At 36.3% G+C, this 144,179-nt stretch overlaps 2 protein-coding genes across 3 annotated transcripts; one reads left to right on the plus strand and one right to left on the minus strand.

Moving 5' to 3' along the window:
* Window positions 1-25,271: 25,271 nt before the first annotated feature.
* Window positions 25,272-71,916, plus strand: SGPP2 (sphingosine-1-phosphate phosphatase 2). Of its 2 annotated transcripts, XM_087965025.1 has the most exons (6): window positions 25,584-25,909; window positions 44,146-44,304; window positions 63,948-64,127; window positions 64,762-64,851; window positions 67,013-67,043; window positions 69,747-71,916. In XM_087965025.1, exons 1-6 carry the CDS (start codon window positions 25,688-25,690, stop codon window positions 69,917-69,919), a joined length of 855 nt encoding a protein of 284 aa, XP_087821151.1. In that variant the 5' UTR covers window positions 25,584-25,687; the 3' UTR covers window positions 69,920-71,916. The 2 variants fall into 2 exon arrangements, with proteins under 2 accessions (XP_087821150.1, XP_087821151.1); XM_087965024.1 differs by lacking the exon at window positions 67,013-67,043 and having other exon boundaries at window positions 25,272-25,909.
* A 746-nt stretch (window positions 71,917-72,662) lies between these two features.
* On the minus strand, window positions 72,663-109,008 carry FARSB (phenylalanyl-tRNA synthetase subunit beta). Its single transcript, XM_026664145.2, has 17 exons — window positions 108,915-109,008; window positions 108,240-108,295; window positions 102,447-102,601; window positions 101,054-101,126; window positions 100,614-100,729; window positions 100,129-100,279; window positions 98,790-98,898; window positions 96,888-96,958; window positions 96,309-96,370; window positions 96,171-96,222; window positions 94,516-94,577; window positions 88,524-88,731; window positions 88,050-88,130; window positions 86,608-86,700; window positions 85,588-85,705; window positions 82,395-82,547; window positions 72,663-73,288 (listed from the first exon to the last, which is right to left on the minus strand). Exons 1-17 carry the CDS (start codon window positions 108,970-108,972, stop codon window positions 73,137-73,139), a joined length of 1,770 nt encoding a protein of 589 aa, XP_026519930.1. The 5' UTR covers window positions 108,973-109,008; the 3' UTR covers window positions 72,663-73,136.
* Window positions 109,009-144,179: the final 35,171 nt, after the last annotated feature.

Consider the following 144,179-nt stretch of genomic DNA (forward strand, 5'->3'; position numbering starts at 1 on the left):
TTAAAAATACCAGAACTATCGCCAAAACCGAACACTTCAACAACTTCAATCAAAAAAGAAGAACCAACCTCTTCCCTGGTCCAACACCTCAAAGCCACAGGACATGAGATTGACTTTAAAAATACCAGAACTATCGCCAAAACCGAACACTTCAACAACAGAATAATCAGAGAAGCCATAGAGATAGAAAAACGCCCACACAGCATGAATAAAAGAGATGACACTTCGCTACCAGCCATTTGGAAACCCGCCCTCATGAACAGACGAGTACCTAACATGATGAATGACACCAGACCCACACCCACGAGGGCCACACGAGATGCCACCACCACACTTCCACGTAAAAAGCAGACTCACACCCACACAGAAGATGAGACACGACCACAGACCAGAAGCCGCACTGCAGCTGCATCACTACCCACTTCAAACCCCTCTAAGCCATACATGAAGCGAACTGACCCCCACCATGAAGATGCAGCACGACCACGAACTCGAAGCCAAACAGCAAGATCACAGCTCACCAGCTCAAATCCCCAGTAACTAAGACCAACCTGAGCACAACCAAGCCCCACCTGAACAGAACACACCTCCAGCCAATCAGAACATGGCCAACCCCCAACCAATCAGAACACAGCCAAAACCCCAACCAATGAGAACACACCCCACCCAATCAGAACACAGCCAAGCCCCCACCCAATCAAGTCACACCCCTACTAGAAGTTAATAGGAAGAAGCAGCTGCAAGCTCACATCACTCTGAGAAGCACAGAGTTGAAGACAGAAGCCTGAAGATGATGAATGAGACTTCATCGAAACGTTGCCTAGATACTTCCAATCTTACGTGGGAGAAAACCCGAATAACCAAAGATCCATATATATATATATATATATATGTTTTCTTAAGTTTTCGCGGGTACTTACATGTATGGTGTTCGGCTTGGTTCGGGTATTTTCCCACGTCATTGTAGTTCTTTTAAAGTTGTAGCAACGTTTCAGCAGAATCTCATCTGCCATCATCAGGCTTCTGTATTGTGTCCGTCTGTGAGTCAGACTTTTACAGTGGTTTCAGATTTGAATTTGGGGCAGCCTATTGCTGTGCCAGAATGGTTTTTTCTTCATCCTGATTGGTTGGGAGTCTTGGTCTGTGTTTATTGGTCTCGGAGTTTGCTGTGTTCTGCTTGATTGGTGTCTCTAATATCTTCTGTCTGTTTTTTGGCTCTTTTTGTATCTTGATTGGCTGGCAGCATTGTGTTGCTTTATAGGAGGCCTTTAGTGCAGCTTATATATATATATATAATATATATATATAGAATATATATAGAATATATATATATATAGAATATAATAATATATATAGAATATATATATATATTCATTCATTCATAAGTTTTCACGGGTATTTATATATATGATATTCTGCTTTGTTCAGGTATTTTCCCACGTCATTATAATTGTGCTTTTAAAGTTGTAGCGACATTTCGGCAGAATCTCATCTGCCATCATCAGGCTTCTGTATTGTGTTCGGGAAAAGCCTGACTCACAGACAAACACAATACGTATAGCTTTAGAAGCAAGAATAAAAATAAATACATACTAAAAGTAAGAAGAAAAAAATAAAAGGAACAAAAGAGAAAGCTAGAATGCAGAAAAAAAGAAAAGGAAAGAGGTAGAAGAAAAACAAAAAAAAGATATAATGAAGTGGTCTTTATAATGCTTTATCTCTTTTTCTAAAGCTCCATCATGACTCTCTTTTGATAATCTATCCTGATCTAATTGTCCGAACCATAGATTTTATGTCCATTTTAAAAAAAGTCTTTGTGTAAAACGTCCATCAGGGGTTTCCAGACAGGATAAGCTTTTGTCTAGAATCAAACAGGTCAGTTGGGCTATCTCAGCAAGTTCTATCATCTCACCAAACATTCCTCCACTTGTAGATATTGTCAATTCCTCCCCCCCCACATGCACAATTCTGCCTGTAGTCATCATGCTGCAGTTATCATATAAAATAAAGTAAATAAAGTTCCATGAGGTTTTAGAACTGTTTATCCATTAGTTGCAATAGGAAAAGTTCTGGTTTTGAATCTTCGAAATTATTTAAATCTGTCTGCATTTGAACCTAAAATAATCTAGCTGGTTTGCATGATAAAATAATCTTTCTTGTTCACATTTCCAACACAAATATGAAGTAACTTTGTACATTCTTGACATTTTTTTCTGCTGTCCATACACCAATGGTACATCATTTCATAAAATTTGACTTTAAGATTATAACATTGTGTAAATACATTATTTCAAATCTTTCTAATAACTATAAATAGGAAAACCATTGATAATTATGTCTTATGTCCATCAGTTGTTTTCCTGATTCTATTTTGTATTCACAGAATTCCAGTATTTTACAGTGTGTTAATCATTTGTGTTTGTCTATTATTTTTCATCTATAAAATGCATCTTGTGCTGAGAGCAACAAAGATTTGTTCAGGTGATCCAAGGTTTGTATTTATTCTATATTCTTAATATGGCACATTTAACATAATGAGTTTTAAAATTATATTAACCTTAACTTTATTGTACTACAAATATCCCTGCCACACAAATCCTAAATCATGTTCTTCTAATTCTAAACATTTTCTATTTCTCATCCACTCTTTCATCTAAACAAACAGCAAGCTGCAAAATACAATCCCAAATAAGATAAACCCAATTTTTATCTTTCCTATGCATCTTGTGCCATCTTATATTGTTGTGGTTTTTTTTTCCTTTGCCATACAAACTAGACATATCCCTTTGCCACTGCTTAAATGCTGCATCTGTTTTCAAAATGAGTATTGTTTAAAACAGAAGCATTGTTCTAGGAAAAAACATTCATTTACATCACAGATATTCTCCCCAAAAGTTGCTCTATTTTAATTTTTTTGTCAAAATCATCTGATTATTAATCCTGAAACGTACTAATGCACCCAATACTTTTAATTTCCCATTAATGTATTTATTCCCTTTAGAGGATCCTCAAAATCAACACCAAGTCATCAGCAAATGTTATAAACTTAAAATTTTCATTTTAAAACTTTACTTCTACAATTCTCTGATCTTGTCTTATATTTAATATTTCAAGAACTAAAACAGAGAGGAAACAACAGGCATCCCTATTGTGTCCCTTTTTTGTATCTCACAAGCTTTTCTTAGAACACCATTGACAATTATTAGTGCTTGTAAAATATAGGTTGATTTTAACCTATTTAATAAAATTATCTCCAAAATTCATATCTTCCAAAAGCTTAAACAGAAAGGACCCAGTTCATATTGTCAAAATCCTTCTCTTTGTCTAAGAAAGTCACTGTTGCTTGATTTTCATTATGTAGCTTCAACTATTCCAAAATGTCCAACACATTTCTTATGCCATCCTTTTAAACTGTCTTTTAAGTAAAACCCCATATTGGTCCTCATGAATAAATTATCACAAAATTATTTTTAACCTCTTAGCCAATAATATTGACTATAATGACAACTTAAGGTCATTATTCAATAAAGACATTGACTGATGTTTATTGTTAAAGTCAATGCTTGATCTGACCCCTTATACCGTAGCTATTTTTATTTGGATGAGGAAAAGAGATAATATATTTATTAATGTCTACCTTCCATCTGGATAAACTGCCAATGGCATTAGCTCTACTGGGAACTAATAAAATTTATATGTAACTTGTATTATGACATTTTCTCCCCATTGTGATGTGCAATTTTAACTCAAGGTGTGAATCCGATGTATCTTGTTTTTCAAAAAAAAATTAAAGAGGAAAGAATAATGAATCCTGCTAAAAATTTGTTGACAAAGGCAAAGGGAGGATCTATGCAGATTCTCAGTCATCTAGATCATGCATTAAAGTCCCAAGATATTTTTGACGAGTACTTTGAGACTACCGCCATGGACGCTTCTTTGAGTCCTTCGGCGAAAGGCGCTCGTCGCTTTCAATGAAGCTTCTTCAGCCCTGAACGAAAAGGAAATGAAGAAACTTCTTGGATGAGAAATGAAACATCTTCAAAGGAAAAACAAAGTCCAGTTGCCTTTGGGGAAAAGGGAGGGTTTTCATGGCACTAACTAACTCCACAACTGCACACTCCTTTGTAACACTGCAGAACCATGTTTAATCCCTTTTCACAAGGCCAGGTGAATGGGGGCCTCACCTCTGGGGAAAGAATATTATTTTCATCCTTTTTTCAACATCTAAATCCTCCATCTAAATATTATGTATATGTTGTTTGTCCTTAGCTGACTATCTCAATACAACAAAAATATGTAGATATGGTATGTAGGTTGCAAGTAACTGTTTGAGGATTGTTCAAACTGTTCAATGGATTATTTCTAAGTTCGTAAAACTGCCAAAAACAGAATTGGCAAGTAGTAGAAGTACTATTAATAAATACAGGTGGATCCCCATTGAGGAAGCCATTCCACATGTAAAATGAGGCTGTTATTATGCATAAATGATTAAAAATAGAAGTCAGTCAGTACAGTCTATAAAAAGTCCCATTGTAAATTATTCAGAGTTCTGAGTAGCGGTCAGAAAATGGCCATAGCACAGCATCTTTAAAAAGGCCATTAAACTGAAACATAAAGTTTAAAGAACCTCCCAGAAGTCTTGTTAGCTTATCCAATATGTTAATATCTCTGTAGAACTAATAGTCAATGCTGGTATGAAATGGAAATGGTATGTGTGTATTTTGCTTTTAATCTATTGAAACCTAAGACTGACCAAGTTTTGCAGACACCTAAAAATCTAAATAGCTAAAATAATAATGTAGCAAGTATGAATGCTAATGATATCAGTTTCGCTCTGGAAAACTATTTTTGGACAGGAACACAAATTATTTATAATGCATTTATTTTCAAAGCACAATTAACTATATAATAATTCAGTTCATCCATTATGCTGAACTATAACAGTAGCTTGATTGATTGATTTGACTTCCCAAGCTATGGGAATCCAGGTACCATGATTCATAAAACATGATCTACTGTGTTTGCAGATCAACTCAATTGTGGTTTATGCAATAAAATATTCCCTCTGAACTCAATTTAGAGCAATTGTGAGTGAGCTAGGCAGGATATACTGCATTTTAAATGATTAATGAATTGGACTGCCCTTTGTTAAAATCATATTTTCTTCAACAAAACTTCAAGTAATTTTAGATCAACAAAATAATATGATTTTAATAACAGAATAACAGAGTTGGAAGGAGCCTTGGAGGTCTTCTAGTCCAACCCCCTTCTCAGGCAGGAAACCCTATACCATTTCAGACAAATGGTTTTCCAATCTTTTCTTAAAAACTTCCAGTGTTGTAGCATTCATAACTTCTGGAGGTAAGTTGTTCCACTGATTAATTGTTCTATCAGGAAATTTCTCCTTAGTTCTAGGTTGCTTCTCTCCTTGATTAGTTTCCATCTTTTTCTTCTTGTCCTGCCTTCTGGTGCTTTGGAAAATAAGTTCAAGTAGGCCAAAAAAAAGGGGTAAAAGAGTCCCTGTGGATTTACTCTGTTGAACATTACTAAGGGGAGATGCTCTTATCTGTTTCAAGGCCACTGAGCCAGCAGCAGCCCTGTGCAAACACATTTCCATGGTCATGTGGCCAGCATGACATCATGGAATGCTGTTACCTTCCCACTGAAGTGGTACCTATGTAATCTTGCATTTGCATATTTTCAAATTGTTAAGTTAGCAGTAGCTTTCGGGAGCGTGGTGCTCAGGTCTTGAACTTGGGCTGCTGGCTTTCCAGCCAACAAACTCAGCATTTTAACTACTGAGTCACTGCATCACCCTAATCCAAGTAGAGCTAATACAAATTGTTCCAAGGATCTAGTCAAGGCATACACTTGTAACAGGCCATTCCCCAGGTTTCTATTTTGTATTAGTATTTTGAAAAAGTCAGTAGGTCCCCCAAAACTGTATCCGTGTATTGGAATGTTAGAAAAGATATAATCCTTGTAATTTAAGTGAACAATAAGGGAAATATGATTATAGGTATCAAGTTGCAGCATCCCTGTCTGTCCCGTGCTGTCTTGTGCAAACATCTGGGGTGACAGAAATTGTGACCCTTTCCTTTTATCTTTTGTAAGGATATCTAGTCTGAATTGTTTAACATAAAACTCAAAATATATCCTTGTTACACTATCTGTGATGATGATGACTCTGCAGAAATCTCCCATTAGATTTAAGGAGAGGACCTTCCACAAAACTAATGGCAGTCATTAAAAAATGTTCAGCAATACTTCTTGACAGTTGCGTTTCATTGTTTTCAAGGGTTCGTGTCATGATGTGCCATGTATCCTGTAGGCCCCCATTCAGCAATATTCTCAATAACATCTTGATTATGATGTAGTTGATTATCCCACCTTGGACATATTATCAACGTTAGAATTTAATTACAATTTTGAGAAAAGGTACTTAATAGAACTCGTTTGATCTTACCTAAAGCTCTAGGATACTAGCCAGTCTTATCTCTGCTTAGTGTCACTTATGGACAGGATATTACGGTGAAAGAAATGGTGGGGTTGGGAAGGCAAAAAGTCATTTTCTATTCACCTGATACATTCTGTCCAGTGGTGGGATTCAAATTTTTTTACTACCAGTTCTGTGAGTGTGGCTTGGTGGGCATGGCAGGGGAAGGATACTGGAAAATTTCCAGTCAGAGGTGATATTTGCTGGTTCTCTGAACTACTCAAAATTTATGCTACCGGTTCTCCAGAACTGGTCAGGACCTGCTGAATACCACCTCTGATTCTGTCTCTCTTTTCTTCCTCTTCATGCAGTGTGCAAAAGGGCCTATACATTGTCATACCATTTAACTATTGTGCTACCAAATAAGAGAGTAAAGAGTGCAGCCAAGCAATTAGTAGCTTTTAATGCTACGATCAAAACCATTTTACAGATAATTTTTTTTCTCCTTAGATTTTCTTGAGAAAAGAAACAAAAATATAAGTATTGAGAAAACTCAGAGAATCACAAGTGGAACACAAAACTCATGTCTCTTAAGTTCCTTGAATGAAGCAAACCCGTAAAAATCTCATCTAGAAGCTTTTTTATCAAGACTGTCCTGCTCAAGGTTATAGACAGCTTGGTCAGAAGCTATGATGGATTGTTGCATGGTGGAATTCTGCTTGAGGGGTCATACTGTATTAGAGAAAGCAATGAGAAGTTAATATAACAACTACAGCCATAGACAATAAACATGATGCAATCTAAGTTCCAAAGGAATTAAGAGAATTAAGAGGTTCCATGGACCAATAATATACAGTATTAAGGGCCAGGCAAGGTTGTTATTAAAACTTCAATCATCCCAGTAAGGAAATTACCAGTATTTACCATAAAATGGAAAATGCAGAATTGGACAAGCACTTTTTCCATTATTGCTTTCACACTCATATTGGAGCATGAGAGAAAAATATACTGAAGATAAAACATACAGACCCTATATTGTTATTATTATTTTGCATTCTTTTAATATAAGCAATGGTTTCAAAAACCTGAAACTTATATATCTTATGTAAAAAACAGTATTTGTGAGTGCACGTATACTTTTTTATTTATTCCAGGTTCACAAAAGAGCATACCCAAGAAACTATTAATACATTTCTTAGATAATTATCTCATTCATAGGAAATAAGAGCTGTATTAGAAGCAGCAGAAAATCCTCGTCTGTTTATTTGGGGAAGAAACATACCAAACCAGGAATTAAAATTGTCTCAAGAGTTCTGCATTAAGTCCTGAATACAATTTTGTTCTTAGTACAAATAAAAATGGTCCTGGAACATCTCAACTTCCAGTGACTTTAGTTTTCATGAAAATGATATGGAAGCGATTTGCCATTATCTTCTTCCAGGATTGATAGATGAAATCTCCTCATCCAAGTGGTAAATCTCATTATTGCTTAGATTCCAGGTCCAGATGAAGTCTTGTCAGCAGTGGAGACACAAATGAGCCAATTCTATTCCCACTTACGTGGGAATCCATTTCTTTTGTATCTCAGTGGAATTTACTTCTCAGAACTTTCCTTTTTGGTAATTTACAGATTCTTATCAAATCATGTAGCTATTGCTGAGGTAGTATAATGCCTATTCTATTGTTGTATTGGTACAAGCAATGCCAAGTGTCGGGTGATGCTAGGAAGACACCATAAGGCAGGGTCCCCAACCACGGTCCGCGGACCGTGCGTCCGTGGAACAAGTCCTACCGGGCGCTGGCTTGCTGGGCGCCGCCATCTTGTTTTGATGAAAAAGTGCTTCGGTGAGCTTTTCCGGTAGAAAGCTCACCGGAAGGCTTTCATCAAAACAAGATGGCGGCGCCTTGCCTGAGCTTTCCGGTAGAAAGCCATTTCTGCCGGAAAAGCTCACAGCTTGGCGCCATCTTGTTTTGATGAAAAAGTGCTTCCGGTGAGCTCACGGAAGCACTTTTTCATCAAAACAAGATGGCGCCAACGATGTCGTGCCAGCCACGCCATAAAAAGGTTGGGGATACCGGGCCGCTGCATAAAAAGGTTGGGGATCACTGCCATAAGGGATTAATGACGAAATGTCCCATGTTATTTCTATGTAATGTTGTACAGTGCCATATTTGTCATGGGACAATCCGTAATGAAGCAGAAAAGACTTCCCTAATTTGCCATTCTTAAATGACAATACTATTGCTCTCTGAATGTTTTGCCCTAAAACATTCAGAGAGCATCAATAAGAGGCATCAAAAATACATGAAAGAAGGCCTAGTATCTCCATAATTCTTAATCTTGCTGTAGCCTAGCTGGTAATGAGACAACAGGATAGGATGTGGATAAGGTAGGGTGAGAAGGTCCACAAGGTAGAGGCGATGGAGCATCACCAATGGAGACCGAAAGCGAGCCATTCCCAGGGGAAGATCTTCTGCACAGCGCTCGAGCTGACTCGAGATTCTCCTTTGGCGGCGCAAGCTCCGACTTTGTAGCCTTCGCCGCATCCTCTGCCCTTAAATGCGTCGTTCGGTCTCCCTGCTTGCTCCGACAGAGGTCGCTGTGCAGCCACTTGCTGCCGGTGGGTTTTGGGTGTCGAGGGTTCGTTGAATTGGGCCATGTTGCAGATTATCACCGCCAGGCCAAATGGATACAGAAGGGGCGACATTGACAGCATCGAAAGCTCGTGCATCAAGATAAAGGAACTTGGGCAAAAAGCGGGAAAGCCCAGGCCGAGCTGCCTTGGAGAGCGCAATCCCGGGCTGGAACCGCAGCAGGTCCGGTGCCCGTTCCTCTTCGAAACAGCAGAGGGGATTCCGGCCGAGTAGATGCAGATCCGGAGGCTGAGCTCGCCTTCAGGCTAATCAGGCTCTTCTCGGCTCGCTCGCCCATTCACGGTTTCGCCTCGCTACTGGTCTAGCCGGACGAATAAGGGAATCAGGTTGCTAAAAGCCGAGGATTGAGTGATCACGGACTGCCTTCCCTTCACCTCCTTGAACACGGATTTGGTGCTCCCGGATTTTAACCGGACGCCGATGGCTCTCCAAGCACGTTTTCCGGCCTGTTGATCTGAGAAGGGCTCGACGGATCTCCTTGCGGTAGCCACACGTGGCGCTCGGTCGCAGCCAACAGATTATTTCATGTGGCTCCTGCCAAATTGTTCTTACGTGCCAGTCCTTCCTTCGTCTTCAGCCGGGAGGAGGGGTGGGGGGTGCTTAAGGACAAGGCATTGGTTTGTGCACCGGAGCAAGGTTTTGATTTTTCAGTCGCCATGCCTCATTTCCTGTATGGAAGTAGTGCTTCCAGACACACTAATCTAATTTAAGTGTTTAAAATCGTATAGCAGTGTGTGTTTGGGGGTGGGGCAAAACATATCATAATGGTGAGAAAATTAAAAATGGGAAATAACATCAAGATTGCAGTTAAATTTTCTGAATGAAATTCATAAAATCAAGAAGTAGGAAAGCTTATTTTAGACAGTTAAATCCAGCCTCCAATTTAGTGCAGAAAGCCAAACCTAATAAATGTCTAGACATCCAAGAATCCAGCATTTCTTTTCTGGCCATTCAGAATAATCCAGTATCAGAGAACCAGAGAGGTTCGTATATTGGCTTAGAAACTGGGGGACCTGAGTTTTCCTGGGTGACATTGAGCAAATCCAAAATGTTGCCTGGAAAACTCCATGGATTTATCCATGTTCGTTGCCATAAGTCAAGATTGTCTTAAAGGGGTGGGGGGAGGGGGAAATGATGGTCTATGTGATATTCCCTTCAGATGTTTGAAAAGTGTGATCATAGCCTTCTTTGGTCATTGTTTTCATGCACCCATTTCTCTCTCAAACCTAATAAGGCTTAATTCTGGGAAGATTTTTTAAAACTATTTTAACTATTCAGTTGGACTTTTCATGTTACACAACTTGGGGTAAGAGAAAGAAAATAGGTATTCTGTACTTCCTCATATGCTTAAAGAGTGCTTACCATATTCTCCTCAGTTATCTTTTCTGGAGAATAAACAGGATGCAAATATTAATTTAGTTCACTGTAGTGCCTAGGGCCTTTCTTCATCATTTGGTTAAATGATAACCATCTTCAGGTCAGTGTAAAACCAAAATGGATACCACCTGCTGCCCTTATGCCAAATTTCCTCTTGTCTCGGCTGCATTTATTCTGAGTTCACTATCAAGTGATGAGATTGAGGTGATTGGCTTTCTCCCCTGGCTTTGCTGCTGTACCCTCCCCCTTCAACAGCCAATCAGGACATTGCAATAAGAATGGAGAGACATGATGTTCAATGGGTGATTCTCCCTTATGTGGTAGCTCAGAGAGATGGATCCTGTCATTATTGTGCAACTTATTGACTCTTACAGAATAGGATAAATCACATCACAGTAATTAGCTGCTGATCAAACATTTCTCTTCAAGGAAAGAAGTAGAACAATTATTGAAACTGATAAGTATGAAAATATTGGCCAATAAGCAACAACACTACAGGTCGACGTCCTTAATTTCTTCACACTGTGGTGAGAGAAAGCAGGGTTGTTGTATGATAAAGGTACTGTGTACACTGTTGCCATTTCAGAGGCAATTGAACTGAAGTAATACAAGAAACAAAACAATGTTCAAATAAATGACTCGTGTCATTTCTCCTACCATGTTGACAGCCTGGAGAGAAGTTGATGGGCTACAAGATTATGGATTTCCATCTAGCTACTGAAAAGTGCTCATAGGACATTCTGCATTACCTGGAGGAACATTTCTAAGGGATTCCATCTTTTACCCAGTGCTTTACCTTGCAGACAACCTATCACTGATCAGTTAATTGATTTATACCCCAAATCCTTTACAGGTAGTCCTTGCTTAACCACCAATCAGTTAGCAACCATTCTAAGTAACAACAGATTTCCTTATAACCGTTTCTGGAGTTCTGATGGCTGCAAATGTGGGTGCGTACACACACACTGCAGTCACATGACTGCATTTCAGGTCCTTGGCAACCAGCTGACCCTTACAGCTGATTGCAAAGTTCTATGGTCGTGTGACTACAATCTACAACCTTTTTTTTTACTGGTTTCCAGCAGAAAAATTCCCATAAGAATACATTGATTCATTTTATGATTGTGGCATTTGCTTAACAGTCACTTGATGACAGTGGTGCTTAGTTAATGATTACTGCAAAAAGGTCCAGTCCCATGGGAGTCTTAAAACCGCTATGCCTTTAAGGGATATTCTGGGATCCATTACCATCATGCTTGAGGACTGCCTGTACTGTTTTTTTTTCTCCTGTACTTTTAGAAAGTGTACCCTTCATGAAAGTGAAGACTGCAGTAATTTGAATTTAATCAGAAGGAGAATGGTACCTTCCTTCTTGACCCCAGCATTTACTGAACTAGGAACAGGTAACAAATTCCAGACAAGCGACTGTCCATTCTCTTCTTACAAGTCTCCAATGATGGAACACCCACAACTTCTGAACTTTTTACAATTTAGGAAAGTGAAGAGCATAAAGCTGTTTATACTGAGAGAGATGGTTTGCATATCATTTTGTTTTTCATGTTATTTTTCCCTTCATAATCTAAAAGTTTGCAGCTACAGTCTAGAAATTAAAATCAAAGAGCTGACAACAGTTTGTTATTTGTTTCCTGATTCAGATTCTGAACACCAACTTCAAATAAATTAAAACAGGTGAGGAAACATGTAGGAAAGATAATGAGAACATTGGAGGAATCCTACAAAATGGTATTGATAGTCCAATCTTAAGGAAAAAAAGGGATATTTTAGCATAGTTCAGTTATGTGCAAGTATATAAAAACATGAGATGATCAAGATCTTTCTTTGGTTCCAAAATGCAGGACAATGGTTCAAATTATGGTGTGGCAGTTTCTCATTGACTGTTAGGAAAAAGTTCCTAACTAGGAAAAAAATATTACATTTTTTTTTAGTTTCCCAGGAGTCTTTCATAATCACATATATCATCAGGTGGTATCAAATTCCATTGCATAAAGGAAGCCATTGCATAGAATTTATCTCCACATTTATCTTTTAGGTCAGCCTTTCTTCTGCCTATTACCCTTTAGATAACCTGGGCTACATTTCCATCAACCCATGCTAAAAATGATGAGAACTAGAATCAAATACATCTGGACAGTACCAGGAAATTACATAGTACTGATTTTATTTTTAACATGGGGAGAAATTCAAGTTTCTTATTGCTAAAAAATTAAAATTCTTTGTAACTTGATTACATTTTAAAATAAATCATAACCTACTGTTATAAAATGTTCTTATCCGTATAAGCAATTATTTATTGCTATTTGACTGGGCATATCATGCAGCCTTTGCTAGGGAAGCATGCAAAGGAATCATTTATCATTTGGGCTGATAGCTCCCACAATTTATCTTTTTCAAATTGAAAAGAGTTGGTTCCATATGTTGCAGAACTACTTGGGTAGTTTAGTGATTTATCAACTCAATGCAGCAAAGAAGATATCATTTGAAATATGATATTTCAGGGTGATGATCTCAGAATCAGACTCTTATTCATGGATTTAAATAAGAAATAATCCATGCATATATGTGGAACTCCCATTTTAATCTGTGTGAATGCACAAACTGCAAACAGGGCAGGAAAACAAGGTAATGGAAATTCTGTTAAGATGACAATAGCAGGGTTCAGTGTTTTCAGTGCCATCACTAAGCAATTATGGATTACTGGCAGCAATCGATTACACATTTTAGGTATGCTTCTTCAACTCCCAATCTGATCATTCTTAGGCATTCATCACAAATGCATCAGATGGAGGAAGGGCGGGTGGGGGAGGGAGAGATGGGGGTGGGGAAGTATAGCTCAACCAGTATATAGTATGTGATTGGTGATTCCCATGCTATTTGAACTGGTCTATAATGTTTTGCAGCAGAGAATATCTTTATCAGAAGTGTTAAAATTCACAACTCCAGTTTGATCAGTGAAATGGGACAGTCAAAAAAGAGTAGATCCTACTATTATAGAGAGAAAGAACAAAGCAACTGCTGGCAAAAGACAACAAAGGATTGGAAAACTACCTCTCACAACATCTGCCTCTTGATTCTTATGCTAACCTGTTGCCTAGAAGAGCAACTGAGAATTCTCTGCTTATCACTATGGGAAACTCCCAAGCAAACTAACTTTCAGATCCTGGTAGTGCCATTTTGCTTTCTGTCTCAGCAACAAAATAGCTAGTCCTCTAGGCTGGGCAATTGGCCTTGGGACAGCTTCTCTTAATTTACTGAAGCAGTCATGCGACTGAAGTTCCTTAGGATTGGGGAGATGAAGGGCATGTGCTTCTACAGTAGCTTCAGAGATTGCTGGGGCCCAGCAGTTTTGGGTTACAACCAGCCTCAAGCAATCAAGGGGTCTCAGTGTCCAGGTGTTCTTTTATTATGCCCCTCAAGTGAGGAAGATATGGTATGAATCACTTTCATCCCTGAGCTACCAATGTTGTCTTTTATTGGTACCTCATGTTAGTTAATCCATTAATTGTGTAGGAAGGATGTCAGTTACTTATAATGATCTTTTGAACTTGAAAGCAAGTCAACGTGGTTTACATATAACTTGTATGGGGATATTTGTAAATGATATATAGTCACACAAAAACAAAAAACAATCAGATGAGAGGCAGGAGCCACAGTGACTTAACAGTCAGAGGAAGAAACTTAGGAAGGACTGCCTAATTGATCAGGCAGTTAAAAGTAACAGTGGGAAGTTTGTACCTTCAGACTTGCAACATTCTGTTAATATAGCCTTACAATAAAATACAATTACCTATCTTGGCACATTTCTTGTATGGTTTGCCTGATAAGGCTGACATTAATATTGCAAGTCTACAAACTTCTCTTCACCACTTTAACTGCCTAATCAATTAGTTTATTCCTTTGACTGTTAAGCCACAGGTAACGCCTGCATCGCTTGTTTGTTTCCTAGGTAGCATCCCTTCTCCAAGCTCATTCACAAATTCTATTATACCTACACTATGCTTTTAATTTCATTTGTTTTTATGGAACCCACCAACATTTATACCAGGAGTCCCCAAACATGGCAACTTTAAGACTTGTGGACTTCAACTCCCAGAATTCTCCAGCCAGCTATGCTATGCTGGCTGGAGAATTTTGGGAGTTGAAGTCCACAAGTCTTAAAGTTGCCAAGTTTGAAGACCTCTGAGCATGTTAGGGATCTAAAACAACAAATCCCAGTTAATTATTAGATAATATTTTAAATCTTGATGTCAAAGCAAGTGGATCTCAATATATAAGTAACAAAAAGCCTACTTTTTCAAAGAACAGTATTTATATGGTTACAAACTTTTTGTCATATTTATTGACAGTAAATTGAGTCCACAAAGTTTTAATAACTGACCTTGTATCACATTTTGGTTAGGCTTGTATGAATCAATCCTGTTTTAATTTGAACTAAGGGTTGATTGGATTTACGTTTTTGATTCCAGATTCAGTTGCATTCAAACTTAATTTGTCTTGAATTAAGTCTTGAATTACTGAAAAGTAGCTTGCTGCTAGCACAAGAGAGAAACAGGTTAAAGGTTTATGACTGTCCGCATTAAAGAAGTTAAAAATGGAGAAAGTCAATGGATCAGGCAGGGCTTGGTTGCCACCTCATCTGCAACCTTGTGTATCAACACAGAGGCAATAATAGACCTTTGGTGCTTAAGCAACAAAACAACTCATTAAAAAAATCAATGAACAATCAACCATTCCCTCACTTGGAGCCAGCCTTGTAGCTCTAGCCCCATGCTCATTTGAGAAAAAGCTATGGTATATTGTTGGGTTTGTGTGACTATTCTTTCGGTTCTTGTGGATTTGAGTTTCAAGTCTGCCCTAGATCAGTAATGTTGTAAATCCTGAGTTGGTTCCCTCAAGATCAGTGGTCGCCAACCGGTGGGCTGTGGCCCACTAGTGGTCCATGAAAATTTTGATGGGCCGCAGTGCACCTGTCTCTGCAACAGGGGTGATACTGGCAGCAGATGGACTGATGCCTGTGGGGGGAGAGAGGGTAGTGTGTGGGTTATTGTGGCATCGGAGCCCTTCCCAGATGTTCCCTGGCCTGCAAGGGGGTGGGGGTGGGAAAGGAACCTTTGAACTGGTGCTGGGTGGTGGGATTCTGATGTCTGGAGGCCGACGAGCCATGTGCTGAAGACCAGATGGCTGGCAGGGAGGTGGGGCAATCCTTCAGTCTCCTTAGCAAACCCGTGTCATGACTGCTGCCTCCTGCCTCAGCAGGAGGCTGAGCAGCAGTGAGAAAAGCATGGACCTCCTGAGCCGCAGGAAGCGGCTGCCAGCGATGTCCTCAGGTGAAGATTTTGCGAGGGGGAGGCTCGACCCGCTCCCCTCAGGAGCTTCTCTTCCACCTCGCCAGAAGTGCTCACATGCCCAGCGGGAAGGAGGCTGGGGCGGGTGCCAGAGGGGTGGTGACCGCTTTGCATGTGAGCACTTCTGGCGAGGAAGAAGAGAAGCTCCTGAGGGGAAGGGCACGGGAGATCGCCCCCTCCTCTCGCAGGCCAGGGAACACCTGGGAAGGACTCTGATGCCACGATCTCCCACGCATATCAGTCCATCCGCTGCTGGTATCACCCCTGTTGCTCCACCTCACCACCAGCCATTTGGTCTGCAGCACGTGGCTTGTTGGCCTCCAGACATCAGATACCCACCACCCAGCACCAGTTCAGAGGTTCCTTTCCCCCCACCCCTGGGGACAGAGGGGGGGAAGAGACAGAGAGAAAGAGGGAGAAAGGGAGAAAGAAAGAGGGAGAGAAAGTGAGAAAGAGAGGGAGGGAGGGAGGGAAAGAGAGAGAGAAAGAGAAAGAGAGGAAGGGAAAGAGAGAGAGAGAAAGAGGGAGAGAGGGGAAAGGGAAAGAGAGAAAGAGAGATGAGAGATTCCAGTGTTTTGTTTTCTGTGGGAAACTGGTCCAAATGACTCTTTGAGTATTAAGGTTGCAGAAACAGGCAGCCAAGCTAAGTGCCTGAAGGACCCCTTCCTGTCTGGGAGTCCAGGAGATTCAGCGAACGGCATGCTGGATTCATATTAGTGGTCTATGGGATTTAAAATTATGAGTTTGGTGGTCCCTGAGGTCCAAAAGGTTGGTGACCCCTGCTCAAGATTAATGGTTTGTATGCAGGCTTGTATGGCCACTTGGGAAAATGAAATTTCCATGTTTTCCAAAATGAAGATTATAGATAATTGTAAAGTCTAGCCACCCAGTCCCTGACTTGATACTTTTGTAGTTGTACTAAGCGTATCTTCTTAAAATTGATAAGCATAACTCCTTAGGGAATGACCAGAAAAATGTCGCAACTCTCTATGTAGTATAAATACCCCAATATTGTAGTTTGTTGGCAATATTATAAAATGGCAATTTTCTATATTATATTGCATATAAGAAATATAAAAATGCCTAAAGTAATAATAAGTAGAAGAGCTATCAGATTTCTTAAATACTCTGGAGCCACCAGATTCAATTCATTGCTTTGAAGCAAGCCCTTGCTTCAATTCACTAATCTGCTTTGAAAAGATGTTTCCTGTTAAGTTCTGAGCATGGGCACAAGGAACGGAGACGAGGCTGTGAACAGTGAACTTCAACTCTTTATTAATGATCAGGAACAGAGCAAAAACCCTGGGCAGCAACAGCTCTTTTATAGGGTTGGCTGCTGTCCCATTAACCAATGACTTACGTTAAGACGTTTAAATTGTACCCAATGAGAGACGTTCCGCTAATAGCCAATCAGGTTGCTCCGTAAGGACCAATCCCAGCTCGCTCTCCACGGACCAATCAAAAGTGCAGGATTACGAGCCTGCTTTTCTATCAAGGTTGTTAAGCTTTATTAAAATACGTTTATGTTAGTTCATAACATTTCCAGCAAAGTTTCATCAAATCAAATCACCCATTCATAACTTAATTTTGAATTCTTTTCAATCTCATATCTGTTAGATGTACCACCAGTTGAAAAATCACTGTTCCACAAAAGACTGAGTAGTAGTGAAAAATCGAATGAACACAGCACTATACAAGCTTCTTACCTCCAGGAAGACCTTTATATCATTTTGCTGAAACTGGTGTTATCCAGATACATGGGAATTAAGTCCCATAATTCCCAGCCAGCCTAAAATTAAACTGAATGGAATCCCTAGAGTTGAAGACCAATTCATCTGATCAGTGGACCATAGAAAGTCTGATTCACAAAAGCTATATTTTCCGGATTGGCAAACATAGCTATTGAATTATTGGGGTAGAGGGTGCTCCTACATAATGGTTACTGTTAGCTGTTGGTCCTGGAAAATGATCTTGCCACGTATCAGTAAGTAGCACTTTTCTTCATGCATAATATTTTTTATGTATTCTACTTATTATTACTTTAGGCATTCTCTTATATGCAATATAATATAGAAAATTGCCACTTTATAATATTGCCAACAAACTACAATATTGGGGCATTTATACTACATAGAAATTTGTAATTACAACGTTTTCCTTCTTTCATTCCCTAAAGAGTTGTGCTTATCAATTTTAAAAAGATACATTTAGTACATATATGTAGGTGCTAGATCTTCTGCAGTCACGACATAAGCCTAAGATTGAAAATCAGGCTTGTCAGATGTTACATCTTTTTTGTCTTGCTCTATGGAGTGGAGAATTAGTTTCTAACAGAATGTCACTTGAAGAGACTAGAAGCATTTGAAATGTGGATTTATAGGTGGCTGTTGTGTATAAGTTGGTTGACAAAATCAGAAATGAAAAAGTGATAAGCTGCCTGGGAAAGCCAAGAGAAATCATCAAGCCTATAAAAAAGCAAAAGGTAGAACATTTTGGACATGTGATGCGACACCTGGAAAAATAACAGCATACTTCACCTAATCCTCCAAGGAAAGACTGAAGGCAAATGAGGTCCAGGCAGAAGAACATAGTGGCTTCAATATCTAAGAGACTGGTTTGGACAAAACTCAACAGCATTTTTTTGTATGGCTGTTGATAAAAATAGGATCACCAACATCGGATGACGGATATAGCGCAAGAAGAAGAAGGTAAAATCAAGTTTTACCATAAGCTACTGTGATTATTTATTTTGATTATTCAGAAGAATTCCTTATCTTTCAATTACTAACTCGCCTGACTTTAAAAAAAACCTCAGTTATGGTACAAGAGAATGTAGTTTTTCTGGTTGCATGCAGAATTCAACCATGACTTGCTCCACATGCTGGTAACTAGGCACAAGGTAGCTCTCTTTTAAAAAGTGTTTATCTTGTGCAAGAGAAAAAGGTGAAAGGGCAGCCTGAGCAATAAATGAATTATTCCGTGTATGACCAGCTCAGAATGGGTGGAGATTGCCTGCTGGCAAAAATAAGAATCAATCCTGACACTTTAGATAAAATCATTCTTGCTACCTAAACTTATGAAGAGTTTGTGCTCCTTTGCCAAATCAAGGAATAAGTTACTTTTTAAATTTTTGCTGGGTGATCATTTTCCAGCATAGTTCAACTCAAAGTGATGCTTATTTTATATTACAAACGTGCATGAAAGGTTGATTAGAAGGTTGGGTATTAGAGTAATACAAATTGAAATATAAATACAAAAATGCATCCTATTGCAACTATTGGGAAGAATATTCTGTCAGATATATAAGCTGCAGATTGCTAGCCATAATTGATAATTGTACAATAGGTGGCATCAGCAATAGAACTTGAGATCCAAGCTTTCAACTGTGGAAAGAAAAATACCGCTTGGCATCATCATAATATTTTACAAGAGTAATTACCTCTGTACTGTTGGGAGCAATGAATGCATATAGGTGATTGGAATAAAGAGAATATGCAGGAAGAAAAAGAACCATGTTCACAACTGATGAAGCATAAATGTCAAAAGTTAATGAGTTAAATTTTAACTTTATAAGTTAAAGTTAAATTGTTAACACAAATTAAAGGCTAGTTTCAAAACTTTTACGTTGGAAATAAATGTTCAAACTAGTGATGATTTTAAGCATCAAAATTTGAACTACAATAATTAGCACAAGAATATATATTTAATAATCTCAAATGGGGTAATCTCTATAAAAAGGTCTAAGCAGGACCCGGTATTATGAAATATATATTTAGAAGTTTATATTGTTTTATATTAAGAATTCAATGAGATTTCCTCCCACATTCCAGCTTATGACACATACAGTCTCCCCATTATTGTTTATACTTGAATAAGAACTATATGAGGCTCCTGTAGCTATCCAAACTTCTATTATATACATTAGAAACTAGCTATCTTTCCCTCCCTTATCCAAATTCATATCTCAGCTATATGATGGAAGAAAAAAAAGGTTACAAATGTGAAGATCACCTGAAAGACACAGATCAAATAATGTCACATATATACAAACTCTTCTTTGGGAGTTACCTAAACCCTCTGGAAATAGTTTATAAACTATTGTGGCACAGAGTGTCAGATAACCATCTCCTGTAAAAATAATTAACTATATTTGGGGTTTATATTTCAGGTAATCATATTTTTGTTCGACACACATCATGTCTTTTTATCAAGGCAGCTTATAGTTTTAATTTTAACCCCATAACAATAAAACTGAGGAAGTAAAGTGTCTGAAATAAAATCACACACTCAAACTCACCTGGGATGTTTCCATAAATGAGATTTATCTGGAATCTGGATTTCTCCAGTCCTAGTTCACTACCTTAACTACTATATCACACATGAAGCACACAAAAATCTTGTCAACTTGGTAAGGCTGAGAACTCTGGTTTCTGCTTGTCTTACTGATCCTAGATGATGGAGATAATCTATTCCATATAGACTCACAACTGTTTGGTAGATATTTAAATTAATTACAATGCAACACGCACTCCTTTGGATATGGAGTCACCCTGCAGATAAGGGTGACAAGAGCCAATATTCACTGCCATCAAATATAGTGATTGCCACCTATTTAGATTATTTTAAAAGGGAACCAATTCATGGTCAATGCAGCTGTCAAAGGATGCTAGTCTTGAGAACTCTTTGTTAGATTGCATATGTTGAATTCCAGTTGCTAGGGAGTAACAATGGAAAGCAACAATCCCTCTTTCTCTCCCTCTCTCGCCTACATACCCACCTACACACTCTTGTCCATGAAAGTGAGATCCTGAATGCATCTGGTTCTTCAGGAATGCTGAACTCCATGAGCCATTTGTCTGCTCCAGCAGAGCTGTTCTTATGCTAATTTATATTAGATTCCTAGTATTTCTGAGTAGTGGGAGTAATAAAATTAAAAATAAATGATTGTTTTGCATTAGTTATACCTTTCATCCTCAGAATTCATGATCTACAGTATGAATGTTAATTGGTTGAGAAGGTGCTAGTGAATTCGAGTTCCCCAGATATAGATTAATACTTGTATCATACATGTAATTTAAAATGTTTGACTTAAAAGTGCAACCAGGACATTCTTAAGATTCTGAGGAGGGAGAGAATATTCCTTTAAATTCTTCTACCTCACTACATTTTACTTCAGTCTAATTTTCCCCATTGTAATTGACAGAATATGGGATAAATTGAAATATCATTACCATTATATTTTAGCTAAATGATTGCATTGCCTTGAAAGAAAAAAATAGATCCATGTGATTATTTTGAGCACTAAATTATAATTTAAATGGGTCACCTTCATTGTCCAATTAAATTATCCACATCACAGATGGACTCAGCCTTCTAAAATTAGGATTCAATTCACCTTCTACGTCAAACAAGGATTTTGTATATGGACCTAGTTTTGATTTAGCAAATAATTCAAAAACCAAAGTAGACCCCTGAAACTCAGGATCCCTATTGTACATCTTATGGAAGCTGCAATTTGCAACTCCGTAGTAAGTGAAATGAGCTTGCATTGGTGGCTAATTTAAGAGAAAATAAAAATGAACATTATACAACATATCAAACTGTTGACACTACTATATCTTTTTCTCTCCATTTTTGTCAAGTAGGGACATGACATGAAATTAATATGTTGAATATTTCAGCCCTACCATCTGGCAACAGTGAGGAAAGCCACAATGTGATCATGCCAAATAATTTATTGTTTTTTACTACAGATGCCAACCAAGGGTAGAGTCAAAGGAATGTTCTTTACAATATTTAATTCTACCCTTGATTTAATTGGTGTGTGTGTGCGTGCATTCTTTTGATTTTGATATATATGTATATATCTCTGTCTGTCTGTCTGTCTGTCTGTCTGTCTCTCTCTCTCTCCCTCTATCTATCTATCTATTTATCTATCAGATTTATATATTATTTTGATTTATGAATGTAGATTTGGCTATTTTTCAATGAATGCCCCAAGCTCAAGTGGCTTGTTTCACTTGTTTGTAAATGGTACAAATGATATACTTTGTTTTAAAGATACTGTTTTAGTATTGATGCCAGTTAATTCTTGAGAAGATCTTTGGAATATGCAATGGTTTATTCATGCTTGTGACTGAGTGCAAACAAGTTAAAATGCAAAAAGGTATGTATTTATTGTTTAAAACTATTTAAGATATATTGCAAATGGCCTATTACGCTTATTATGCAACCATATATAATTACTAAATGCAATGTTGCATCAACTTTTCATATAGCAAAAAAACCTAGTGAGTAATTATGACCAAATCCAGCACACAAAATAAAAGGCTAAAACATGGACATTAGTTATTTGCTTATTACATTTATAACCCCCTTTTTCTTTGGAAATTCAAGATAAAGCACATGAGGATTTCTCTCACTGTATCTCCAAGGTACAATAGTTGAGACAAGAGGTCATGACTAAGTCATCTACTACACAAAACAAGTTGTTTTACCATTGTTTGTAAACCAAGCGATTGGGTTTACATAATGCCAAGCCAAAACTAAACCATGTTTTGACTTACTCTGCCAAGACTGGACTTAAATATCCCAGGGAAAAGGTAACTAAAGCCAACCAATTTCTACCTACCTTCCCGCTCAGGTAGTATCTATGATATACCATAGTATTAGAAGTAAACCAGACCAGTTTACTTCTTCAAAGAAAAATCTATGGTATTAACTTGAGTCTCCATTTAAGTTAAATCTGCTAATTTTTGACAGTAGAATTAATTTCATAGCAATTTCTGTATTTATTATCCACCCCCATTCTCAACTAATTGGAAATATTTGCTTGGTGTGGTACTCACTTGATTGCTAATACACTTTACATTTTCTCATATAGCTTAATCAACAGCAAATGACATGCAATTTAGACAGCTCCAGGATAGACATATTGTGAGGCTGTTGTAGATGACCTTAAGCACCTTGCAGACTGATGATGCTATGAAGGACAGGATTCTGGACCACAAAGGGTACACTGTAAAGCAATTTGAAAACCTTGCTTAAATTAGAGTATAAGGCTGGGCTGATGTCTCCATTTTGCACACCAGTACCTCTGCATTGCAGTCTGATATGAAAGTAAAACATTACATATATTTCTAACAGAAATAGCATTTCCTGGATATCAGCTATAAAATTAAAGCTGCTGCTACTGCTGCTTACTCAGCCATATATATTACTTAATTAGCCAATACAAATCAAAGGAAATGCTATTCTTATTTTGAAAGGGCCATAAAAATACAGAAATCATTTAATGACTGAGAGAAACAGCACATTTAATATAACATTTGTATTAACTTCCCAGTTTCTCTTCAGTTCTCATGGAGTACATTCATATATTTCTGCATGTACTTAAACTAAACATAGAACTGTTCTTACAAATATTCAATAACTTTTAATTAACCAAAGCCATTTGTTTTGCTTATATTTCTCTTTGACCTTTATGTGTTCAAAGAATCTGAGAGTTAATGCAACATACACCTTTATCATCTACACTACAGACTGCATAGTAACAAGAAAAGAGCATGGGTCCTACAGCTACAATGATAGAATGGATCTCTCTGAAGCCATACGTCAGATTATTCCAGAGAGAAGGGGGAAATATAGATTAGTAGGATATAACATTAGCTCATACTTTTCCCAATTTAGCTGTTGAGTTTATGTAATTTCTTGTTTAATATAGCTGAATGTTAAAAGCTAGTACTTTTATTGTGGACAACTGGTTAATCCAATAAGCACATTGATAAAAGGAAATCACTTGTAATCAAATAATTTGCACTTCTTCCCTGAGTATTGAACATTAGAAGTCCAAAACTATACCTTTTGCCCACAATTCAGTGAGAACAAAACATACCTAATGGTCATAGAATAACACTTGGAGTTTAAATTGACAGCAGTGTCACTCAAGGTTCCCTTTTGATTAGTGCCTTTCCCAGAATTTAGCCAGTCTCCTTTCATTATCTTACATTCTGGATTCACTGTTTATATGGATATGATGTTGAAACAATGATTCATATAAAATGTATTTCACTTTGCAAATATCTTGAGGGGGTAACTAGCTCAAGAGATTCCACTTGCTTCTGATGGTCATGCTAATAAAAATGGATAGCTTTATACAGCATAATGAATGCATGGAGAGAGAAACCCTGGATATAGAACTAGAGGATTTCTATGAAAGTATTCTTAAGCTGCAGTTTATGTGAAAGAAAAAATTAAGATATATTTGGAAAACAGGTTGGTGATTGGATAGCCTGACTTACCAAGACTATAATATAACCTTTCCATCATTATGGAGAAAATGAGTTACACAATTACATGAGGGGTTGAAAAGAGGAAGGAGAACTGAACTTAAAGTGAAAAATAGATTTTTCTGTCTACCGACATGTAAATATTTTAGACTCTGAAAGGAAAGCAACAGAGTCCCTGTGCTGTCTCTAAACAGGTGTATATTAGTACATTATTAGAAACCCAGGACATGCAAAATTTAATTCTAGCACAAGCCCTATTTTTTTTCCTGCTCACTTAATGGCATCCACACCTATCATTTCTCTTCTGGTGTTTGTCCTTTCAATAATAATGGATCCCCATAGTCTTTGCCCTGCTTCTCCTCAGGCTCTAAAATTAATGTTGGGATAACTTTTACATCTTTTAAAATGTTTTTTTAAAAACCCACCTTTCTTCCCTAACACACAAGCATAACACTCCTCTACTGAAACAATTCCTTCCTTCCTTCCAGAAATATTTTCAAATTTCCTTGTCAATTTCAATGGTTTTTGTTCCTGTAAAATGAGACCATTTGCCTTCCTATCTTCTCGGATAAATAATTTTTTGGAGTCAAAGGAAACACCACTATTCCTAGAAATAAAATAACAGAAGCGGAAATCAGAAGGTGGACAGTTGCAGATTTGATCAAAACTGAACTGGGAAGATCAGAAATGACATTCTTGTTGCAGTATTCTAATTTGTGCAAGTTTTCTTCCAAGAGGTGATGTTGTTAAAAAAAAAAGAGAGAGAGAGATGTCAACACAAGAAGGACAAGGGGACAATTGGAGCAACATAATCTGGCATTGATGCTACAGAGGAAAGATGCGGCTGATGGTGTGCACAACCAGATTAATACTATCAATATTTTTCCTGAAATAAGGACGGATGAGCAGAGCTTTAATCCGTTCCCGAGAAAATAGCCCTGGTTACATTAAAGGGAGGGTAAAATGGTATGTGGTGTAAGATTGGTGTGACGTTGGGTTAAGCCACGATACCCTTTGGTCTTGGGACTGTTTTGTGGAGGTCACATACTGGGTTCAGGATGCTCCCGCCGGCAACTCTGGGAGGTCGGCTGAGAACTAACGGCTCGGCTAGGATTCCGCAATGAACTTCCGGGCTGCGGAGCGGAGCGGAGCGGGGCTGGGCTGAATGCAGGTCCCGTAAACACCAGCGACATCCAGCCGAGTTGATAGAACTCATTCGGGATGGGATAAATTGCCGAAATGGCCGGGCTACTTTAGAAAAGGGTCACCCATCTCTCCAAGGCCGCGACGGTCCGATCCTGTCCCAGGACGGCTTCCTCCCTTTCCCGGGGGCAAGGAGAGCCTGCTTGATTACAAAACGGCGACGTCCGGAGGAGTCGCGCCGGCCCCCGCAGTCAAGGCAACCACCCGATTCGGGCCCGGAGGCGGGGCGGGGCTGCACCTGTCCGCGGGGCGTCCCAAGCCCGCCTCTTCTCTCCGGCTCCTCTGCAGAGCGGTAGCCGGCTGGCGGCTTTGCCCGCCGAAAGCGTCCCGCCACGCCTGGCTTCTGCTTCCCACCCGGAGCGAGCATGGGCAGCCTGCTCGGCAGCCTCTTGGGCTCTCAACTCGTGGCTCGGTTCCAGCGCCGCTGCGGGCTCTTCCCCCGAGGCGAGGAGGACCAGCGAGCTCAGGCGGTGGCCAACGGCAGCCGGTCCCTGACTCCGCGGGACGTCAGCAACGGGCACCGCCCGGGCTTCAGCGTCCCGGCCGACTGCGCCACCTGCAACGGCAGCCCCGGGGACGGCTGGAAGGTAATGCGTTCAACAGGGGCGGGCGTACGAAAGAAGCCGGAGCTCCGTTTGCAGCCCCGAACTCAGACCGCCTCCTCCTGCTGTCCCAGATGTGCTCTGTAATCCTCTCGCCCGGGGCAAATGCCCGCCTTCTTAACCAGGTCAGTTAGCGCAGGGGTCTCCAACCTTGGCAACTTTAAGCCTGGAGGACTTCAACTCCCAGAATGCCCCAGCCAGCTGGCTGGGGCATTCTGGGAGTTGAAGTCCTCCAGGCTTAAAGTTGCCAAGGTTGGAGACCCCTGAGTTAGCGGAAGGCGAGCGAGCAGGAAGCGTTGGCGTAAAAAAGGTCTCTTGCCGAGCCGTGCCTTCCCCTCCGCTGACTTCCTGTTACTGCAAACCCACTACTTTAGGGACACAAATTTGTACAAAGCTATAACTACTGCACTCTTCACGACTTTAATACTGCGCGGTCTTAGTTCTCCCCCCACCTTCCTCTCTGAATGGAAAAGACTTGGGTGAAGACTTTTGGAGAACTGAAAAGCTTGCCTACAAGGGGGCGTGCATAAGAGCACCAATCATGCCTACCGTCCCTGTCCTATTGTTTCTTTTTATTTTTCTTGTACGTATCCATCTCATGTATTCAAAACTATGTTTATACTTATAGCTGTTATCTTGTAAGCGATTGACAAATCAAATAAATAAATAAATAAATAAATATACAAACAGGCAAGCTTTTAAAATAACAACCTCTCCCCCCATGATAACAGTAATGACTTTCACAGGTGATTTGATTTTAGCCCAAATGTTGTAGCTTTCTATTTTGCATCTAGCAAATTTGCAGGAAATGTTTATTTTCAACATTGTTTCTTATAATAATTTGACCTTAACAAAAATGGTGGTGGGAGAATAAGGATTAAATGAGCTGGTGAATTCAACAGTGTTGGCAATGATGATAATGATGTTTGCAGTGTAAAATCAGCACAAGACAGCAGTTCATTCAAATACATTGCAGTAGCCTGAAGAATATAGACAGAAATAGAGCTAAATCTACTTTATTGTAAGGCTACTTTAACAGAATCTTGCAAATCAGAAGTTACAAACTTCCTGCCACCACTTTTAACTGTCTGATCCATGAGGGCAAATCCTTCCTTCCTAGGTTTTTTCTCTGTCCTTGTGGGCCTCTCCTCTTGTCTGATCATTTCCTAGGCAGCATCTTTTTCCTTCATCCCCCCCAAGGTTATCCATACATTCCTTTACATTTATCCATGATCTTAGGTCTCATATCATTTGCTGTGCTCTCTAATAGAAGAGATGGCAGTGATGTTCCAGCATCAGGTATTGGCTACTCATCCAGTTGTTCATTCAGGTTTTCTTGAGTCTGGGATATAATGTGAAGTTGACCTATTTCAAGTTATGAATACAGCTTCCTCTTCACTATGTTGAAGTGTTAGGTAACTAGCTGATTTTCTATCTTCTGTGCATTCGTAGTTCCTGCATATATTTCATATACTATATCATATCTCATTAGAATGCTGTTGTAGCATTCTATCAATTTCAGGTTTTCCTTATCTTGTCTACACATGATTTGTTTCAGTAACCGACTTATTATCAGATTGTCCTGGTTTATCACTTGGACCAAACCTTGCTAATTCAGGTGATGTGATGACTGAGCTGGCATGAGTCTCTTAGATCATGTCACTCATATTGGAGGCAGGCAAGTGAACATTAGGGCAGGTGACTTTATCCAAAGGCCCTACCAATAAGATAGGTACCAGCAGGGATTTGAAACCCGGTCTACCACATGAGAGGACTGAACTCTAACCACTACACATCTTGCTGCAATAAATGACTACACACAAACACACATGTAAAATAAATACATTCAAGAATCTTACTTTAATCCTATAACATTCTGTTATTATTGCCTTCAGCAGTAGACTAGAGTATTCATTTGAAACACATTCTTTTAATTTAATGGCAACTTCAAATCTCAACAAATAAATGTCTTACATATTCACAAAAAAAAATCAGAAAATAAAATACAAGCTGAATAGTCAAGACCGTGTTGATGATCCAAAGGACGATGATGTTGATGCTGTAAAGGACCTTGGAGTACTCATCTCTAATTGATCTAAGTGCTAGAGCCCACTGTAACTACATAGCCAAAAAGGCATTAAGAGTTGTTAACCTAATTCTGCGTAGCTTTTTCTCTGGTAATATCACACTACTAACTAGAGCATACAAAACATTTGCTAGACCAATACTCGAATACAGCTCATCGGTCTGGAACCCACATTACGTATCTGATATTAGCACAGTTGAGAAAGTCCAGAAATATTTCACAAGAAGAGTTCTCCACTCCTCTGTTCGTTGCAGAATACCTCATGCCACCAGACTTGAAATTCTAGACCTAGAAAATCTAGAACTATGCCACCTTCGGTCTGATCTAAGTATAGTACATATACTTATATATTACAAAGTCCTACATGTCAATGAATACTTCAGCTTCAACCATAACAATACAAGAGCACACAATAGATACAAACTCATGGTAAACCTCACCAAACTTGATTGCAGGAAATATGACTTCAGCAACAGAATGGTCAATGTCTGGAATACTCTATCTGACTCTGTGGTTTCTTCCCCAAACCCCAAAAACTTTAACCTTAAATTGTCTACTATTGACCTCACCCCTTTCCTAAGAGGTCTGTAGGGGTCATGCATAAGCGCACCAATGTGCCTACTGTCCCTGTCCTATTGTTTCTATTTTTCTTATATATATATTTCATGTATTCATAACTATGTTTATACTTATACCTGTTTCTTATAGTCGCTTGACAAAATAAAATAAATAAAAATAAAATAAAAAGAGGGAGGAAGGGAAGGAGAGAAGGAGTGAGTGAATGAGTGAGGAAGGAAGGAAGGAAGGAAGGAAGGAAGGAAGGAAGGAAGGAAGGAAGGACTCATTTTCTCAGAACTGGGCCTTGTAGTTCTGGGTTTTTTCTAAGTCACATTCTTGTGCGTGGATGATTTTTTTTGACCATATGAAGACTGGTGCCTAAATAATTTAAGCATAGTATTAGGTAGAGCACTCTCCACATCCTCACTTTTTTTTTCTACTAGGGAAATAATCTATTTCCCTGACCCACATAAATACTATCACTGTGCTTTCTAGTACCATCATCTTAAAAGTAGTGATTGGTTGATTACAGTAATAATAGAGAGCATGAATTCTAGCGTTTGTAATGGCTAGTTGCATTTGAAACTAACTATCTAGGTATAACTTTTGAACTAATATATCTTTTTCGATCAAGATTGCACTGTGAGCTCTGCTCTTCATTTGTTTGCAGATGTGTCATTACCCAAGTGAATAATGAATACAAACAAACAAGCCAAACAACCAAGATCAGAGAGCACTAAGGACTCTATATAGCTCTTTGCCCATCAGTAATTAAGTTATAATTGCTTTCAGATCAATGTAACTTCTCACAATAATAGGCATATATTTCCTAATTTCTTCTTATTTTGGAAATATATAAAGCTTGTATCACTAGTGGGCTGCCATAGTGCTTATATTTGAACACAATTTTAAAATATAACTTCAAAAATATATTAAAATATATATTGCCTTGCCTTCTAGCATATTCTCCTTCTCAGTCACTGTTCTAATTAACAGTCTCTTTACTTTCAGTTACGTTTCTGCCTCTCCTTTTTTTCTGCTCTTTCTCTTCCTCCTGCCCCCCATCTGTTTTTTCTGTAGTTGTTTGTGATAGCCTACTGTTCTTCCAAATCTGCACTTAGTTTATTTTTTATTTGTCATCTGTTGACCATGCTCTTCCACCAAGCAAAGTATGTACATTTGGTATGGAATGGTATAATGGGTATCTGAGATATTATCCTTGCAATTACAGGTAGTCCTCGACTTATAACATTTTATTTAGTGACTGTTTGAAGTTACAACATCACTGAAAAAGTGACTTATGACCATTTTTTCACGCTTACGATTGTTGCAGCATCTCCAAAATCACAGGATCAAAATTTGGATGTTTGGCAACTGGTTCATAATTGTGACGGTTGCAGTGTCCTGGGATCATGTGATAGCCTTTTGTAATCTTCTGACCAACAAAGTCAATGGGGAAGCCAGATTCACTTAACAATTTTGTTACTTAATAATTGCAGGGATTTACTTAATAACTGTGGTACGAAAGGTCATAAAATGAGGCAAAACTCATTTAACAACTGTCTCACTTAGCAACAGAAATTTGGGGATCAGTTGTGGTCATAAATCAAGGACTAACTGTACTTAGCAGAGAAACAATTGGTGCCAATTGAGCCCCTGAACTTTATAAATAGAGCTGACTTGAAGTCTAGACGTTCCAGATCTATCGTCAATCTATGTACATAGCCTCCCAATCCCAGGAATCTAGCGCCTTTTAGATTAGGCCTCTTTAGCCAAACTCAAGGTTAATTGCACCAAACTTGATTGCAGGAAATAAGACTTCAGCAACAAAGTGGTCAATGTCTGGAATACTCTACCTGACTCTGGTTTCTTCCCGAAACCCCCAAAACTTTAACCTTAGACTGTTTACTATTGACCTCACCCCTTTCCTAAGATGTCTGTAGGGGGCGTGCATAAGCACACCAATGTGCCTACCGTCCCTGTCCTATTGTTTCTTTTGTTTTTATTTTTTTATTTTTCTTATATATATCCATGTATTCATAACTATGTTTTTACTTATACCTATTATCTTGTAAGCAAATAACAAAAATAACTAAAATAAAACAAACAAACAAAAAAAATTGCCATTTTTAAAATGGTGATTTGATTACTAATTCATACCATCTAATCTGGTGTTTCTGGCATCAAAACTTCTATATTTTTTCTTTTTCTCCCAGAGGAAAGTCTAGAGTTGATCATGGTTTATGAAATACCTTAGCTTTAATACGACACAGCAGTTCTTCATAAGCATCTAGCAAGTTGATGCCATGTTGAGAGGCCTGAACAGATGGAATTTATCTTCTGTTTTTCAGAAGAACGTCTTCTGTATAACATTGTACTACAGTGTGATCGTTGCTAAAGACTAGTCAGAGTTTTTAGCTAGGATGGGTTTAACAACCCCATAATTTTCTGATTTGCTGGCTATACCCTGCCTATTAGAGAACATTTTGTTTGGTTTGGCAAAGCAACAGTTGATCATTGTTTTCACTGGCTGAGAATAGTGTTTGGAAGAAAATAGAAGTTGGGAAAAGGAAGAAGTAATAGCAGCAGCAAGGAGGCCCTGCCTAAGGGCATCCAAATAACACACCCAAAATATCTTTTTCGAACTGTACTCTTTATGTTGAACCATTAACATGTGCTGAAACTCAAATGTTTCTTCAGTAGATAATAATTAACCAATTTAGCTAAGCTGTATTGATTTTAGTGGAATTTAGTGGTTGTGGTGATTGCCTTCTCTTTATTCTTTGTTCCACTTTTTCCGAAGTGGAATAAACTTTTTATACATTTAAAGGTTTCTATTGGGTAGCTTAATTAAGTGTTTCTCATTATATTTCCCTGCATGCACAATTGAATTGCTTTTGTTTCAGATTGACATGGCATTTTTTTTTTTTTTTTTTGCATTGTTGACTCTCACAGGAGAACCCAAAATATCTTCTCTCTTTTTTTTCCCTATCACTGAATTGAATGATGGAATCTTAGATAGACTAGGAACTTGCCAAGTAGGAGATTGTGAGGTGTTAGGAGATACTTGACTGCAATATATCCTAATACTTTTTTAAATTGGAGGATCTATGGAAGAAAGAATCTACCAGTAAGATTTTCTGTTACAGGTGGTCCTCAACTTAGAGCCACAATTCAGCCCAAAATTTCTGTTTCTAAAAGAGACAGTTGTTATATGAGTTCTGCCCCCTTTTATGACCTTTCTTGTCACAGTTGTTAAGTGAATCACTTCAGTTGTTAAGTTGATTGTTAAGTGAATCTGGCTACCCCACTGCTTTGTTTGTCAGAAGGTCACAAAAGGAGATCACGTGACCCTAGGAGGCTGCAACCGTTATAAATATGAGTCAGTTGCCAAGCATCTGAATTTTGGTCACATGACTATGGGATACTGCAACAATCATAAGTGTGAAAAACTGTCAATAAGTCCCTTTTTTCAGGGTCGTAATTTTGAATGGTCACTAACAAATATCAAAAAGTACCTGTATTAACTTCAGATGGTTATATAACTCCATCCTAATTCCTGAATCTTTTTCCTTGGTTCCTTCTTCTTGATATTCCTCACCTGTCTTTTTCTTTTTTCTTTTAAAGAGTTCTAGCCTTTGTAAACATCTTTCTTTCGGCTTTGTAACTGTAATTCCGGTCCATTTCAAAATTACTTTTAAATGCTCATTGCACTAATAACCTTTCTTGAAGGAGCTTGGGCAGGTCATGATATTAAACTGAATTCTTTCTGTTCTTATGCCGACTGCTTTGTAGCTTTGTTACTAAACTCTACTAATTGTCTTTGATACAAGTCTTAAGAGACATAGAACCCATGTTTTTTTTGTTTTTATTTTATTTTATTTGGTTTGTCAATTGCTTACAAGATAATAGGTATAAGTAAAAACATAGTTATGAATACATGGATACACATAAGAAAAATAAAAGAAACAATAGGACAGGGACGGTAGGCACTTATGCACACCCCCTGCCTTTATGTTTCAGGCATTTTTTCCAGTTAGTGCCCAGTACCATATGCTATGCAGACAGGCAGGCACCATGGGCTGTGGCCAGTTTTGAAGCCGCCCGCCTTCAAAAACAGCAAAGCTGTTCCAAGAGTGAATTGGAAGCCAACAGGCATAAAATCTGCTGGATCTCGCTTCTTGTGTTCATAAATATTAACCAGCTGTTTGACACAGCTCTTTTCTCCCCCAGTGTGTTCCCAAGAACGATATTTCTATGTTAAAAATGGGTAAGCGTTTATTTTTCCCCATATGGTCAAACTATAACACAATTCACGGCAATGACAAACCAACCTTTCATGAAATTTTGTGAATCAAATTTGGCTGTTTCATAAGACTTAATAAGGTACGATAAGGCACAGCTTGCTGTTACGCTATGTGATGCATTGCATCCATTTTGTCACAGTGAGCTTACTCATACAAGCAGGGTTTTATTTTTCAATATTTCAAATGAGGAGTAACTGTAAGGACTTTTTCTCTAAGCATGGTTCTCAAATAATTCCGAATTGCTAATTTTCTTCCTCAGAATAAAAATATCCTTTACAGGTAGTCCTCAACTTACAACAGTTCATTTAGTGACCATTCAAAGTTACAATGGCAGTGAAAAAAATCACTTATGACCATTTTTGATGCTTACAACCATTGCCCCGCTCCCATGATCATGTAATCAAAATCAGATGCTTGGCAACTGACTCATATTTATGATGGTTGCAGTGCCTTAGAGTCATGTGATCACCTTTTGTCACCTTCTGACAAGTGATTCCAGTGGAGAAGCCAGATTCACATAACAACCGTATTACTAACTTAACAACTGAAGTGATTCACTTAACAACTGTGGCAAGAAAGATCGTAAAATGGGGCAAAACTCACTTAAATGTCTCACTTAGCAACAAAAAAATTGAGCTCAATTGTTGTCATAAGTCAAGGACTACCTGTACTTGCTTGTCAAAGAAGATTGCTCTCCACTTGTACCCAAGTGGTGGTGGATAATTTTAAGACAGTGTTAAGAATTCAGGTAATCATCTATACTTGGTATTTAACCACTCTGGCCTACTCCTAGATGATTTTCAGTTGATACTACAGAAAGGTGAAACCTAATCAGATTTTATATGTCAAAAAGAATTGTAGTTGATTAAATTTCAAGATCCAACTACTGTATAGCCAATGACTTCACTGTGATCTGTGAAAACACAGACATGCACCATATATATAAGCAATTTATTCAAATAATAAGAAATCACAAACCTAGGAAATAGAAAGCATGAGGAAAGAAAAAGGGAAATGTGGTGGGTGCTGGCACAACAACTTTCTAAATAGCATTCTAACCTGACTAAGCATCCTTGTTCCAACATGCTTAGGATGTGAAATGTAATACATTGAAACAGGAAGAGGAGCAACTGAATAGCAGAACCGAACAACTATGAGTTCTGAAAAAACATACTTCCTTTACAGTAATCATTCTCGTAGAATTGGGATTAAATGTTGACAATCAATTCCTTTGTTTTAAAAGATAATTAGACAAATTTTTGAATGATACATTTATTGACTGTCAAGCTCTAGCCCAAACAGCAAAAGCCAACTAAGCCTAGTTCTTTATTTACTTACACCTAATGGACAGACTAAAGCTATAACCTTCTAACACCTACTAATTATATCCTGAGAGATTTTTGGGCATGGTTACCATGAATCTCTTCCTACCCTACTCTCTCCAGGTTATGACTGTGAAATCTCTTAATCTGGGCTTCTCTCTGTTGAGATTTACTGTCTACTCCAGAGGTGGTATTTAGCAGGTTCTGACCAGTTCTGGAGAACGGGTAGTGGAAATTTTGAGTAGTTTGGAGAACCGGCAAATATCACCTGTGGCTGGCCCCGCCCCCATCTATTCTCTGCTTCTCGAGTCCCAGCTGATTGGCTGGGTCTTCTTTTGTTGCCTTGCACAGGAGAATGGAGCTAGAAAGCAGGTTAGTGGGGTAGGGAGGGAATGGGATTTTGCAGTAACCTTCCCCCAGGAGTGGGGTGGAAATGAAGATTTTACAGTATCCTTCCCCTGCCATGCCCACCAAGCCACACCACACCTACCAAGCCACGCTCACAGAACCAGTAGTAAAAAAAAATTTAATCCCACCACTGGGAAATCTCTGTGTTGCCCAAACTCCTCTCCACTGATTTTCCAGGTGCACATTCCATCACATTGATGGAACTTAGGTCTGTCAACTAAATGCATTCTGGATAGATAGAGATGAAGTAATTTTTGTCAAGGTGAGGATGCAATGCAATTCTACTTGATGCATCTTGAAGCCTTGAAAAGCACACACAACAACCAGAAAAACACACACGCACACACACACACGCAAACAAACATACGTCTTGGTGATTCTAAAGATTGACAGGGGTGGCAGAAAAAATTTCAAGGCATGTACTGGCAATATGTAGAATTTCCTTGTGGTCACTTGAACTGTTGATAGAGGCAGGAAACGTGAAGCAATATGTTTGATTTCTTTTGCTTTTACAAGCTATATTACATAACAGCTTCAAGGAATTTTTCTTCAAAGCAAAACTCTGCATTGCTAAACGGAGATAACAGAGTACATCACTGGAAAGTACATTGGAAAGGGCCCTTTAACCTGTATGTTACTTAGACTTTTCATTGATTAACCACTGGAAAAACATAGATGATCCATTGTTCATTTCTAGCAAGAATTTCCTTATACTTTTGTAGCACCAAAAGTATGCAAGTTTATACATTTTAAGGGAATCCGAGAAAACTATGATAGGAGTGGTGAGGTACATAATCTTCCTTCAATTTCTCTCTCTCACACATCCCTCTCTCTCACCCTCCCTCCCTCCCCCCTCTCTCCCTCTCCATGGTCTTTCTCATAGGTAAAAAAGTTTAGTGATAGACAGAATGTAAATTTAATAAATAAAGAATAGAACTTCATGCTTCATTTCATCATTTGGGAAGAGAAATCATACCATAACTGAACATTTTGTTGTCTAATATGCTTATACTTGTGAGCTTATTGCATCACTTCTGTCCCAATAGGGTGTGTGGCTTTTAATTGCTCACTCCACCTTGCTTGTGTAGAATAATTAGTCTTAAAAATGGAATTGTTGAATTGAATGTGATGAAATGTTGAAGAATTGAACATAGAATAGAATAGTATAGAATTATTTATTGGCCAAGTGTGATTGGACATACAAGGAATTTGTCTTGGTGCATATGTTCTCAATGTACATAAAAGAAAAGATACATTAGTTAAGAGTCAAGAATAATAAGGTACAACACTTAATAATCATCATAGGGTACAATAAGCAGTCAAATCATACTAAGAAACAGTCAATAAAAATTGTTAGGATACAAGCAACAAGGTTACAGTCATACAGCCATAAGTGGAAGGAGATGGGTGAAAGGAAGGATGGGAGGAGTAATAGTAATATTGTAATCAATTATTGAAATGAACATTATGATGAAAAAATATAATTTCTAGGAAAGGACAATGTAATTATGCATTCTCTGTTCACATATAGTTGAATTTATATGCATATATTTGAACAGACTCTGGAATGAGCAATAGAGGCATCGCATTTAACAGAATAAAGCATTTGAGTTTAAAGAAGCAGAGAATAGCTGCTCTTAACTTGAAGACAGAAGAGATTATCTCGAATTACTCTTTAAATCCAAAGTTAAGTCTTTATTTTTAACACACACTTAGTCATGTTATTTTTTTTATCAGTGGGAAAATGTGTAAGGTATATGACTCTCTTTTTTCAACTATTATTCTTGTTTCAGATAGTCTTCCAAATATCAGAGTGAACTGTTTTTTCTTGAAATAACATGGATTATTATTATTACTAACAAAAGTTATATCCATAGAAAAGCATAGATATAAATTCATAGAAATAAAGGCTTAGTATGGCTGAGCAGCTCTGTAACCATAAGTAGAACTAAAGCAACACCTCCCTCCCAAATCAAGACTGATTCAAAATGAATCACTCTAGCTAGAAAGATGGAAAAATAAATAATCATCTTTGACCAAATAATAGAATAATAAGAGTTTGACACGACCACAGACATAATCTGGTTTAGTCTCATCCTGAGCCAAAAGTCCTCTGGCAGATGACTATTCAGTCTTTGTTTCAAGCCCTCTAATGAAGACACTCATTATGTCCTGTGGCAGCCTGTTCCACTGGCTAATAGCATGTACAGTCAAGAAGTTTCTCTTGATATCAAGTCTTAAAACCAGTCCTTATAGTTTTAAACCACTGATTCCAACTGTTCCTTCTGGGGCAACAGAGGAAAAAGTCCATTCCCTTTTTTTTTCCTAAGAACCCTTAGGATATTGAAAACCATTATCATATTTCCCTTTAATTGACTTTCATGTAATCTAAATATGCCCATGGATTATAAGCAATTCCTATAGGCCTTTAGTTTCTGGGCCACTCATTAGCATTTCATCTAATTTGTCATGTCCATTTTGAACTATGGTGCTCAAAATCTGGCATTGTGTTCCATATAAGATCTGACCAGGCCAGAGCAGAATGGAAAAATCATTACCATAATTTGCAATTTATGTCCTTCACACTTTATTCTCCATTCATATATTTTCATTCACACATCTGTGAGGAGGATTTCCTTGGAAAGAGTTTGCAGTTTTTATGTTCAGCATTTGATTTACACAGCCCCTTGGAGCAAGTATCTTTCCTTTTCTCCCAAAATAACATTTTAAATGATCTGTTACAACGAATTTGTGACATCATGTGATGTAGTGTTTTGCAGCATGATGGCACTGTGACAATGCAATTGGTAGCAGTTATTTGCTACAGAATGTTTTTAAGAATGTTTTGGAAATGGGATTTCTTTCTTTTTTTAAAAAAACAAGTTTTATTAATTTTCAAAACACACAAGTCATCATTATCCATTACATGTTTAAACCTTTTTCCATTATAAATTTAACAAGTCAGATAAACTATAATTCTGTTTTAAACCATTTCCATATAAACATACAAAAACCTCTTATCCAATTCCCCTTTATTTCTCTTTACTCTTATTCAATTTTATTATTATTATTTCATCTATTTCTTTCTGACTTAGTTACCATTATTCTCATTCTATATTTCTACAAGGTTTTATTAATTTCCCCCCCAAAAAAACATATACACACAACACACAAAACATAAAAAGATCTTTTTGGAAAGTAACTTGGACCCAGGTATCTCTCTTTTCATGGACTTCAATTATATTCAGGCTCATCTTACATATCATTACTTATTTTATTTACCATTCTAAGTCTTCTATATTAACTTCTCCACATATTTCACTCTTCTTAATTCTATCTTAATTAATCATCTTAATTTGAGTCATTATATTTATATCTTTTGTCCATTCTCTATTGTACCTTTGTCTCATTCTTTTTAAAAAAGAAAGAAATTTCTCCTGAAATCACTAATCAGAGTATGATGCCTTTCTATCTCCCCACTAAATTAATCAAATTAATCTTTAAAATATCCAATCCGATTTTGCTTGGTACATTCTAACTGAATAATACATCTAAAACAATTAAATACATAGTTAAACAATAGATTTAAATATTAAAAACAAAATACTATAATGAAAGTTTTATAATAACATCAATACCATAATCTTAATAAACTCTTTAATTAAAGTTTAATATTCTAAATCTCCCCTCATATTATATTTTCAAACCAATCATTATTAACATTCCAACATTTTAATCTCTTATCAACTCTCAAGCCATTTAAATTTTCTATTTCTGATACAATACTACAATATCATCTTATGTACCTTGCAAAATCTCTTTGAAGAAATTATACTTATCCTTTATCCCTAAAAAAATTTCTTTTTTCTCATTTAATTTCAAAACTTTGTAGCTTTTCTCCACCTTTTCCCTTTCTTTCTTCCCCCAACAAACCTTTCTAGCCCCCTTCTTCTAGCCTCTGCCTTACTGGCTTCCCTTCTCTGTCGTATTCTCTTCCCTTTTGTTTACCATCCTTATATTGATTTTGCACCTTGTTTTTCCCTTTCTTAAATGTTTTTTTAAATCTTAAGTCCTTTATTTCTCTTCTTTTTCCTCTTCCTTCCCTCTTGGTCAAGTTCTGAGATTTATTAAAGATGGCTTCCTCTCTTTGTTCTTCTTCTGCTGTCTTCATCTGTTGCAATGTTTGTTGATAGTTAATAAGCGCCATTTCTAAAAAAAAGGAAGGCTTCTTTCAAACCAGCTTTACCATTTTGTTTTGCTTGCTCATAATCTTTTCTCAGTTCCTCGATAGAAGAAGCCATTATAAATCTTTTCTTTTCTTTTCTGTTACAACAGCCAGAATATTCCAAAGGAAAGATAAGACAATCCCAAAGTTCTCAGTCAGTCCAAACCAAGACAGAGTTCCCACTCTCTCCTCCTGGGGTAGTATCAATTAGAGAAAAGAAAGTCCAAATCTGTTTCTTAAAATCTTATTGCAATATATTTTAGTCTTTCAATCCTTAAGGCATCTCCTCCAACAAGGTCTTAGCATACAAATATTTTTTTTTTAGTCCTCTCTTTTCCCACTCATCGCTTAGAGCCAGTTTTCACCTAAAAAAAGGTTTCTTAATGTTCACTTTTTATTCCGTAAAAAAGAGGGTAAGCTATCCTTTCAGCACCATTAAACTGCCGCTTTTTCCTCTTCTCGAAGGTATCATTCAAAAAGTCATACTTTTCAGGAATTTTGTTAAATATGTCTTAGAGTCCTAGGAACCAAGAAAGACTTTCTCCTCTCAAGCACTTTCTCCACTTCCTCCTGCGCATTCTTACCCGGCTGCCAGCTTCTTTGTGGCGGCCATTACGGACCGCCGCTGCAAAGTCCTGGGAAAAGGGGGTTCTGCTGGCCCGGGAGGGGTCTGCAACACCCCCAAACCCTTCTCCGGGTCCCCTACCTTCAGCTGCCCCTGCAGGGCAGCCTAGCTCCGTACCCGTCTGGGTCGGAGCCCCAAAAACGGCTAGCACGGCAGGGATCGCGCAGCTTCGCAAATCCCTGCCGCTCGCGAAGCCGACAAACCGGAAAAACCGGAAATGGGATTTCTATGGGTCGAAAGTAGACATTTTGCAGCATGCCAATTGCAATTAGTGTTTTTATTTATGTAAATTATGCAATCATGAGAAAAATTAAATTATAAGTATAGAGGTTGAAGGGGAAAAAATCCCTCTTCTTTTTCGTACCACGATCCTGACAAAATTAGGCTCCCGTTTGCATTCCAAATGATGGAAGTCTCTGTGGATCTGATGGAAATATCTGCTCCAAGAAAGGCCACATTTGGCAAAGTCCTAGCAAAAAAAGGGCAACCTTCTTTCCTGCCCCAAAGTCTGAGGTTATCCAGCTTTCCATGTGATTAATCTTAAGAAAAGTATAGTAGCAGCTTACCAATCACACTGATTGCATTTATACAGTTAAATTTGTCTCTAGTTTTGTCCTGAGAGCTTAAGATTGTTTTGTTCTTCTAAACTAGCTTCCTATTTTCAGAAATTGCTTGCCAGATGCCTGGCAAACCTCAGATGCACTGCAGGTGACCTACACAATTCCTTGTCAACTGCCTTTACAAAGTAACACTACCAGTTAGAGTTGCTGTTCTCCTTAGCTCAATCATCAGAAGTTCAACATATGGATCTGCTTTGCATCATTTTGGGCTTCCTTACAAAGCTTCACATATGCCTTGATAGCCCATTGATTGCTGTTTGGAAAAGTGTGTACTTAGTTGATGTTTATAAAAGGCACTTTTATTCTAAGACAAGGAGAAAAGAAGAAACAAAAACAATTGTTTTTCACCATTCAGGACATTTGCAGAAGTTGCTTGCGTTTGGTCCTTATGAAATGGTTACTTAGATCAGGGTTCCCAAGGATCTATGAACCTTCCATGAATATTGAGAGCTTGACACACTCTCAGCTCTTTTCAGAAAATGGCTTCCACCTGGGAAATAGGGTGGGGAATTACAAAACTCATATTTACCAGAAGAAGGACAACTTGAAAGATAATTCCCCAGCTGCAGTTCTCACTCCGCACAGTCTACAATACCCGTATCTTTTTGCTAGTCAAATGGGATCTCTTCTCCTTCATAACAATGGCCACCAAAACAAAGTAGGGACAACGCTTCCCATAGCTTTAACAGCATGGTCTATATTTTCTTCCATGTGAAAAAATACCAGATGTGTTTATGTTTTTGATCTTCCCTTCTTTGGCATTTCTGTTTGTTTCTGAGTACGTGCACAGAAGAAGTGCACAGTGGGCCTTATCCTTTCTATTCTGGGTCTTATCGTCAGAAAGCAGGGGTTTACAATGGAGTCAGGAACATTTGGAGCTGCTCACCAGCTCCATGGGGAGGATTTTTTTCCCTCTACTCGGTGGGAGATCTGAACCTGCTTCTCTTTTAGACTTTCCCCCCCTGGGTTTCTTCTCTAATACCAGATCTGGTCTAATTCTGTTTAGTTTTAAAGACTTACCCTTCTGGTGGATAAACAGAGAGTTCTGAATCCCTTAATTTTTTCCATCATTCTGTTGGGTTGGAAATAATAGAAATAAAATTAAGTGGATCAGGGAATCTTGTGGGCAATAAAAGGGAGATCTGCTGGTACTGTTGTCTAGTTTTATGTTATATGGATGTCATTGTCAATCTTGTTCCTTTGAACAAGAACAGAGTTTATTTTAATATATAGCTGTGTGAAAAAAAAATTAACAAGTAGCAAAAAGGCTGCTGTGAGAATCATGTTCTGTGATGTAGGGAATAAGGAATTTAAAATAACTATATAAAAACAAATGGAAAAAATGGAAGAAATTTAAGATTGTTTCTTTGTAATTTTATATTGCTAGTATCAACTAGTTGATTAAACAAAAGTATTTGTTAACTGTTTGAATTGTATATAAACCTTAGAAATAGATATATAACAAATTATATAAGAGTAAACAAATCTTCATTATAGCACCATATGCCAAATAAAACAAATCTCAATTATACACCATATGTTGTGCCTTGCTGTATATTGAACACATCAACATTTCTTTTGTTTCAAGATGGTTGGCTCATCAACATCCAGAGCAGGGTGGGAGAAACACTGGTGTCTGCAAACCTTGAGAAAATTAGTTTCAATTATATCTGTTCTTGCTTTTGCTCTATGTTGGTATTTGGAGCCTTATTTAGTTACCCATAAAATATAGATGTCTTAGAATTCCATCTAGAGAAGGATGGTATATTTTGATGACTACCCAAATACTAATCTTTAACTAAACTGAGATGCCTTTCTATTTATGGATTTTGTTGCAAATAAGACATTCAGCATCTGCATTATGAAGTTAGCTGCAAAGAAACATGCTGTTACATTGTCCCATTTCTGTATTCATTGGATAATTCAAGAAAATAAACCATAATGTAATTATGCAGGTTTCATTGAGACTATCCTGTTGAAATATTCAAACTTTATGACAGTTCTGTTAAATCAATACTATTCCTAGCATCTCGTGAATTACTTGTAGGATTCTTTGAATGAATTCATGTCCTTTGTATTTGTTTCTCACTGTTCCGTCTGTCAGTAAAATAGTTTCATTTTTTAATTTTAATTAAAATATGTAGACTACTATTAAAAAGATGAGAACAAGGGATAAAAACTAAACTATGGGTGAATAAACAAGACATTTAAAAGTATTGTGGAACTTATGATTTTCATTAATTGGATATAAATAACTGAGTGTACTACAGCAATAGCACTTAGATTTATATATCACTTAATAGTGTTTTATAGTATTACAGTTCAGTGGTTTACAGAGTCAACACATTGTCCCCAACAATCTGGCTCCTCATTTTACCAATCTCAGAAGGATGGAAGGCTGAGTTAATCTTGAACCAGTCAAAATCAAACTCCTAACAGTGAGCAGAGTTATACAGTTTTTAAAAACCAAAAATCACAACTAAGCTCTAAGCTAAAGCAAGAGTCTCTCTCAAGAATCACTGTCAACACAGTATAAATCACCACGTAGAATTATAAATTAAAAGACATTCAATCCACATTATTAAGAAACTCTTCTGATTAAATATCCTGTGCAATTGGAGTGTAGGTTCCATACCTGAAAAAAATCCAAATTATGCATATGGTACAAATCCATGCATTAAATTGAAATCTGTGGATGGTTGAATTCTATGTCAAATTTACTTTTAAGGTACAATTGTATTCTAAACATTGAAGCGTACTCTCAAATTTGGTTAGTCATTCTTCCATGGACAAAGAACCTTTTCAGTGAAAGGCATAAAATCTTGCAGCAGCTAGCATATGCAATGCTAATTCAGTACACTATGAAGGGATACATGGTTTAATAAGAAAATTGAGGCTGAAATGGGAATTCATCTTTTAAGATTTTTATAACTGTTAGTATTAATCATTTTCCAGAATTGAGCTTTACAGCACTGCAACCAATTATGGAAAAAGAGATCTGCTCTCTTGATTACATTTCCAGTAAAGTTTAGAGAAAGAATTGTCCATTTTTAGTAGTCAGGATTGGAGTAGTGTTCCAACAATAAGACATCTTGTAATAGTTTTGTCTGAGATTTGGAATAAATTTAATATTCTTCCATTGGAATTCTCATTGTTGCATGAGGTGCTTATGATCCAGCAGATGATGTGTCTCATTCTGTTTGGCTCCCATGACAAAGTTTGTTCAGTTGTTTGCATTTCCTTGTTTTCAAATCCAGTGGGCTTTGAGAGATTCCCCACTGTTTCATGATGGACTTATTCTTGAATGTTTTCATTGATACCTTCATTCCAAGATCTCTTCAAGAACCTCCAACGTACTTTGTTGGCCAAATATCTGAATGTACTGTGTAAAAAATTCCACAGAGGAGAAATTATTCCACTTTTCTATGGTGAGGTAAATGGTTGTTTCATTTTTGAAACAAACATTATCTTTTCCTTTCTCTTAAATTTTCTATCCATCATTTCCTACAAACTTCCACCCCACCCCTTATTTTCCTTATTCTCCCCCCCCCCCCATTTTCTTTATTCATTCTCTGGTAATTCTATTTCTGCTTTTCCTCTTCCAATTAGAAACATTTGGAAGTTGTTCATGACTTGGTTAGAAGGACTGACCTCAGCTTTGGGGACAATTGACAAAAAGCTTAGAATATATCCTGAACACTAACATCATTATATTGTGATAAAAGAATGATTGGCCGTATGTCTTTGGGTACAGGTGAACTTCAAGAAGTATCCTTAATAATATCAGTTAATGTAGAAAGTTTTTTGCTGTTCTTCTGATACCATCATAGCATAAGGGAAATTGAAATATGCTACCTTGCTTCCAGGGCTTCTTATTAATTCAGCAAATCCCTACTGCAGCAACAGAATCAGGAAAACTGTTGTAACTTCCTGCCAGTTTAAAAAAAAGAGCTAGAAGCTGAGTTTTTGTTCATATTTTCCATATTTTTAGAAAACCAAGGTTAATGAAATTGAATATCATTTGAGATTCCCCTTATAAATATACTAACACACTTACAATTTTCTTGCAGGACTGTTCACAAGATTATGTTGTAAAAAATTATTTCTCCTACTACCTGTTCAGAATTTCTGCTGCAATGGGCCAGGAAGTTTTCTACATTACATTTCTTCCATTCACTTACTGGATCATTAACGCCCACGTTGCACAGAGACTGATAATTATGTGGTCGGTAAGTATTATTTACATTATTCACAGTTTAATATGTTGTTGCTAATTTTTTCTATCTGACTAGTTGTAAATTAAACCAAGTAAAAGCCTCACTAACTGCTTCTATGATCATTTCTTCCCATTTGGACAGAGACAATAAGACCCTTGGTGCAGAGCTCCCAAACAATGTTATAAACTGTTGATTTTCAGAAGGGTTCATACCTGATGCAACTTGTGTGTCTCCTGATATGGTCTCTTCCACATGCTCACAAATGGACACTTCATGGGAAGAATGTTCAGATGAACAGCCATGTAAGAGGGTGTCATACTGTTGAAACTGGTTTTCATATATATGAAACTTATGGAATTGAATCAGTCCAGCTTTTACATCTGAGGAGAATATTATAGTCCAACAGTTCCTTTTCATTGTAGTAATTCTTCAGAGGATTAGAATAGCTGATCAAGAACAGTGGTGGTCTTTGCTGTGTTGTACTCTATTCACAGTATCGGATTTTCATTTTTCTATCTCAGAGTGTAGTAGTGCCCTCTGCTGGACTCAAATAGTTAACAGGGCTGAACTGGTGACTTCTGTTAAGCATTTTGTACTCCATCAACTTAAAGAGAGCTTACTTGCAGAAGGACAAAGGCATTCCATGTTCTGCAATGAATCTATAAAATCAATAGTGGTACCAGAAATGGGAGAATGGATAAGAATGCCTCACTCCATGAACAAATTCCTTGGTTGTGTAAGCCTTCCCCCTTCTTGGCAGATGGTGGCAAGAATGGTATAACTTTTTTTTAATGAACAAAATGCCTTTGACACCTTGATTTGCTGAGAAAGAAGCCATTGCAACTCTGCTTTTCAGGGTATCTGGTTTGTCAGAATGAATGAATGAATGGATAGATGGATGGATGAATGCATGACAAGACAGATTCATATAGGCATGCTTAAACTGTGGAATTTACCTATGTCCAGGGAGCAAGCCAGTACCAGTATTCTCACACAAAATCATGTATCAAAGTTATGGTTTAAGTTTAGGATTTATGTAGAAAAGTGGAGACACTTGGCACAGAAGGACATACTTTTATTGTGTGTGACATGATGCCTTTAATAATCCAAGATCTCTGGAACTCATAAAGTGATTCCACAGTCTCCGCTGGTGGATGGATTTCCTGACCACCCAGAGTTAAAATGGTGTCAATCCTGGAGCCATTTTTAAGCATCTTCAGGGTTGCTACAGCGAGGCTGGATGGAACTATGGGAAAGAGAGGGGGGAATAGAGATAGTGGGGGAGCATGTAGCCAAAATAACATTTTTTTTTTAAACAAGTTTTATTAATTTTTCAGAAACAAACAAATCATCATTAACCATTACATACTTAAACCTTTTTCCATTATAAATTTAACAAGTCAGATAAAACCTTATTTTATACACTATAATTCTATTTTAAACCACTTCCATATAAGCATACAAAAACCTCTTATCCAGTTTCTCTTTACTTCTCTTTACTCTTATTCAATTTCATTATTATTATTTCATCTATTTCTTTCTGACTTGGTTACCATTATTCTCATTCTATATTTCTGCAAGGTTTTATTAATTCTCCCAGAAACATAAACACACAACACACAGAACATAAAAAAAAAAATCTTTTAGGAAAGTAACTTGGCCCCAGATATCTCTCTCTTCATGGACTTCAATTATATTCATGCTCATCTTACATGTCATTACTTATTTTATTTACCATTCTAAGTCTTCTATATTAACTTCTCCACACATTTCACTCTTCTTAATTCTATCTTAATTAATCCATCTTAATTTGAGTCATTACATTTGTATCTTTTGTCCATTCTTTATTGTCCCTTTGTCTCGTTCCTTATAATAAAAAAAATTTTCCCCCTGAAATCACTAATCAGAGTATGATGCCTTTCTATCTCCCCTCTAAATTAATCAAATTAACATTTAAAATAACACCCAATACCCAATCCGATTCTGCTTGGTACGTTCTATCTAAATAGTAAATCCAAAATAATTGAATACATAGTTAAACAGTAAATCCAAATGTTGAATCTTATAACATTCCCATTGTCTTTTCCAAAAACAAATGCTATAATAAAAATTTTATAATAACATCAATACCATAATCTTATTAAACTCTTTAATTAAAACTCAATATTCTAAACCTTCCCTTTAATATTATTAAATTTAAAATCAATTATTACTAAACATTTCAACATTTTAATCTCTTATCAACTCTTAAACCATTTTAGTTTTCTATTTCTAATACAATGCTACAATATCATCTTATGTACCTTGCAAAATCTTTTTTGAAGAATTTATACTTTACCCTTTATCCCTAAAAAGATTCCTTTTTCCCATCTAGTTTCAAAACGTTGTGGCTTTTCTCCACCATTTTCCTTCCTTCCTTCCCCCACCAAACCTTTCTACCCCCCCTTCTTCTAGCCTCTGCCTTACTGGCTTCCCTTCTCTGTTGTGTTCCTTTTCCCTTTTGTTTACTATCATTATATTGATTTTGCACCTTATTTTTCCCTTCTTAAGTGTTTTTTAAATCTTAAGTCCTTCATTTCTCTTCCTTTCCCTCTTCCTTCTTTCTTGGTTAAATTCTGAAATTCATTAAAGATGGCTTCTTCCTCTCCTTCTTCTTCTTCTGCTGTCTTCATCTGTTGTAATGTTTGTTGATAGTTAGCAAGCGCCATTTCTAAGAAAAGGAAGGCTTCTTTCAAACCATCTTTACCATTTTTTTTGTTTGCTCATATTCTTTTCTCAGTTCCTCAACAGAAAAAGCCATTATAAATCTTTTCTTTTCTTTTCCCCTTCTTTCTTCTTACAGCAACCAAGATATTAAAAAATAAAATAAAATAAAACAGTCCCAAAGTTATCAATCAGTCCAAGCCAAGGCAAAGTTCTCACTTTCTCTTCCTGGGGTAGTATCAATCAGAAAAAAAGAAAGTCCAAATCTGTTTCTTAAAGTCTTATTGCAATATATTTCAGTCTTCAAATCCTTAAGGCATCTCCTCCAACGAAGTCTTAGCATACAAATATTTTTTTTTAGTCCTCTCCCTTCTCACTTATCACTTAAAGCCAGTTTTTACCTAAAAAAATAGGTTTCTTAATATCCACTTATTAATTCCGTAGAAAAGGAGAGTAAACTTTCCTTTCAGCACCACCAAATTGCCGCTTATTTTCTCTTCTAGAAGGTATCATTTAGAAAACCATAATTTCCAGGAATTTTGTTAAATATACCGTATATACTCGAGTATAAGCCGAGTTTTTCAGCCCATTTTTGTGCTGAAAAAATCCCCTCGGCTTATACTCGAGTCAGATTCCCTCTGAAAAAAAAAATGGTGTGGAGTCGCTGCCGCCAGAGCGGCCCAGTCCCGCCGCTCGGGAAGGGAAAGGCAAAGCGCTTTTGCCTTTCCCTTCCCGGCTGGGGCTGTTGGGAGTCGCTGCCGCCTGCCTTTCCCTTCCCGGCTGGGGCTGTTGGGAGTCGCTGCCGCCGGGCGGCCCCAGTCCCGCCGCCTCGGGAAGGGAAAGGCAAAGCGCTTGCCTTTCCCTTCCCGGCTGGGGCTGTTGGGAGTCGCTGCCGCCGGCGCAGCCCCAGTCCCGCGTCGCCTCGGGAAGGGAAAGGCCACGGCTTGGAAGGCCGCCGCTGGAGTGAAGCTGCGCGCAGTCGCTGCGCTAGCATCGGATCGGGCGCGCCGGACGGTTCCGACCGAGCCCGGCGTCATCTTTGGCACCCGCCAGCGCCGCGGAGCTCCCTGTGCCGGGAGAGGAAGACACCCCGGGCGGGGCAGGAGAGGAGCTTCTCCCGCCCGCCCCTCTTTCCGCGCCCACCGGTGTCCCGCAGGGCGACCCCGCCCGCAGTCGCCGCCGCTTGAAAGAGGCGGGCGGGGTGGGTAGAAAGGCTGGGAAAGAGGAGCAGCCGCTGCTGCTCGGGAACAGTTTACTGCCATCGCCCTCAAAAGGGGGCAACCGGACAGGGAATCCGAGCGCTCGTTGCGTGCCGGAGGCGACAAGCCCGCTCGGGTGGGCGTGTTTGCCAGAGACCCCGGACGAAGCAGCGGCAAAGCTCCGCTGACATCCCGGGCAGACAGGCGAAGCGGGACCTTCTCCTCCAAGGGCGCCCGGCGCCTTTCTACCCACCCCGGCCCGTCTCTTTCAAGCGGCGGCGACTGCGGGGTGGGGGTCATCCTGCGGGGACACCGGTGGCGCGGAAAGAGGGGCGGGCGGAGAAGCTCCTCTCCTGCCCCGCCCGGGGGTGTCTTCCCCTTCTCCGGTACAGGGAGCTCCGCAGCGATCCGATGCTACCGCAGCGGCTGCGCGCAGCTTCGCTCCAGCGGCGGCCTTCAAGCTGTGGCCTTTCCTTCCCGAGGCGACGGGACTGGGGCGCCCGGCGGCAGCGACTCCCAACAGCCCCAGCCGGGAAGGGAAAGGCAAAAGCGCTTGCCTTTCCCTTCTCGGCGGTGGGACTGGGGCAGCGCGCCGGCGCAGCGACTCCCAACAGCCCCAGCCGGGAAGGGTTAAGCCTGGATTCCCCAATGGGTGTTAAGGAAAACAAACTAAACAGAATGTGCAGCGAAGTCAGATAGGAAGACAGGTAAATGTGTGAGATAAGTTTTCTAGTTAACACGCAGTACAAATACAGATATGCTTGTGCTATCAAAATTATAATTTATTCCATTTAAGAATTATAGCATAGTCATTATAAACAGTCCATTAGTCATATACCAAATTCAGTCAAGTCTTGTCGAGGATACTCTAATTGCAGGCGGTGGCGACTCCCAACAGCCCCAGCCGGGAAGGGAAAGGCAGGCGGCGGCGACTCCCAACAGCCCCAGCCGGGAAGGGAAAGGCAGGCGGCAGCGACTCCCAACAGCCCCAGCCGGGAAGGGAAAGGCAAAAGCGCTTTGCCTTTCCCTTCCGAGGCGACGTGAGATAGTGAGATCGTTTCCCAAATTAATTATTTTTATTTTTGAAATTTACCAGTAGCTGCTGCATTTCCCACCTCGGCTTATACTCGAGTCAATAAGTTTTCCCAGTTTTTTTGTGTAAAATTAGGTGCCTCGGCTTATATTTGGGTCGACTTATACTCGAGTATATACGGTATCTTAGAGTCCCGGGAACCAAGAAAAACTTTCTCTTTTCAAAAGCTTTCTCCACTTCCTCCTGCGCATTCTTACCCGGCTGCCAGCTTCTTTGTGGTGGCCATTGCAGACCGCCGCTGCACCGTCTTGGGAAAAGGGGGTTCTGCCGGCTGGGAAGGGGGTCTGCAGCACCCCCAAACCTCACTCCGGATCCCCTTGTCTTCAGCCACCCCTACAGGGCAGCCTTAGCTCCAGACCCGTCCGGGTTGGAGCACCAAACGGCTAGCGCGGTGGGGATCGCGCAGTATCGCGAATCCCTGCCGCTTGCGAAGCCGACAAACTGGAAGTCCCAAAATAACATTCTTTTCTATGTGAACCAAGGACGTTCTCGCCAGTACCTGGAGAGGGGTGGATAGAGGACATTAGGGTGGGAGAAAGGACCTGATTGGGGCATTCGATGCTTGTGTGTAATGGGGAAAAGAACTTTGGACTTTGAATTGGCTGGGGAAAACCCGGGATCTTCAGAGTCGGGTTTTCACCAGGTGTGCCAATATGACTTGCTAAATAAATCTATACTTTGAGGAAGCCTCTGGCCTTGGAGTTTTGATTTCATCTGGGTTGTCATTTGGAACCCTGACAGTAAATGTCATTTAAAGAGGCCAGACCATACAACACATCTTCCAGTAGACTCACTCCTTATGCAGAACCAACCTCTGCTCTCTGTTTCAGGTATGCTTTGAAAATATCATAGGCCTGCATTGGCCTGCACTTTCTGCATTTGTATTCTGGTCTTGCTACATTTGCAGCATGTGAATGAATATAGCCAGTTTTCTTTGTAAAAAGGCCTAAGCAAAAATGTTCAAGTAACAATTATGCTGCCATTTTTCGGTTATTGTCTTGGCATTTCATATGGTAGTTCTCTGAATGTATTGATTTTGCTGGATGATACCAAGCCCTTTTCCAGAAAACTGAATTTAGTTAGATTGTTGTAGAAATAGGCTTTCAGGCTTCTTTTATTGCTTTAAAACATTTCTGAGTATCCAAATTGTTACAATCTAAGTGCTTCCTCTTTCTTATTTGTTTGTTTGATTTATTTATACTCTCAAATGAGCACTTAAGAAAACTAGCATGTTAAAAACTTGAAATTTTAAAAAAATGGAAATGAATGCTAAAATCAATAACCAATTAAAGGGAAAGTTCTTTGCATTTTTTTTTTTTTTACTACTAAGAGAGTTAGGGGCTAAACTTCCACCAGCCTTCTTCCAGGGATGTCCTAAGCAACATTCTGGTAACAGGAGCTTCTTTGAAAGGGTTTGTGTAGGCCTTACTTACAGGATAGATGCATAACAGGAGATAATATCCTTCAGATTGTCAGGGCCTTAAAGGTCAATAAAGTGCCTTAATTGTATCCAGTCGGGAACTGCCAACTGTGCAGAACAATCTTCATGAGGTCCTTGTGTTCGGTATCAGTCAACATCCCTTCTGCACCAATTATAACACTAAAGCATTACTCAAGCATATGTAGAATATAGTTTTTAGGGCTCAAATAAGAACTGATAACAATTATCACACATATATTACAATTAATTGTAACAATAATTGATTATGAGCCATCGTTGGTTTTGACTCCTAATGAGATAGATTTTCTCCAAAATTTAAGTATTTAACTATGGGTGTATGAGGATATGCAGGGGGAGATGCAGTTTACTTTTTTCTTTTTAATTTAAACCTAGTAGTCTTTTGCATTATTTATTTCTCTTGTTTAATTTATTTGTATTCCAATATATCTCCTTTTCTATATTCTTTACATTTTACTTACAAAAATGGTGTGCTCTACAAGCAACTGGTTATAACAATTTTTAAAAAGTTTTTTATTTTTAACAACATGCATGGACAAACATAAACATAAAACAACAAAAAGTCTTCTTTCAATTATACAGTGTGTTGGTTGGTACATATTTCTTGTGCACAATATCGATAGTCTTTTCCTCTTAGACTTAAATTTACATTCATATTACATTAATCAACTTTCCATGTCATATTATATTATTATTACATCATCATTAGACTTTGATTTCAAATCTGCATTATCCTCTAGAGCAAATCTCAGTTCTTACTAATTTTAGTTCATATTATAATTCATTCCAGAATAATCAATTATAACATATCATTACTATTGTGTTATACTTCAGTTTCCTGCTTTTCTATCTAACCATTGGTAAAATAAATCCCATATCTTAAAGTACTCTTTTTCTTCTTGTTCTCTAATTGCTAATATTAATCTACTCATTTCTGCACATTCCATTATTTTCTTAATCACCTCCTCCTCTAATGGAATTTTCTCATTTTTTTAATTTTGAGCAAACACAATTCTAGCTGCAGTTAAAACAATAATAATCAAATATGTCAGTTCTCTGTTGTAACCTTCAAGTAAAATTCCCAATAAAAATATCTCTGGTGTTAGATCAATATGCTGTTTTGTCATTTTTTCCAGCCAGGTGTGTATTTTAGTGCAACTGGTTATAACAATTTAATGAGTTTAATCAAGGGATATATTAATGCTACCAAGAGTAGCCTTAATTTTGCAAAAGTGCTCCTTGCCACAGCCAGAACCTGCAAATTCCATTGAATAAGGGCCAAAGTATTTTCAGATGTCAGAGCTACCTTCTGTAGAGAGAGTGCAGTCTATTCAGTTAAAATAGATTGAATTTCTTTTCCTGAGTCTGTGGCATCAAGGGACAGCAGGAGGACAAAAATGGCCTTAGACTGTCATGAAGCAAATATGTACCTGGTACATGTCTTGTGATATTACATATCTCAAAAGAATAGAACTTGTAGTATAAAGTGAAGAGTCAGTAGGGTCTAGTGCAGGGGTGTCAAACTCAATTTCATTGAGGGCCTCATCAGGATTGTTTTTTACCTTGTGGGACTGGGGTGGGTGTGGCCAGGCTGGGCATGGCCAGCTCAATGTGTTGGGGGCACCTGTGGTGGCCCAAGCATTCTGCCAGCAAAAACGGCCTCCCAAGCTCTGTTTTCAGTTGTGATGGCCTCCTGCAACCCTCTGCCAGTGGAAATGGAACTCAGGAGGGCCACATTTTCACTGGCAGAGGCACCATGGGCTGGTCCTTCACTGTTTTGAGGGTGGCCCTGTGGGCCAGATCTAAACATCCTGTGGGCCAGATCTGGCCCACAGGCCTTGAGTTTGACACCACTGAGCTAGTGGTTAAGGTACTAGCCTAGAAATCGAGACTCTGTGACCTTGGGCAAGTCACTGACTCTCAGCCCAATCACATGACAGGATTGTTGTTATGGAGAAAATAGGGGAGGGAGTATTATGCATTTTCTCCACCTTGAAATATTTATAAAACGATAACGCTCGGATAAAAATCAAATAAATTAATAATATTGTGCTGATTTTTGCCATTTTGGTGAAAGCAAGACATATCCTTCATCACCATCCTGAATCCAGTTTTTTATTTGTGAACAATTCCTCTATTTTCCTGTGACTCAGTTCAGTTTGTAAACCGTTGTTCCTTTTAATTTGGTGAAAATGTTAGCTGAAGGGGCAAAGACATGGTAAAATTTAAAACTAAGCTGAATCAATACATATTTATTTATTTATTTATTTGTCAAACATATACAAGATAATGAGTATAAGTATGAACATAAACAAGAACAAAGGAAATAAATTCAGATAAATGGGGATAGTAAGACAGGGACGGTATGCATGCTGGTGTGCTTATACACACCACCTTTAAGGACCTCTTGGGAATGGGGTGATGTCCTCAGTAGATAGTTTGAGGTTGAAGCTGTGAGGGATTGAGGCTGTAACAATGGAGTCTGGTAGGGTGTTCTGGCCGTTGACCACTCTGTTGCTGAAGTCATATTTTCTGCAATTGAGTTTGGAGGGGTTTATATTGAGTTTGAATTGGTGTTTGCCCGTGTATTATTGTGATTGAAGCTGAAGATGTCATTGATAGGCACGATGTTATAGCAGAAAATTTTGGAACTATGCTTAGATTGGACCGCAGGTGGTGCAGTTCCAGATTCTTTAGGCCCAAAATGTTGAGCCTGGAGGCATAGGGAATTCTATTGTGAGTGGAGAAGTAGAGTACTCTTCTCGAGAAATACCTCTGAAACTGCTCAATTGTGTTAATGTCCAATATACAGTGCGGGTTCCAGGCAGACAAGCTGTGATCGAGAATTGGTCTGGCAAAGGTTTTATATGCCATAGTTAACCATTCAGTGTTGCCAATCTTAAGGCCATACAAATTGGGTCAGTCTGTGTTCCCTGACTTCACTCATCCGTTTATGGATTGGGTCAAATCTATAGCTACAGCTACCTACCTAGGGTCGTTGCTTTTATTGGACATCACCAGATGGATTGGGAAGACTTTAGTGTTCTTACTGAAAGCAGACCCCTAAATTGTGAACTGAAAGGCTTTTTGTCTTGCTCTAATTGAAGGCTTTTTATATATGCATTTGTTTGGTTAAACTACTTAACAAGATGTATGTGTTTGAATGAAACTCTTTACACCTTGCAGTGTGTTTTAGCAAAACATTTTAAAAATATTACCTTGCTAATATATTCATTATGCTAATAAATAACACCCACAGAAAATACATGGAAGAACTGAGCCTGAATCAACAATATATCACCTGGAGAGTGTTTGATGCAAGCTAATAAGTTTCAGAAAAGAGGGATTTTCATGTTGGACATCTGCAAATCTTTAGTGATTTGAACAGTGACAACCAAAATTGTCAGTGCTTATATAAGAATTTTCCCAGCATTTTCATAATGAATCTCATTTTGATAGGGAGCCTATTTAAACTAGTATACCTACTGTAACAAGAACAATGCCAGGAGGATACTGGGAATTGCAATTCAGCAATGTCTGGAGTCTCACCAGAGGAGAGTGCAAATTGGACTGGACTGACTTCAAAACATTTATTTTTTCTTCTATAATTAAGTTGATTTGAGTGTTCTGGAAATGATTTGGGATTTTCAGAAATATGTTGTCTGAGACAGAATGTTCTGTATGTGCTAGAACACATCTCTAGCTACATATTTCCAAGCTTCTCATTATAGTAATTGCATCTGTTGATTCCTCAAGATTTCACAATCCAAATTAATGGCTATTTGTATTTAACTTTTAAAGTCTGAACTTTATTGCTTTTGGCTTAATATCTTAATGTCTTGATATGTGTCTTGACCTGATGCTGCTTATAAGAATTAGAACAGCAGAGAAAACACGTACTACAAAGCGTACTAAGTACTATGAAGTCAGATATCAAATTGAAATAGCCTTATGTTTTAAAAATAAAAGAAGCTAAAATAGTGTTCATCATTGTTGTTAATTATGGTACAGGATCTCAAGGTGTCCACATACATCCTAGGATAATATGACTTCTGCAAAATACATACTTAAAGATTATAGAAGTTAATGAAGGCTAAGATGGCTTCTGTTTGCAGATTTCATTTTCATTTGAGATGCCAAATTTTGTCAGCCTTCCTCAACATGCATAACTCCCAGTCCTATGACGGCTGTGTTGATATCTGGTGTCTCTGGGGGGCATAAAGATGAAAAAGATTGTCAAACATGAAGCCCTGCTACTTGCATGAATAAAACAATTTAAGAGTTACTGCAAACAAGGAACCACTGGAGGAATGGCAGAGAAAGGACATTCACCAGGCTTGAGAATGGAACTACAGTATAATAGTTTGTATGTTTCTTATGTTTTGTATTCATTGCTTGAGGTCCTGATGATTGCTAGGAAAGCTTGTATTCACAATAACTGCATATACAATACCTTCATGAGGGATTTTACTCCAAAACCTAAGCTATTGGTGAATACCACGACTATTGGTGAAAGGATTTTTTTTTATGGTGAAAGGATTTTTTTTATTACAGATGGCTATTGAAGATAGTATAAGCCCCATTGTATGATTGTAAAAAGGAGCAAGCAGTGGTAGTTTTTATGAACATGTTTCTTCCATTTTGTTTTGTAGAACAGAGAGTTGTCAAGCTAGGATAACATAAAAGTTGAGCTGAATGCAGTAAGAAAGGAATGCTTAAAAAAAGCGTGTAATAAAACAAAAGAAATCAGATCAAGAATGAGTGGGTGATGAATGAATACAAAAGTGAGTGACTAATATGACATTTTATTAAAGTTGCATGCCAATTGACTCTTAATATGAAAGAACTATATTAAGATGTTTTGGTCATATATATATATGATGAATGACTGAGAGCCAGATAACAACATAAATATGTTCTCTTTTTGGAAAATTGAATCAATTGAGAGGTAGGGGAATAATGAGGAAATCATGGTTGGATGGAGATCCTCCACAAAGAAAGATTAGATTAATTGAAAAAAAGATTGTACGAAGTAAATTATGGATATAACAGAAGGCAGAGATGGTTTTCAAGGAGAGAAATATATGGAAAACTAAAGTAAATAGCATTGGTATAAACTGTATTTAGCTGCATATTCTTTTTTTATCTCATGCCTTTAATTTTCTACTATTTATTACTCATTTTTTTGTGCTTTACTTAATGTTATTTCCCCCAAAGTCAGTGGTGTAAAGACTTATATGTGTTTGGGAGTGTGTTTGTATGTGTGTGGTATATGTATGCATATATGTATCCTTGTATGTAACTACACCATCAGGGAAGAAAGGTAGCCTATTGCAAGTAGCAGGAGTAAAAACAGATCAGTCCAACCAAGTAATCTTTCTGCCTTTTTAAAACCTAAAAAATAGGGATGACTTGAGTGTTGTTTGTTGTTGTATTATAAAAAAAATTCAAATGACTTTAAATGAGTCCTGGTGATTCTGCAGCACTCTGTGTACTCTAAATTGCCTAATTAGATGCAACTGTCTTCTCTTATAGTCAACGCTTCCCTCTAAAACTAGGCCTGCTTCCAAACTGAAAAGCCTCTATATTGGAAGTTGCATTTAGAGTTAAACTAATAGCCACCATAATAGACTATTGGGAGGGTAAATGTGATTCAGTCTTTTTAATTGTTCCAATCTGAAATATGAGACAAAGTTTTTGCATAGATTATTACTAATTATGCAGTAGACAGAAAATGTGAGGGTATAAACGCCAGATTCCCAATGGCCTTATTTTTGAGGGAATAAAACTGAGAGATTGTTTTTGTGCTCAGCTCAAACTTTCCCGTTAATGCTCATTAGATATTCTTTAGTAGAAAAGAGCTGAAATCTCTCTGCTCATCAGCTTTTGACAACATAAATAATGCTGAGGTTCAGTCAAAGTACTCATGCTTAAAATCTAGCCAGCTTGGTTTACTGTGCAAGTACCATTTATATTTGTTCAAAGATATACCTCATTTTTTATCATTCTACCTTACATAGAATAAAACATATTATATTTTCCATTATTGTAATAGATAAAATTGAGAAGGGTTGTTGGCAGTACTACAAGAAGATTGTTGGCAGTACTAACAAGTAACTTAGGGTATAGCTGAACTGGACTTTATCTAATTGAAGTAACACCTCTGCACAATCATTTTAGCATCTGCCTTGCATCAGAGCAGAGATGGGATGACTATAACCTATAAACAACCTGAAACCCCTATTTTACATTCATAATCACGCCATAAGAAATTATAAATTATAAGCAGCACATTTGAAGCTAGGCAGAAAACATAATAAGCTAATCTTCAGTTAGACACAATATCTCTAGACAAACTTCATGACATTGCTACATCACTACCCTACTTCTTGTAGCCTCTCGTTGATGAAAATCAATTAATATTTAAGTAAATGTGTGATCCTAGGTTGATTGGTTCTGGTATTAGAGCATTTGCTATTCCTTTTCTTGATCTGGATCTGAATATTTATAAGGTTGGAACATACATGCAATATGCACTGTGTTAAGCAACAAATTTATTTTTGCATAGGTATTTCTTGACTTGACTTACTTCATTGATTCAAGTGGATTTTTTCATGTGGGAATACGTTCATACATCTGCTACAAGAAATATTTTCATCCACTAGGTCATTGTTTTTATGCTGCATCATAAAACTTTAGGATGGGAATTTATAAGGAGGACACAAGATTCTGGGCAATGTACATGCTTCCTTCCACCATCTGTTTTGGGAAAGTTATCCTGTTGATGGATAGACAGTCAGAGTTTTAAGCCTTTTTATGTAATTATTATTCTAACATTTTGTTGGATTGGAAACAACCAAAGCAAAAGACTTGGCTAGTGAGAAAGTACAATAGTTGTATTCAACATAGTTATGTGCTGCTTCCAAATAAACTGATAATCACAGTTTTTTGCCTGTCATGGTGGTTGTGTTTTGTAAAAGTAAATCTTGACTTCTTATTGATTGTAGGCCATCATGTCTTTGTCACTCTTAGCAACCAAATCTTGACTTCTTATTGATTGTAGGCCATCATGTCTTTGTCACTCTTAGCAACCACAAAGAAAGATTTTCTCCATGATGATCTGTCCTCCAGGTCTTTTAGTTGTGCACCCTTTGCTGCTGTAACTGAGTCCACTATGCTGTTGGTTATCCTCTTCTATTCTTTCTTTCCAACTTTCTTGCAATGCAGAATAAGTAGAGTATCTGACAGCATGGCAATGGAAAAGTGATGAATCTTTTCTTGGGGATTTATAGGTCATGTAGTCAGCTGATTAATATGTAATTGAGAAAATGCCACAAGCAATGTCTTTCTGGTGTTAGATGCTTTTGTTGTGGCTTGAACAAACAAATTCTTAATATTAATTTGGCAGGAGAGCCTTCTCTTTCTCTGCAACCAGCAAAGAAAAACTGACGTTTGTTGGAGGCTGAGAGAAAGACAGAGATGTCTTTCTGTCCATTCATTGCCACATTGATGTGATGGGGACAAGGGAGACAAGGGGCAAGGGAATAGAAGCCACATGTTGGATAATAGTTCTCTCCCAAGTCTGCTTATTGCCATCCTATTGAAATTCTCAGGCTTTTTTCAGTTGGATTTAATCTTCCAAATTTCCTTCTTTCAGATTGTTTCCATTCATTTTAGTAGCTTAGGCTAACCATTAATCATCACAAGTCTTTTTGCAGGTATTTTGAAAAATGTCAGTATCTGAAAGCTTTCGAGAGGGGACTGTTTCTTCACCTGGGTGATAATAAAAACATATGGTATTGCTATTAGTATCACCTGACGAGCTTGTATTGATGTTCTCCTTATTATATCTCAAGTCATAATATTTGCCAAGTATGATTGGAAAAATCAGAGTGATACTAGACTGATTTGACTTCCATGACCTAGTCCATTTATCAGATTTATTATTTTTGAAAATCTCAATTTTTATGAAATTCTATGCTACCAAACCCACTTAAAATTTCAACTGCATGCCAGGTTTCAGTGTTCTTCTGTACATCAACAAAGTTGATACTCTATTGATTGGCATATAGTTTAGAGATTTCTCCATATGTCTAGTAGCAGAGAAATGTGATGATTTCAATTGTAGTTTAGTCAAGTTTATAAATTTAACTGGAATTACATTTTACTGATACAGGCTACTTTAATAGAATCTTGACAATCTGACAGTCATTTCTTTTTTCTCTCATTCTCTTATACTCTAGGAAGCTAGAATGAAGCTAGTTTGTTTTGTTTCATTTTTTAATGCTTTCCTCACATTCCGAGCTTAAAACATCAGGATTGAACCATGGAGTCGTTGGTGCTGTTTGAGCTTGGCTGTATTCTAGAAGATGTTTCATTTCCCAATAAGTAACATCAGAAAGACATATTTTATTTGTTGCTGCATTGTTTCTCCAAGCTTCTCTCTAAGGCTCTCTACAGCAGCACACACAAGTTAATTTGTCCATCGCTGTATAATTCAGACTTGATTTTATTATAGACTGATCTGAGTTTACCAATGTTTGTTTTATTTACCTCTTGTACAATTAGGGTATCTCTCCAAAGTACAGGTAAAACTAGAAAAATTAGAATATAGTGCAAAAGTTCATTTATTTCAGTAATGCAACTTAAAAGGCGAAACTAATATATGAGATAGACTCATTACATGCAAAGCAAGATAGTTCAAGCCATGATTTGTCATAATTGTGATGATAATGGCTTACAGCTCATGAAAACCCCAAATCCACAATCTCAGAAAATTAGAATATTACATGCAATCAATGAAACAAGGATTGTACATAGAACAATATTGGACCTCTGAAAAGTATAAGCATGCATATGTACTCAGTACTTGGTTTGGGCCCCTTTTGCAGCAATTACTGCCTAAATGTGGTGTGGCATGGAAGCTATCAGCCTGTGGCACTGCTGAGGTGTTATGGAAGACCAGGATGCTTCAATAGCGGCCTTCAGCTCTTCTGCATTGTTCAGTCTCATGTCTCTCATCTTTCTCTTGGCAATGCCCCATAGATTCTCTATGGGGTTCAGGTCAGGCGAGTTTGCTGGCCAATCAAGCACAGTAATCCCACGGTCATTGAACCAGGTTTTGGTGCTTTTGGCAGTGTGGGCAGGTGCCAAGTCCTGCTGGAAAATGAGTCAGCATCCACATAAAGCTCATCTGCAGAAGGAAGCATGAAGTGCTCCAAAATCTGGTAGACGGCTGCATTGACCCTGGACTTATTAAGCACAGTGGACCAACACCAGCAGATGACATGGCTCCCCAAATCAATACAGACTGTGGAAACTTCACACTGGACTTCAAGCATCTTGCAGTGTGTGCCTCTCCATTCTTCCTCCAGACTCTGGGTCCTTGGTTTCCAAATGAGATGCAAAAGTTGCTCTCATCAGAAAAGAGGACTTTGGACTACTGAGCAACAGACCAATTCTGTTTTTCTTTAGCCCAGGTAAGATGCTTCTGATGTTGTTTGTTGTTCAGGAGCGGCTTGACAAGAAGAATATGACATTTGAAGCCCATGTCCAGGATCCGTCTGTGTGTGGTGGCTCTTGATGCGCTGACTCCAGCCCCAGTCCACTCCTTGTGAAAGTCCCCAACACTTTTGAATGGCCTTTTCCTGACAATTCTCTCCAGGCTGCGGTCATCCCTGCTGCTTGTGCACCTTTTTCTTCCACACTTTTCCTTTCCACATAACTTTCTATTAATGTGCTTTGATACAGCACTTTGGGAACATCCAACTTCTTTTGCAATTACCTTTTGAGGCTTTCCCTCCTTATGGAGGGTGTCAGTGATGGTTTTCTGCACAACTGTCAGGTCAGCAGTCTTTCCCATGATTGTGATTCCTACTGAACCAGAGTGAGAGACCATTTAAAGGCCCAGGAACCCTTTGCAGGTGTTATGGCTTAATTAGCTGATTAGAGTGGGACACTTTGAGCCTAGAATATTGAACCTTTTCACAATATTTTAATTTTCTGAGATTGTGGATTTGGGGTTTTCATGAGCTGTAAGCCATAATCATCTTAATTATGACACATCGCGGCTTGAACTATCTTGCTTTGCATGTAATGAGTCTATCTCATATATTAGGTTTACCTTTTAAGTTGCATTACTGAAATAAATGAACTTTTGCACGATATTCTAATTTTTCGAGTTTCACCTGTATGGCCAAATCCTCCAGCCACCATATTATTCTGCAATTGCTGGTAATACAGAAATTATTTGAATGCTTACATTTTAACTTTTGATTGCCAGAAAGCAGCACAAGTTGTGAAATCCACTCTCTCATATGCCATTCTTGGGGGGATGCCAGGTGGTGCGTGGAAAATAAGCTAGTAAGAAGCTGCTTCGCCAAAGCAGAAGATAAGGTCAGGTTTAAGATCTGCTCTACAGATTCAGCAGTCTGCTATAACCTGCACAGCCATCTAGTATTCAAGATACTGATTTTTCCAGGATTATTTAAGCTTTGCTGGAGGAATGTTTCATCCATCTACTAAACATGCAAATCTATTGGCAGTATGTAGTTTTCTGAAATTACCAAATCTGTCTGAAATATACAAGATGTTCATTTGAATCTCCTACCCTAACATCAAATCAGCAAAAATTTCTCATTTAATAAAGCAGGGCAACAAACTTCATATAGCAAGCAATATCAGGGGGCTTGATGTAATGATTTTTTTTAAAAAAAGTTTTTTTAACGGTTAAATGTTTTATTTTACGAGATGGCTAGGATCTAGCAGACTTGAAAAAGTAAAATATTTAATTGTATGCTAATTTCAGTCTGATGAAAGCTTAACTGATGAAGTCTGCTGTTGATCCCAAATATAGAATGAAAATGCATTTTGAAGTCATTGTTATATTACACGCATATGGCATTAACTGTTTCTCAGCTTTTTAGCCATTCACAATTTCATTTTGAATTTCAGTGGCTTATTTTCAAATACCTATTTTCACAAAAATAGTCATTTCTGTTCCATGAAAGTCATTTGTCAACGTATAAAAATGGTAAGCATTTTTTAAGAGTCATTTCACACCAAATCTCCAGATGTATACTGTTGATAAAAAGACCCTTGACCTTGAGGCCCAAACATTAATTCTGCTATCATTTTATGTGTTCTATGGTCATGAAAAGAATTGTGACACATCTGCAGCAAGTGATTTATGCAGATATTGAAGATGAAAATTACAATCCATAAATCTCCTATCTTAAATTTTCAAGGCTTCTGGAGCAGTTTTATATATTTTTTTCTCATGAGATTAGGAGTGGTAGAATTTTGAAGTTATTGCTGACAGTCATATTTGATGCCATGGTGTTCCGGATGCCTCCAGGTCACTCATATACTTTAGTTCCTTTTTGAACTTAAAAAGGAATTGTGTATAACTTGTGAACTTCATTTCATGAAGGAAGGTGTACCAAAGGAGCAGAAAAGATATTGATATTAAAGCTGGAAATAGGATAAAATTTAATTGAGATGGCATCTCTTTTTCACTAAATGCTGGGGGGCAAAGGGGAAACTTGCTAACATCAACTAAAAGAGTGGACATACCTAGAATCCAAATGATATCTACATTTTTCATAAGTGCATTCTACTTTACTCATTTTCTCCCATCGTTTAAAACCATTAAGTAAATTACTACTAAAGTTGAACACCCAGAAAAGTTTTACATAAAATTCAAGAAAGTAAAAAGAAATAAAGGAGAAAGAGAGCGAGAGAGAGATGCACGTGGGACAATATTTGGTAGAGAAACAATGAAAGATATAACCAATACACATTTTCTGGAATACAAAGTCTCACCTTGCAACAGGATGTGTCGCCAACTTCCAACGTGCTCTCCGTAGAAGTTTTTAACCTTTCTTTTCAGGGAACCGGGGCGGGGTGGGGAGCAAAGCTCAGAAGCAATATCTCCTGTAATGGCCCATGCCCATGGACTGGCCTCCATCAAAGGTCAAGCTGGTATGAAACTCTCCTTAGCGAATGAGGGAGTGGAAACTCTTAGCTTGTGGATTAGGCTTTAAATGTTTTCTGCTTTGATTGATATGTTTATTATACTTCTATATTCTATATAGTCTGTTATATGATTAGGTCATTATGCAAAATTGGTAAGTGAACAAACATTACTGTAATTTCAGCTCAACATAGTTTGTGTTACCTTTGCTCAAGGATGCACTAAGAAAACTACATTCCCCAAAAGTAGAAACACATTTTCTCTTTAGATGTAACTTGTAATGTTTGAAGTTATGATGTTCTCTGTTCTGACTTTCAAACATTTTACCTCCTGCATTTATGATGCATTGCTTTAGCATTACATTGACTTGTTTTGTTATTTTTAAATGTGTAATGTCACTGCTTAATGTTCCTGCCATTATCGATATTTTGCATTTTTAGATTACAGTCTTATTACTCCTAGAAAGGTCTTTGATGGTGCATAGAACAGTTTGGTTCTTCTGTTTTAGGGCCACAGGGGGAAAAAAGGTGGGAGTCCTATACTTCCTACCTGACCTCAGGTTTTTTATTCTGGGCCATTTAAAATTATTTATTAGTCTGTTTTTTGATAAGTCAGCAGCAAATGAATTACAGATGAATTAGACTTTTAATTCATATAATTCCAAGAACAACTTTCTCTGTATGTCTAGGAATTATGACATCTGGAGCTGATCAGGTTGGGGTAGGTTTCCCCCAACTACTTATCTTTAACCCTTGGGCAAATCTCTATCTTTCATTTTAAACTTTAAATAATGGTTTGCAGCCAGACTGTTTGAAGGACCACCTTTCCTCCGTTAGATTTATCCAACCCATCAGGGCAGGAATTCAGGGTATGGTGTGGGTCCCAAGTATTAGAGGTCTACATTAGTGGGACCATGAAAAGTGTCTTGGTGGTGGTGGCTCCTTCGCTATGGGGCTAAATTCCCATGAAGGTACGATTGCTCCTCCCCTGTTGCTTTTTTGAAAAACGCCAAAGACATGGCTATTCAGCAGGACTGGAGATCCCAAATGGAGATAGAGCTGATCAAGTGGCTTATCAGATGGTCTTATGGGGGGGCGGTATGGATTTTATTTTGTAGTTTTAATGTTGTAAGCCACCCAAAGTCAGCGGTGTATGAATTGGGCAGCCATGTAAATTTGCTTACTACGTAACTAAATAAACAGGAAAATGTCTCTTTGCTATTTCCAGGTAGTTATGTATATTGGTCAAGTCATGAAAGACCTTCTGAAGTGGCCTCGTCCACGTTCACCACCTGTTGTCAAGCTAGAAAAGAAGACGAATGCAGAATATGGAATGCCATCCACACATGCAATGGCAGCCACTGCCATCTCTTTCACTTTTGTATCTGTGACTGCAAACCAGTACAAGGTAGGAAGCAGCAATTCTGATTTAATCTAGTCAAGTTCCATGACCTAATTTCATTGCCTTATTTGGTCAAATATCAGTCCCTAAGCCTCAAAGTATTTCAGTGTTATTACAGTCCATTTTTGTTTCATCCTCTTCCTTCTCATGTATTGCTCTTCATCGGACAGTGTTAACAAGTTTTTAATTTTGGTTGAAAAAAGTCATTCCTAGAATATGGGACTATTTTACATCCTCAATCTCATTTCTGTAAAATGAGGATCTTTTGTCCCAGTGGGATTTTGGGGGGATATGCACAAATTCACTTTTGGGCACTACTTGATTAGTCTTTCAATTGTGGAGATGTTTATTTAGAGTTCTTCATTTAGCTTGGGGTACTTTGGAGGCTTATTTTGGAATGGAATCACTTGATGTTATCTACAAAACATTTCACCATCTATCTTCTTCAAGTAACTCATCCAAATAAGACTCTTGGGAAGCCGTAAGTTCCCTTTTCATTGTCTGAGTCGTTTCATCTCAGGTTTAGAAAAGGAAGATTCTAATTCTTTAGATTTATGGTATCCTCAAACTAAATTGTGGATGGACTGTTTTAAGTGATGAATAAAGATTTTATTAATATTCTTTCCCCTTATATTTTTAGTATCCACTTGAACTTGGACTGTTGGGAGCCTTCTTATTTTCATCTCTGGTAGGCCTCAGCAGAATTTACACAGGAATGCACACTGTGCTGGTAAGTTTTTACCATAGGTAACTGCTGGGAGATGAGAGGCAAGGAAAACAAATCATGAAATGCTCATGATGTCATCATTACTTAAATTACAGAATTTTGATGCAAGTCCATAATTGTGCAATTATTTAGTGACATCACTATGTGTATGTCATCATTTAGGAGTTATTACGGTTTGCATCGAATGTTACTGAATCTCTATATTACTCCTTATGATATGCCTATGTAGCTTGTTGGATTTCCCTTACCTGTTGTGTTAGTATAAATGGAAATATATATATATACTAAATGATTAAAAGAATATGTAGTTAAATTTTCAGAAGCAACTTATTTGTCACTTCTCACATGCCTCTCCTAAGCTTTCCACTTAAAGAAACCTAAGAAATTCTAGCATGATGTTTTCATAAACCAGGATTTGAAAATCAAGAACAGTGATTTGTTATTCTGTATCTAAAAGGAGAATAAGCCAAAATCTTTAGCTTGTTACTCTACAGCTCCCACTGTAAGTTTGACATCTGTGGAAAGCTCCTCTAACCAATCTTGCAAGAATTGTTTGGTACCACCTAGAACAAAAATTGAAGCAACTACTGCATGGAAATTTTTCTGGATACCTGATATATACTGAAAGTGGCTGTTGCTTTAATGAATAATCAGTCTGAAAATTAATCTTGTAAAATTTATGTGGTAGAAAAATTTGATTTTGATTATTTCACAGGTAGGATAATATTACAATTTATATTTCGAGAAATATCATTTTTTGGTTTGCATTGTAGAAGCAGCCAGCCAGTGAATATGGCATTATGTTCAAGATGTTAGCTTATAACTGATGCAATCTAGACTTATCAACTCTTAGCCATAAGTGTTCTTTAAGTAACTCTGGACCAGGAACTCTCAATCCATTATACCATTAATCCATTATACCACTCTGAAGGGTTGGGAGAGACATTAAGAATAGGAAGGGCTATGTATTCTGCCTTGAGCTAAAGAAAAGATAGGATATAGCAAAGTATAGCAGCAAAGTTAAATACAAAGCATTAAGTTAATTTTGTTTCTAATACAAGCTCAAAGAATCTGTAGACATCTCTCAAATCTGAACCTAAATAATAGAAAATTTGTTTCTTCGTGATTCAAGACTTTGCTCACTGAGGAAATATATCTTTATATGCCTTTAGGTCAGGGATGTCAAACTCACAGCCTGCAGGCCAGATGCGTCATGAACTGGCCAGGCCCATGCCCAATTTAGGAAAGGGGAAAAAAGTCACCATGCATCATGTGATGATGCGAGTTTGACACCCCTGCTTTAGATAGTGTCTAACACTGCCATTTGTACTTCTACTTTTCTTGAGGTGTGATCTAATCAAATTAGAAGAAATTATGAAGTAAAACTCCATTATTTTACCTCGTTTGCTATATAGTGCAGCTATGATCGAGTGCATTTACTGAAAGTTAGACTTCATGTTATTTACAGGATGGGAAGATCAAACAAGACATTTTAATGATAATTTCAGCTTAGTCATATAAACGTCTTAAATAATGATAGCTGCTAATGGCGACATTTGTTTTTTATTCATCACTATGAATTTTGATGGAAAACTCTTTACCTTATTAGATCAAGACATTTAGGTCAGAACAGAGAATTCTCTCTTCCCCATTATAGAGCTTAGTTACCCCAGTTAGTTAATCAATCAGTAAAAATTCTGTGCATATTTTTTCAGGATGTAATGATAGAAAAAAAATACTTCTTTAAAAGGGAAACCTTTGTTGGTTGTCTTAAAAGAGCATCATGACCTTCATGAAATTATATGTCAATTCATCTCAGTAGTTTACAATTCTGTGAATAGTTTTTCTTACCTCCAGAAATGAAATTAAGGATAAGATGTTCTGGAGTTTGAAGCTACTTATATATACAATAACATAGAGATCTCTATTAATGTGCTCATGTTTCTAAAATAAAATGCTACATTGATCTCCAGAAGTCTCAACTAGACTTTTCTGATTGATTTAGTAGTCTCTTTTCCCCCCATCAGGCTTTTTTCTGACAAAGGGATAACAACCTTTTGCAGTCCTGATTGCCATTAAATGATGGGATGGTCCATTCCCACCACCTAAAAGTCTTACGAGTTCTTGCTTCAAATTACTAATCTCATAAAATTTCATTACACAGGAGGGAATAAGAAACACAGGAGTACTTGGAGGTAAAGAACATGCTCTGGTGCCAGAGACAGCATAGTTCTTGACGAGATCTGTGTGTCACGCATAGTTGAATGAATGGAAAGCTTCAAAGTGAGGGAATGGGATATGTGGTATACCCTTTTCTGTCCCTGAATTCTGTGGAGTCAGCCAGAGTTCTGAGGACAGAGTACTCAAGTTTTCATGAGATGCAATATGCTAACAAAGCAGAATCCTGGGATACAAAATGTATTCAGATGCAAGATGTTTTTCAGAAAGGAAGACCAAGATGATAGGGTTGTGTGGGTGACTTATTTTCTACCCTGTTTTTGATCCGTGTGTTTACATAAATGACTGAATCGAGCCTTTCTGCATGTTATATGCATTTTCATAGATCCAATACAAATTATTTCCAAAGTAATTTAAATTTAACCAGTTTATTTATGTATATAAGTAAGAGTAAATTCTCCCAAATCAAACTTGACTCATGATTTTTACACAAACATATTCATGAGGTTTTCTTAGCATCAGTATAGCAATGACTTTCTATCACCTTTTTCTAGGATAGCTTTCAACTTCCTAGTCTAGCAGTAACTTGGGTTTCTTCTTGATCTGCCATTTATGTAGTAACCCAGTTCAATTCTGCTTAGTTTTTAAAGATCAGTTAAGGTAAGTGTGGGTGCTACAACACAAATAATCCCTTGGCAACACACCTTCAAGGATGTTCTCATCACATGCACGCACACACACACACAGAAATTCAGAATGAAATGCGGAGGAAGACATAGAGTGATTAAAATATTATATTGAAGTTTTATACTATATACAGTATATTGTAGCACGAAAAAAATGTATTGATGTTTGACATTGGTTGTTTCTTTTTGAATATCATCTTTATGCACATGGATTAAAAATATTTTTATTCACAAATGCAGGTGCTAATGAACCGTTAATCCCTAGAAATATTATATCCTTTTGCTTGAAGGCTACTCTTTATACTTCACACTTTTGTTTATTACAGCTAAATTATATGGCACTTTCCAAGAAAGATCGGGTTATTAGATTATTGCTAGCTCTTGTTTTAAACTTCTTGTAAATCCCATGTTGTTTCCATTTCTGACATAATCCCATATGGGAATAGTTCCAAAAGCAATTTTCTGAAGAAATCTATTAAATCCAACAGTAATAATTTATATTCGTATATACATATACACAGGGTTAAACCTAGATATACTCTAGTATACCTAGTAATTACAACCATTTGGCTATAGTATACTTGCTGTGTATCCTATTATAGTAGTGGAAGATGAAAACAAAATACCAGTGCCTCTAGGCCTTCATAAGACCATAAGGAGCACCATAATGTTTGAAATAATATAACCCTTGGCATGTAATGCAGGAATATGATGATGAACCACTTCAGTTTCTGCCAGGATGCAGGAGCAGCCAGCTCCAAATTAAGGATATAGTATCTGATCAATCAGAATTTAAAGAAATATATAAAATCATGGATTTTCTGTGAAGAAATTTGTACTAACATCCCCAGAATGATGCTTTCCAAATATTTGGACTACACCATCCCTGCTAGCAATAGGAGCTGTAATTCAATATCTCTGAAGGATAGCAGACTAATGAAGATATGTGTAGAATTAGTGTAATGACCATGCATATGTGTGTGAAAGAAAAACTTTCATGAAAAAAAACCTGTGATGGTATTTGTTTCTTTTGTATGGAATGGAATTAATTTGAAATTAATTAATTTATATACTAGCATTACTGATGTTTTAAACTTCTTTAGTGTAGATTATAGTAGCAGTAATGAAGTATTCAAAAACTGGTCTTTTGTTTTTCTTAATAAATGTAGTCAAGATGACTTCAGGAGGGTGTACATCACTGAACACCCTCCAGATTCCCTCTTTGAGTTAAATGGGTAGTTCAGAAATATGAAAAATAGATAAAAAATAAGATCGATCTACTATAGTCACAAATAATTCAGTTTTCATTAAATAACATGACATCAGGCAGTGGGCTCCAATCGTTGGCCTAAAATCACCCACAAAAAAGTAAACTAAGGAAGGAACATTAATTCTTGCAGAGAAATTACGAAGTTATTAAACTAAGTGCCTTTGGAGATTCTCAGTCATCCAGGAAATGGTTTTCCTAAAGCAGTTCAGAATGAAGAACTTTCTTGGATGAGAAGTGAAACGTTTTCAAAGGAAAAAAACAAAGAAAGTCTAGTTGCCTTTGGAAAGAACAACTTTGAATTATTAAACTGAGAGATTACAGGACAGAAAGGCTGATGCAAACAAAAGACTGACTTTTTCTTTCTTTCTAGCCATCAGAAATCTTAATTTAAGAAGTATTACTTCATTGCCTTTCAGCAAGAAGATCCAAATCTAAATTGTGGGTTTGCATACAGTGATATATGAGTATGTAGTCTGTCTATACATCTTACCTTAATTCTGCAAATACTGCTCTTGCAGAAATTCTTTCCTGTCCTCCGCCCATGAAGAGTATACAAGTGATAAAGATTCCTCAGTTAAATTTTGCTTCGGTGAAGTAGTAGGAGTTGAAGGACATACATCATACCAGGCTTTTGCATTTTAGTTATGTTTCTCTTTGGCATTTATTCTTAAGGTATTTCTTCGTATGTCTACTAGACCTATAATGTTCTAAACCTGTTTTTCAATTCATACTAGTGTCTCTAATATCTTTATGTGTTTTTCCAGGATGTCGTTGTCGGCAGTCTAATTTCCTTATTTTTGACTGCTGTTTCCTCTCCTACGTGGGATATTGTGGAACACTTGATGCTCACCAGCCCTTTCTGTCCAGCATTCTGCATCATTGTGCCCCTGTTCTTGTGCTACAATTATCCCAAACTAGATTATTACAGTCCAACTAGAGCGGATACTACCACTATTCTAGGAGCTTCTGCAGGAGCAATTATTGGGTTTTGGGCAAATAATCACTTTGGTTCAAATGCTGCATCTAAAGGTGTCATTTACAGTGTTTCTTCCATCACTAGTGAAATTATCTTGCTAGTGCTTGCAAAATTTATTGTGGGGATTGGTGTTTTAATGATCACACGGCAGTTTGCCAGAACTATCGTTCGTAAATCATTATGTTCTTGGCACAAGGTTTCTAACAGTGATGTTGTAGCTATGCGGCAAACAAAAATTGAAGTGCCCTATAAATTTATAACCTATTCTTCTATTGGTCTAAGTGCTACAATGTTTGTGCCACTACTATATACATTTTTTGGATTAAATTAAATGCTATGCATTTGTTTTGTTTTTTAATTGTCCAGATTTTGGACTGCAAATTAAAAAGATTTGCAGTAGCTGGGGGGCTGGGATGATGGGAGAATGGAATGTGCCTTTTGCATAAGCTCTTTAGGATTGCTAATACTGGAGATTAAAGATGGGATTTAGTTATTCTAGTATTCAGTGTGAGAGAGATGGTCACTGACCAAAAAAGAAAAATAATCGGGAATGGCGTTTAATTCTATGTATATTGATGTATTATTACTAAGAATTACCAGCTTTGTAAGTTTGCATTGAGGAAACAATATAGTACAATATCAGTCTTCATCAGTTTGTAAACATATGTGCCTGGGGATAAATGCAATCTATGATCTTCCTTGGAATGGAGATGCCGCACTATTCCTCTAGGGCAGTGATCGCTAACCTTTTCTGCACCGAGTGCCCAAAGTGCGTGCATGCACATGCATCCCCAAAATCCTGCACATGCGCCGCACTCCCGTGCATGTGCCCTGCCCCCTGTGCATGTGTCCTGCCCCATGCATGCGCGCACACCCCACGCATGTGCAAACGTATCCCCCACGCATGTGCACATATCCCAAGGCATGCAGCCTGCCCCGCGTATGCACCCCGGCCTCCACACATGCGCAGCAGAGACCCAAAGACCAACTGGTTGGCGGGAGGCACACACACACATGCGTGGCAGAGTTGAGCTGAATCGACAGCTTGTGTGCCCACAGGGCTCTGCGTGCCACCACTAACACGCGGGCCATAGGTTCACCATCACGACTCTAGGGTTTAAATGGCCCTGCCAGTCTCCATCCTAACCTTTTATCTTACATACCATAAAAATAGAGGTCTGAATTTTAATTTTTCTCTGATTTGTATTTTTGAATAAGAAGGGGTCTGAAAGATATTGATCGTATGAAGACATAAAATTCTTACTTCAAAATACTGTAGATGTTTCTTAGGAATGTAGCACTGACAGCATAAAGGAAGCAGCATTTTGCATTCTAATGCTAATGCAAGAAAAAGTTGCTGAGTTGCTTGTCAGTTTTTTTTCTTACTCATTCTCGTTCTAAACGTTACAGATGAGCAGGGGTGGATGAGATGATTGGTTATATGAAAGCACGTATGGAGACTGGAATAATTTATTAGTGGTACTGGTCAATTATTCTTCATATTTGCATTATAACGGGACCAGAAGACAGTAAAACCTCCATATCATAGCTTTTAATTTAACAGATTTTAGATATAAAATGTTTTTGTTTGGACTTCACCTCTATTCACTTACATCACGAATATAATATAATTACATAAATGAGGTAACCTATATAAATTGGAGTTTAACAAACATCTGAAGGATATACTAAACCATGGCTTTACTGTACAATGCATTATTGAATTAAGTAGGACAAATCTATTTGAAATAGATTACTGAATGTATGTTGTCTTCCCAACAGCTTTGGGTTTGTTTACATAACTTTTTTTATGAAGAGCACCTAGTCTATGCTGTTCAACAAGACTGCATGTATATGTTCTTATTTATAAATTATACAATGTTTCTATTTTTGTATCATTTTACTGTTATATGCTAAATACATAATCTGAAAAAATACCATCAATTGCTACATTCAAATTGTGTGTTTCTATATTTTTTAAATTAATACATACGTCATATATCTGTACCTGTAGTATATTATATAGCAAGAGAATATTTCAAAATATAAATGTCAAATGCTCTTAGCAAGGAAGCACTAACAAATACAGAATTTTCTGATTACATTTTTAGTTCTTGTAGAATATGAATTAAAATGTTAAGCAAGACTGCTTGCAAACATATAGAACTAGATATGGACACTACGTAATGGGTTCATGATTAACATTGAAAGGAGGCATTCAGATCCTATAGCCTTGCCTCTATTAATTTGATCACTCCATCCAAGTGGTCTATACGTTAAAGATATTTATTGGGAATTCATTTAACAAGTGAGATTTTTCAGCATAAATCACTAGTGTCCCAAATTTGGGAATCCATTTAACAAGTGAGATTTTTCAGCATAAATCACTAGTGTCCAAAATTTTGCTTCAATTCCCTGTAATCTCATCATCACCACAACTTCAGTTCTCCTATGATCATTAGTTGGGCATTTTTTCATCGAAAGACTTAGTTACTCAATATGAAAATCTGCAAGACAACATCATGATGTCTAGAGGAGAAAAATATATTTCAGGCATTTGCAACCACAGTACATACAAATGGCAAAACTTCCTTATTCTATTTCTAGTATAGGAAAAAGCAGAGTCCATGGAAAATTTACTCTAACACACAGCTACTTGCAATTGTATATACTACAACTAAAGGTAAATGAGTAGGCAAATAAATTTATTTTGACCATCTTTTTAATAGAATAAAAATGTATGGTGTAGCTACCATGGGGGGGGGGGGACACAAGTTTATTTCTGCTTACAAGACACATGTATGCTTAGGAAAAATTTAACCTCTCAATTTAGTTAACATTTGTTTTTATAAATTATCACTCTATTTGGAGCAGCTGCCATAAGTTAACAGTCTATATTTCAATAACTAGATCATTTGAGATAACAAAAAATATTTAGCCAATACATATTTATGATACTTGACTGAACTTTGCCTTTAAAAAAAAAGGACTGATGTCCTTAACTGTTAAAAAGAGCCTTTAACTGGTTAACAAAGCTTTTATTATTACGGTAATAAGGTATTAAATCCTAATAAAGCCTAATGTAACATTGGTCTAATAGTTTGACATACAGAGAACTGCTAGGCAGTAGCAAGACGAAATAAAATGGAGAATGAAGTTGGGCCAAAGGAGGATGTTCTTACTGGAAAGGCTCAATTGTGATTTCTAAAGCAGAACAGGGCATGGTGAGCTCAAATTTGGTGACAACATCAGGATGAAGAACCCCCAAGTTCCCAATGCTCTGTCCCTTGGCAAAGATCTCAGCACAACGACCAGGGAAGAAAGCAGAGTCTGAAAGCAAATAAAGGGACAATGGAGTAAGTATTTCTAGGAACAAACAGAAATCAGAGATTAACTCTCAAGAGCACCTAAGTTTCAGTTGGAATGGTTGCAAGTGAACAAAACTGGCTTCCCATTTTAGACTATTAACACAATCGAGGAAAAAAAAGCATTTGAAAAGGAAGCCTTTTTTTCAGAAATATTTCTTTATTTGTTTATTTAAAAAGTTGGGAAAAGTTTTGCCAGGAGACAAATCCTATTTAAAATCTACATTTTCAACACAAGGTGTCCAAGTAGTTAATTAAAAAATTAAAGCTTTTAATTTCTAGGTAAAATTAGGCTACAGATTCAAATAATTACAATGGAAATATCTATATTATAACCCCGCTTGCATTTTTTTTCATAGAAATATCAATAGAATTTCATAATTAAATGGTGATATGAAATTCTAAAGTAATAATGTAAACCCTGTTCTGAGCAAATGTCCGCAGGATTCTATTTCAATAAGATATTTTGTGAAATTGATCTAAAAACTTTTTCATCAGATTAATAATCTGGTTGTGAATTACAGTATAAAATATGTGGGTCTTCCAACTGCATTGCTTGGGATGGTTCATCCTAAAACATTGTCATTAGGATATTTTATCCTAAAAATTATCTGTTTGTATCTCTCCATCTCACGTTGGATTTGTAAAGAAACTTATTATTACTAGGCTCATATTGCCACATCTGAGATTTTTCAGTTGTATAACATTGTAAAGTCATGCACAAGGCAAAGGGGGGGAAGGGCTGTAAAATAAACCTCAAAAGTTTAATAGAAGTAGTTCTAAAATCATTAATATTAAATATAGCTGATTAATGCAAGGGATCTAACAAGCATTTTTTAAAAAAAGAATAAGCTACTGTATTAGAAAACATTTCCATAAATTATCTCAAGCTTAGTGGATCAGCAGTAATCTCATTGTGTCTTCAGTTGTTTCGCAAATGTGTACCTGTGAAAACAGGATGATGTGAGAAGCTGAATTACAGCAACACCGCTTTATTTAGATTTATGGATTCTGCCACAAGAAAAAACAATACAGAACTGAAAGTAATAATGTCAATATGTAATATCATAATGGTCACTATTAAATCACTTCTTCGCTTGCAAATATGCACATGGACATAGTGGGAAAAATATTAAAAAGTACTTATACTGTGCAATGCAGGCTGGATCTAGCTATGATTATTTAAAAGTTAGGTTGCAGTATCCTCTTAAGTCTTTACCACTTTACAAAGAACAATTAAAATTTACAAATTACAAAACAATTAGTTTTGTATGAACTACACTATCATGGAAGGCTAATTTCTCAGCAAAAGTGCTCCTCTGTTCACAAGAGAAGATGTATGCTAATAGACTGGCCTAAAAATATGCAAACAGTTCTACAGAGGAATTATTGAGTCTATCATCTGCACTTCTATAACTGTCTGGTTTGGTTCTGCAACCCAACACAGACTTCAGAGGATAATTAGGACTGCAGAAAAAACAATTACTACCCACCTGCCTTCAATCGAGAACCTGTATAATGCACGAGTCAAAAAGAGGGCTGTGAAAATTTTTACAGACCCCTCACATCCCAGACATAAAACTGTTTCAACTCCTTCCCTCAAAACGACGCTATAGAGCACTGCACACCAGAACAACTAGACACAAGAACAGTTTTTCCCTGAAAGCCATCACTCTGCTAAACAAATAATTCCCTCAACACTGTTCAACTATTACAAAGTCTGCACTACTATTACTGTTAATCTTCTCATCACTCCTTATCACCCATCCCCTCCCACTTGTGATTGTAGGACTGTAACTTTGTTGCTTGTATCCTTACGATTTATATTAACTGTTTCCTAGTATGATTTGATTGTTGATTGTACCCTATGACTATCATTAAGTGTTGTACGTTATGATTCTTGATTCTTAACGAATGTACCTTTTCTTTATGTATACCGAGTATTTACACCAAGACAAATTCCTTGTGTGTCCAATCACACTTGGCCAATAAAGCTATTCTATTCTGTTCTGTTCTGTTCTGTTCTGCTCTGCTCTGCTCTGCTCTGCTCTGCTCTGCTCTACTCTACTCTATTCTAAGAACTAATCAAAGTGGGTACAGAGAGTCTTATTTCTCACAGGTAACAATTTTCTTTTTATTTATTAATTTATCTTTTTTTGGGAGATTTACAACAAGTAAAAAATGCATGATGCTCAGAATGCATTGGCATATTAGAGTTGCCACATCTGTAGTATAATAGCAGTATGCTTGAGTTGTTTTAAGGACCAATAATGTGCATGCAATTTCTGTTAAAATTACATGAAGTAAAATTCCTACTGCTTTGAAGAATATTTCTTAATGAAACTAGATTTTATTAAACTTGAAAGATTTCATTTTCAAATGCAAACATAAAAATAATTTATGTGAAAGAAATTCTTCAGCCCAATGGCATCTGCTTCTTAACGAGGTCATAGCAGACATCTGGCCATACATGTTTTCAATATATTAATTGGACTTTAATCCTGTATGAATGCATATTAGATTCAAGAACAATTTTGTAGTTAGGGTCAGCAAACATGTCAGCTCCTGTTATAAGAAAGTTCCCCGTGAACATAAATTGTTATCTTCCATGGTTAAAAAAATTGCAAAAAGGCTTCCTGTGAATTAATACACATAAAATGTTATTTTTCATGGTAAAAAAAATCTCAAACTATATCAAGTCTGTTCCTCCTAACTACTGAATTTTGTTGGTTCACAGGGGTTCTGTCCTAATAGTCAAATCAGATGGCCTAAGGCTGGGAATCACCAAACTACAGAGTAAGATGTATTGGCAAGTATATCTAATAGGTTAAAATTGTATTATATGATGCAGAAAAAGATGGAATCATATAAAAACACACATATTAAACCTCTACTTTAAAGACCATAAAATTAAGACCTTATTACATGCTTTTAAACTCAAATGCTTCAAGGAATTCAAAAGACCAGACTGAATTTGAAAGTATATGAGTACTATAAAAGATAATTAAGGAAGATAAAACAAAAATTCCAAAGACTTTAGATAAACATACTTGCCTTCTGAAAATGGCAGCTCTAAAACTTTTTAAACCCTACAACATCCAAATAAACTAAAATCAATGATCCATAGTAAGAAAAAGATTTCTGAAATGCTTTGAGGTTCAAAGAATTCTGTTATTAAACTTATGTCCCTAAGAACTGATAATTGTCTTTGTGTTCTAACTCCAAGACTGCTTTGATTATTCAGGGTATCCTCTTTGGTCACTAATCCAATGGAAAACCTGGTCTTTAGCCTATTTTCTGGTTAATTGACCTTCAAAGAACTTGTTGAATTCTCAGTATGCTTTACTGTCAAATAGCCTATACATAGCTTCTTTTCTTTATCAATCACCTTTCCATATTTGGAGTGAAAAGATTAAGGAAATGATATAGGATCAGAGTTAGCATCAGCTTTAAAGACTATACTGATTCAACTCAAAGCTTGAAAACAGTAAGTAAACAAAAATTAGATGTCAGGCTTCAATAATTAAGAGGAAGGAACTCTGCTATCCAGCATGATTATTAAAGGCTCAGTCCAAAATTTCCAAGAATTAATGCTTATTATCTTTACATGAAATGGAAAAAAATAGTATGGTACTTGCTGATTACAAACATTGTGCATTCATAAATCACATCAGGACTGATATCATCAGCCCTGAAAAAAGTAATATCTTTTCTAGGCAGTATAAGGAATTATTTTGCTGAGCTTGTGGAAGGTTAGTGTAATCTAACTGCTTAAGTTATAACTATGTAGAGATTGGGAGCATGGAAGCAAGGAACGTTTGCAAATACATGAAAAGACAACTTCAAAATGCTAGATATACTATACTATGTTATTTATTGTTTACATTTATAAGGCTGATCATTCTGGGTGGCATATAGAATAAAAATGAATAATAAACTAAAACAAAAAGGAAAAAGAAAAACAATCCAACCATATACATTAAACATACAAAATATACAAATATAAAATGTGACCAAGCAATATAGGAGAGCGAGCTAAAGGGCAGTCTCGCTCAATTGGATCCTAATGCCTGGAGGAAGAGCAGATTTCCTAAAGGTAGCAGAGTTGGGGCCTTATCATATAGGCAGGGATCACTTAGGAGATCAGGACAACCACAGAAAAGGTATACTTTCTTGATCCCTCATTAATTATATATTTATAATGAAAGGCCATGGTTTACTAAATTTTGCAATTAAACAAAATTGTGCAAATAAAATATAACAAAATACAGTTGTTATTTTTCTACTTTGCAATGTCTTTCTAAGCTATTTTCTACTGCAGATCATTTTCCATGAAGAAACGTGATTTTGCATTTCAAATAATATAATATAATTTATTCTCTACTATTCCCTAACATCTCTAACACACGTCCCATATGAAAGGGTAAGAAGAAAAAGAAGTTTACTGTTTACAAAACAAGCATAAAACAAGTAAACTGATCTGTGTAAGGAGAGTGTACTGGAAGAGAAACAGTTAACAGCCACTAAAGTTCTTAATACATGCAAGCTAATCCCCTAATTCAACAAGTACCTCTCATCCCTTTTTTGAAGATCAAAAAGAAAACTTTCTTTTACTGTATATTTGAAATCAGTGGGAACAGGTGTGGATTCTGGATAGGTATGCAGATGAAAAGGTATAATTACCTAGCTAGTCCACTTCAGAATCAAGGGGTCGGAATTCCCATTAAGAGGAAACATTTCACTTTTGTAACTTTCGTAATGAAGTATGTTTTTAATAAAATAAAGCTTAATACACATTAGTGTTTACATCAGCTGGCTAATACCTTTCTACAGCAGGATACAATTTTCCAGTGGTAATTTAATGCAAAATGTAAAGCAGATCAAACAATAGTTACAAACACTGTAAAATATAAGAGAAACAGACCAGAAACTGAACTCAGAGTCTGGTTTTCCAGACTATTTATTTTTGTTTATTTCTATTTCGTATTTCTAAACCACCCATCTCCCTCAGAGTGATCTTCCAACGTGGCGCCCTTTTTCATTCTAGGTCAGACAATCAGGGCAAGAACTAATTTAGCTTCCATATCCTGCTGCTCCTCGAGTCCCAGCAGTTCTTGCTAGCATGGCTAATTGTATATAAGGATGAGCCACAATTTCTATACTGTATCCTTGCTTTATGGAAAAGTATAGATAGAAATGTAAATTTTCCCATGGCAATTTATTTTCCCAGGTCAAAGTTTCTAACTACTATGAAATCAATTACAAGAAGTATGGTGGCTCCCATGGTTAGGACACTGGGTTGGCAGTTAGCAAGCCCATGACTTGAGACCTGAGTACTGCTGCGTGGCAGGGTGAGCTCCCTTAATTTGTTCCAAGTCAGTGAAGGGAACATGAAAGGAGCACCGGGAAATGGTGATGTCACCAGTTAATCCTTTCAGTGATTTGAGAGAAGGTGTGCTTGCAAAGGTGCTCATGTGATAGGCACCCAATCCCAGAAAATATGTTTGAGGTAAGGAGACACCATCAACAACCCCACCCAACCCCAAAGCTTTCTACTGCACTCTGTTAGCATCTCTTTACCTCAAACATTCCGCTCCTCAGGGATCATATTGCCACCTTATGGGCCTAGGAAAATACAAAATTGTAATGAAAGTGCCAAGAAGTAGAGCACGCATACCTACAAAGCTTCTGAAGCAGCACATCTTCTGCCTTGAAACTGAAACACTACACATCCACAAAGTGTGAACTATTCAACGTAGGTTATAGATGACAGAAGACCTGGTAAAGGATATGTTTTATAATAAGGTACCTATGCGATAGACCTCTATGTTATCTATATACCATCATATAATGTGTTAGTTTCTAAAAAGTGGAATTGGAACCAATTCGGGGTTGCTTTTTTAAAAACATAGGATATGTTCACATTCCTTTATGAAAGTTTATATGATGAACAATCCATTTCACTCCGCAAATCAAAACTTTATGCAATCCATATATGGAGAAGGTAAAGAACAGAAAGTATTTCTAATTCTATAAATAGTTCTCCAGTTTTTGGAGGTCAGATTTTGTCTTATAAATAAGCCCATTTCTCAGCACGGAAAAAGAAAAAGGGAGGGAGGGAGGAAGGAAGGTATTTTAGCACTGTAGTTTGGCTATTCTCACGGTAGTCTAAGCTCTTACTGTGTTGAGTTCTATGAATGCAGAAACACCTGCTAGTCAACTTACTTATGGTTGGCAGTTTTCATGCTATTTAACAATAATCTGGTCAATTAGGAAGTGACATGATAAGTATTTCTTTAAAAAACACCTTCATCAAAAAGGTGGCTGGTATTTTTATAGAATGAGAAACATTAGCTCTGGAAATAGGTCATTTACCCTTACTGTCTGAAAGAAAGTTAATGGTATTAACCACTAAGAGAATGAAGTAAGTTTTAAAATAGCCAAAAATATTGACTACCAACTAGTAGCTTTCTTTGGACTATTAACTTCAGTAAATTATAACCCATCATTAGTGTCTTTTATGTGGTTTTTTTTAAGTTCTAGGAGTTGGACACATAATTATAATTTAATATTGTTGCTATTTAATGTTGTAGAAACGGGATTATGAACAAGCAAATATGCTCTCACAATCAAATGCAACTCAATGTAACCTGTATAAGGAAGAAGTCTGAAACAATTGTGGAATTTTGCCAAATGATTCAACATTAGGCTGCTGTAACGATCTGTATGACATAACTATAAAACAGTAGCTTTCCAGTGACATAAAGGCCAAAAGAGAAGTTTCACAGATACTGTTTCAGATTTCCAGTGATTGCTTGTCACTTGAGAATAACAAAAGAATAACTTTTAAAAAGTTATTATTAATTTTCACACTTTTACTTGTACTTTTACCTTCAAATGGGAGGTATTATAGAGGCACATTAACATGAGTTAACATCAAACACAGTAATTTTTTAATACAATTTAAAGTTGAGCATGTTCTATTTTTCATGAAATATTTTGAATTATCTTTAATGAGAGAATTAAATAAAACATTGGGCATTAAATAAATCCAAGAAGAAACATACTTGCACCTTTTAATACAAAACTTAGAATACTAATCTTTTTTAAACAAATCTTCATTGTATCCTTTCCACAGATTAATAATATATTTCTACCCCAATTTTTTCAAAGATATGACTCAATACTGGCACATTTAAAATTTCTAGCTGGTTTACTATTTTTATACTGATAGAAATACTGAAACATAGAAATATTTATAGTAATCAGACTTGATATACTAAGCATGCATCTCCAGCAACTAGTTAATACTAATTACATGGACTTACTCAGTATCATATCCTAAATAGGTTTCTGGTTATGTTAGGAGAGAAAATCAAACTCAATGGGAAGGTAACTTTCCCAACATTACATTTAAACTCTTAACTTATGTCAGCTCAATTCTGGATCATAGCTTGCAATTATTCCTGTGACTCAAATTCCTTTGTCTGAGGGAGGAATGAAAGTTCAGCAATTCACTCCTTAAGCTTAAAAATATTAGATATTATTCTGCAATTGAGTTTTTAAAAATATGAACTTATTTAGGGTGTACAAAGCCTGACCAAAGCAGTCTGCAGCACATCTGTAAGACAAAAACCATTACTTACTGTAGATTAGAGTGTGACAAATCAAATACAAGTGTTTCAATTTTTGGTTTCTTTCTTCTCTCGTTTTTATAACTAAAGCATGATTTATTTATTTTTTAAAAATATAGTTCCACGTTTGACATACCTTAATAATTTTTACTTTCCAAATATTTCAAAAGGAAAATGGCAGAATGCAACTATTGTCAGCAACTGGTCATGTCAACAATCCCAGGATTTACAATCTAAAATTAAGCAAGGGCCTGCCAATTTAAAATCTACCATTTTCTGGAAATGTATCATACATAGTACTATTTAAAGGTGTATTGACACCATAATGTGTTTAAGTCCTAACAGATCTGACAAAAGCAGCTTGGTAGGCTGTTGTAAAGATACAATAATTGAAAAAGCCAAGCCTGGATTGAATCTTCATTATCTTAAATTAATGGATCAAACTGATGATTTATTAGACTAAGAAATCACTCAGATAGCACTAAAAATGGCTGCTCCTGGGTATACTTTTCAATACCTTTATCAAGAACTCAAAGGAACATCCATCAGGCTCCCCGACCAGTGGGCTGTCCCAGATGACACTGAAAATCTCATTATATTACCCGTAAAATGTATCTTGCAGCCTTGAGAATCTTTTTTCATTCATAATACACACACTAGACTTTAGATTAATAGAGGCCAGAAAGAGCAAAGCAGCAGCAACAGCAACAGCATTTAAAACCATTTCTCCCCAAAGAAAGCAAACTTAAGATTTGAAACAGACATTTTTCATCTCAATTAATTTACAAGTATATTACTTACATATAAAAAAAACCACAAAATGATTGTTTACATGGGACAATATTTGTAGCATTTACTATAAAGTTAATCAGAAAATATAATATTTCCTGGATATACCAAAACGAATTCAAGAATACTATTTTTGGTTAAGTCAATTTAATCATATTTTCCTTAAAAAACAACAACCCAGGATAATATAACAAATACAACTTACAGTATATTTTTAAACAGCAGAAGAAACAATTTCCCCCACTTTTTGTTTCTGTGACCAGAGTTGCTGCTGAAATCAGTTCTCATTTAGTTCATACCAGCTTGGAATATTTAATTTTTCAAATACTTATACAAGCTTCCTTGTTTGATTATTTCCAAAGCTGCTGTTGAAGCTAGATACTACCTTCCATATGTGCAGAATAGAATTTAACAAACTATTGTTAACAAAGTTTCATAGTGAACAATAGCACTATTACAATTATATAATAACCTTGTATTTAGAATAAAGAGACCAGTTACAGTATTTGTGAAGACAGTGTAACTTAAGAAAATAACAACCCTAAGCTACAGAACAATGGGTTTCAATTATAAGTCATTAAGAGCTGGACATTTTATTTAACACAGATGTACCAGAACATCCAAATGTATTTTCATATGCTGGCTTACCTTCAGCTGCTTTAATATAATATCCATTCTCTTTACTTGGAGGGACTTCCAGGAGCTGCATGATTCTATCCAATAACCCATGAATTATCTCAAAGCCAGGGTTTCTGTTATAATAGATAGCACAAAGATGCCTATGGTTTTTTGCACCTACATCTAAAGAGGGAGAAAGAAACAAAAAAATCAACAATTCTGTAAAACTTGCATTTAAAGACCGCATGTGTTCCTATCAGGTATCCACGTTTAACAAAACCATGGGTAGCAATTCATAGCTTTGATGGGTGACTAGTTGGTTTATCCTTCCTAATAATAGCTAACTACCAATAAATATGTCCAGTTGATTTGTAACATGCCTTATCATATTTCCTAGCATGATACATGGGTACATGTTATGTCCAGCAACTAGCCATCAATTATTTGCTTGGAGGTTGAATGGTGAATAAAGAAGAATGTGCAAAAAATATTTTTTTTCAGAAACTTATCTTATTGCAACATAAACTTGTAACTGATTGGTATTAATTCAGAGGATCACATGATTAATATTCCCCCACTTTAACAGCCAAGTTTTAGCAAAGTCATCTTACTGACACACTATGTTTTAAAAGCTGCACATATTATCCTAATACACCAAACCAGAGTTATACATATTGGAAAAAGCTGCAGTTTTAGGCTCAGGCATCTTCTGTTTACCTGGATTTCCCATAACATGGCAAGAGACTGGGAGGAAAAGCTTGGTGTAACTTATTCTTCTTTATTCACATTGCAATAAATCAGAGATAAACAATCTGAAATTCCAGTCCTCAAACATCCAAAGTATTCTAAAATTTATCATTAAATTGTAATAGTATTTTGAGTGAAAATTTATTTTACTAGTATTAATTGTATTTGTTAGATTTTTAATTTAAATGAAATCATATTCAATTATATCATATTTTGGGGGGGTTTGTGCTTCCACAAGTTTTTTGCAACCTAATATACTACTAAAAAGCCAAATATGGTTGTGGGCAAATAAACATTTTATACCACTGTCATAAACTATGGTCCAATATGGTTTATATGTTGAATTCCTTTTAGTTGGAACATATAGTCAATAAAATGAAATTAGAAATAAAAATGATATGAAATTCATTTACTATAGACCATATAAAAATAATTGTTGCCAAATGCAGGGAAAATTTTCTTGGATAACCTTAGGGATTTTTTTAGCAAAATAGAAAGAAACTTATTGCCTCATTCCATAAAAAGATTTTCCTGCTTTTGTTTCTATTTTAAAGTGCAGAAGCCAAGTTATTAGGAAAAATTACAGATCTATTCTAGAGAGTTCTAAGTGCTGTCTGAAAAACCCATTCCTTACGATTTACAAGGAAGGTAATCATTGGGGACTCTTTGGAAGAAGCCAAGAAAATGTAACAAGAAATACTAGTATCTGCTGCCCCCTGGCAGCCAAAAAAATAAATAAATAGAAACACATTTTAGAAAATTTATCTTTCATACAGAATTGTTATCAGTATTTTAGCAGCAATACCTATACACTGATAACTCATGAAACAACTAATAAATGCATGTAAAAACATTTCTCTGTTCAGTATTTCTGTTGCCTGGTGCTTGTTCTCCAAAATGTCCATTTCAATAGTGACGTCATCAGGAGATGGTTCACTATCATATATTCATATATTGTACTATAATTCAAACTGAACATTCTACGCCATTGTTGCTATGCAATGGCCACACACCTGAATTACACATATTACTGTTTAGAACTATCTATTAATGAAAAATAATTATAATCCAAGTGACAAATGTGTTAAACAGTACTGACCAAATACAACTGCCAATAAATCAATTTAGTCAAAAGTAAGCATTGGTGAAAAAAATTGGCAACACAGTATGTTACTTAGTATGCTAAGTCAGGGGTCCCCAACCGCCGGTCCGCGGACCGGTCGCGAACAAGCCTTACCGGCCGCTGGTTGCTGGCGCCACCATCTTTTTGTAAAAAAGCAATCAAAAGATGGCGGCGCCAGCGCGTGAGAAAGCCATTCTCGAAAAAGTCACAAGCGCGCGCCGCATTTGAAAAACTCGGTGACGCACGGAAGTGATTCAAAAAGATGGCGGCGCCAGCTGGCCGAACCGGCCTGGCCCAGCTGCGCGGAACCAGCCGGCCAAAGGTTGGGGATCCTGTGCTAATAACATATTTAGCATTAAGTATGCTAATTAATAAAACTGTGATGGCTAACAAATGTCGTAGCTTTATCATTTTGAAAAGCAGAAGCAATGAATAGAATAGAATAGAATTCTTTATTGGCCAAGTGTGATTGAACACACAAGGAATTTGTCTTGGTGCAAATGCTCTCAGTGTACATAGAAGAAAAGATACACTTGTCAAGAGTCAAGAATCATAAGGTACAACATTTAATAATAGTCATAGAGTACAATAAGCAATCAAATCAAAGCAGAAGCAATGCTTTAGAGGTTTTCAGAATATATATACATTTAAAAACAAAAGTTTTTTTTCATAATACAGTATTGTAACAAAGGATCTCAAAGCAATCAGTTAACATATTTCCACAAATTAACCTTTTGTTACCCAGAAATCTATTTGGCACGTGCTTAGTTTGTGTAAATCCAGACAGCTGAGATTTATTAAGTAAAGCATAATACTGTAAACCACTTAGAGAGGGCTATAAAGCACTGTGAAGCGGGATGTATGTCTAGGTGCTATTGCTATTTAGCATAACATAATCCAGGCTAAAAATCCTACATTGTCTAAGTTTCTTGAAATGGGAAAAAGATAAAAAGTTGAATATATTTTAACAGAAATAGAGATATGCAGTGTCTGGATCCAAAACTGGCAAGAATGTTTGAGACCCACCAGGGCTATCCACTTTGCATATCAGTTACTAAAAAAGTCCCATTCCTTTAGGAAGGCTAAGCATATATACAGGTTTAGGAAAATACATGTTAAAAATAAGAAGTTGTTCCAGAGATGGCAACAAGTAGTGCAGGATGGCAAATATGCCAGAATTATGTATTCCTCTTGCTGGGAGAGTGCATAAGCTGAACATAATCATATGTGAGCATAGAAAGAGAAGAAATACGTCTAGTAAGGACACCATAATCATCTACTATGGCTGCTACAATTATGGGGAACTAATTTACATCCCTGATATTTACACTAAATGAATGAACATTTTCTTACCCATGGTGGAATCTTTCACTACAATATCAGAAATTTCAAAAAGTTTCAGAGGTAAAGGCATCTTTTTATTAGCTGTAATAGTTTTCAAGAGTCCAGGCAACAGTGTAGTCCGTGCTACCTATAAGGACATATAAGGTGCTTGATAAATTATATTTCCCTGAAACGAAAAGCTGCCAGTATAGAATGGGTTTCCACATAGTTGTTATTGAGGAAATAGGAGGAAAGAGTATTAAGTAAATAAGTTGTTTTTCAGTATTTTGGTTAACTTAAAAGCAGGCTAATTATCTAATAAACAAATATCTACATAATTGACCATAAATGCTTAATCCATATTTCTCCCTGATTCAGCACCAATTTTCATTCATTATTATCTGTCAACAAAGCTCAGCATTAACAATATTAGCTCATGAAAAAATATTAACTTTTCCATATTAATACATATTAAATAAACTAGAAAATGGATAAACCTAAGTACTACAAAAGATGTTTGCCTTGACAAGTGATAACTATAAAAATACTGAACAAAAGTAGGCATGCTAATAGTTTCTACTTTAGAAAATAAATAAATTAAGGTTCGGATGAATATGAAGGTGAATGTGTTGTCTCATTCACAACCTTGCCTGCTGGCCAGGCATATTACTGGTATGTATGGGCATTATTACACTCTAATATAATTTGAGTGTTTTTTTCCAAGATAACTTTTGCTATGCCGGCTTCAGAAAAGACCCAGCCTGATAAAAGCTGAATGTTCCTGAGATTTAGAGGAATGTTGGTTCCAAAACTGGAACCTTCCTCAAAATAGTCCCATTTGAGAATCTAAAATTGCTGACACAAACACTGCTGATGGTAATGTCCTAACTCTGGTACTTCATAAAAGTAGAAAAAACAGCAGTGATGTAACAGACATGTACTTTCCCAGACAGGTATGATTTCTTGGAGGTCTAAATCCAGCAAGCTATTTTATGGAAAGGATTGCAACAATTTTTTTCAGATTCATACTGACATTCTTGTAGTCCTCACCTGAAATTCAGCTGTTTTGGGATTGGCTATATGTACAGCTTTTGTTGCAGAAATATCAATCCCCAACTTACTAGCGATGTCTTCTTGGGAACACTGTATATGGGTACAGGAAGTCAATGTATTTAATCATGTTAAATTACAATTTACCTGCAAGAAGATTATTTAAAAGACTAAAAAAAGAAAAGAAGGCCCAATCCCCAACAATGATTTAATTTTCATGTTACGGTAATACCTAATTTAGTAATATTTTATTGCTATAATTATGCCCTTCAGGATTTTAATTATCATTGTTTAAGGAATAACAGTTTTTGTAATACTTTAGACTTAAAAAAATTAATCTGAAACAGTGCTGAAAGATTGGAGACCCACATTACTAGTGCCGCTGGGCTATTACAAAACTCTTTCAGCACCATTCAAGTAGGAGCAAAGCCACTAAAATTGGAACCTCAAACCTCCATTAGGATTGTGCATGTGCATGCATGCAGAGACTGCCAGGATCAGCTTATAAAACAAGTCAGCAGTCATGTAAAATGATAGGCTTTAATAAGTTGAAGAGAGATACATTATATGCACACCACATACTGCAAAATACCTATCTGAAAGGAGATGTAAAACTTTTATCTTCCATTTCTTATCCCCAGATGAATTATCTGGAACTATGTTACTGTCAATAAACACTGAAAAGTCTATCCGGATAGCTGTGGCTGTTTCAGTGCTGAAACTTAATTTAAACTGAGCAGTTTATCACTATAGTCTTCTTGAAGTTTCTTCAAAAAAGCCATATGTTTTGTTCAAAGCAGGTGAGGCTGCTAGCTCTTGCAAAGAGGTTTTCATCATTCTGAACACCTTGCAAGTGAAACCTTTAATCCAGCGGTCTCCAACCTTGGCAACTTTAAGACTTGGGAGCATGGCTGGATGGGGAATTCTGGGGCTTGAAGTCCACAAGTCTTAAAGTTGCCAAAGTAGGAGACCCCTGCTTTAATCTACTGGCATCTGCTGACATACATATTAGTATTTGCATTACAAATAAAAACACTGAAGGTGGTTTGAAACCTCTTCTTTTTTTTCTATTACAGTGATAATTGAACAGTCACCGTAGTTTGAATTTTCAGATGTTGAAAATAGTGCAAGAAAACTCCTTTTCTTTGCTGAAGCATGCTGAAGCTAGTTTGCTCCTTTATCAACAGCATTCTTCATAAAATAGGAATATTATTATGATTTCTTCTTGTGCTCTAATTAGAGTAGACAAAATAAATCCCCGCAACAATCACATTTTACCATTAGTGTAGCATCATATATGAAATATATGCTGGAGATATTAAGAAATCAAGGCTTCATAATTGTGGAGTGCTTCTGCAGTCTATCTCTTTTTCGAGATAGACTGATGCAGTATGCTCTACCCAAATCTTATTTTCAAGAAACAGAGTCTATTACACACATACCAGAGCAAAAGTGAGGGCTTCAGTAAATCCTGCTGCTGCCAAATCTTGCCTCAGAAGGTCTGTGAGTTTATTGAGAGGAAACTAGAAGAGAAAATAAAAATTCTTTCTGCTCAATGAATATCACAAATTTATGGAAATCATTGTTAGTTTACCCTTTAAAAAAAAGAATGGAATAACACCAAACAGTTACATCTGGTCTCTGCAGAAGAATGCAGTTCCCAATTAGAGATTGAATATATGGCCTCCAGGTTTAAACCTTGCCTTTCTGGAAGCCCATCCATTGCAAGTCTTTGAATTTCTTAGATCAGTTAGGCATCTGTTTTGTATCCTTGCTATGATAAACTCCCCTTGCTACAAGACATGACAGAAAATGTTTTAATTCTTAGACACAGTTTCCTTCTACAAACTCTTCTGGCATACTTCTAGCCTTTTAATTGACAATACAGACTGTTTATTTTAAGGGTGCAATCTTACTTGATTAGCTATGGTGTACGTTTTTGGAATAGTCATCTGAATGTTATTATAGCCATACGCTATTGCTGCATCTTCTATGATATCACATGCATGGATAATATCAGCTCTTGTAGGTGGGATTTCAACCTCTATATTGTTCCCATTCCCGATGACGTGTGACTTCAAACACATTCTAGTAAGCAGCTTGGCAAGGCTTGATGGTGTCTCACTAAAACAAAACACAAAAGTAATTTTTAAAGAATGTTTTGTAAAAAACTACATACTTTCATCAGTAACTTTCAAGCATTGTAATTCAACATAGCTAGGTACCCTCATAAATCATGAAATAATTGGACATGAAATAAATATTATCAGAGATACAATACAAATCCTGATGAAGCTGAATAATGTATAAGTTTGTTAGACTTTTAAATAAAAAATATACTGCTTTCAAACACTGGCATTTTCAGTGTATACAAAGCGCTTTCCACTTTCCAATCAAGCTACCATTTATATTTTAATATACAGCTAATAGAAAATCACCAATAGATGCATAAATGGTTTGATTTTTTCTATTAATCCAAACTATGTAATATGTTCTAGAAGTTGGGTTTTTAAAATGTTTTTTAAAAAGAAGATAGATAGTACAAAGATAAAATAGTACAAATTCAACCCAGAAAGAAAAAGAGAGACTAGGAAGTGCAAAAGACGAAAAAAAGGGAGGAAAATAAGAGAAAATAAAAATTTAAAGAAGTGTTTTCCAGTCTTCATCTTAACAAGTACAAACTTAAGTGATTTTTCACTGTCTATAAGGTTACATGTAAGTATCTCTTCTTTTCACAACCCTCATCCATTTGCAAATCAGTAAATCATTAACATTTTAGTCCTACTGCTAACAAAAAGTACATACAGGATTCCCAGAGTTTTATAGAAGCATATCTTATTTTAAATTTGGTCAAACAAACTAGCTTTGTTCTCCTTCCTTTTGTTTCTAACAATCTTGATTTTTAATTTATTCAGATGTTTGATAGGATTTATTTCTCTTCACTTATTCTTTATGCATCTGAAAGAATTCTTTGAGGCTTTAGCAAATTCTTTTGTAAATGACAGATTGCATGACTCCTTACAGAGTCATTATCCAGATCACACTCTTGGATTATTTTGTCATCTGCAACTTAAAATCCACAATTTTTTTTAATTTTCCAGAATTTTTCCAATTTCTTTATCTACATATATAAAAGGGAAATACCACTCATGCATCATTACAAGATCTCCAGAACCATAAAGCCTACAAACTTGAAATTTGGCATGTATTTGGTGTTCACTAAGAAAGGATTTTTCAAAATGATCATCAGAGCATTAGTATTTCTTATATTATTATTAACACGCTCTGATGCTAAGGAGTTTTACTCCCCTTTCCCACCTGAAAAGAAATCTGTTCCAAATGCAAAACACAAGCAGAGGAGTTTCAGTTTTAGTTTCACAGCAGCAACCAGCTTTAGTACAGAACAGTTGAGCTAAAGCCACGCCCAGGCTCCTTGCGTCTCCTTCTTGCTTACACAGCAAACACTATTTCACTCTCCAAACAGCCCTCAACTCTCTCACACACTGACAGGACACTAGCCAGATGAATACCGATGGATGCTGATAGGCAGAGGCAGAGTTTTTCCCCCCTTATTTTCCTCCCCAAAAACTAAGCCTGACCACAGTTCCATAGCAAAGCATGGGTATCGAGCTACCACTCTAATATTTCTGCATCAGATGAGGTTTGTTTTAGCTCTTCATTCTGTAGATCTTAGTTTGATAAAATAAGAATAGTTCTAAATCAACCCAAAGATGATACTCAAGAGACAAGTAACAGCATTTAAACCAGATTCACAATCAGACAGACTGGAATTTAATGGGTTGTTGGTAGATCTGAAGGACAAGAAGTTTGGTTTGAAAACTGCAGACTTGTTGGAGAAGGTTCAAAGGGGCATGGATTTTAAAGACTCAGAATTGACAAAACTGCTGAGTGATGAACTGGACTTTCTCAAGGAGACAGATTATATTATTATATCCAACTGAAAAAGGATTTTTTGAACAACAAATGCTGTGGAGATATCTACAAGAGACACTTATTGTTGGGAAAGATCTCGGTTAAAATTAAAATTTAAGGAAAAGCGTTATTATTAAGAATCAAATGAGGATATTTGTCCTAGATGGACCAGATATAACAATTGTGGTGGTTTATGGTAGATTAGAAACCACTGTTGACTTTCTGTGACTGATATACAATATATATTGTTAACAGAGCGCTTTGAAGTTTATATATATTAGGCAGATATCACGTCAAATTGGTTGGGTTGCAAGGGAGGAAACTATTATTCTTGAAATGTACATATCAGTATTCAACTAGGAGGGACAATCTATGTATTCCCCCCACACACACACTTTTTCTTACCTTCTTTTTAATGTCTTATTTAGTTTTGTTTTGTTCTTGTATTTTTATCTCTTTTTGAGTTTATATTTTAACAGTGAATACAATAAAAATCTTACTTCAAAAAAAGGTTATTTTAAAAGCATATCAAGTGGAACAACTGGTTGTCTTAGTCCTTAAAATCTTCTTGACAAAAAGTAATTTGTACTTTTAATTATATAGTATGCCCCTTTAGGAATTTACATGATGTAATTCAAAAGTTGATTAAAATTCTTGCAATGAATTCTCAATGATTGAAGTCAATCTATAATTATTTTAATGTTTACAAAAAAGAGGGACAACCAATCTGGTTAATTTACAACCAATTTGCTCATTAAATATTAACAATAAATCATTTCTGCCAAATCCCATTATAATAAATGTGTTGACTAAATGATCCAAGTGAAGATGCTAGCTAAGGAGCAAGACAGCTTTAAACCAGATCAATCATTTAAGCAATGTATCATTTTAAATCTTCTGGCAGGAAAATATTCCAGCTGCCAAAGAAGAATTCTCTAAGCAATTGTTCATTCCATTCCTAAAGAGAAGAAACTGGCAGCCACATGTATAGATCACAATTTACTCTGGCTGACTGTGATTTATGATTTATTAAATATTTATAATGCTTTATTTACTGTAATTTCTATTCCAATCAATTCCCAAAGGACCTAAACATCTTACAATAAACCAAGGATAAGATTAAAGCTAGGAGAAAAGGAAAACAATTACCAATCCTTGCAACAACCTAAGTGCTATGTTTGGAATAGGATGACAATCAGTTAAATGTTATCCAAATGTTCTCTTGAAGTACTGTCTTTTAATAGGTCGTTGAATGCACATTAAGGAAAGGAGGTATGAGTAATTAAAATACTTGTCCGAAAGGTCTCCAATCTATACTGAAATTCATTAGTTTTTAATGATAATTCTGATACTGCAGCCATTAAATTGTTTCAATTCAGTATGCTTTTGCTATTTAGTGCTCAACTTTTTATCTACAAAGAAACACTGATTTTATAAACAATTAGGTTGAAATTTATAAGAACTATGCCACGTGGATTTCATTAATGATGGTATGTTTCTGTAAGGTTCACATGAGAATTAGTGGCTTGAAATACTATTAAAACTACTTTGGGGATGAATACTTGGTTCAGTTTATCTTCATTGAGAAGTTGGACTTGGACTACAGAATGAAGCTTTAACTACTGTTAGGAAGCCATTGGTAGTATACTTTCTTTCCATTTTATCTACATTAATGAATTTAACATCGAACTCTCAGCGGTATGGGAATTCAGTAACATCCCATACTCAGATCTTTCTGTCCATGGTTAAATGAAGCCGTTGTGACAGTTTTGCAATCTTGCTGAGTCTTCCATTATCTTACATTTGGCGATGAGTTAATATTTCCCTCTGCTTCATTTAATATGTAGCTTAGCCTTAACCATAGGTTAAACACTTTCTAGCAGCAGATCAATCTACCAAAACTCCTATCAAATTTCCCAGATTATGCTCAATTATGATTGCTGCCAGAAAATGCTGGGTTTGAATGTTTAAGCTTCAATGAAGATTTATCTTTTCGTTTGGTCTCTGGCTATACATTCAATCAATTCGTAAATAAATATGTGACAAAGATAGGTTTACTGATAAAAATAGGTTTCTGGATTAGATCTGATAACAGAGTGCCTGAAAAACTCTGTACTGAAATCTGTGTTCAGACCTATTCATTTTATCATAGTAATGAATGAATAGATTGGAAAGTCTGGCCCATACTCACTAGCAGCAACTGGTTCCCATAGACTAAGAATGAGGCATGGTCTTTATCACATAGAAAGTGAAAGCTCACATCCCTCCCTCTTTAAAAGGGAGAGTCTTTGTGCTTGTGCAAGACAGCAAACAGATCTCCAGAGGATGGGAGAATATCAAGAAGCTGTGTGCCAGGAAGGGAGAAGAAAGCTGAGATCATTCTCTTTTAGCCCCAAATTAACGTTTGGAACTTCCAGAAAAACAAAAAAGCACATCTAGGAAAATTGAAATCAGAAGGAAAATTTGATTAAAGACTATTATTTGGAAAACACTAGACAATTATCTAATTGGAACTGCACCAGATTTATTTTTTGTTTGTGTGCTATCATTTTTATATCTCTGCACAATTTAAGGGCCCTGACATTGTCAATTTGAACCAAACTTTCAAAGATCCTAGGCTAACCCTTAAAAGCCTGTTAACTCTTACTAGCAGGAGATTTGTGACACCTTGTGGTCTGCTAGAATTCTTATATTTACATTTATACATTTATATATTCTGCCAAATCCTTTCTCTTGTTAACCTATCTTCTCATTTAGTTTGACAGAGAATTCATAATTTCACTTTCTCTTCAGTAATAGTTCTATTTTTACTTTCACAAGTTTCACATTTTCTTCCTTTTCTTCCAAATAACATCAATTTTTCTACTTCAGGACATTCTCTTGGCATTAAAAGAAAATAGTTTTTCCTCTGTTAGATTTTCTATGCACCTTTTATCTCTTACTAACCTTCTGCATATTTTATTAGAAACCAACCAATCAATCATGCATTTAAATGTAGATTCTTTCCCTTGCCATGTGTACAAATGAATAAAATAATGTATAAATTATGTATGCAAAATGGATCTTTTCTAAATAAAAACTCACCAAGTATCCCAACATTTATTTAGGTCTCTTGTTTCATGCATGTTCATTCATGTCATCTAATTTAATCACTTTGTTCCCAGGATCACATCCTTTCAGATTATTGTACATTTTTTCCCAAAAACCTGGTTCTTTTCTTGCCACTACTTACTCTTAGATGCCAATTAATTATTTCTGGGATGTAGTACCATTCTATTATTGCTTAAACTTACACTATTGATTCCATTAAGGTATCTATCAACTGAATTCTATAAAATCAGACAATCTATAATCAGATATATTACAACATTTTTCTTTTGCTCACAGTCATAGATACACAATGTATCAATTATTTTCATTTCATTCACACTGTTTACCATTTACCTGCCTTACAATCCTAGCTGCAATCTTCTATATGCTGAGATCATTGCCAGATGAGCCTCCTAGATGGGATTTGCTACCCATTATGCTTTTGGCAATCCAGCTTTGTCACAGTGTTTTTTAAAATATGTAAGTTATAGATTAGGTCCCAAACCTAAACTGTACTTATGCCACAAAGAGCATTCTCTGCTCATGATAAGAACAATACCGAACATTTCATTTTGATCAGTATGCCACATGCACAACCAAAGCCAGTTTTGCTGCAAGCATACTCACAATATCCTATTCAAGCTAGGATCTCAAATCTAGAGACTACTTTGCAAGCTAACATGTTATCACACTTACTAAGTTGTGATTTAATAGTATTACAGTTTGTACAACAAATCAAGAAGTCTGGCTAAATAATATACTTCTAATAAATTATGACTAGTCTTGCCTATTCTTATAAAAATTACCATTGATTAGAACCAATCACACAAAAATCTTATCACACATGTGCATTCCATACACATTTTCTAAAGAAAAAGAACATACCTAATTCCAATCTTCTTATTAATTATTTCGGGTTTTATCTTTTCACGACGATAGGGCAGCTCCTAAAAGATGATGACACAAGAAACATTGCTCTAATATCATTAGACTTGCTTCCAAAACAAACTTAGTTTTCAACTAAGTATTGCTAATCAGAGTTTTACTATTTTAAAATATTAGTAATCATTATTAAACAATGTAATCAATCTGTCTGACTAAACATATGATAGTAATACTTTTCATAATCATCCATCATATGACATTTAACAAGACATTAGCATCAGATATGCACAAAACAAATAGCTATAAATGAATATGAACTATCCCAGGCTTTAAAAAAGCTTCTCCAGTATGCATTGCCAGGCAGAAAAACACCAATAACTTATCAACATCTACCACATATAACTAACTGCTTGTCGAATCACCTTCTGATATTTGTAGCAGTATTGAGTGATTCATTCTCTGGAACATGCTGTTACTGAAAATATGTGCAGCCTCTACTTTGTTAGTATATTATATGTTATAAATTTTGCATTGGCTCAGAATTGTATTATTTTTCTTTCAATATAGGCAAGATTCATAGTGTTCTGTTTTTTCACTGTGTTTTTTGCAGGAAGGTCTTCTCCAAAAGATCAGAAGAATATCTGTTAGAAGTTAACTAAGAGGGGGAAATGTCTGCTTCCTTATATAAGGTAGTTAAAATATAAGAAATCTGAGATTTCAACTATGCTTTGGATTGTAATTATTTATTTTAACATATAGACAAAAAAACTCTTACAGAACTTATACATAGATTAGACATAAACAAACCTTTTGAACCTGAGAAAACATAAATATTATCAGTATATGCTAGATGCATTTATAAAATGGCATGCAGTAGGAAACTTAGCTGTATATTAAATGACTTCCAGCGGACGGAGAAGATCACAAAACAATAGGTATCAACAAAAAATTTCAAATTAAAACTATTTGGAATTTGAAATAAACTGCTTGGAGTTCTAAACAGTATTTTTAAAGGCAAAACTGCTCTCTTGAACAGTTTTTTTTTTTAGTTCAAAACATTTCCAAAATGAAGCCTAGCTTGTAATACTTACAACTGATTTACCCTTCAGTGCCTGGAGCATTCAAAATTAAAAATGATTCAAATTTGAAATCCAAATAGAACATTCATTTACCAGAACACAAACTGAGTTTCTTTCCAGAGAACTTTCTAACTCACTAGGATGCTCTTTACCACTATCACTTACTTCTAATTTTTTTTGAAAAATCTTAATTCTATTCTATAGGGTCAACATCCTGAGGACAATACCCATGCTTTGGTAAATCATGAGTGAAGCAATTTAGTTCAGATAAAATATGAAGTTAGAAAATGCACTGCAGTGGACAGGGCTATCCATTTGATACAGCAACACTTTAAAATATATCTTGGGCAACCAGTATATTTTAATATATTAAATAGAACAACGTGGGAAATAGTAATAATACCATTCAGTAAGGAAGATCTATGGAACTCAGAAGGGGTAATAAAGGCAAATGTCGAGAATTACTTTCAGAAGATAAAATATCTGAAAAAAATTACATATACTAGCTTTCCTTTCCAAAAATGTTCTGTTTCTTAAATATATAAAAACTCTTATGTTAGCTTTTATAATACTCACTGGAAAGATGTAGCTTTTTCCATTAGGATAAGTTACTTCTACTGCTTCAACCCTTAAAGAGAGCAAAAATACACAATTAAAGCAGAGGCTACAACAAACATGTATACTATTATAAAAGGAAAAGTCAGACTAACTCACGTAAATGGCTTATTGCAATATTCACTAAACATTGTAACCAGGATATCGAGTACGATTTTTGCCTGAAAGACAGAAAGCATACCTATTTCTTAAATCAAAGTATTTAATTATTAAATACTATAAGTAACTGTATTAAATTAATGAATATTTTAAATACAAAATTACAATATCAGTTCATAAGAAATCTTTAAAAACTTTATTAGTTTTCCAAAACTGTCATGAAAAACCAGGCAACTAAATTACTAACTAAACCAATTAACAAATTAAGCGTCTGCATGTCTATGAAGCTGACAAAAGATCCAAACTCTGAGTAGTTCATTACATTATATACATTTATATCCATTTTAATTTCTAGAGACATAAAAATGACCCCAACAATTGATTGCCATGATTCAATATTTTCAAATAGTTTATAAAGCATCAAACTTACTCCTTATATTCACTTTGAAGCAGGTCACATTTCTAAAAACCAAACACTGATCAGCAGTTAAGGTCAGTTTCAAAGGGATACATCATTCTTATTTTATTTTGTAGATCAAGATTAACTTTGCTCAACCTTTGCTGGTCAAGGGTATTTACCTTGGTAAGATCTGTGGCTGTACACTCAATGAATACATTTCTAGTGTTGAGGCTAATTTTTGAATGTTCTCCTAAAAAACAGAAATACACTGGAATTGAAGATGCAATTTTTTGTATTGTTGAATTGAAAAGACTGGGGTTTATAGATCTTTCTATCGAATAATTAGAGCTACTATACTAGAAAACCTAACAACCAGCAGAATAAATATGCATGCTGAGATCCAAGTAGTCTTTCTTTAAACAAACAAGAGCTTGCAGGTCCTATAGGTTCTTGTTTCTCCTTGTTTATAGCCATTCCTAATTTTGTATCAGGATATTTGAGAAGACTCTGAAATCCAGACATGATTACACCTACATTATTTTGGGGACCAGGCTCTGCAGCTGAAATTACTGGTGAAGGGTACAATATAGTACAATATAGTCAGTGGAAAGTTCTACATTTGCTATAATTTTATACACCTAGGTGGTTTACAGAGTCAGCATATTGCCCCCAACAATCTGGGTCCTCATTTTACCAGCCTCGGGAGCATGGAAGACTGAGTCAACCTTGAGCCGGTCAGGAACAAACTACCAATCTGCTGGCAGCCAATGATCAGCAGAAGTAGCCTGCAGTACTGCCTTCTAATCACTGTGTCACCGCAGCTGAATTTCAGTGGTAATTGTGGTTACAACCTGCATAAATAGCATGGCTTCCCTAAGAAACTGATGTCATTTGAACTGCAATAAAGTGCCAAAGTTATTCTTTGAAAAATGAAGCAATACTGCCTATAGCTAAAGACAACACTGGTGCATCAATGGATAGATTGTTTATATTTGAAACATGTTGCAGTATTTATTTAAAGAACATGCAAATATATATTAAGTGTAATCTCCAAAATATGATTAAATTATGTTACATCATATTTCGTTAAGGAGCTGAAATTATGAAAATCACTCTGTCATCAGTTTTATAAATGTTTTAATGGACCAGAATCCCCAGTTCCTATGCTGTCTAGAACTCATTAACTATGTTGCTTCATAATAGGAATGAATGTCTGCAATCTGAGCAGTGTGCATAGCAGTTTCGCTTCCCCATCTGTAAGCAAGAATTCTGAAATTCTGGCTTCCTATGAAGTACAAATGCACTTCCCATGAGGGTTCACTAGGAACCTCAATCTGTTCCCATAACAGATTTTTCTGTTCTTGTTCTTTACAGAAAGATACTCAGTCTCATTCCAAAATCAAATTCTTGAAAAATCTGTAACTTTAGGTACTTTAGGTTTTAAGTAATATGTAGAAATGCATTTTACAACAATAACATTCATCATCATGAAATGAGCTTCTGATTATCTATGTTTCCCCTATTTTCTTATCTTGGGAGCCTTCCCCAAATATGTTCCGGATGTACAGTACATGGGAAGGATGAAGACAGAAGAAGAATCCAATCTGCTTGTAGCATCTACTCTCCTGATTAGATATATATACCTAAGTGTACATATGAGAACCTTGGTGCTTTCTGAGCTTGCTTGTTTTCTTGCAGATGTTTCATTATCCAAACTAGCTAACATCCTCAGTGCTAGTTTAGGTAATGAAACACCTGCAAGAAAACAAGCAAGCTCAGAGAGTACCAAGGATCCCTCATGTCAACCTTGAGCTACAAATATTCTCCTTTATTAGTACATATGAGAACTTCAGCTAATTTAAAAATAAAAAATTATAATCCATTTCTGTTAAAGAGTTGAAACAATCAGATCTTGAGAATATATTCAAAAAGCATGAAGAAAGGAACAGGGGAAAAAAAATCTTATATTGAGGAGTATGTCCTGAAATAAATAGAACAAATTTCAGACTGTAACAGTATGCCATTTCCTACTTCTCTCATTTAACTGAGGTTAAAACAAATGTTGCTAAGAAAAGTCTTACCATTAATTATTGGTGGCATGGAGAGAACAATACCATTGCTATCATAGATAACTGGATAAAGTGATTCATTTTCAATAATATGTAGATAGTGTCTAAGATGGCTATCCGTCTAAAGCAAACAAAAGTTAATGTTTATATCTTTCCTCAGAAACCCTTACATAGCGTCATCTTATAATATCTGTATAACATACATTAATACCTATAATAGATGCATCAAGGTTATATATGAATGATTTTTTTCATTGGAAAAAGTCACTATATGCTAGAAAGGTGATTGGCAATTCATTTATTTCCCAGTATATTCCTTATGGCACATTTCTTATTCAAAAGTCTACAACCAGATATGAAATTAGAAATAGAACAATCTGTAAAAACTCAACTGGCTTTCAATTTATTGCTAATCTGTATAAAACAAGCAAACTATCAAGGAGTTTGGATGTTGACCAATTCGTAACAGAATATAGCACACACTACACTGTGACCATAGTGCAATAATTTTACAGTATCACTAGAAGAGAAAATTCTAATGTTATCCATTATGGGAGAAAAACATTAAAAGCAGATTTTATTTTACAGGACATTAGATTTCAGGCCAAGGCCCCTAAAGTGTTGGGGAAATGGAACCAGTAAAGTAAATTTGGCAGGGAAAGTATAGAGAAATACATGAAGGATTCCTTATTTGGGTAGGAAGTTGGACAAGAAGACCTCCAAGATTCTTTCCAGCTCTGATTCTATGAAGCATAAGAAGATACATGAAGAGCAAAAACCGGAGTCTAATCCAAACAGCAATATACTGTAAACAGCTGTTTAGCTTTAGCAAGATTGTTACATCACAGTTTTTCAGATAGAACTATTATATAATGTCTCCTAAATCACAAAGTGGGCTCGCAAGCTCAGTTCTATGCTATGACAACTAAATGAACAAATCATAGTTAGGGCAAGCACTTACTTCAAGAAGCAACAGTACTGTGAGATCAGAAATGAATTTACAAAAAAGATAAAACCTATTTTAGCAATGCTCAAAAGTTTACTGGATTACTGCATGATCTAAGGTTTTCTACTACCGGCCAAATGTTTTGGAATATTCCTAGTTATAAAAGTTGGATGTTCTCCCAAATCCATGACTTCACTAGGAGTCTCAGTTACATTGTATTGTTTATGTGTGTTTATTTTTTTACAGGTTATAGACATTGTTCTTGTTTATACTATCATGTGATGATGTCTGCATGTATTTATAATTGTATTCATCCAAAGTTACTATGCTGAGATAGATGACCATATACATTATATCAAATCATAAACAAAGGGGAAAATATCAAGTTGTTTTAAAGTAACCTACCCTGTACATTTCCATGATTTCGGGAGCACTATATTCTTTATCCTGATTCAATGGTTTGAATTTAATTTCAGGTGGTGGTTTAGCTGTATATATAAATGGGCCAGAGATTGTATCTAGATCATGACTACCAATTGCAACTAATGATCTCTTCCTAAAAAGAAAGCAAAATGAATTAACATCTCTTCTAGATTCCCATTAAACAGGGTACCGATACAGCTAGGGATAAAGTAACAGTTGTTACATTCTTGTATAATAAATATTATTCATGAATAATAAACTTTGAATATTACACTGTAATTTGCATCTGAAAATGAATACACACATATTATATGCAGAAGTTTTCTTCCCTTTTTATTTACATCTGATTTTTAAAATACCATATAAAAACAGTGTTCTTTAGCATTTTCTTTTCAACTTAAACAGATTCTAATTCAATATATTTAATATTTCAATAAAAATAAATTATTTTTCAGAATACAACTAACCTGCATATATTTTGATGCAATTTCTCTTGTAGGTCAATGAAACTATCATAGCGGTCTTTGACAAAAGTTATATTACGAAGAACTGCAGCCACTGCATAAGGACGGATTTGGGCAGTCTGCCATAAAATGGATATAATTATTTGTGAAAGACAATTTGGGTGAAAATATTATATGCTCCATAAAGCAATCCATTATTTAATAAAATTAAGCCTTCCTCTTAAACAAAAACATTTAAGATAACTAATCCTGTAGATTTTAAAAATGAGTATTAATTGTATTCTTTATATGTCTGTATTCAAAGAAAAAGAACAGCAGTACAGTTAATCAATATAATAATTTTATGCTTGTTGACTCTTAGCTAACCTCTACAAAAATTGACTTAAATTTGAAAACATGTATTTACAATCTATGCATCAAGATGAGGATTCAACTTTACTTACCTCTTCACTAATGGTAAGTCTTTGAATTTCACCATTGGGTGGTGTGATTTTTTTATATCGTGGAGCCCTTATTCTAAAATAATGAGATTTTAATATTAAAGATCAGCTTTGGACGCATAAAATTAGGCTCCACCTTAATGCCTATCCCCCATACCCAGCTAGCACATAGAAACATACAAATTCTTCCAGCATGATTCAAAAAGCTACTTTGAGCTAAAAAAAATTAAAATCTGAAATATTTTGTCTATCACTAGCAGATAATTCTGTCATTATTATCAGATTCCTAATCATAAAGGATTGTGTCTTAAATATTTTAAACGCTATTAAATAGCAGCAAAATGGAAATGATTTGCCAGAAATTTGTTTCAATTTCTTACTTTACTTGAAGCTACATATCTAAAAAGTATGAAATGTTTATGATTTAAAGTAATATAAAATATTGTTTAACCAACAAGCAAACAAATTATATGGGCCCAAAGCAGTTCAAGCAACCTGAATTTCTAGTTATTTCTGAATCTATCCTTTACAAGCACTTAGACATTTACCGCTTCACAATGCTTTACAGCCCTAAAGCTTTACAGTCAGCATACTGGGTCCTCATTTTACTGACCTCAAAAGGATACAGATAGTTACAACAGCAAATGGTTTACCATGATTGAGCAATATGATTTTAAAGTATGATTTCACATGATCATATCACTTAGTGAACGAAAATCCCAGATTATTGGTCAGGAATAACAGCAGTCCAAGGTAAGAAGAATGGTATGGCACAGAAAAGGAGGCCTTGGGATCGCAGTGCAGGCTGCATATGAGTTGGGAAAAGGCTTGGGAGACCTGCTGTAGGCCTCATGCAAGTGAAGGAAAGCCTGGGGTGGATGGCACAGTGCAGTGTGACTGTAGAAAGGCTAGTGGAGTGGATGGAGTGGCAGGCAAAAGCATGGGAAGGCTGGGGGTTGATGGCATGACATTGCCACAAATACAGGAAAGCCAGAGAGATTTATCAGTGTGACTTGTAACCTCTTTTGTAAGCTTCCATATTGATTTTGCTTGTGGGAAGGCAAAAGGGAAGGTTGAAAATGTCAATTACATGACTTAAAACATTGCAACCATTAGTGCAAACCAGATTCAAAGCAACCAAATCATGACCATGGGACCAGAAAATCAAGGATCAGTTGTAAGTACCACTTGTTCAGTGTCATTACAACTTCAAACAGTTGCTGAATGAAATGGTTGATAAAGTGAAGACTACCTAAAAGTGTAAAGTTTGAATTATTAGGTTTGATTTGTTGCTAAAGCACAAACACATTAAAAATCATTCAGGAATTGAGATGTTTCGTCTTACTGCTTACTTATAAGCCTAATACAGCATTTAATAATAGTCATAGAGTATTACCTCTCTTTAAAAATCTGAAGACCTCTGACTAGCCCTTCCAAACAAAGGAGATCATATCGATTAGCAGGAACATCAATTTTATACAGAATAGTTTCTGATGCACCCTCTGCTTTTCCATCACCTTTTTCTTTGCTTATTATGTCCTTCTCGGAAGTCTAAAATTTAAAAAAAATGTATAAAACATACAAACACAAACTTATGGGTAGACATCAATGTCAAGCAGCATGAGTCTTTTGCAATATACCTTTTAACTCCTCCTATACAACTCTACCAATGTTGCTTTTGAAACCTTCAAAATCCTTTTGAGAGACTGTGAAGTTAATGGAAGCTTGAAGACAGAAAAGAGAAACTACCTAAATCTTTTGTTTGAAATAGTGAAGGCAGTAAAAACAATATACAGGTAGTTCTCAATTTATGACTGGTCACTCAGCAACCATTCAAAGTTCACAGATTCCCCAAAAGCTACTTATGACCTTGTTTCAAAGTTATGGCAGTTGCAGCACCCTTGCAGTCATTACTCCTTATGACAAACTACAGGGATGCTGAGTACTCAACACATCATTGGATCTCTGCAACCACTCATCTACCCAAGGAGATCAGGCCAGCTGTAGTGGGACCAAGACAGCTGGAGTTTGCAAGCCTCCAATTTCCTTCCTATCCAGCAAGAAAGGGGAGATCAGGCTGGCCAAAGCCTGCAAATGTCCAGCTTCCTTCCTTTCCAAGGACTTGCAGTATTCAGCCTCTTCCAGGCCTAGCAACATCCAATGTACTCTTCTGTTTTTTGCAGCTTCTGAGAGAGGCACAGAACATCACAAAACTGCATCTTGTTAGATGCCCAAGTCTGTCAAAATCCTTCTGAATCACGAGTCTTATCTTTCGAAGTGTTGGCAATTCCTCCCAGCTTAGTGTTTCTTGCAAATTATCCCCTCACCTAGATCATTTATGAAGATGAGGCCCAAGACAGAACCTTGAGATACCCCACTGCTTGCTTCCCTCCACATAAGTGAAGCTCCATGGAGGACTACATACTGAATCCAGTTGATCCACAGCATTTCCCTGATCCACTAAAGTTTGTCTGGCATAATCTGCTTTTAATAAATCCATGCTGGCTTCCAGTAATCACCTTATTCATTTCTAGATACTCAACGTATTATAAATATATCATAAAGCATGTTCTGACCAGCTCGCATGTTTACAAATACTTTTAACCTTTCTCTTACACAAGCCATTGTTCCATCTTGTCTCAAAACTTCGATTATTATTCCAGTTCCCAAAAAGCCCTCTCCTGATACTTTAAATGACTATAGACCAGTAGCTCTCACACCCATAATTATGAAGTGTTTTGAAAGACTGGTCTTAAAATATATACAGAATTGCCTCCCATCAAACCTTGACCCATACCAGTTTGCCTATCGGAATAACAGATCCACAGAGGATGCTATTGCCATGGCTCTCCACATTGCACTGAACCATCTGGAGCATAGTGGGAGCTATTTAAGGATGCTTTTCATTGATTACAGCTCAGCTTTTAATACCATCATTCCAGCTATACTGATTAAGAAGTTGCTAGAATTGGGCCTCTCCTCTCACATCTGCTGTTGGATAAAGGATTTTCTTACTAACAGACCCCAAACTGTTAGGATTGACAGTTATTTTCCCTCTGCTCTTGCTCTCAGGACTGGCTCTCCACAGGGGTCTGTGCTGAGCCCCCTTTTGTATTCACTCTACACCTATGACTGCACTCCCACTTGTCCCACTAATCCTATAATAAAATTTGCAGACGACACCACATTGGTGGGACTCATATCAGAAGATGAAACGGCCTATAGGTCAGAGGTTCTCAGACTGGTCTTGTGGTGCAAGAGTCATAACCCCGCCCTGAACATCCAAAAGACCAAAGAATTGATTATAGACTTCAGACGATGCAAAGCAGAGCTTCTCCCACTATATATCAATGGAGACTGTGTGGAAAGAGTTCATAGTTTTAAATTTCTAGGAACTCATATTTCCGACAACCTTACATGGTCGGTTCACACTATGGCCACTACAAAGAAGGCCCAACAGCGCCTGCACTTTCTGAGGCTGCTGAAAAAGAGTGGTCTGGGTGAGAAGTTGCTGGTTACTTTTTACCGTTCTACCATCGAGAGCATTTTGGCATACTGTGTAACAGTGTGGTATGCTGGGTGCTCTGTAGTGGATAAGATGATGCTCCAGAGAGTTATAAGCACAAAAAATCATCGGTTGCTCTCTTTCTTCTTTGGAAGAGATTGCGAAGACCAGACTCCTCTCTAGAGCACAAAAAATCTCCACAGAAATGGAGGAAGGCGGAGCTGGCGTCGCGACGATATGGCATGCGATCTTGGAGGTCTGAAATCGCTGCCGATATCTTTGCTCCTGGACGGTCCTATCGGATCTAAACCGTCCCGAAGAGATGGTGAAAGTGAAGAGCGCATCCTGTCGATCCCAGGGATACCGCAAAGTCCCTGGTAGATCCAGGAGAAGCTTTTCTTGCCAGCGGCAAAGAGGCAGCCATTAAAGCTGCTGAAGTTGGGACAGCTCCGAAACGAAAGAGAACGGAAAGAGTGTGCCGGTTTGGTGAGAACTTTTTCTTTATTCTAAGATCTGAAAGGACACCCTAAGGAAAAGAATGAATCTGTAAAAGTTTTGACAGAAGTGATTAAGCGGCGATTTTAAACAGGAATGTCAAAGTAATGTTTTTTTCTCATTGCTGGATTTTTTATACATGATCTCATATTTTGAAACTGGACTGGTTTTTTCTTTTCCATCTGTTTTTTTTCTCCTTTTTGATTTTGTAACATTTTAGGCTACAGACTCCCTTTTAGTTATTTCTTTTTTTTAAATATCTTTCTTTTTTTATTAATTCTTATTATATTTTGCTTGGAAAAGGAGGGGGAAAGTGAAAGCAAAGAAACTTTGTAACACTGCCAACTAGAGGCTTGGAAATATTCTATTTCTCCTGTAACCAGACAAAGCTGAGAAAGAAAGACCTGAGACTTTTTTTCAAGGATGTTGCTATTTGATAAGATAGAGGGAAGAGCATGGGAGAGTATTATTGCAGGTGCTCTTCTGGGTTTCTAACAACAGCTGGAGTCTGGTGTTGAAACCTAGGGGGAAAAAGGTGATAAGTTTTTGGAGAAGAGAGTTATAATAAGAGCCTTGGATAATTAAACAAAGTGCAGTGTACTCTTTTTACTTTTTCTAAGTTGTGCTATCCCTCCTCACCAGCTTTATTTTATTTCATTTTATCTTTTTTTTGCCATAGCTATTTGGATCTTTGGCTTTGTTGGAGCTTGTCTTTGTTTTTCTTTGTTTTTTCTTTTTTTTGGAAGTCCAATCTCTACGCTTGCTTTTTATTTTAAAGGGAAAGCTTTAGTATTAATGTTTCCTTTTTTTTAAGGGAATAGCCTTTTTTCTCTCCTTTCCTGGTATTTTTTTTTCATCTACCTTTCTGGTTTATTTTTATGCACTCTTTTCTATTTGAGACCCCTCAATTGGATTAAGGTGTTGAAGAACCTGAAGAATTTTTCCTTTCCTTTTCTTTTTTTCCCAAGCCTTTTTCTTCATCTAACTACTGATTGGATTAAGGTATACAAGAACCTGAAGAAATTTTGTCCTCCCTTTTTTTTCCTTCTTTTATCATTACTATTTGCCTTCTTTTTTCTACTATTTTTATTTCGAACTACAATTGGTTATTTCACAATTGGATTAAGGTTTAGAAGAACCTGAAGATTTTGAATTGCTTAAAATGAGTAGGAAACTTACAGCTCCTGGTTCTTCAACTTCAAATTCTTCCTCTCCACCATCTGGAGGACAACATTCAATACAGACAACGTTAAAGCAAGAAAAAGAACAAGAAAAAGTGACTCTGCAGATGATTATTCAAGGAATTCAAAATATTCAAGCAAGATCAGAGAATATTGAAAAGAGAATAGAGGACATTGAACAAAGAACAGAGAACATTGAACAAAGAACAGGGAAAACCGATGAAAAAGTGGGGAACATCCAACAAATGATGTTGAAGTATGATGAGAGATTCCAAAAAATTGAAGAAGATAAACAAAGAGACAAGATTGGAGATATTGATAATAGATTAATGGTGGTTGAACAAGATAAAAGTGGTATGTTGAGATGGGAGATGGATAGATCAGAATTCTATCTTAGATTCCAAAACGTAGAGGAAGAAAAAGGACAAAACTTAGCTGAGATAATGATAGAAATACTGGCTGAAGCTTTGGAAATAACTCAAGAGAAGATGATGGATGGAATAGATGAGGTTTATCGAGTTTTCACAAGATATGCGATGAGAAATAGCTTACCAAGAGAAGTTCACATTAGATTTACAAAGAAAGCCATTAAAATGCAAATATTGCAAGTGGCAAAAGAGAAAACATTGAAATATAAAGACAAGGAGATTGTGGTCTTGAAACAAATACCCAGAAGAGTGAAAGAGATGAGAAGAGAATACCGATTCCTGACTAAAATGCTACTTAAAAAGAGGTGAATTATAGATGGCTGATTCCAGAAGGTTTAATGTTCACATGGCAAGAACAGAGATATAGAATTGACTCAATTGAGAAAGCGGAATTATTTTATACAGAATTTTTTGGAAGGAAAGAGGAAGAGGCAGAAAAAGAAATCTCACTCATTGAATTCCAAGAGGACTGCCAAATGGCGATTGAAAAAGAAGAAGGTGCAGTAGGTGGAAAGGTGGAAGCCAAAGAACGTGAACTAAGATCTACAAGAGCTGCTAAACCTAACTACAAAATATAACCATGGAAGAGAAAAAACTGATTACAATTAATATAAATGGACTTAACTCAGCCGTTAAAAGAAGGAAAACCTTTCATAAATTAGAGAAATTAAAATTTGATATAATTTGTCTACAAGAAGTACATATTAAAAAACATGAACAATTGTTGATACAGCCAAAATTAGGGAAAATATTTACTTCCTTGACACAATGTAAGAAAAGAAGAGTGGTTTTATATATTAAAGAGACCATCCCAGCAAAATTGATTTATACCGATGATGACGGAAGAATACTAATGGTGGAAATAACGGACAATACAAAAACACTCCTGATCGCAATCTATGCCCCGAATGACAAACAAGAAGAATTCTACAAAAAAATTACATATGAAAATAATTGAACTGGACTATGCTAATATAGTTATGATGGGAGATTTTAATGGAAGTCCAATCTCTACGTTTACTCCTCCCCCTTTATTATTAGAAAATAATAAATATATAAAGATGTACTTCTTTCTTATTATATCTATAAAATGATTTTAGGATAGATTTGGGATGATAATATGAACTGTTATAAAATAAACTAAGTAAATTATGATTATCTTGTAAAACTTGAATGAATAAAAGTATAGTCAAATGATTAATAATGATACTAAGGTATTTAATTTTTGATTGACAATATGAGATTATATGCAATGTAATTGTAATTGAAGACTACAAATTGGAAACACAAAACAATTTGTAAACCAACCGGCACACTGTATGTACACCTATGGAAGATAGCTTGTTTGTTTTGTTTGTTTATGTTTGTTTTTAAAAACCAATAAAATTTAAAAAGAAAAAAGAAAAAGAAGGAAATAATAGCATAATTAGAACCACTGTTTTCATTAAGGGTTTTTTTTTTTTTTTACAAAACAGAATCCTGAATAATTAGGGAAAAATGCTTTATATGATTCTTGCATTACATTACACCTATTCCATCTTCAGTGAGTCTGCAATAAATATAATAGTAAAAATACTTACAATTTCATCAAGTTCCAAACCAAATTCAAAACACAGTTCATCAAATTCTTCATCAGCTGCAGAAAAAAAAATGTTTTTAAGATATTAAAGTAGAATTAATGCATCTTTTGGGGGGGAAAATAACTGATTTCATCTTAATATTTGGTTAAATGTCATTCAGAAGGATTCAGAGGTGACCACAAAGCAATAGGAAATGATGCAATTTTGATAAGCAACCAATGTAATATCCTTCCATTTTCATAGCTGTCGTGGGCTAATAATCTGTATTAATAAGTAAGGTTGTTTTTGTCTGGTTTCCTGCTGGAAAATAAAAGCTCTCCCCTTCCTCCCTTTACCCTTTGTTACTTAATCCCTCTCCAACCTGGTACCGGCTAAATGTGCAGGTGTACAGCTGCCAAGTCCACAACAGGCACGGACTTGATCGAAAGCAGCGGGGGCTGCAGTCCAACATATTTGGTAAGCACCAAATCAGGGCAGGATAATGTGCCTTTTCGCCCCTGAGCTCAAAGAACTTTAGGAAGGCTCCATTATACTCCAAATCTACTAAGGTGTAACTTTCTTACCATTAACCGAATTGCCCCACATCTAGTGCAAATATCAGTCGCAATGACCTCTTTCCCCACCTCTTTCTGACCAAAAGACACGCTCACTACAAGACCCCAAGTTTTTCCTTACTGTAACTCCTTCCCAAAGCTTGAAAAAGCAGATCTCGCTTCACGCCGACAGTCGGCATGGCTCACTAGCGGTTCCTGCCACTTTCCTTCGCGGCGCATGCGCTAGCCTCACTGTCACTAAGGAAGGCCCCAGGACTTCAACTCCCTGACGTTAAGGACTTAATGTCTAAATTTCTGCCGATCCAAATGTTGCTTTTTTGTGGGGGGGATACCTCTTCGTTCAGAAGAATCAAAATAGGATAAAGTTCGTCAAAATCCTGTGTTTTTAAATTGGTGAATAACCCGGCAGAGAGAAACATGTATAAAATTTTGTTTTGCGTTGATCAGGCTTGTCGCGGACAGCTAATCATTTCCATTTTATCAGCTGGAAAAAAGTGACACGTTTTGGTCTATAGATTTAGGAACAGTAAATAGTGTAGAACGGGCTTCGCCCTAGCACCGTCTGTCAACTTGGCGACAAGAAACGATGCGTAATTCTTGCATGCAAGTTATCGTAGTACTATCTAACATGCTGGCATCCATTGGAATACCGGCTCTGAGATAGGCGGATACAGATATGTAAATCAATTTAAATAGAATGAAGGGCGTGGGGTTTTTTTCAATTTCAAATGGTTTATGAATGGGATTGTGTTTATTTAATTTATACTCCTATTTGCTTCCAGCATACAGTAAAATCATACCTCATAATTTTATAACAGTGTTTTTCAAACTGGGAACTTTGAGATGTGTGGACTTTAACTGTAGAATTCCCAGCCAGCAGAATTTCGAGAACTGAAGTTCACACATCTTAAAAGTATGAGATATAGAGCCCCTGTGTATCTTCCGTGTTGTTCAGTAAATTTGGCTTTCAGAGAAACGGATTTGCTGCTTTAGAATCTAGGTATACTGATTGGTTCACATGTATTACTGCTGTATTACTCATGATGTTGTTAGGCACGGTTTGTTAAATAAGTTTTATTTGGATACATTCAGGCATCGCAGTCTGGAAAGGATTTACAAGACTTGGATATATATCTCTAATACTCCTTTTTTAATTATTCAGGAATTTCAGAGTATATATAGTAGGGACAGACAAAATGTACAGGATGTTTTGGGGGAGGGATTGCTTGTTTTCGATTTGTTTGTATTTCATGACTCTAACCGGCACTCATTCTTCGGGGCCCCCCCCCCCCATTGGTCCCATCAAAGGGCCGATGTTCCCCGCTGTGTCCACTTTTTTATCTGATTAATGTCATGCATTCTTTTCTGTTTTTGTATACTTTCCTCTGAAGCGACTGTCGTAATGGCAAGTATATATTCAAATCTAATGCTGTATTAAAATGTTTTTGTAAATTTTTTTTAAACTACAATATTGCCAAACCTGTTTATTAAACATATGGAAAACAAAGGCATTACTTTTTTAATTTAGTGAGCCATGTGCCCCTTTTAAGTGCCATGCCCCCTTTTAAAGTGCCAACTGCCCCTTCTAAGTGCCCACCATCTCCCTTTTTGTCCCTTCTCCCCTCCTTTCTTTACACCTTTTACTTTTCTTTCTTTCTTCTTTCTTCTTGCTCCTCTCCGGCGTCCGCCTCCTCTGATCCCTAGCGTCACGTGATGATGTCACGTCCGAAAATTGTGAGCCATTTTAAAATGAATTTACTCCGTACAGAAAATGGATTTATTTATTCAAAGTTATTCCAAAATCAGGACAAATCATACTCTAAGCTTAAGCAAATTACACAAGCCACAATCTAGACCTTTTTGTAAGGACTGCGTGAAAATTGTCTACGAAAATGGATTTATTCCCCTTTAACTTTTTAATTGAAGCGAAAGCTTGTCTTTTTTTGAGTGGCTCTTGCTTTTTCTTCCCATTTTTCCTATTAAGTATTGTAAGATGAGCAGAAAGGTACCAGCCTCAACTTCTTCAATCCCGACTTCTTCCTCACCATCTGCAGGACAATGATCAATACAGGTGATGTTGCAACAGGAGAAGGAGAAGGAAGTGACACTGCAGATGATTATGCAAGGAATTCAAAAGATACAAGCAAAAACAGATAATATTGAAAAGAGAATGGAAAACATTGAAAAGAGAACGGAGAACATCGAGCAAAGAACCGAAAAGACAGATGAGAAAATTGAAAATATCCAACAGATGATGATGCAATATGAGGACAGAATTAAGAAAATTGAATAACAAGACGTACAAAGAGATAAGAAGATTGGAGATATGGATACCCGACTGAGTGAAGTTGAAAGAGTCAAGAGCAGATCACTGGGGTCACTGGGATGGGAAATTTATAGGTCAGAATTCTATCTTAGATTCCAAAATATAGAAGAAGAAAAAGGTGAAAATCTTGCTGAAATGATGACAGAAATCCTGGCAGAAGCATTAGAGATAACTAAAGAGAAGATGATGGATAGAATGGACGAGGTTTTCCATGTCTATACAAGATATGCGATGAGAAATAAACTACCAAGGGAAGTTCATATCAGATTTACTAAGAAAATAATTAAGTCACAAATACTTCAGGCGGCAAGAGAGAAAACACTAAAGTACAAAGATAAAGAAATAGTGATACTGAAACAGGTACCAAGAAGAGTGAGAGAGATAAGAAGAGAATATTTATTTTTGACCAAAGAGCTACTCAAGAGAGGAATAAATTACAGATGGCTGATACCAGAAGGACTCATGTTTACCTGGCAGGAACAAAGACACATAATTGATACAGTTGAAAAAGCTGAGTTATTCTATCTGGAATACTTCAGAGAAAAGGAGGAAGATACAAGAAAAGAAGAGTCGTTGATTGAATTTCAAGAGGAATGCTTAGCACTAATTGAAAAAGAAGAAGGAGCCGTAGGTGGTGTACCCAGAGAGCAACGAGAACCAAGATCTACTAGAACAACAAATCCTTATAAAGTCTAAAATGGAGGAGAGAAGACTGATTACAATTAATATAAATGGACTCAATTCAGCTATTAAAAGAAGAAAAATATTTCTTAAGTTAGAGAAATTAAAATTTGATATAATCTGCCTACAAGAAGTACATATTAAAAAACAACACGAACACATATTGAAACAACAAAAATTAGGGAAATTATTCACAGTGTTGACACAGTGTAAAAAGAGAGGAGTGGTGTTATATATTAGAGACACAATTCCCACAGAACAAATATATACAGATGATGATGGAAGGATTTTGATGGTGGAGATAATGGACAATAATCTAAAGACACTTTTAATAGCAATCTATGCTCCAAATGATAAGAAGATTTTTATAGGAAATTACATATGAAAATAATTGAACTGGACTATGCCAATATTTGTCTGATGGGAGATCTTAATGGAATAATAAATGACAAATTGGATTATAAAACTCAGAAAACAGCAAAGAAAACTAGAAAGACACTGCCAAAATCCTTCTTTCGAATGGTAGATGAGATAAACTTAAAAGATGCATGGAGAGAGAGGAATGCGGAAAATAAACAATATACTTTTTATTCAAATAGACATGCATCATGGTCCAGAATAGATATGATATGGATGTCAACAGAATTGCTCTCCAACATACAAGACATTGAAATAGAAACAAGTACCTGGGCAGATCACAATCCAATAACAGTTGTATGGAAAGGACAAAAAAGGAGATCTAGATGGACTTTAAATAATACGATATTAAAGGAAAAAGATTTTAAACAGAAAATTGAGAGAGAACTGACTTTCTTCTTTAAAGAAAATACAAAAGAGGATACATCATTACAGAACCTCTGGGGCACGATGAAAGCTTATACAAGAGGTTTGATAATGGACTATACAAGGAAAAGAAACACAAAACAGAGAAAAACCTTTAAGAAATTGGAAGATGATTACAAGAGACTGGAAAAAGAGCTACAGAAATATCCACAAAAAAGGACATTAAAGTTAAAATGGACATAACTAAACATAAAATGGGGCTAATGGAAAAAGAGGAAATAGCACAAAAAATTAAAAATGCTAAGCAGAACTATTTTGAAGATACAAATAAACCAGGCAGATGGCTAGCATATAAATTGAGAAAGGAAAGAGATTCAAGAAGGATAAATCAATTGATAAATGAACAGGGACATGTATGCTATGGAAATGCGGAGAAGAAGAAAAATATTCAAGACTATTATGGAAAATTGTACCATCAAGAGAATGTTCAGGAAGAAAGAATTCAACAATACTTACAGGAAGTGAATCTGCCCCAGATACCCAAAGATATTGAAATAATGTTAGAAAGTAACATAACAATGATGGAATTAACAGAAACTTTAAAAAAGCAAAATATTGGGAAAGCACCGGGTCCAGACGGTTTGCCAGTGGAATTTTATAAGACATTTCAGGAAACATTGAATCTTCCTTTATTAGAAGTTATGAATGAAGTTACGACAAGGAAGAGAATACCCAAAACATGGTCAGAAGCATATATTACACTTATACTGGAGGAGGACACAGACCCACAGCAAGTTAAAAATTACAGACCTATATCCCTATTAAACTCAGATTATAAAATTTTTGTTTCAATTCTGGCAGAAAGACTGAAAAGATACTTAAACCATTTTATTCATTCTGATCAAAATGGATTTCTGCCAAAGAGACAACTTAAAGACAATATGAGAATAATTTTAGACACACTGGAATACTATGAGGCACATCCCGAAAAACAAATGGCTTTGATGTTTTTAGATGCACAAAAAGCCTTTGATAATGTGAATTGGCGTTTTATGTTGCTACAATTGGACCAAATGGGCTTTGGCAAAAAAATTACCCAAGCCATAGAAACGATATATTGTAAACAAACTGCAAAGGTTATGATAAATGGAGAGTTAACAGACTTTATAGATATAAGAAAAGGGACTAGACAAGGCTGTCCACTGTCGCCACTGTTGTTTGTGTTAACACTGGAAGTGCTGAATAGGAACATTAGAGAAAAGAAATAAAAGGAATGAAGATTAAAAAAGAAGAGTATAAATTGCAAGCTTTTGCAGTATTCATATTAGAAGATCCATTGGAGTCAGCACCTAAACTGATAGAAAAGATAGAAGAGTATGGGAAAGTAGCAGGTCTGAAAATAAATAAAGATAAAACAAAGATCTTAACAAAAAATATATTAGCAAGACGAAAGAAAGAATTGGAGGAAGTTTTGGGGATCCAGGTCACAAATAAAGTTAAGTATTTAGGAATACACATAACACCAAGATGCAGCACACTTAAGGAGGACAATTATCTTAAACTCAAACAGCAGATTGCAACAGATTTGATAAAATGGGAAAATTTACAATCATTGATTGGGAGAATATCTACAATTAAGATGAATGTATTGCCTAAAATCTTATATTTATTCCAGACAATTCCAATTAGACTAGGAAAAGAATTTTTTGAAGATCTAAATAAAATAGTGGTAAAATATATATGGCAGGGGAAGAAAGCGAGAATACAACTTAAACTGTTACGATGTGCAAGAATAAGAGGAGGATTCGCTATGCCCAATTGGGAATTATATTACCAGGTGTCGAGTTTGATGCGGGTAAAGGAGTGGATATCACTAAGGAATACTAGACTTTTGAAGTTAGAAGAACATGACTTGCTGTTAGGGTGGCATGCCTTCCTCTGGTATAAGGGAACTAAAATGCAGAGGTATTTTAGAAGACATTATATGCGAGAAGCATTGGTTTTAAACTGGGAGAATATAAAAAAGTAATATTATCTAAAAATTCCACTATGGTTATCTACTACTATGGTTATCTACTATCTACTACAAATAGTTAGATATGGTGAGATATTGAATGAAAAGGGTGAACTTAAATCTATGCAAGCATTGGAAGAACAAGATGTAAAAATGAATTGGTTTTCATATTTGCAAATACAATCTAGATTTGATAAAGATATTAAAACAGAAGGTATCTACAATAAGTTGACCAATTTAGATAAAATTTTGACAGGTACTGATGAAAAAGTAATTTAAAAACTTTATGGACATTTGCTGGAGTTTAAACTAGAGGAAGAACAAGTTAAAGAAACAATGATTGCATGGGGGGGAAATTTTGGATATGGGATTGATCTAGATAAATGGCAAAAATTGTGGTCTCAAACTTATAAAATGACAATGTCAACTGCATATAAAGAAAATTTGTATAAGATGTTTTACAGGTGACATTTACCCCCAATGAGACTTGTGAGAATGTTCAAGAATAAATCAGATAAATGTTGGAAATGTCATCAGATACCTGGTTCATATTACCATATGTGGTGGACATGCTCAGATGCAAAAAGATAGTGGACTATAATCCACACATGGTGGAAAAAATGATAAAACGACACATAGACTTTAACCCTGAGATATTCTTATTGGGAAGTATTCCGGAAATATACAGTAAAGAACTGAAATAGTTGACTGTAAATGTTTTAACAGCGGCTAGAATTGTATTTGCTAAGAATTGGAAAAATGAAAAAAATACCTATGCAGGAGGAAATTATTAAGAAAATCATGGACTGTGCTGAAATGAGTAAATTGACACTTGAAATCAGAGAACAAGAAGATAAACATTTTTATATGATATGGGATTTATTTTTTCAATGGTTAGATAAAAAGACATGGTAAAGAAATAGATTAGGAAGCTTTACACTAAAAAGTTAATAGATTGATATAGAATACAATATAAAATACATAACCATTGGATGAATGTATAAGATTAAATTATAATGAAATTTAGAATATCGTATAGAATGAAGGAAAAATAGTTTAGTCAAATGAATGATTAATGATTGATATTATATAAGCACATGTTAGATTGATAAGGTGAGACTTTATATAACTTGTGAGTAATGGTAAAAAAAAAGGATAGCACAAAAGATCGTAACCAACTGACACACTGTATGTATATAATTGAAAGATGGTTTTATGTTTCTATGTTTTGTTTGTATGTTTTTTGTAAAAAATAAAAACTTTATTAAAAAAAAGGAAGAGAGGCTATAAATATGTTTCGATAAATAAATAAATAAATCTTCAATATCTTGCAAATAGTTTTGATTTTGTAGACCTCTGAGAGGATCTTGAGAGACCCCCAGGACCAGACTTTAAGGAACACTGGTCTAGACAGTAGGTCTTCAGATAGATTCCATCAATTCTATCAATGGAATCAATTTCAGGGGGCACAAATTATGAATCTTTCTTAAACAAAAGCAAAGAAATAGCTTTATATCCTAGTATATTGTGTGATTTCAGCCACTGGGTAAATGAACAGACGCTTCAAATAAATGAAAATTTAAGAAGAATCTCTTTTTCTCTTTGCTCCATTATGGGCATTAATAGGGGTCATAAGCATATCTTGCATAATGGTTAAGCAATATCTTTGCTTCTTATGGGCATTAATAGGGGTCATAAGCATATCTTGCATAATGGTTAAGCAATATCTTTGCTTCTTCAGGATTAATACCAACTCAAAGCCCTTTGTCTGAATTCACCAGACACTGTTACTTGAATGTCTGGCTTGCAGTTCATTTGTCTTTTTTTTTTTTTTTTTTTGTGCTACAGGTCATCATTCAAAATAAACACAACTATAAGCAGTTGTTCCCATATTAATCATCTGTACAGATCAAGGGCAACTCAAAGCCCAGGAAAACATGGGACAGGATAAAGTCTCCTATTATTGTTCTTCAGATCTAGTAAAGCAAAGGTTTCTGAATATGGATACAACCTTGTTGAATGGCATTTCTAAGTTTAATGCAGCTAATACAGAAAAATAAAGAATGAAGTCTTATGAAGAGGGATTTTGTGACATGTTGCACCAAGTTTCCCCAAACCAGTACTCTTCAGTGTTGAACTTTGATTCTTAAAATTCCCAGCTAAAATACCAGATTGGAGAACAATGTCTCACACTATTCAGTAAAGTATAAGAAGCTAAAGCCACACAACTGAGAAATGTTCCCAGTTTAATCTTGATGTAAAAAAAAATTAATACACACAAACTCTCATGTAAATTGTATCAAAAGTAGCTAACTTGCTTTGATGAAATGATTTTGAGTGGAGGATAGCCTATTTATTTTTATTTTATCTGCTAGAATATAGTTTCATATTTAAGCTACAGTATTTAGATATTGGATTTTACCATGGATTTCATTATTACAAAACATTTGATTGATTGATACATATACAGAAGCATAATCTATATGTAGACAACTACAATATTTTCTATCACGAGCCAGTGTAGAACAATAGTTAAGGGGTCAGGCTAGAAACTGGGAGACTGGGAGTTGTAGTCCTATCTTAGCCACAAAGCTAGCTGGGTGACCTTGAGCCTTGAGTCATTCTCTGTTAACCCTGGGAAAGAGGCAACTACAACAAATTCTGAAAAACCTTGCCAAGAAAACTGCAGGGACTTGTCCAGGCAGTTGCCAGAGCCTATCATTTGATGGATCATCTCTACTACCTTTCTTGTAGCTTGGACTGAAATGCCTTATGCCCTGGTTTTGGAGTATAAAAGCTATCCTATATATAAGTAAGAGCAACAACAAGGGTAGCAACCAGTAAGCAGGCTTCTTTTACATAGGTCGGGGGGAGGGGGATTGGAATTAACTTCAATAATTTCTAAACATTTTACAAATTTTAATTCTTCAAGAAACATCCGTTTCCAGGAAAAATCGGTCTTTGCAGAAAAGTAGTAAGTCCATTCTCAATGTGGGACAGAAGAAAACAATTCATTCCTTTGATTGTATCCTTCAAATAAAAACAGCTAGTCCAATGGAGTACTGTAGATTTGTGGCTTTAAAAGGAAGGCCAGATTTTCTCTTTCATGAGGCCATTCCCATGTCATAATGTGACCTTCAGATCAGTTTGGATTCAGCTCATCAACTTTGGCATATGACACTTGTGCTATGTAGACTAGAACCTCATGTTGGATCATGATTGTTTAAATAAATCCCAAATTAAATAGAGACATACTGTACACCACGTATAATCATGAGATTTGGACTGGATTGGATTGGATTAGTACAATGTATGAACCCAATCACCACACAGATTTATAGTTCAATGTGCTATTCATAATGGTTATTCCAATAAGTGGTAAATGTAATATTTGAACCAAGGCTGGGAAAAACCATTCCTTAATTATTGGGAAGGACTAATATTTGTAGAAGACAGAAAAGTTTTGTTTTTGTTAGTCAGAGACAAAACTGAAATATAACAAAAAAGATATTTGAGTTTATTTTTCCCTAATTAGTGTATGCAATTGACTATAACTCAAAGCAATATTCCCAGTCACTGAAATTCAACCCAGGTGGAAGACATGAGGTTCAGAAGGCTTGTCTAGACATACTCTGGACTTCTGGGCTGCTAGATACAGATGATTTACTATTTATTCATTTGACCTCTTTCTGCTTTCTCTAACACAGAGGCAGTGCTATTGCCAATCATTTTTCTCACAAACCAGTTTGGTCTAGTGGTTAAGGCTCCACATTAGAAACCAGAAGATTGGGAGTTCTAGTACCACCTTAGGCATGAAAAACTGGATGTGTTACTTTGGGCCAGTCACCTTCTCTCAGCTAAATTCATCTCACAGGGTTGTTGTGGGGAAAATAGAAGGAGGAATTAGGTATGCTCATAAATTTGAGTTATTTATAGAGTAATAAAGGCAGGATTTCAAAAATCTGCTGTGTCCAAGTTTGTTATCAGTTTGGTTATTAGTTTAGGTTTAATTAATCCTTTTAAGAAATGTCTTCAATTGAGTTTGTGTAATAATTTTGTGTAATAGCTCATTAAAAAGAACACATGAAAATTAGAGATGATTATGGATTTGTTTGAGGCTTAAAAGTTTTGAATGGATTAGCTTCACAATTGCAGTTTATGACAAGAGTTTTCTGAATTGCCTCAGTTGGCATAGTTAGCTCATACTTAATATGTTTTTCATATTTTGAGATAATCTTCATGTTAAGCAACATGAAATCCGTTTCAAGAAGTGAAAGGAAGGCAGTTTTAGCAAGCCAAGCCATTGTATCAAACCACAGTACTGAATCATCAATCAAAGCAGGATGTATCTCATTCAAATACATTACATATGTCTTGCCTTTTGGAAGATAATTTAAACAGAATTGCTAGATTATTTTAATTTAACTGAGTTTGTGATCAAATGGAATGCAAAACAAAGCAAATTAAACCACTTATGCCAATACCGTTTGCTACTCTTCTCCATACAATTCCTGCTTTGCAAACTGTATTTGCTTCTCGAGGGTCCAGATTATTTCATACATATCTTTGTGAGAATTATAACTAGTTTACCCTTATCATTTTTTGTCATAAGAAAAGTCTAATTTGGGGTGGAAGAATGCCTTCTCATCCATTGCTACTATTAGATAGAAACTATTCTATCTATCTACTCTAATCTCTATTCTGTAAGATGTTTTAAGTACATATTGTGAAAACAAATACATATTGCTGATTATCCCCACATTTATCTTGGGGTCCTGATCTACTTCTTGTCCATTTCTACGTTATAGGATATGCTTAAGCTAGAATCTTTTGGGATCAGGCTAAGCAAGTTTATATATTACTATGGCTGGGCTTATACAACCCCACTGAATATAGCCAGATTTATTTCTGGATAAGAGTTCTCTGGTTGCAACTTTACAGAGATGTTGGACTTTATACACTCTTGGCTGATGGTACATAGTTTAAAAATTACAAATGTAATAATTTCCTATATTGGGAAGAATGTTTGTGATTATTATTTTTAAACGTGCTATTGGTCAATTGCAGCCCTGTAGACTTTTCACATCTCATGAGCATTGCTTTTGATTTCCACATGTATTGCATTGTTTAATGTAATTTTCTATTTTTAAAAAGTGGGTGAAGTGGCAACCAACTACAAAATTCTGTCTGATTATTTTCTCAACAGCACTCTCTTTCTATGTCTTCATCTTTTGAATGCTTTAGAATACATAATTATATTTAACTGAATAATTTTGTGAAACAAGTTAACTGAAGATTCCATCATGAATCCAAGCTGAATAATATAGATGTCTTTATTTATTTATTTACTTTATTTGCAAATGAATCTCATATAGCAATGGTTTTCTAAAACATAATTTACTGAATAATCACATCTGATGGAATTCATTCAAATGAGAAATCATCATTTGAATGAATTCAGATGTGATTATTTGGTAAATTATTTTTAGAAACCCATATGAAGGCTACTTCTGCTGACTGCTGGCTGACTGCAATTTGGCAGTTTGAATCTCACCAGGCTCAAGGTGACTCAGTCTTCCATCCTTCCGTAAAATGAGGACCCAGATTGTTGGGGGCAATATGCTGACTTGTAAACCACTTAGAGAGGACTGTAAAACACAGTGAAGTGGTATTAAGTGTTAAGTGGTATTGCTATGTTTTAGAAAACCATCATTTACAAGATATAAGCTACATACAACAAATAATTAACAAAGAAGCAATATTTTTATTTAGTTTGGCATTCAATTAGGATTTATATTACATGATTGTCGTCTGATGATGGAGAACATGTTTGGAGAACATAATACTGAGATTTAGAACTGTTCATGATATTCTGGGCATATATGCATGTCATTTAAAACTAAAATATATGTCTAAATGTTCATTTTATCTTTCTGTATTACTGGTCCCTGTTTATTTTACATGGGCAGCTGGGATGTCCTTTATGTTTTGGGTGACTTCATTGGAATTATATACTCTTGGGATCCATCCAAGCATTCTTTCCTCATTGCTCCCCAGCACACTCTCCTGATGAAGTAGAATATCAGGACTTGAGGGACAAGTCATGATTTCATCCCTCTAAACAAATCAGAATTATAAAGTATATGAAAGGGATCATTGTAACTATTAAACATACAGTAGTTGGAATTATTTCAAAATTCCTATAATTTGCTATGATTAGTGGCAATATTTCTAGCTTTAACAGTTCTAAATAATATATTACAACTAGTTAAAGTAATATAATAATTGAAATTAATATTTTTGATAAATGGAAGACTAGAAGCAATAAACTATTTTGAAACAAGTGTATGCTTAGAATGCTTTTTGTGTGTTCTTTACTAGAACTTAGAATAACTTTGTCACTTTAAATGTACACTAATTGGCATATATTAAAATGGAATTTCGTTGCATACAGCTCTTAAAGGGTCTCTACCTCTAATATACATTACTGTATATACTACTTTTGATGGAAAAATTGGCTAAATTAAAGTTGGAAGAAAAATTTATGATATTTTCATGTGAAATGATGTTTATACTACAGTAGCAGCTATGAACTAATTAAAAATATAGTATAGTATATAGTATTAAAAAAGTATATTATCAGTGCCAGATAAAAGATGTTGGGTATTTGTCATTGTAGTCTTCTTTTCATTGTGAAAATAAAGCAGCATGCTGCTGTATAATATAAACAAAGACAGGAACAAGGCTTGATTAAATATCTTAGTGAAGTATTATCTCACTATACTTAGTATGAATGGAAGTAGCAGCTGTTCATGATATGGCATTATCAGATTTAATAAAGGTCAACATTGTAGTTTGTTACTGTGGAAATAGAGGGAGTGAATTGTCATTTGGAAAATGAGGTGATGAACATTGTTATGGACATTGTGTATTTTTCAAAGGAACTTAAATACTGAACATAAAATTGTCATATTAGAGCAGATTGTTTTCATGAGATGAATGCTAGTTATCTAAGACCGGCTGACCACTTTATTCACTAAGATTGTTAATAACAATGAAATGGATCTAATGTTATAGATTTTATACAGTATTAGAAAAGAATTCTTAACATTTATACCATTATTCATTTCAATTATAAGAAAATAAAGCAAAAATGACATTTTATTGTATTCCAACTTCCACCATTTGCAACCAGCATAACCAGTGATTTAAAAAGGTGAGAGCTTTAGCTCAACGTTTGTATGGACTCAACTACTTTAGAAATATACCTTGAATGAAAGAGGAGACAAATGCTAGTTACCCATCATCATAAAAACTTACAGGTAACTATATTCCGGTGACACACACTCAGCTCAACTTAATTCACAGGTGTCTGTTGTGGGGAAAAAACAAGAGGGAATAATATTCACATAGAACAGAATAACAGAGTTGGAAGGCACTTCTTGTAGCCCAACTCCCTGCTTAAACAGGAGACCCTTTTTCCATTCTGGACAAATGGTTGTCCAATCTCTTCATGAAATGGAGTGATGGAGCACCCAAAACCTCTGGAGGCAAGTCATTCTCTTGATAGATTGATCTCACTGACAGGGAACTTCTCTTTAGTTCTAGGTTGGATCGTTCTTAAATGATCTCAGATCCAGTACTTGTTATCCTGCCCTCAGGTCCACCCCCTCTTCTCTGTGACAGCTCCTTATGTTTTGAAAGAAGCTATTATACCATCCCCACTCCTTCTCTTTGTTACACTAGACACAACTATTTCCCACCCATTCATTTTAAGGTTTAGCCTCCAGACCCCATATCATCTTTGGTGCTATTCTCAGCACTCTTTCTAGAATCTCAACATCTTTTGTGTATTGTGGTGACCAGAACTGGATGCAGTATTCCAAAGTATGGTCTTACTAGTGTACTATAAAGCGAAGCAGTACTAACACTTCATGCAATCTTGATACTATCCCTCTGTTGATGTAGCCTAGGACTGCATTGGCTTTTTTGGCAGCCGCTGGCTCATACTTAAGTACAGGACCTTATTTTTCTCATCACTGATCTGCATGTTGTTATGCTCAAGTCTGTCAAAATCCTTCTGAATCTTGAGTTTATCTTTCAAAGTGTTGGCTATTCCCCCCAGCTTTGCATTGTTTGCAAATTTGATGAATTTCCCTTCTATCCTCTCATCTAAATCTTTTATGAAGTTGATGAAGAGTACTGGGCCTAAGACAGAACCTTGAAGCACCCCCTACATACTTCCCTCCATTTAGATGAAGTTCTATTAAAGTTGGTCAGCCACTTGTGAATCCATCTGATGGTAATGCTATTTATCCCACATTGTTCTATTTTACCAAGAAGAAGGCTGTTGTCTGTTTTTTGAATTCCCTTCCTGAAATCTAAGTAAGTTATATCCACAGTATTTCCCTGATCCATTAATTTAGTCACTTTATCAAAGAAGGTAATAAGGTTTGTCTGGTGTGATCTGTTTTAAACAACCCATGTTGATTTCTACTATAGCTTTGCTAAATTCTAGGTGCTTGCAAATCCATAGCTAAATTATCTTTTGCAGAATTTTCCCAGGTATTGATGTCAAGCTGATTGGTCTGTAATTTCCTGGGTTCATATTTCCCTTTTTTGAAGATTCAAGCCACATCAGCACTTTTCCAGTCATCTGGTATTTCCCCAAGACTCCAGGAACTTTGAAAGATTTTGTGCAATGGTTCTGAGATCACATGTGCTAGCTCCTTCAGAATGTAGAAGTAAGGGGAAGTAATCCATCTGGTCCTGGCAATTTGAACTTGTCTAGAGTGGATAGGTGTTCTCCTATCATTTTCTTGCCTGTTTTGACTTATATTCCTATTCTGTTTTCTATAACACTGTTTTTGGTAGGTTACTTTTTCCTTTTGTATAAAGACAGAATGAATGAATGAATGAATTAAGCAGTTCCAGTTTCTCCCCATACCTGTCTCTTCTTCACCATCTTCTCCCATTAGCGGACTGATTGTTTTCTTGACATTTTTCTTGTTTTTGCATGTTAAAAGAAACATCATCATCATCATCATCATCATTATTATTATTATTATTATTATTATTATTATTATTATTATTATTATTATTATTATTATTATTATTATTATTATTGGCATTTGTTGCAAGGCTTAATCATTTTGAGCATTAGCTTTCCTGACTTCATCCTTTCAGATTTGGGTATTTGCTGGTATTCTGTTTTAGTAATATGTCCCTCTTTCCATTTTTTATACTTGTCCTTTTTTTCTCTCTCTGTTTATCAGACAATTCTCTATGCAATTATGCTTGTTTCACTGGGATCTCTTGTTTTCCTTTCTCAGTGGTATTGTGTTATTGTGTTTCAGAGTACCAACAATTGAAGGGAGTATTACAGATGTCTGATTAGCTGAAGAAAATGTAGGTCTGTGTATCTGGTACGATAAGAAGCTGTCCCATACTTGACATATTTAGTATTGTCAATACCAACCAGTCAGCCCCAAAATCAAGAATTACACATGGTAATTCTTCCAAGCTGATTTGACACCTATGTGTAGACAAAATCTTGGCAGACTCTACCATCTTCAGCTGCAATGCACTCTGTGAATTATTAGGGAGGGGCTGTCTTTATCCTCTTTCTCTTACAGATAATAGCTGAACTCATTTGTCATTCCTCTGGAATGTACTCCCTCCCTCCTGGTAATCTACCTCCTTACTACGTTCTATTACATTGACTTACATATCCCAAAATAGGTTGGCTTTTTTGTGGCTTAGCATGGTATATAAGCCGAACCATTCTCATTTCTAAATTGTGGCATATGGCATAACATTTTGTATGGACTCAGCTAATGTATTGAATAATAGCAATAGCATTTAGATTAACATAATGCTCCATAATGCTTTACAGCACTCTCTGAACTGCTTACAATGCCAGCATATTGTTCCCAAGAATCTGGACTTTCATTTTACCAACCTTGGAGGAATGGAAGACTGAGTCAACCTTGAGCTGCTCAGGATCGAACTCCAGGCTGTGGGCAGAGTTAGTCTGCAATACTGCATTTTAACCACTGTGCCACCATGGCTACTGAATAAACTGTGGCTAGATGAATATTGTAACACTGGTTGTTAATTGTCTGAATATCTGCAGTACTCAGACAGGAATATTTTTCCAGTTCTATTGGAGGCAGTAGAGATTGACCCTAGAACCATCTGTAGTCTACAACTAAGCTACAGCTTCCTTGTTCCATTGACCAGCTGGACTTTGCTATGTTTAATAATACTGGAAACATTATTCTTCTATAATTACATTGGATAAAAAGCACACCTGCTGACTGTTTATTTTAATCCACTAGATGTCACCTTTCCTTTTTATTTTCCTTTTGTTCGCCAGAATTCTTCATGTCTGCAAGTAGCATCATCAGATGTTTGTCATGCTACAAGAAGGAATTGGCCAATTGTTTAGAAGATGGTTTTTTTTAAGAGTTTTGCTTAAAGTGGGAATTGGACCAGAAAGCCTCAGGAAGGAAAACACTCCCATTTCTATCTTTTAAAACCTCTGACTTCCCCTTTTCTGTAAAATGGTTTGACTCATGCTAGCAGAAGTTAGCCGAGTAAGATTTCAATGGCACATGACTTTGGACTATTGGCAGAAGGAGGATGGAGAGAAATGACCAAAATGGATGCTACTTGTCTATTAGGAGGCTCTCCAAATAGTGCCACTGAAAATTAGCCATTGATCACCAAATTTAGTTGGTGTGATCTAAGGATGCTGGAAGCCACTGCTCACCCCGACCTAAGATAAGTTAATGGAGAGAAGTAGCCAGTTTTGGAATGTGAGAAACAAGCGTAAAATTGCACTAGGTAAATCTTATTTTGGATAAATATTTACAAGCCTGAAATGTTAAGCCCTTTCTACATAAGCAAGAAGGGAAGAAGTTGACATATGAGATGTAGCTGCTGAACACTGATAGGTCATGGAAAAAATTAATATGAATAGCTTTTCACAGCATGCTGTGCCTGTCAACATTTCAGAATCAGAAATAGAGACAAGGTTATTTCAATGTGTCTCTCGTAGCACCAATGCACAGCATTATTTCCAGTCCTATTCTTTCTGCTTCTCTGGTCCTCTTCTCTTTCTGGAACTCTAAACGATAGCCCAACCAAGCAAGATATCTAAATACTGTATGGATGGGATAGGGTAGATCAGGTTTACATTTATTTCATTTTTTACCCCAGTGATAGAGACGGTTTTCCATCACGATTCCAGGAAAAATTTCATATTCCATTTATTACAGCCAAAAAAATAAAGTAGATGTGCAAACACAAAGTTTACTAACACAAAGTCAAAAACTGCATATAGTTCAGTACTTGTACTCTGCATATCTACCTAGAAAGTGAAATTTTCAGATTGAAAAAGTTGTTTCTCTCCATAAAAATGAGTCACCCTTCTTCTGACATAGGTCTGTATTGGATTACAGCCATCTTACATAGTATTAAACAATGCATTTGCTATAAGTTATATATCATCCTTTTTCCTAATCAATAAAAACATATGCTCATTTTTTTTGTATAGAATATTTGGATAAATTGCTATCTGTAGACTTCAATGCTACAATTGAGGTTTAAGATGAAATTTGATAAAGAAAGCTAATTCCTGGGTCGCAGTATTATAAAATTCCAGCCATCTTAAACAGAATTAAATTGCACAAGCCCACTGCAACACTGCAACCATTTTGGCGGAAAAAAAAAAAGGAGAAAATCCTTTATCTCTCCTGTTGGCTTATTTTTATTATTAAGATCTCCCTAGGTACAACATATTTCTGATTTCTATCTTATGTTGCAAGCAGCAGAAGTTTACCAAAGACAGTTAGGCTTACTCAAAAATCTCTCCATTCTGCTTTTGATCATTGCTCAAGTAAAGAATAATTTCCTAAAATTCTTGATACAGAATAGCTAGCTTTCAACTGCAGATTGAAGGCCAAATTTTAAATTTAATTATCTGATTGTCTTTGTCCTTAATTGGATTCAAAACATAATGCTTCTAGCAATATAAAATGGGCATGACTAGAAGAATAGGGGGAGAATAAAAAAGAAAGAGAATTCCATGAAGACTTTCAAAGTTACTGTATTAACTTCAGCAATTGCAAAATTGAGATGGGGAAAGGGCAGTATTCATTGCTGAATACACTTCAAAGACATGATTCATGGAAATGCAAAACAGAAAAATAACAATTATAAAATTAGAAGAGATCATCCACTCCAATCCCTGCACTGAGAATCTCTGACAAAAACCATCAAACCTCTAAGATCTCTGTGAGTTTCATGGCAGATCATTCATGTGATATGGAATATTCTTCCTTGTAGTTTTAACCCATTGATTCTGGAATTCGGATCTAGGTGTCCTAATGGACCACCATTTAAGAATGAGCCATCAGTGTGCTGCAACTGCCAAAAAAGCCAATGTAGTCCGAGACTGCATTAACAGATGGATAGTTATCTGTTTTTATTGATGAACATTTTGCAATCAGCCACACCCCAAGATATTTCAGTTTTTTTGTCATTTGGATCCCCGATTTCTTCTCCTTCTGCTTCACAGTCATATTCTTTGTTAATATCTTTGTTTTTTCTTTATTTATTTTTAGTCCTGCCACTCTGCCAAATTCTTCAATTTCCTGTAACAATATATTTCCTGTTTCCTTCTATAATGAATGCCATATCATTGGCAAATGCTTGCATTTTATATTCTTCTGTTCTGATTCTCAGTCCCTTTATTTCTTGGTTATGTCTAATTTGTGTTAATAGTACCTCTGCTGCAATGATAAATAGTACTGGTGATAACGAGCACCCTGTCTTACTCCTTTTGATATATTAAATTTCTCCGTTAATTCGCCATTCAAGGTTATCTTTGCTGTTTGGGTGGCGTATATGGCTTTAATCATGTCCATAAATTTTTCTCCAATATTCATTAGATGTAATTGGTTGATAAAAAAATTTCAGTTCAAATTATCAAAGGCTTTTTGTGCATCCATAAACATCAACGCCAATTGTTTATCCAGTTGCACCTCATAATACTCTAGTACATTCATGATCATTCTGCTGTTATTTCTTAGATGTCTCTTTGGTACGAATCTATTTTGATTGGGATGGATGTGTTCATGTAAGGTTTTCCTGACCCTCTCCTCAATTATTGTAACAAATATTTTGTAATCAGCATTGTGTAATGAAATTGGTCTATAGTTTTGGATCTGTTGGTCATCAGTATCTTTTAACAGAGTAGTAAGCAGGTTTACACTGTGACTAAGAGGGTAGGTTACGACATACAAGATCTAAACAACTTGGGACTAGAATAAGACATCTTTTATCATTACAAACTTGGCTAGTTATTAAAATATTTATTTATTAAATTTATATGATGCTCATCTCACTAAATAATTGGGAAATTCCCACTTCATGTACAAAGAACTAAGCAGACAATTATTTTATTCAGATACTAGCAGTTTATGCCATATCTGCTTACAGGTGGGTCTTGTATACTGAAGTGCTCATACTCTGGAATGTTCTTCTCTGAAATTTGGAAATGCACACAATTTAACATTTTACATGCATGTTGAAAATGTACCTGCTTACTCAGTATGAATGTTAGTTTTTTTTCTCCCACTTGCATAATTCTTTAATGTACTGTATTCTATTATTTGTATTGGAAACTACTTCACAAAGTTTCAGTATGTTAAATAATATCAAATAAATTTTAAAAAAACATGCTACAGCCAAGCTCATTGCTTTATGTGGCACAGATCTTAAAGATGAACAGTACCTTCTACATTGTGTAGAACATCTCTGCACCTCCATCATTCTTGATTACTGTCTATATTGAGTAGGACTGATAAGCACTGGAATCGAACAAAATCTAAAGGATCACAATTTATTCAACTTTGACATAAACGCTGAAGAGGAATTATTTGCCAACATGATTTTCTAAAGAATATTTTAGATGGACTTACTAAGGTCCTCACAATTCAGTGTACAAGCAGTATTCCACATATATAACTTAAATCATATTCTGACTCAGGAGTCCTTGCTTTGAAAACAGCTCATGATGTCTTAATTTACACATGCACATATGCCCATCTAGTTGAATTACTTTGCCTGTCTTGCACCATCTTATCAAGTGAACTTTCACCCACTGAACTAAGGCTAAGATTTCAACTAGGCTTTTTTTTTTCTGTTAAGCAATTTGTGTGGACTTTGACTAATGATTTTTATAACCTTTTAAACAGAATATTGCCACAGTCTATAGTACACATGAGAAGTTCTTGATATAACATACTGAACCTACGTTTACTTGTTTGCTTTTGTTTCTTCATGACTTCTTAATTTTCTGGGTCTGAAGAGTGACTGATAACAGATGATAGGAGGCAGCCACAGATAAACCATATCATATGGGACATTGCTGATGTGTTAATTCTGGATAAACTGATAATAAAGGTTAAAATGCCATAAAAATATTTAAAAATTATGGCAAGAAACAACCTATTTTTTGTCCAAGTAACAATCATTTCCTATACATATTCTGCTCCGATGTCTTGTGATGCAATTGCCCATGCATTATTCAGAGGGCAGAATTCTTGACATTGACTCACAAGGCTGAACAGAATGAAAATTATGTCCTGAATGTTATACATCCATAACATTAAAAGATTCACTGGGCTGACGATCTGGGGAAAGAATCAGACAGCTGATTCTTGCATATATAGACTACAGCATGACAACTGTGACTAATCCTCTGGAAAAAGAGTCTGTGAGTTATATTTTAGGAAAAGAAGGTGTGTGTGTCTGTGTCTGTGTGTGTAAGTAATGACTTCTAAATCTTGATCTTAATTCAACCTCATTTCCACCTGCTTAAAGACTGCAAAGTCTTCTAAAAACCAGTTTCTACAAAACATAGGCATTTGATTTTTAAATAACATTGTTAGAAGAAAAATCAGGTCTGGTTCCAAGCCGGGAGAAAGATGCTGAAATAAAATGGAGGCAGGCTGCAAGAAAGGTTTCCATTGATTTGGTAGCCAGCAATTGCAGTGACAACAGCATGTTTCTGGGGTGGCTGACAAAATGGGGTTGAGAATAGGTGGGCTTTCATACATTCTTTGGGGTTTTGTGATTGACATGCCTGTTCCTGTGCAAGAATATGTCCTTTAATATTTTAATGGCTGTTGCCAAATTCCTGGCTCTACAGGCAAAAGGGAAAATGCAAATCCTAGGTTTTTTGTTTGTCTGAGCTAATCTTCTCATTTCGGCTCCTTTCCTATTGTGTTGCTTATTCAGAGTTTCTGGCTGCTTTTTGTTTATGAATAGAGTGGCCCAGTCTTTCTGAATGGATACATACCTAAAGACTAGCCTCTTCTGCTTCTGTTTGAGGCTGTTTTCCAATAGCAGGAAAATGGGCTGCTCTCTGCCTTTAAGAAGATGTCTCTCCTATTCTCCTTGAAGGGAAATATTCTATTCTGGCTCTTTTTAATATTAAGAAAAAAAGAATGTTTTATTCTGGGAGTGCGGGGCTTACCTACAACATCTTGGATTCTAAGTAAGCTAGCAGGACTGTGATCCAAAGCTCAAACTAATGTGCTCAGATATCTCAGAGAACGATTGACCAGATATAATATGCAGTATGCCTTTTTTCTTTCATGTCTCACTGATAAATTAACTTGCAGACAGTAATTCTCAGATTGTGTATGTGTTTATGTGTGTGCATAGAAGGCATTCAGTTGGTTTCATACCTCAGGCACAACTGGAAAGCGTAGTCTTCCTGGTTTCCAGACTGATGTTTTAACCATTACTTAAAAGTGGCTTTCCCATTCTTATATTATATCCTTGATACTTTTGTCTACCAAAGATCCATTAATAGGTAAAAAGTAAGATCATTAGTATAGTTAAATAAAAAAACAGTCATGCAGCTGGTCCATCACAAATTTACTCAGAATTTTTATTTATTTTTCAGAAACCTGTCCAATATGAATACATTTGAGATTGTAAAGCAACATGGTCAAAATTGATAATTTAATATAAAATACCTGCATAAACATATCATAATTTCTAATATTATGTATGGATAAAGAGAAAGGGAGAAAATATAATTGTTAACATTTTTAAGGATTAAGCTGTTTTTATATTATCATGAGCCATGGATTGTTTTAACATGGTGTATTGAATAAATCTGGGTTCATATGACATATTTAAGCCATAAAGCATGATTTATAAATCACAAACACTGGAGTTTTCCAACACACTATTCTTAAATTAAGCACATTATAAGTTGTATTAATATAATGCTTGAAGCCAAGTGAAAAGATACCACCCTGTTCTTACTTGGATTATATAAAACTCCACAACTAGGACATGATTTGCAATGGCATTGTCTATTTGCATTTTGCAGAAACTGCTATTAAAAGCATGCTATTTCTAATAACAGATTATATATATAATCCGTTATCTGTTATCATATATATATATATATGTTTTCTGAGGTTTTCGCAGGTATTGGTTTGTGGATCTTTGGTTACTCGGGTTTTCTCCCGCGTAAAATTGGAAGTATCTAGGCGACATTTCGATGAAGTCTCATTCATCATCTTCATGCTTGTGTCTTCGGCTTTGTGCTTCTCGGAGTAATGTGAGCTTGCAGCTGCTTCTTCCTTTTAACTGCTAGTGGGGGTGTGACTTGATTGGGTGGGGGCTTGGCTGTGTTCTGATTGGGTGGGGGTGTGTTCTCATTGGTTGGGGGTTGGCTGTGTTCTGATTGGTTGGGGGTTGGCTGTGTTCTGATTGGCTGGGGGTGTGTTCTGTTCAGGTGGGGGCTTGGTTGTGCTCAGGTTAGTCTTAGTTGCTGGGGGATTTGAGCTGGTGAGCTGTGATCCTGCTGTTTGGCTTCGTGTTTGTGGTCATGCCACATCTTCATGGTGGGCGTCAGTTCGCTTCATGTATGGGTCAGAGGGGTTTGAAGCGGGTAGTGATGCAGCTGCGGTACGGCTTCTGGTCCGTGGTCGTGTCTCATCTTCTGTGTGGGTGTGAGTCTGCTTTCTATGTGGAAGTGTGGTGGTAGCATCTTGTGTGGCCCTCGTGCGTGTGGGTCTGTTGTCATTCTTCATGTTAGGTACTTGTTTGTTCATGAGGGCGGGTTTCCAAATGGCTGGTAGGCGGGAGGTATCATCTTGTCTATCTCTATGGCTTCTCTGATTATTCTGTTGTTGTTGTTTTTTGAATTTTTTTTTATTGTTTTAACAACAAACAAAAACACATAAAACATAAGACATAAAACATAAAAGCATCATCATCCTTCATAAATTTACAAACAGTGTATCGGTTGGTTTACCACTTTTTTTTGTGCATCCATTTCATAGTCTCCATTGTAGTTGTGTTACAAAATAGCTCATTATCAATCAACAATTATATAGCCTGATATCATTATTAAACAATCATTCGACTATAATTTTATTAATTCATACTTTAACGAGATAACTATGGTTTACTTAATTTATTTTATAGCAAATCATAAAGTCATACCAAGTCTATCTTAATAAAATTTTATAAAGATACTATCAAAGAAAAAAAAAAGCTTATATTCATTATTTCCTAAGTTTCTAAATATTCTATTATTATATTTTATTATCTAACCATTGATAGAAAAGGTCCCAAACTTCATAGAATTTTTTATCTTCTTGCTCTCTAATTTCAAATGTCAATCTACTCATTTCAGCACATTCCAATATTTTCTTGATAATTTCTTCCTCTGATGGTATTTTCTCACTCTTCCAATTTTTAGCAAAAACAATCCTAGCCGCTGTTAATACATTTACAATCAAATACTTCAAATTTTTATTATATGTATCAGGTAAGATTCCCAATAAAAAGATCTCTGGTTTCAAATCTATATGTTTCTTTGTCATTTTTTCCAACCATATGCGAATTCTAGTCCAATATTTTCTAGCGTCCTCACAAGTCCACCACATATGGTAATATGAGCCAGGTATCTGATGACATTTCCAACATTTTTCAGATTTATTCTTGAACATTCTTGCTATTCTTGTCGGGGGAAAGTGCCACCTGTAAAACATCTTATACAAATTTTCTTTATATGCTGTTGATATTGTCATTTTATAATTTTGAGACCACAATTTTTGCCATTTCTCTAAATCAATCCCATATCCAAAATTCTTCCCCCAAGCAATCATTGTTTCTTTAACTTGTTCTTCCTCTAATTTAATTTCCAGCAAATAACTATATAATTTTTTAATCACTTTTTCATCAGTACCTGTCAAAATCCTATCTAGGTCAGTCAATTTATCATAAAATCCCTCTGTTTTAGAATCTTTAAGATACCTTGAATGTATTTTGATTATTCTGTTGTTGAAGTGTTCAGTTTTGGCGATAGTTCTGGTATTTTTAATGTCAATCTCATGTCCTGTGGCTTTGAGGTGTTGGACCAGGGAAGAGGTCGGTTCTTTTTTGATTGAGTTCTTGTGTTCTTCAATGCGTGCACTTATTCTTCTGTTAGTTTGTCCGATGTATGTGGTGGGACAGGCGGTGCAAGGGATTTCGTATACTCCTTGGTTTTCTAATTTGATTTTGTCTTTAGGGTTTCTTAGGATGGTGGATATTTTTCTGTTTGTGCAGAATGCTGTTTTAATGTTTTAACACCTAAAAACCGAACGACACACTCTCACTAACGTACTAACAGCCAATGGATTCCAAAGAAAGAAGATTACCCACCTAATCCAAAAAGAAACCCCAACCAAAATCCAAGACAGAGAACAAGAGAACGGCAAAGCCCTGCTCCCATCTATAAAAGGCATTACAGACAAAACCAGCAAGATCCTCCAAAAACACAACATTAAAACAGCATTCTGCACAAACAGAAAAATATCCACCATCCTAAGAAACCCTAAAGACAAAATCGAGTTAGAAAACCAAGGAGTATACGAAATCCCTTGCACCGCCTGTCCCACCACATACATCGGACAAACTAACAGAAGAATAAGTGCACGCATTGAAGAACACAAGAACTCAATCAAAAAAGAACCGACCTCTTCCCTGGTCCAACACCTCAAAGCCACAGGACATGAGATTGACATTAAAAATACCAGAACTATCGCCAAAACTGAACACTTCAACAACAGAATAATCAGGGAAGCCATAGAGATAGAAAAACGCCCACACAGCATGAATAAACGAGATGATACCTCCCGCCTACCAGCCATTTGGAAACCCGCCCTCATGAACAAACGAGTACCTAACATGAAGAATGACACCAGACCCACACACACGAGGGCCACACAAGATGCTACCACCACACTTCCACGTAGAAAGCAGACTCACACCCACACAGAAGATGAGACACGACCACGGACCAGAAGCCGTACCGCAGCTGCATCACTACCCGCTTCAAACCCCTCTGACCCATACATGAAGCGAACTGACGCCCACCATGAAGATGTGGCACGACCACAAACACGAAGCCAAACAGCAGGATCACAGCTCACCAGCTCAAATCCCCCAGCAACTAAGACTAACCTGAGCACAACCAAGTCCCCACCTGAACAGAACACACCCCCACCCAATCAGAACACAGCCAACCCCCAACCAATCAGAACACAGCCAACCTCCCAACCAATGAGAACACACCCGCCACCCAATCAGAACACAGCCAAGTCCCCACCCAATCAAGTCACACCCCCACTAGCAGTTAAAAGGAAGAAGCAGCTGCAAGCTCACATTACTCCGAGAAGCACAAAGCCGAAGACATAAGCCTGAAGATGATGAATGAGACTTCATCGAAATGTCGCCTATCTCATCTGCCATCATCAGGCTTCTGTATATAGGCATTAGGAGGTGATATATATCAGATGTACTGATAGCCTTATCCTCACATTGGTCAAATTCCTTTTGAAATCTGTCCTCACAATTTTTTATATGACTAAATTTTGTAATTTAAATGTGCAGGTTGTAAAGATAAGTTTATTTTAGCTGTTCTAAATCATGTTATCTTACTTCATTTGATAACCATGGGCTCTAGTACTGAGACAGGGAGGGAAAAAATCTCTCTATTTCCCCCCATGCATAATTTTTATACTTACATTGAATTTCTCCCTTATTCTTCCTGCACCAAAATTGAAAAGTCACAAAAGCTGTGATCTTTCTTTATACAGAACTTGTGTTGACAATGCATTTTAAAGATTAAAAACAGAACTAAGATTATTGGCCTCATTATTTCCTTATTCTAATTCACTTTCTGTTCTTAAAATATGGCTGTTTCCAAAATAGTATTGTAATTGTTAAATAGTCATTTTTATGGAGGTTAAAGTTTCACTTTATTAATAATGAATAGTTCCCTTTATATTTTAATTAAGTGCACATTGTACTACACTGTACTGAATTTAACTGAATTTGACATTCAGGCTATTAATGATTATTAATGGTTCTCATTTCAAAAGCTTATAAAATTACAGATTATAAATGAAAAAATGGCTCACAACAATAAAAATTTCAAATAATATCAGTAAATTGAATTGCTTGGAATTCATCATCTAATCCTGATCTAAAACAACCATTGAACTTAGCCCAAATTCAATATTAATTGTAAAATGTTCTTTTTTCTCTAAAAAGAAAAAAATGTAGACCACCAGAGAAGGATTTTAACTGATATCTTTTCATTTTTCTGCATGTGAATTTTGATTATTTTAAATTTGTTTCTTATAGCCAGATGAGGAAAAAAATGTAAGCATTTTAATAAATAATTCTGCTTTTCAATTACATTATTGGTTTTGCTATTTTGATTATTGTTCTGTTTTGAATATTATTTCCTTCCTTCCTTCCTTCCTTCCTTCCTTCCTTCCTTCCTTCCTTCCTTCCTTCCTTCCTTCCTTCCTTCCTTCCTTCCTTCCTTTCCTCCCTCCCTCCTGACTTTTAAGACCTATATTTATCAGCAGTTATTTATCTACAATGTACAAAGCCCAGCAGAACCCTGGCAACATATGATTACATTATCCAAACACTGAGGCATTCTGATTAAATGTTTCATATTTTTCATATTGTAGACTTTGGAATCATCAATCAAATTTTTATTTGATCATAGACCTGCAAGCAGGCTTTGGAGTAATGATTTTTTTTTCAGTTCAACATTATTTTCAAGAAACGACTGGATCGCATATAGTGAGTGCTCACACATACAGAATATACAGAATAATAAAGTTGGAAGGGATCTTGGAGGTCTTCTCCTTCAACCCACTGGTCAGTCAGGAAACTATAATCATTTTAGACAAGGGGTTGCCCAATCCCCTCTTAAAAACTTCCTGTGTTGGAGCATAATGTACTGATTTTGATATGTTATTTAACATGTCAAAATCATAAACTTGTCCTTGCCACAGGACACTCTCAGACTATTAACACTGTAATTTTTATTATGATGGAAGGGAAAGGTAGGAAAAATATGAGTGGAGAGTAAATATTAAGTATATGTAGTGTTAATAAAAATGTTTTAATTTTTATTGTGCTTCCACATGCTACTTTTTAGAGTCTGATCCCTAGAACGCAACTTGGTCCTGCTATGCATTTCTGATTTAGTAGTGGATAATGGGGGTGACACCATGTGTCACCATGCTTATTTTCTCCTGTATAAGTGAATAGTTATCCTTCCTTCTTGAGGGAGGAAGGAATATACAAAATCCCTTTGCTAGGAGGCTTAGCAGTAAATATACTGTGGTAGACATGGCAGCATAACTTGTCAAACAGGTGGAAACTGTTGGCAGAAAAGATGAGGAGTTCCATTACATGGGAGTTGGCTCTGCAAAGTAAACCTTAAGCTAACTTTAAACAAAACTGAACAATTAAACTCATATTTTTATAATAAGTTTGCTGGCTTGTACAGGGAACCGAACTATTAAAATAATTGCCAGGTTAGCACAGTGATATTTCTTCGCTTTTGCTAGTTAAAAAATATTATCATGTGCCAAGAATAAGTTGTAGCCTATATTGTGCTGATGTAAATCCAAAAGAAATGTATCTAGCACTCTTCCATTATATTTAATGCCTATAGTACTTAAGAGTGGTTTACTTTTGAGTAATAATGCTTGGGCTGTAAATAAATTTAAGCAGAGGTTGAAATAAGGTTTCAATCCTATGCATGCTTATGTGGAGTGGAGACTTGATTTCTTAGTAATAAACATAGAATACACAGTATTCTGAGCAGTCTGAATATTTTAGTCCAAAGTAATGGATCAATATATATATTCATGGCAGGAATAGAGTGAAGGAGTTGACTTAAAAAGCCACCAACACTGACAACATATCTGTTGACTATATTGATCAGAGCAGGGTATTGCCTAAAGGTGATGTATTGCATAGACCTTGCATTTTACTTTGATTTGATTTGATATGGCCATAAAACTAATGAATCTATTATCTATCTATCTATCTATCTATCTATCATCTATCTATCTATCTATCTATCTATCTATCTATCATCTATCTATCTACAAATATTTTAATTCTATATTCCTTTTATGGAACTACTTTTGCAGTTTTCTTCTACCGAGTCATAAACTAATCTGCTACAATGATCTTGGTGTGATTAAGCAGATCTTTAAGAACTCATGCATAATACCAAAGCAGCACTATTTGTGAATTGTTCTGTAAGTCATATTAGCCTGTTTTCTAATACATGGTTTTGCCTTATTGTAAACCAGAAATCAACTAAAGGTAAAGATAAAGGTTCCCCTCACACATTTGTGCTAGTCGTTCCCGACTCTAGCCATTGAGCCACTGCATCCCCTTCAGAAATCATTATGGTTTAATATTTAGCATGACGTACAAACCAAGCATGACTCTAGTTACTGTCTGGAAAAGAAATTGCTTTGAATATCTTTGGGCTCTTTGAGACTATAAATGAAAGTAGATACCATATATTATCTTAAAAGAGAGAGCCAGAGGGAGCCAGTAAAGTATGGCAATTAAGATATTGGATCAGCACCTTGCAGGACAGGTTCAACTTCACTTTCTGCCAGAGAAACTTTGAGTACTCATTCCCTTCCTCAGCCAAGCCTACCTCACAGCAGTGTTGATGTGGGAAAAAAGCTCTGAGGCTATAAAGGAGCAACGGAATATAAATCAAATCTCTCCATAATTACCTATTTTCAGACTATATGGAGAAAAAGCAGCAAAACATTATTCTTGTCCCAAACAACACAATAAGACATGTATAAAATATCTTACTTAATAAACTTGAACAAATTTGGCTCATCATATTTAAAATATTTTTTAAAAAAATATTTTACCTTTTGTTCTTATTTTTTTAGTTAATGTAGCAATAATGGCATATCTGAACAGGCTTGGGGATGCAACTAGTACATAAGTTGATTATAAAATATTTCTTTAAACTAGGGTACTAGGATTTCAGAGGAATGAGACTTTTTAAAGTCTATGTAAGTAAACTGTTTTGACTTTTACATTTGATATGCAGGTGCAGATATCTAATTCATTTCTCATAGTTTATTTTGATGTTGTAATTATTATTTCGACACTTTATTGTAAACTGACATGGGAAAAATATGAAGGGGATGTCAGTAATAACAATATAGTTTTTTTTTCCTGAAACAATAATTCCCCATCCGTTCCTAAAATTAGCCATTGCCTGACAAATGAGAGCTGTGGAAAATTACCATAAGTCTAAAAACCTAGAGAATGAAAGAATTAAGTTTATAAATCATATCATAAAACTTTAATCTTGTTTTTCCTTGCTTGCTCCTGACTTATTTTTGATATTCAGAATTTGAAAACTCGCCTGCAAAAACAGGTTATGCTCCAACCAGGAAATTCTGCCTGGGGTTCTATCCATTTTAGTAATAAATTATTTGTGTACTTTTTTAGTTGAAACCTGTCAGGGTGAAGAATTAAAACAGTGGGGATTTTTTTAATGGCAACTTTAAGGGGTGCAGACAGAGCATTTCCCAAGCTAGCTATGGAATTCTGGGAATTGAAGTCTATGCCTCTTAAAGTTGTCAATCTTAAAAACACTGAATTTTGTGTGTGGAAACAAAGGAAGCAAAAAATCTGGAAGCTGCTTTGAAGAAACAATATGTATGATCCAGGAAGAGTCACATCCTTTCAGAACTCATCAACAAAAATAAAAAAGGTGCATGTGAATGCAAGGCTGTGGATTATTCTGATCTATTCTTGGGTATGTCTTCCATATAAATATAACCAGAACATCAGGCTTTCTCATGCATCATACTACCTCCCAGAAGATCCCAGAAGAAGAGCTGAACCCTCTTGCATTCTATGGCTGCTTTTGCAAAATTATTTTCCAGATTGATGTATAGTATTGATACCGGAGCTCTTCCAATATCTTGATCCTAACATATCTGAAGGATATCTATTGGCAAAAAGCTGTTTCTTGTATTCTGCCATTAGCTCAGCCTCTTACCCACTGGACAGAACCTGATGCAGCTTCTCTACTATTTCCTCATAAGAGGGCTGACACACACACACACTAAAAGATAAGCAACAGGGCTCTTCACAAGTTAATAGAGTCAAAATGATTTCATTCTGTGACTGCATCTGCCTTCTTGACTCTTTTGAACATACCCTTGTAGATGCTTCTGACACAAGAACCCACTAACTGGATGTGCATGGTATAAAAAGGTTAAAATGAGTTTGGATAGTTTGAAGCCTCATTGCACGTATGCAGATCTAGATAGCATGGCTACTTAATGGTTGTTTAGCGTATCACAAGAACCTTAAAAAATGGGGAAAGTTGAGTAAATTATGGTTGCTAAGCAGGCATGCAGGAAAGTAGGCTTTATAAAGTTTGTTGTGCATTATTGACCACACACACTATTGATTTCAAGAAAAAAAAACAACTTATCTGAAAATATATTTTATTTGTTCAGAGCAGTGACTCTGCTCTGGGCTTCAATTAACATTGTTAACAGTTTACAGTAAATTTTTATTTTTATTTGATCAGATAACAGAATAACTCTTCTGAATTCTGGCATCAGTACTTCAGATGCTACTGGGTTTCTCTTTAGATTTTGCTGGTTGAAGTCTGTAAAAGAGAGTAATTACTCAAGGGTAACAACAGACTTGCTTAATATGTTGTTTGAATACAATTCCTTTAAAACAGGGCTGTCAAACTCACGGTCTATGGGCCAAATGTGTCACGCACTAGCCACGCCCAGTTTAGCAAAGGCGGGGAACTCCCGATATGTCACGTGACGATGTTGTGATGACCTGAGTATAACACCCCTGCTTTAAAATATATTTTTCTATTAAAAGTGTTTTTCTGAATTTGGATAGCTTTAAGAAGCTGCAATCTAGACTTCAAAATTCACACAAAGGTAACATAGTTTCCTTTGTGGAACAATTTTTTATTCTCTCTGGGATATTTTCCAGGAGAAAAGATATATTGGAGGCAAAAAAATAACGAATAGTTTGAAGTATATTAATAATAGCTTTAGAGAAGGGGGTGTGCCTAAGTTCACACAAGAATCCTGAACAAAAAATGACCTGGATTTGCACAATTTTTTTTTACTAACCATGAACAATCATGGCTGTTCTCATCTAACTTCCTGAGGCATAAAGAATGTTGCAAATGATGATATTAAATTTTATAATAAGCAAATTTGCAGAACCAAGATGCACCCTTAAAGAAACCTAGGCATTTGCCTAGGTCAGCATGTCAGCAGTGGCAGAAGCAGTAAGTGACTTGGGTGAAGACTGGAAAGCAGAAAAAGAGTACAGAAAATCCTTACTCTTTGTTGCCATCGGATGGTTATTAGTATTTTGCTATTTACATCTGGTACTTGTAGCATTGGTATAACTTGCTGATACCAAGCCATTCCCAAGAAATCATTCTGAGCTACCACTGCTGACATTTGTTCCTGAGAGTGATTAATACATGCAAGTCTTGGACACCAGTGTAAGTCTTCTCCTTCAAATTAATAATATGGAGTGGAATGGAATTAGAATAGAATTCTTTATTGGCCAAGTGTGATTGGACACACAAGGAATTTTGTCTTTGATGCATATGCTCTCAGTATACATAAAGAAAAAATAAAATATATTCATCAAGAATCATAAGATACAACACTTAGTGATAGTCACAGGATACTAATAAGCAATCAAATCATACTAGGAAACAATAAAAACAATATAAGTCATAAAGATACAAGCAACATGGATATAGCCATAAGTGGGAAGAGATAGATACTAGTAAGGATGGGAAGAAATACAGTCTTAGTAGTTAGACAGTGTTGTGGGAATTAGTTGTTTAGCAGAGTGATGGCATTGGGAAAAAACTGTCCTTGTGTCTTGTTGTTCTGATGTGCAGAGCCCTGTACTATCGATTTGAGGGTAGAAGTTGAAACAATTTATGTCCAGGATGTGAGGGGTCTGTAGATATTTTCACAGCCCTCTTTTTGACTCATGCAGTATACAGTTTCTCAATGGAAGGCAGGTTGGTAGCAATTGTTTTTTCTGCAGTTCTAACTATCCATTGAAGTCTGTGTCTGTCTTGTTGAGCTGCAGAATTGTATATGACTCTATTTCCTAAAAAAATAATTTTTCCTAAAACAACAATATTTTTTCCTAAAAAACCCAATTAACACATTTACTATTAAAAAAAACATTTAAAAAAAAGCCACTTACCCAATTGAAGGCACAAGGAAAGCAGGCAGATTCAGTTGCTGACTAATGAGATGGATGCAGCTGCAGCTGTGGGATTGCAGGTGAAGCTAGGCAGGTGAGTCTGCGACTAGCTGCTTGGGATTCGGTTTAGGAATTGGTAAGCAAGCTGGAGGCTGGGGGAAAGGTGGGTTAGTTAGTTAGGCCCTCCTGAGATGGAGCTGGGGTGGCTTTGTGAGCTACATGAGGGCAGGGATGGGCTGTGGCATGCTATGTCACAACCGCTAGGCTGCAACTGATCGCCAGCAGCTTCGCAAGCTATACAAGGCCGGGGACGGGGACAGGCAGCACGCTAGACTGCAACTAATCGCTGGTGGCTTTGTGAGCTACATGAGGCCGGGGATAGGCAGCATGCTAGGCTGCAACACAAGGCTAGGGAAGGCGGGGACATGCTAGGCCGCAACCGATCGCTAGCGGTTTCATGAGCTACGCGAGGCCGGGGATAGTGGGTGGGGTGGCAAGGGGCAGCTGCAGTGCTGGTGGCTTCGTGAGGTATGCAAGCCTGGGGGTGGGGTGGGCTAGCGAGTGCTTACCTGTAGGCAGGAGGAGGCAGCTCTGTTGGGGCGCAGGCACTGCAGAAGGCACACTCAGCTTAGGCAGGCAAGCTGCAGAGCAGACTGTGCATGCACAAGCAATAGTGCCGGGGAGGTCAGGTCACGTGAGGAGTGACTGACGACGTGAGATGAGTAGGTAGGTTGCGTGGCAAAGCAAAGGCAAATATATAGGGCTGGGATAGGCAGGGCGAGCATCGGGTGAGCAGGCAGGGCAAGTGAACATCGAGCAGGTGGGCGGGGCAAACGAGTGAGTGGCGACTGGCCAGGGGACAGGGCCAGCTAGGAGTCGCTACAGGTTCGGCTACCCAGGCTAAATTACCGCTACCAATTTGCCTGAACCGATGCGAACCATCTGAATACCACACTGTTGTGAATCTAATGGTTTGGGGTCAGTTGTGGGAGCTTTGGCTGTTGTTGGTGTGTCTGAGATGGGTTCAGTTGTAGGAGGCTTGGCTGTTGGTATGTCTGAGATGGGAGGTTTGCCTGTTGGTGTGTCTGAGATGGGGTCAGTTGTAGGAGGCTTGGCGGTTGTTGGTGTGTCTGAGGTGGGGGTTGTGGAGATAGGTGGCTGTAGTTTCTTTTCAAACCTGCAGTAGAACACATTCAGGTCATCTGCTAGTTGTTGATTTCCTTCTGCCTGGGAAGGAGGTTTGCCATAGCCGGTGATATTTTTAAGTTTTCCACATGTTTGCTGGTTCATTTGTTGAGAACTAATTCCTTAACCTTTCAGAGTAGCTTCTTTTTGCTGCTCTGATCTCCCTTGTTAATACATTTCTGGCCTGATTGTACAGCATTCTATCATGTTTTCTGTAGGCTTCCTCTTTGGAACGACGTAGCTGCTTAAGTTTAGCTGTGAACCAAGGTTTATTATTACTGTATATTCGCAGGTTCCTGGTCGGTACACATAGGTCTTCACAGAAGCTGGCATATGATGTTACAGTATTTGTGAGCTCATCTAAGTCTGCAGAAGTATCTTCGAAAATATTCCAATCAGTGCAATCAAGGTAAGCCTGTAGTTTTAGATACAACTACTTGCCTTTTAACTGAATACTTACGATAGAAAGGGAGGCACCATCTGTCTTATGGCCCCACCAGCTCTATTTCCACTTGCCAGAAATAAGGATTAACCTTAGGGTTAATCCAGTCTAGAGAAAGAGAGGAGGGCCCCTCTTCTTAAAACTGAACTTTGAATCCAATTACACTTTGTTCCTGTTCACTGTTACCAAGTATTTTTTTTAAAGAAGGGAAATGTTTACAATTAATAGTGATGTGGACCTTGACCAATAGTTAAGATGTTAAAGTGCAGGAGATAGCATTTCAGTTAAAATAACTCTCCCCAGATACAAAAGCGGAGTAAGGTTTCTAGTAAAGTTCAAATGTGCTTGCTTAGTTCCAACTTGCTAGGTCTGTTTGTTATGGCAACTTTGAGATCAATGTCCAATTTAGATCACATTAAATATTTCCTTTCTTCATCTAAGCTTAAAGATTGGTGGACCATTTGGTTCAAAGCTTTGACTAAAACAAAAAACAAACACAGGATTAGTGCAGACTCAATGCAAAGCAAATCAACCACATGTATACTTGGGCAACTCCCATAAATAGCAAAAGAAGTAAAGACCTTGATGAAATACAAATGGAACCGCCAAACATTTCTCTTGAATAAATAGTTATTTATATATTTCTGCAATTTATCAGGCAGCTTTAACTTGTTGAAACAAATGCCTTGGCAGAATGCCTTAGCAATTTGACATTTGAATCTGTACCTGCAATATTACCCTGTAGGAAGTTAGCATCCACCCCTCCCTAGAAAATTGAAATATCCTAGGAAATATTAAAAAGGCAGAATATTTCCCCTAAAAAGAGTAGAAACTCTGAAGCAGAAACTCACCTCAGAAGCTCACCCCCACCTTTGTTAAAGGGTGGGCCATTAAGGCCTGGGCCAGAATATTTTACATAACAAAGATCTCCAGATAAAGCTACAGCAATTGCCCAAAGCCCTTTTCATTACATCATCATCCAGCAAGGCTCAACCAAGCCTGGAACTCAGGACGGCCTACAGAGTTGCCCCTGCATAGCCCCATGGGAGTCTGACAACCAATCAGAATACAAGCTCAAATTCAAATCTCAACAGAGGGTATAAAACCAGGCACTCTCAGCATCTCAGCCCTTCCTTCTCTTTTCCTTCACCTTGAAGCATGTGATCATCCTCCTTTGGAGCTCCAAGCCATGTGGTCCTGTCCACCATTAAACTATCTTTCCAAACAGCCTCCATGTTTCCAGTGTCTTTTTCCCCACTTGGAACTGAACCCAGAAGAA

Source organism: Notechis scutatus, chromosome 4, assembly GCF_049901735.1.
Source record: "Notechis scutatus isolate UNSWTSFEM ecotype Mainland chromosome 4, rNotScu1.2, whole genome shotgun sequence".
Lineage (NCBI taxonomy): Eukaryota > Metazoa > Chordata > Lepidosauria > Squamata > Elapidae > Notechis > Notechis scutatus.

Excerpts from the sequence above, each read along its gene's own strand:
- SGPP2 (XM_087965024.1), top strand. The coding sequence starts at position 25,688 with ATGGGCAGCCTGCTCGGCAGCCTCTTGGGCTCTCAACTCGTGGCTCGG. Across the intron at positions 25,910-44,145 it reads GCCCCGGGGACGGCTGGAAG|GACTGTTCACAAGATTATGT; the intron begins GTAATGCGTTCA and ends ATTTTCTTGCAG. Across the intron at positions 44,305-63,947 it reads GACTGATAATTATGTGGTCG|GTAGTTATGTATATTGGTCA; the intron begins GTAAGTATTATT and ends TGCTATTTCCAG.
- FARSB (XM_026664145.2), bottom strand. The coding sequence starts at position 108,972 with ATGCCGACTGTCGGCGTGAAGCGAGATCTGCTTTTTCAAGCTTTGGGA. Across the intron at positions 86,701-88,049 it reads AAGCCCTCACTTTTGCTCTG|TGTTCCCAAGAAGACATCGC; the intron begins GTATGTGTGTAA and ends ACCCATATACAG. Across the intron at positions 82,548-85,587 it reads AGTGAAAGATTCCACCATGG|ATGTAGGTGCAAAAAACCAT; the intron begins GTAAGAAAATGT and ends CTCCCTCTTTAG.